General features: G+C 40.3%; 6 protein-coding genes across 9 annotated transcripts in view; 4 read left to right on the top strand and 2 right to left on the bottom strand.

The window, feature by feature from the left end:
• pemt (phosphatidylethanolamine N-methyltransferase) overlaps positions 1 to 19,974 on the top strand; it is an 80,028-nt gene extending 60,054 nt beyond the window's left edge. The window contains exons 5-7 of the mRNA XM_063481630.2: positions 605 to 716; positions 14,485 to 14,559; positions 18,110 to 19,974. Coding sequence (XP_063337700.1) covers positions 605 to 716; positions 14,485 to 14,559; positions 18,110 to 18,164 — 242 coding nt within the window. The 3' untranslated portion in view covers positions 18,165 to 19,974. The remainder of the gene's footprint in view (positions 1 to 604; positions 717 to 14,484; positions 14,560 to 18,109) is intronic.
• An 8,892-nt stretch (positions 19,975 to 28,866) lies between these two features.
• Positions 28,867 to 30,487, top strand: rasd1 (RAS, dexamethasone-induced 1). The gene is made up of 2 exons (XM_063482163.1): positions 28,867 to 29,231; positions 29,423 to 30,487. Exons 1-2 carry the CDS (start codon positions 28,961 to 28,963, stop codon positions 29,950 to 29,952), a joined length of 801 nt encoding a protein of 266 aa, XP_063338233.1. The 5' UTR covers positions 28,867 to 28,960; the 3' UTR covers positions 29,953 to 30,487.
• A 51,777-nt stretch (positions 30,488 to 82,264) lies between these two features.
• Positions 82,265 to 94,485, bottom strand: LOC134632814 (5'(3')-deoxyribonucleotidase, mitochondrial-like). Of its 3 annotated transcripts, none has more exons than XR_010094598.1 (6): positions 93,749 to 94,485; positions 92,503 to 92,603; positions 89,864 to 89,924; positions 89,637 to 89,751; positions 86,681 to 87,134; positions 82,265 to 82,371 (listed from the first exon to the last, which is right to left on the bottom strand). XR_010094598.1 is itself a non-coding variant. In XM_063481629.1 (5 exons), the coding sequence occupies exons 1-5, from the start codon at positions 94,019 to 94,021 to the stop codon at positions 86,995 to 86,997; spliced, it is 690 nt and encodes a 229-aa protein (XP_063337699.1). In that variant the 5' UTR covers positions 94,022 to 94,485; the 3' UTR covers positions 85,344 to 86,994. The 3 variants fall into 3 exon arrangements, 1 of the variants encoding a protein (XP_063337699.1); XR_010094597.1 differs by lacking the exon at positions 82,265 to 82,371 and adding an exon at positions 83,194 to 83,563; XM_063481629.1 differs by lacking the exon at positions 82,265 to 82,371 and having other exon boundaries at positions 85,344 to 87,134.
• Positions 94,486 to 95,383: 898 nt separating this feature from the next.
• On the top strand, positions 95,384 to 105,970 carry cops3 (COP9 signalosome subunit 3). Its single transcript, XM_063482162.1, has 12 exons — positions 95,384 to 95,564; positions 96,547 to 96,676; positions 97,380 to 97,492; positions 97,776 to 97,825; positions 100,003 to 100,095; positions 100,193 to 100,372; positions 100,474 to 100,614; positions 101,610 to 101,783; positions 102,470 to 102,556; positions 102,796 to 102,909; positions 103,034 to 103,114; positions 105,093 to 105,970. The coding sequence occupies exons 1-12, from the start codon at positions 95,510 to 95,512 to the stop codon at positions 105,144 to 105,146; spliced, it is 1,272 nt and encodes a 423-aa protein (XP_063338232.1). The 5' UTR covers positions 95,384 to 95,509; the 3' UTR covers positions 105,147 to 105,970.
• Positions 105,971 to 106,287: 317 nt separating this feature from the next.
• Positions 106,288 to 130,683, top strand: usp22 (ubiquitin specific peptidase 22). The gene is made up of 13 exons (XM_063481628.1): positions 106,288 to 106,761; positions 115,159 to 115,291; positions 119,578 to 119,691; positions 120,377 to 120,478; positions 121,375 to 121,541; positions 121,644 to 121,791; positions 122,062 to 122,164; positions 124,788 to 124,946; positions 125,255 to 125,381; positions 125,465 to 125,556; positions 127,745 to 127,807; positions 128,679 to 128,828; positions 128,913 to 130,683. Exons 1-13 carry the CDS (start codon positions 106,642 to 106,644, stop codon positions 128,953 to 128,955), a joined length of 1,521 nt encoding a protein of 506 aa, XP_063337698.1. The 5' UTR covers positions 106,288 to 106,641; the 3' UTR covers positions 128,956 to 130,683.
• A 2,152-nt stretch (positions 130,684 to 132,835) lies between these two features.
• On the bottom strand, positions 132,836 to 136,843 carry LOC134633283 (tumor necrosis factor receptor superfamily member 13B). Of its 2 annotated transcripts, none has more exons than XM_065471603.1 (5): positions 136,732 to 136,843; positions 135,549 to 135,679; positions 135,176 to 135,292; positions 134,730 to 134,981; positions 132,836 to 134,654 (listed from the first exon to the last, which is right to left on the bottom strand). In XM_065471603.1, exons 2-5 carry the CDS (start codon positions 135,658 to 135,660, stop codon positions 134,392 to 134,394), a joined length of 744 nt encoding a protein of 247 aa, XP_065327675.1. In that variant the 5' UTR covers positions 135,661 to 135,679; positions 136,732 to 136,843; the 3' UTR covers positions 132,836 to 134,391. The 2 variants fall into 2 exon arrangements, with proteins under 2 accessions (XP_065327675.1, XP_063338231.1); XM_063482161.1 differs by having other exon boundaries at positions 135,639 to 135,679.
• Between the last annotated feature and the right edge of the window lie 6,684 nt (positions 136,844 to 143,527).

The raw sequence follows: 143,527 nt of genomic DNA, 5'->3' as shown, positions 1-143,527 counted from the left end.
TCAGAAAAAGTCCCATTAGTAAAAGTTAAGGACACATTTCTGCTAAAACAGGTCACCAAAAGAGGTTGTCAGAGGTTCTAAAAAGTGCCTTTTGTAATATTTTGCTATGAATCAAAGTCCAAAGATTACACATGAAGTCATGCCCATAGAGTTGTATTGTTGACACCAATAACAGCCAGGTGACGCACAGCACCCAGACACTGCAGCATTAACAGAGCTGTGTCATGTTCCCGGCAGTGTATCCTCAGTCTGACTTTAGTGTTGCGTTGTTTTGTCAGGTACATGTCAAAAATCATCGTAGACTTGATAAGCAGGTCCAAAATCTGTCTGGTAGTATTGTGAAAACAAGACATCAGTTGATGGCATAGCAGAAACCATGGTAACGCTGTGCAAGTCCAAAGGGCTTTGCTGACTGAATACATGTCTACTGGGGACTGGTTGATAAGATGATGTAGAACTGAAATTTGGACACTTTAGAAATGTTTTCTGCTTCTTGCCAAGTGCTACTGGGATAGACTCCAGTTTCCTGAATCGCTGAAAAGAAAAAGAAACTGTCAGACTGAAGTTATGAAACACAGGTTTTGTCTTTTTATGTATTTTCCAGGTGACTACTTTGGCATTCTGATGGATGAGAAGGTAACAGGCTTTCCTTTCAACATCACAGAGAACCCAATGTACTGGGGCAGCACAGCTAACTACCTCGGCTTGGCACTCATGTAAGTGTGTGTGTGTGTGTGTGTTGGAGACTCTGTGTGTGACAGTAGAGGGCACTTTTATGGATGTGATTAGCACAAGACGGAGAAAGCAAGAGATTTGGCTTAATAAGTTAGCAATATCTTTGTTTCAAATATAACCAGAGGAGTTTGTAGCGTGTTAATAAATGAACCCCCTGATGTACGTCAAAAGTCGTTCTAAATAAAGCGAGAGTAGATAATAACCTGGAACCTAAAAATTGTAAATGTTTCTCAAGTTGCAAACTGCTCTTTGTAAATAAGGTAAAAACTTTTACGTGTGCTTGTTTCTATGACAACTGTGACCAGGCTGCTGCTACGAGCTCAGTGTGTGCAGTTGCTAGGCAGGAACTCTCTTTTTGAGGACCCAGCAGCTGAAAAGCTATTAGCCTCCCATTCTTCCTCTCATGGAGCTATACGGACTCCATTCTGAGTGTTATCTCATCTTCAGTCCTTTTTCTGTTATGACAAATTTTAGCCCCATTTTCTCTTTGCTTTGGATTTAATGTGCACTCTATCCTCTATTCTCAGCTCTCGTCTCACTCCCACCTCTTCTCTCTATATATCTCTCTCACTTGTGTTCATACAGTCGCTTTAACTCTATCTTTGATGCAACTTTATTATATATGCCGAAATATCGTAGCATTCGCTGCCTCAGCCTGCTCTGTTCTGTTCAGAATAATTAATATCACATTGCCTGTCGATGGTCAGCAGGAAGCTATCTTTAGCAGTCATGTTCTTTAAGACTTCTCATCCATAATAAGTCATGTTTGTTTTTATGTGAAGGGATCATTTGTAGTAATCAGCCCTAGAGAATTCTCTGCTAACTTTGCAGTCTCTTGTGACCTAAAGTGCAAAAGTTGTAGATAGTTGAAGAACATGTCAAAGTTGGTTGACTTCAGTTGACATGAGTAATAGCCAGCAAGCAATTTAATATTTGAGATATTTAAAATATTAAAGAACTACCTGTTATGAATTTTGTTATCATTTATGTTTAATATGTCAGTCTGTGTAATGAGAAATTATTTTTGTATTGTCACTGCTGATGAGCAGCACACAACATTGGGGTTGAGGACAAACATCCTGTTTAAGGTCATGCCAAAGTGTCTCAATCCAATCCTTAAGTCAAGCATTTGTCTGAGTCACTACAAAAGGTTCATTTTCAACATTTCCAAGTGGCCTCAACACTCAAAAATGTGGTGGGTGCTGATGTTTTTTGGTCATTGTCCTGCTGCATAACCCAAGTGAGGTTGGGCTGCAGGGCATAAACTGATGGCCGGATATTCTTCTTTAGGATTTTCTGATAGAGCGTAGATTTCCTGGTTCCATAAATACAGCAAGTTGTCCTGGTTCTGAAGAATCAAAGCAGGCCCCGTTCATCACACTACGACCATGTTGGTGCCGTGATTGTTGTTCCATTTTATGGAATGGTTCAAACCTTCCAAAAAGTTCAACTTTGGTCACGTCAGTCCACAGAATATTTTCCTAAAGGTCTTGGGGATCATCAAGATGCTTTATGGCAAATGTGAAATTAGCCTTTGGGCAAAAATTGGATCCATGTAGAGTTTCAAGGAGAAAACCACTGCTGACGAAAAAGAACACAGTGTCTTGTTTTTATTGTTGAATCATGAACATTGACCTTTACTGAGACAAGTAAGGCCTGTAGTTCTTTAGATGTTATTCAGGGTTGTTCTGTGATCTCCTGTATGAGTCGTTAATCACTATTGGAGTCATTTTGGTCAGCCGGAATTCTAGGGAGGTAACAAGTGTTACAAGTTTTCTCCATTTGTAGCTAATGGCTCTCATTGGAGTTTCGCTTTGTAGCCCTTTCCAGACTGAAAATGTCAGTGACTTTATATCTCAGCTGTTTCTTTAGATCATGATGTGACTGCTTTGTGAGGTTTTTAAACTACTTCACTTTGTTCTACTTTTCTGATTTCTTTTTTTTAATTCACCTGGTCTGACAGTAATCAGGTTAATCATGATTTAACAACAGAGAGCAGTTTCTTTTTCATATAGAGCCAAGTATGTATTCACAACACAAAGCTAATTTTGGACAATCCCAAAAGTAAGGCCTCCTATTATTTTAGAAATACAAACAACCGTTTATTTTCCATACTATTGATATCATTTTAAAGCTTGAAGATTTATTTATTTTTCTACATAATTTCTTTTTCTACATAAAAATGCATCAAGCATTTCGGTTGATGCCTTTTTGTAGATGCTGTGGCAGTTTTACAATGCCTATGTCATATCCGCTCGCCGCCGTCGCAGAATCGCTTTCCGGACAAATGTTCTTTCAACTTTGGGAACAGGCTGCAAAGTCCGGACAATAAGGTGGGTGGATGATGAAGGTGCAACCAAAGTTTTGCAGGAGAGCAACAGTTTGATGCACAGTGTCGTTGAGAATTCTTGCGTGCAGTGCGGAACTGTGTTTTGGGTCCGAAACGGGGCATTGTTGGTTGACTTTCTGCCTGTTGGGACCACAATAAATGCTGACAGGCACTGTAAAACACTGGGAAAAACTCAGAAGGGCATTTCAGAACTGGAGAAGAGGAATGCTGAGCAAGGGCGTAAGCATTCTTCACGACACCACGTGTCCACACGTCTCCCGTCAATCTTTCGCTCTCCTGCAAAACTTTGGTTGCACCTTCATCACCCACCCACCCTATAGTTCGGACTTCACACCCAGTGACTAAGACCTGTTCCCAAAGTTAAAGAACATTTGTCTGGAAAGCGACGGCGGCAAGCGGATATGACATAGGTATTGTAAAACTGCCACAGCGTCTACAAAAATGCATCAACCGAAATGGCGATTATGTAGAAAAATAAATAAGTCTTCAAGCTTTAAAATGATGTCAATATTATGGAAAATAAATGGTTGTTTGTATTTCTAAAATGATAGGAGACCTTACTTTTGGGATTGCCCTCGAATTTTCCTTCAGGTTTATGACCATGACTATCTGCAATGATGATGCTGCTACAGCACTGCTACCAGAGATTTGCTATGGAATGTTATAGTAACAGAAATTTTGATTTTCAAGTGAAATACAGTTGAATTTTTACATTTCTAATCATAGAGTTCAGCTTAATTTAGACATGCGTGATGACTGTATTTAGAACCTACAAGTCCACGCTACTTTCTTACTCCATTGCCAGCATTTGTATCTGTGTGGGCTGTGTTCACAACACATGTAATTACATTTATGCGGTTATGGCATGGGGTTTTCCGAAAACAGCTAAAGTGCAGCTACAGTGTATTTAGTAAAACAGTTACTAATGTTTATGAGTTTGAATAATTGGGGAGGGGGTTGGTGTCCTGATTGCCCTCATGACTTGGGAGAACAATTTTCAAAAGTTGTTATATTCTGATGGCATAGCGTTGGAGTTGCAGTCTGTATCATCATCATCTGTCACGACTTAGTCCACATTAGTTCACCGTACACAGAACACCAGCTGCTTAAAGAGCATTGAATATCAGATAGTACCCCTCCGTGACTCCCTCTTTTTCCTCACATTTTATAAGAACTAGGTAAATATCATTTGTTTTATTACAATTGTAAAATCCAACTGATTAAAAAGTGTGGTGAATGCTGCTCTTTAGCTGCATCATTAACCACAGTCATGTGTTATGCTTGTGGGATGAATTATTATTTCTTACTAAGAGAGAACAACAACACCGACTTTCAGAAGGTCACTCTCTGCTTCTGGCAAAATCACACAACTGTGCACTAGCCTGTTGCTATACAGCTGTGGCTCCTACTTAAGTGTATATGTGGAGAGAGTCCCAGCAGAGACAGTGTGTAATCATAAATCTCTGAAATGTAGTGCGAAGCAGTTTCGCTACTCCTACGTTTGTTTTGTTTTCATTATATTTTTGATCTTTTGTTAATATTTTTTAGTTTTGTCATATTAGTCTGGTATTTGTTGAATTGATTTTTTTCTTGTTTCATATTCTATTATATTGGAAGTTTTAGTTCTTATGATAATGATTCTAATGGTTATTCTACCATTTAAACCTTTGTGATCTCTTGGGTTCTGGTTAATACCTTGACTATTTTTAGTAGTAATTTGTCTGCCTGTGCCTCCTTGTGTTTTGTTGTCACTTTGGTCCTCTTGACATTGTTAACCATGTCTGTGTCAGTCTGTTTTGGTTATTTCTTGTTTTACTTAGAAAATCTTGTGCCCTGATAGTTTTGCTTCCTCTCTTTGTCTTTCTCAGATTCTCTATATTGTTTTCACCTGTTGTTAAGTACTTTCATCTGTGCTGCCCACCTGTTTGTCATCTCCCAATAGGCCCTTAAATATATATATCCTATATGGACAAAAATACCAGGCCACTAACAGACTAGACCTACAGGAGCTGCTAGTCTATTGAAACCAATGTCATGAAGCTTCCATCCCACAGTGTTTGTGCTGAAGGTAATACTAGCAAAGGTCTGAGTCCGGAGAACATTAGCAACTTTTCCACATTATCTGCCTCAGCACTGTGCAACCCCGATCTGTAGCTTTACTTTGTGGCTGAGTTGATGATGATTACTAAATAATTATTCACTGATCGCTTGAGAGTGTTTACTGGAGACTGCTGCCTGTCCCCAGGTGAAACTGGTTACAAAAAGGTATATGGGGTCGCACCAAAAACCTTCTCGTGATTGGTTTGTTTGCTAGCAGATCACCGTGATTGCGCATAGTTTCTTTGGAAAACACTGGCTTGTCTGCAAATACTTGCCAGCTTTTGATCAGGTAGTTGTGAAACTGTGAAGACTGTGACACAAATCAGAAACAGAGACTGTTTGTCTTTAAAGTAAATGTAACACTTTTTGAAATAAGTTTGCTTCAGTAGTGAAGCACAAATTTTACTTGGAAAGCAAATGGTTTCCATTTCCATTTTCTGCTCCATGGTAAGTTAGTGAGCGCTTGTAGACCTTTTGGCAACTTCCATGTAGACTACAGGTAACTGTGGCGATCTGTTAGGGACCACAGCGATCAGGACACTGTCAGTTTGCACTCTCTTTGTGACCTATTTCATCCCAGGACAGCCTGCAACCTCCTGCAGTTTGGACAGAAGACATTTTTTCAACCAGTTGTTAGCTACCACTGTGTGTCATTTCAATCATAGTTCATGCCATTCAGACTAAGAGGGAGTTGTTTTTTTGTTTTTTTAAATATGAGACATAAACTGAGTATTGAAGCATTGGTGAAGAATATAAAAATGAGGCTTAGAAAGAAAGAACTGAATCTATTGGCAATAACTTATGAATCATCCACTGTTTGGCAAAAAGAAAGATCAATAAATGTGAACAGAGAGTGCAGGTGGTTCAACAAATGGCTCGATCAGACATACAGACTTTCATCTAGAAATTAGGGTGCCGAGCAGCATTCAACAAGCGGGGCACTCAGTACAGAAGACTATCCAGCATAAATCAATACAATGGAACAGCCTAGATCTATGCTTGTATTCCTCAGACTACTCAAATAGTGTTGGAAAGGGTAATTGCAGCTGATTTATCAACTTACAATGTGAAGATAAAGAAAGGGAGATGAAATACGCAGATGGCTGATGGTTTTATCTTTCTATCTCAGTGATAATGTACAGTGCATCCAGCCAGTATTCACAGCACTTCACATATTCCAGATTTTGTTATGTTAAAGCCTTATTCCAAGATGGATTAAATTTATTTTCACCTGAAAATTCTGCACACTCCATACTCTGTAAAGTTAAATACTTTTGCTTGAAATTCTTGCAAATTTGTTAAAAGTAAAAAAAAATTATAACACATTAATAAGTATTGACAGAATTAAACAATAGTTTTTTTGAAGCACCTTTGGCAGCAATTACAGTCTCTATGAGTATGATGCTTGGTTCATCCTTTTCTGTGTAATTGACTAGTCTCCCAGTTTGTACGTCCTAAAAACATCCCCACAGCATGATACTTCAACCACCATGCTTCACTGTGGGAATAGGTGACGAGTGGTGTCTGGTTTCCTCCAGACATGCCACTTGGCATTCAGGCCAAAGATGTTTCTTTCATCAGACCAGAAAATTTTGTTTCTCATGGTCTTGGAGTCCTTTAGGTACCTTCTGGCAAAATCCAGGTGAGCTTCCATTTGGCCACTTTGCCATTGTCTGATCGGCAGAGTGCTGCAGAAATGGTTGTCCCTTTGAAAGGTTGTCCTTTCTCCACAGAGCAATGCTGGAGCTTTGTCAGAGTGACCATCAGGGTCTTGGTCACCTCCCTGCCTGTGGCTCCTGATCACTCAGACTGGCTGGGCAGCCAGCTTCAGAAAAAGTTCTGAATATTCCAAACTTCTTGGCTATCTAATTGTTATATTTTTGTTTGTCATAAATTTGTAAGAATACCAATACCAGCTTTTTTCACTTTGTCATTATGGGGTATTGGGTGTAGAACGGGGTAGGCAACTCCAGGCCTCGAGGGCCGGTGTCCTGCAGGTTTTAGATGTGTCCTTGATCCAGCACAGCTGATTTAAATGGCTAAATGACCTCCTTAACATGTCCTGAACTTCTCCAGAGGCCTGGTAATGAACTAATCATTTGTTTCAGGTGTGTTGACCAGGGTGAGATCTAAAACCTGCAGGACACCGGCCCTTGAGGCCTGGAGTTGCCTATTTTAAGGTGAAAAATGAATTTAATCCATTTTGGAATAAGGCTGTAACATAACAAAATTTTGAACAAATGAAGCACTGTGAATACTTTCCAGACGCACTGTATTATATTTCTTAAAGGTATTGTTGATCCACTAAAAGCCATTTCCACATAATAAAAAATTCTTGAAGAATTTATGATGTGAAGTGACACTTTTGTCACTTTCATTTGCTTTAATAAATCTTTCATCTACATATGCGTCATATCTACTTCAAAGAAATGACCTGATAAAGACTTATCAGAGATGATACTCATGGAAGTGCAATATCCCATTAAGAAGGCATCTCTTTCTTATTATGTAGAGAGGAGAATGTGCCAAATAAACATTTCTGTTGTCTCCCACCCCCACATGAGCTGTCAATCATAGGTAAGATAATTGCACTATTTTAAAGTGCTGTTCAATTAAAATGGTGATATTGTGTGACTGTCTGACTCACTAGATTTTTGCTCAGGCTGTAACCTCTGTGAATCTTTCCTTTAAACCCACATGTCAGTGTTTTACGTATAAATTGCACAATGTCGTCATCAGCCGGTTATACCTGAGACCGGAGAATGTTTTCTGTTCTCCTCATTTCTTCAAAGGTTATACCAATTACTGCTTGGGTGTATTTTACAGAATTCCAACCCAACATGGTACTTGATTTTGATGTCCTCCGGTGATCTGTAATAAGGCTAGGAAGTATGTAAGTGGATGGTCAGTGCTAAGCTTTTTTTAAATGGCTATTTTAGGTCAGATTATGGTATAAATTGGACCCGGAGAGATGCACAGACTCTGACATTCACTTTTTTCTCCTCATCTTGAAATTTTTGCTCAGACATCTAAAGTGTATTTTTAATTCTATGAGTTGCTCAAATACGCTGTAAATTGTTAAAACTCATGTTTACCATTACGGTTAATTATACCTTTTTTTGTTTGTTTTTTGGTTCGTTTGTTTGTTTGTTTTCAGAGATTTGATTTGCCTGAGAGGTTACAGTGCTAAGATACCAGTTAAGGTAATTTAGCTTAGTTTCCCGAGTCCATCCACAGACTGGAGTTTGGAACTGTAGCCTCTGGTTTATAGATTAAACTGGTAATTGTCTGACAGTAGGTTTCAGGTAATTTTACAGAGTGATAAGAAAGTAATGTAACAAGTAGATTTACTTTCTCCAGAGAGTAATTAAGTAAGTAATGAGTAGTGTGTAATACATTACTTTTTTAAAGAAACAAACCCAATAATGGAGACCACACTTGAATGCAGAGATTTTAGCATGTTTGCTAACTGGAGTGTTCATGTGTATACAAGCACGATGCCACAGACGTCCCAGCAGTCTGCCTTCATCTGGATGAAATAGGATGAAATGTTCATATTTGAAATCTTGATTTACAGCCAGATAGCAAAACAATGTTAATTAGCAAATATTATCATGCTATATACTTAAGCTAATGTAGCAATGTGCTGAAAGTAAACATGATAGCTTTGTCATTCACAGCATGTTAGATTTGGGCATTCCAATTAAAAATAGTACTATTATTATCCCAAAGTATTCACCTGTTCTTCAAAGGTCACCACCACCCCAAACTGCTCTCATACATCTGTTGTGACATGATGGAGATACTGTAGAGTACCATTTCAGATTTCTATTTAGAGGAGTTCAACCCAAGGTTTTTTGACAGTCATCACTGGCTTTGTAAGTTTCTCATGTTTGTATGGGACCACCAAATATCGCCACATCACAAAAGTTTTTTCAGTCATATTCCTGATAGTTAGCACATTCTTTTTCTGTCGTTTAACAGTGGTCAGCAAAAAAATCAAGGTATGAAATGTTCTCTTTGTATAACTTGATTATGAAGCAGCTTCACAAAGCTGCTAACCTGAATGTAATATAGTTTATTTGTTATAGTAACCCATATTTCAAAAATAAAATCAGCCTTTGTTGACTTGACATCTTAACGTCGATTGCAGCCACATCACTCAGTCACTAGCTAAGTAGCCAGTTCCTAGATCAATACTCATTAACCCATATTTTTCCCAGGCTGAGGTCTATCCAGGAACAATGTCTGCCAATGAAAATCAATGAGAGCCAGAGAGATGAGTGTGTGACCTAAATATTCCTGCAGACTAAAGGTTTCATGTTCATTGTGCAAACTATATAATACACATGTAGTCTGTCAGTTACATCTTATTCATGTTACAATTTTATAGCAAAGTACTAATACTTTTACTTCTTCCTCAACTGTGAGTTGAGGAGCAAGTTGTTGTTTTTCTTTTACATTTAAATTTATTCTTTTTTTAAAAGAAACACTAACTTTTAGGACTACGCAGGGTTGTCCAAACTTATGCCAAAGAAAGATTAGCACATTTGCAGCCTGCTTCATACACAGAGCACATATGGAATCGCTCACACAGACTGTGCACATTCATATTCATACTTCCAATGAGATTTAGTAACAGCATGTCAAGCGAGACTTACAGATGGACTGAATATAAAATGGTGCGATTATTCAAATATAGCATTCATTTATTCAGACATTTAACCATTAGCAAACTGACAACTGAATCATATGCTTCAGAGATCACCATTGTTTAATATAAATCATCAAACAGTCTGTCTCAGAATAGGAAGCCAGACAGCTAAAAGGTCATGAACTACTAATAAGAAATATCCTGCTTCTTTTTCTAGAGCAGTTTCAATCAAAAAAAATGGGATGAATATAACTGTGTCGTACCAATAAATGGCAATGATGTTCCAGTGTGGCATGAGGAGTTTTGGGGGGTTTTTTTGTTTGTAATTATGACTGTTTGTTATATGGGTCAGTGTTAAATAGAAATTTACACAAGGTCTACTGACTCACTCTGTCAGATTGGTCTGTCGCAATCAGTGGGCCTCACAGAAGCCAGTGTCGTGCGTCAAATTTGAAGCTGGGGAAAGATGTGAATTGAATGTAATCCCAGTTATTACTAAACTGACACAGACATTTAAAGTCACGGGAGAGCCATTGTTGCTCTCATCTTCTTGCCATAAGCATACAACATAAACCTTACTGGGTTACTACTATTAATGACTAACATACAACACAAGTAATGTGGCTATGCCCCACATCCATATTTTCCCTTATAGGACACTATGACTTAAATTTGTATTTTCAACTCCTGCTTGTTTCGGGTTTTGACAAGGACTAAAATGTGATGGCTAGAAAACCGGATCAGAGTAGTGATGGTAAATTCGATTCTTTTTACTGAATCGAGTTTGAATGAGTCACTCACCAAAATGAATCGGGTTTTTTGAGTCATTTGAGTCACTGAGTCATTTGCCCAGAGAGTGCAAAAAATTTACATTTTCACTCAAACTTAATTTGTTTCTCTTTTCATGTAAATCCTACTGCTAAGATGAGTGATTGAAAAAGAAAAACAACTATTTTTATAGAGCAAAAAAAAAGATTTCAAAAGGGAACATTTATTTAATTTATTTTATTTTATTAGTATTTTCCTCAAATGTGTCAAATATATATTGTGAGTGAGTGATTTGTTCATGATTTGCACATCACTGGATCACTAGAGTGTCTGTTTGTGCTGCCAACCTAACTAAACAATTTTGCTGCCTTCATCTTCATCTTTTTGTGATAAACATGTTTTCTGACGGTGTTGGCCTCTTTCAGCAGTCTTATCACTTCAGAAGTGCTTCTCCAGTCCCAGTATTAATTGGGGTTTGCTATTAGACCACACTTTGATATGCAGACTGGAGATGCTAGGAATCGCTGGCTGACTTAATGATTAGTGAATAACCGACTCTACCTACCCTTATATTTTGGAGAAAGGCAAAACAGCCTTTTTTGGAAAAATTAAAATAATTTTTGCTGTATGTTTGATGTATGATTACTTTCTTTGTTTCTGATTGCCAAAACTTGGAATCAATTTAATAGCAACAGAAATTACATATTCTGATTGCACAGGGTTAGAATTGGGGTTAAGGTTATATTGACACTGACAGCCAAGACTCCACCCAGCAACTCACTAGTGAAACATGTGCATCTCCCAACTAGGTGAGTGGTTGCTGGAGCTTGCTGGCAGTCGCTGTGAAACTGAGTACTAAAACCTTTGTCAAATAGACCTAAAGACTGGTTATTGACCCTAGCACCCTGAGGGAAAAGTGTGTCTTCTGTGGACTCTGAGGTTGCTGGAAGTGTCACGAGTGTAAAGTTGGTTACAGAGATTTTAATGCTGCTGCATCAAAACCATCCCTGCCGATATCTAGCAGTTTTCAGCATTTGTCAGTAGTTTGCAAGAAAGATGCCAACTTGTCTTCAAATACAAACTGCTCACCAAGTGGTGGGGGAATTGTAAAAAGTGCAACACATTCAAGAAACCTTTCACCTTCAAAGTAAAAGTTGTGCATTTTAAAATGTTGGCTACAGACGTAAGGCACAACTTTTACTCAAAAATCATTTTACATAAACATTCTTCATTTTCTGTTTGGGTTGCGCTTTTTCAAGTTTCACTACAGCTCAAAGAACAAGTGGTGAGTGTTTACAGACAAGTTGGCATCTTCCATGCAAACTATGGGCAACCAAACTAATCTTTTAGCAATCAAAGCAGTCACAGGGAGCTTTTTGGTGTGTACCTTCTCACCAATCTCACCTATGGACTGCCAGCAACTACAAAAAAAACAAAAAAAAAACAGTTGGGAAATAAACATTTTACCTTAGTAACTGGAGATTGCCAGAGGTCACAAACCGGTCTAGGTTTGTGTGACTTAGACTCTAAACTTCAGAGGCTCAGGGTGTTAACTTGTAATCCAAGTTACCCAAAAAAAACAAGACGTTGGGTACAGAGAGGTCCCATGTCATAATTTGAAAAGTTAAAGGATTTGCTGTGCATGTCTTTCAGTCTGATACCACAGACACAAACCTATTCAGATATCTTGTCAACTTCATGTCTCCACATCGTGGCACCTCACCTCACCCTCCTCACCACGTCAAACACATTCACGTGGTTCCCAAATGTGATAGATTAAGTGTGTCTCAAACTGGTATGTGTAAAACAGTAATGTCCCCCCCATAGATAACTTGTATAAGTGTTATTACCTGCAAAATGTAAAAAAGCATAATTTATTATTGCATCCAGCTTACAATACTGACATTAAAAAGGCGACAGATTACTGAGTGCTGAATGGCTATTTGATTTAAAATGAGTTAAAGTTCAAATGTGGCATACTGAAGCTGAAGGACAAATTTCCTGTTCTTTCATTTTGAGTTTTTTAGATGGAGCTACAGAGCCAGTGCAGTGTCCTTTGTCATGGTCTTGCATTTGAAAAAGTCTGGAAAAGCACTGAATTTATTACTGCCCATTTAACTAGGTCAGGGTGGATAGTTTCATAAGCCTGTTCAGCAAGTAAAGTTCAGCTCCCCCCGTGTCCTGCTCTGATTGATTCTGATTAACCTTTTTTCTTTATCCTAATGGCAAACAAGTCTTTGAATGGTAAGCTTCAATAGACGGTGTGGTAAAAATGTAAATCAATTGTGGGAAGTGTCAAATTCAAAGAACAAAAATGCTCTGCAACACACACTAGCAGTGAATATAATGGCAGCGCTCTAGCTTGTCACTAGCTTTTTGTTATTCAGATTGCTGTGCCTCATGAAAGGTGTTTTAGGTCAACACTCAGGTTTTTGCTTAAATATGCCCGCTGCTTTTCCTCTTATGCAAGACTGCATGTGCTCCTGTGCAAAAGCACACTTTAACATACAACGAATGTGTGTCACTGTGCCACTTCCTGATCAAATATATGTAGGTCAGTGTGTCGAGTGAGTGTAAGATTGCTGTTTCTGATGCCCACTAACAGATGGCTTGTGAGTAGGGCGTAGCTCCTCAGACACATACAGGTGCTTTCTGAGTTATTAGCGTAAAAAAGACAAATAGAAGGTACAATGATACAATAAAAAGTAAAATACATGTCACTCATTCATTTAAGTTGTCTATATTTTAATTCTAACACTCTTGTTTTCTGCCTCTATAAATAGGATACAATGATTGGCTTTTTTCCATCTCCACAGTGTAATTGTATAGCTGGATGAAAAAGAACAGTTGAATGTTTTTCACAGCTGTCAGGAACCTGAATAAACACTTGGCGTACAGCGTTACACTGAGCTGCTCATCGCCATGCTGTAGCTGTTAGCACTGTGTGAAAACAGTGCTAATTGGGAAACAGCTGAAAAAACTTCTACATCTTTTTTGTGAGAAATGTTTATTTAGTGAAATCAGTCACATATGCCTATAGAGCAGTCTGCTACCCTAGTATTTTCCCGGTGACCAGTATTCCACAACCAGTTTGTAAGTGGTTGCTGGAGGTTGTTGACCGTTAGTGTTTATGTGACACCAGAAACCTTTGTAATTGCTTGGGTAGCTAGCATATTGCTGCTGTCACTGTAATTTGCATGGATTAATCCATAGGCCTTTAGTAACTGAGTTCACAGTGACTGCCAGCAACCTACCACTTACCATCCAGTTGTGGAATACATGTTTCTCTGGCGATCAGTGGTTTCCATATAGTCCCCAACCAGTGCCTCGGCCTGTGTGGCTGTTTCTTTTTTTTTTTTTCTTTCGTTTTTTTTTTTTTTTTTTTTTAAAGCATAAGGGTAGCACAGTGGTTAGCACTGTTGCCTCACAGCAAGAAGGTCCTGAGTTTCCACTTCCACCATCAGGCTAGGGCCATGCATGGAGTTTGCATGTTCTCCCCGTGTTTGCATGGGTTGTCTCCGGGTACTCCTGCTTCCTCCCACAGTCTAAAGACATGCAGTTAGTGGGGATAGGTTAATTGGTAACTCAAAATTGCCCATGGTTGTATGTCTCTGTATGTTGGTCCTAGGACGGACTGGCAACCTGTCCAGGTTGTACCCTGCCTCTCGCCCTAAGACAGCTGGGATAGGCTTCAGACCCCCATCACGACCCTGACAAGGATAAGCGGAAGAGAATGAATGTTTTTTGGGTTTTGTTTTTTTATGAACGAATGACATTACATTACATGTAATGGATACTTTGCTGAGAAATGGTCTAGTGTATATAGCATATGTAACTAGACCCTTCTAACTAAGTCATTTTCCCCCTCTGTCTGCAGTGGTGCCAGTCCTGTCGGTCTAGTTCTTACTGCCATAGTGGCCTTGGCATACAAGGTGGCAATAAGCTTTGAAGGGTAAGTCTTTCTAAATCTCTCATTTGTCATTAAATCACATTTGTTGTTAAAGTCATTTATGTATGGGTTTAGTGAGGGCAACATGTGACAACTGAAAATAACCTTAAATAATAACTGTAGGTTACAGCCCCCAGAAATGCTCGCTACAAATGAGGTCTTATAAAATCCAAAAAACCAACAAGAGTCAAAGAGATCCAAGAGCCCTAACATTTAGTAACATCTAAAAAGCCCGGAACAGTAATTCACTGACCATACAAAAGAGCTAAGAAAATAAAGATGTGCAAATACACTGACTTGATTCATCAGTTATAAAACAAAAACCAAAACTGCAGCTGTAGTGGCTAGAAGGTGGAGGAGGGAAGAAAACAACTTCCTGCTCCCTTTTTTATTGGTTTCCAGCTCATTAAACCAAACTAGAGACACCTGGAGGAAAAAAGCAGAGACTTATGAGTCATTGGCCCTTAGACTCTAATATGCAGATAAGCAGAAGGAGGAGAGGACATGTATCAAAAAAACCTTTCTGGTCAAAAAATGAAGGCTGAATGATAATGTGAAAAATATGCAAATAAACTTAAGTATTGTTTCAGCACAGAATTATTCAGCAGTCAACCTGCATCTGCTGAGTCACACAGATTATAAAACAGGATCCTGAAGGTCTGGTGTTATTACTCATGACACGTGTCACATCAGCAGCTTTTAGAAAAGACTGAAAATTACATTTGTTGATTTAAAAACAAGAATCAGCAACATATGGGATACAGGGAAAAACAGCAACATAAAAAGCCTCCACTTACAAAAAATGCAATCAAGTTCTGAGGATGTAGATGGTAACAGTGTTACTTTTTCTGGCATCAGAAATTCTGGAATATCAGAATATTGCATGTAGCTGTTCAACCCATGCAGTTAAATCCACACAAAAGTATTAATTACAGAGTTCCTGTTCTTTAACAGTATACTATAGAAATGTCTGTTTTTTAAAATCTATCAATAGTTATATAAATAAATAATATTAATATATTATTGAAATATTAATCTATCCCTGGGATTAAATATGCAGTTAAACTTATTTACATTAAACAGAAAGGGGATTTTTCACTGGCCGGCCCACTTAATGTATATATGTGGCCCATGATGTGAAAAGAGTTTGACATCCCTGCTCTGTCTCACCAATCCAATAAAAACTTGGATTGGTTTATAACTTTTTTCCTTCACTGCTTCTCGTGGACAATTTCTTCTGCGGCACAACTCACCCAGCGATTGCAAGAAATGATTCTGCTATCCTTGTCTAGCTGAGCGTTTCTGAGTAGCCTCAATAGACCAAATAAATCTCCACCCGAGTAAAATGAAAGTCTAAAAAGAGATTTTTAACCCTGGCCGAGTCGGAGGCATGCTTTTCCGAAAGTGTCAGGCATTAAACACAAGCTGTGCATGAGCGCACAGATTTACATCCGGCAGCACTGATCCATCGTTGTCTCACTTAGCTTGAACCTGTGAATTGAAGGATAGGCAGGTGCCAGATTTTACCACACACTGCGACTGGGATTCATATGCTATATTTGTGTTTCGCTGCTGGAATAGATTCAGGATGATCTCATTTGTTTAAACTATACGTGGAGAGCAGGGTGTCTGCTTGGATTCTACCTCACACAGTGACTGGAATTGGTAAAAGTGGCGGTGGGATTGATGCGGGAGCCATGCAGGGAATGGAAACTGGTGTCAAGTGAGTTCAGAGAGCGTCTTGGATTTGTTTTAGCTCGTAATCGCCATCTTCATGATACAAATAGTGCGGCGGTGAAAGCTCACACCAGGATGAAACGGCACTGTTTCATCTATTCTTAGGCACAGTTTATTATATTACTATGACTCCACCCAGGCAAGAGCTGAGATGGACTTTCCTGAAAAGCGAGAGACTGATGACTGGCCATGGTGGTAGATCCACAGGCTGGGTGCTCTGAAAGTCAGCAGGGTAACAAAAAAACATACCTAGCAGTGTGAAGCGTCTAATAATGATGCTGTGACATCCAGTAAAATGGCCTGTATTTGTATAGCGCTTTACTTAGTCCCTAAGGACCCCAAAGTGCTTTACACATTCAGTCATCCACACATTCACACACACATTCACACACTGGTGATGGCAAGCTACATTGTAGCCACAGCCGCCCTGGGGCGCACTGACAGACGCGAGGTTGCCAGACACTGGCGCCACCTGGCCCTCTGACCACCACCAGTAGGCAATGGGTTAAGTGTCTTGCACAAGGACACAACGGCCAAGACTGTCAGACCCGGGGCTCGAACCGGCAACCTTCCAATTACAAGACGAACTGCCAACTCTTGAGCCACGATCGCCCACAATCGTACTGCAGGAGCTCTATAGAGTACTGCTAAACAGCTGTGCTGTGCATTTACTTTTTGTACTTTTACCATACTTTAGTTCCTTATTTCCTCACTTTAATGATATACTCAGTAGTCACCATGTTAGAGACACAGTTTAACTACTCATTAACTAATATCTCAGCCAGTCACATGACAGCATGGTTCCAAATGCGTCCCAAGGTTCATAATGGGGATGAAATGTGATTTCAATGGTGCTGACTCTGCCATGGTTGTTGGTGCTAGTAGATTAGCACGAACCGCTGATCTGCTGGGGTTTTCCCACATAACCATCTGTAGGGTTTACAGAGAATGGTGTAGCCCAGAAAAAACCCAGTGAGCAGCAGTTCTCTGGGCAAAAAATGACCTGTTGATGCCAGAGGTCAGAGAATGGCCAGACTGCTTTGCATATGCTCAAATAACCACTTGTTACTACCAAGGGATGCAGAAGAACATCTCTGAATGGACAGCATGTTGAACCATGAAGGAGATGGGCTATAGGAGCATTTTGGGTGACACCTGGTTAGCCCAGAGCAGGAAAGTAAGCCTGCATTGCATAACTTCACCAAAGGGCCAGGGTTTAGGGTAAACTATATGTAAGCATGGATCCATCCTGCCTTGCATAAACAGTTGGTGCATTGGGAGATTTGCATCATTGATTGCAGTTGACAAATCTGGAGTAGCTGTGTGTTTCTGTGTGATGCTGCAGTCCTTGTAGGAGCTATACAATGAAGAATGAAGGTAAAACAGGTCTAACCCAGTACCAGCAAGGTGTGCCTAATTAATGGGATGGATATGATTCCTTTTGCCAGTAAACTTGATTGCAACGACACATTGAGACCAAGAGGCAGTGTCCCAATATGTTACATCATGTTATAAAATTCTCACGATACACAAATTCTTTAAACGTGTCCACTGATTCTGATTTTTGTGTTAGCCATTAGTACCACAGAAATGCTTCAAACTCTGTTTTGCTCTTGGACTCCAAAGTTTTGATCTGCATCCATCTGCAGCAGAGTGGTGGAGCACGTGGAGAGACGAGGGCATCTTGCTATCATTCACTCATATACTCAAGCTCCCTCACGGTTCAACACACAGGCGCGCTCCTGGCACGGAGTGGTACAGCCTTCCAGGCTCTGATTTATTGTCCCATTACATGTTTGTTTTTCTGTATTTGCAGACCATTCACCGAACAGATCTATCGAGAGAGGAGTCTGCAACACAAACGTGAATAATTTCCCCCGGACACGTCCTATTTCGGGTTCAGATAAGGATTCCCTCCGGTGTGAACGGACTGAGAGCCTTGGTCATTATTTGACCTCCTCCATGGATACGAAGGAAACATCCCCATTGCTGATCCGTGTGTTTTTCTGTTAGTTCAAAGTGATTTTGTGAAAGGGGAATCTACATGCAGGATTTTTTCTAATCCTGTCACATGACTGTGACATACTTTAGATGTGCTAAAAAAGGAACCAGTCCTTTTGAGATCGAGAATCCAAATATCGATAGTATCAATTCAAACGGTGGTTTAGTATCAGATTTATAATTTGCTTCTATCCCCACAGTTCAGTGTGTAACCCACTTAATTGTGTTAAATAATTAGTTTTTTTGTAAATTAAAAATATACCTCAAACATGCACTGTGAAACATGTCTGAACCTTTTTGTGTTGACTGTCATGTCTGTTTTATTTAGGACCTATAGCGCATTTAAACAACAGAAGCTGACCCGAAATGGTTCAGAGACGACACGTTTACCTTCCAGCTCTCCAAAAAAACCCAGTCTGAAAATACATGAAAATCTGAAAGGTGTCTTTTGTTGTGTTACTGTGGAAAGTAAAAATCACAGTGACTTTAGTGGTCATTAAAATGTGTTCAGAATTTGCAAAATGATGATTATTCATCTCCTAAGTCATGACACACTGCTCCTCCCTACATAAGCTGCCTTTATAAGTTAAAGGTATCGGTATCAGCAATACTGGCTCTGTATTTACTTGGTATCAGATCAGTACTAAACCTTGCAGTATTGCACAGCACTGCTAGAGGGCAAATCTGCTTGATCTATCAACATGTTTAACACTCAGCTGTATCATATTTATCTGTATATGTATTAAAGATCAGCAGCAGAAACCAGGAAGCCATAATATTCTTCAAGGCAGGTAGAGCGCAGAAATCTTTTCACAGATAAGATGTTGCAGATGCATAGTGCCGGACAAACCTGCTGCAACCGCTTTGTGCAACATGCATAACTGCCTGATAAAGAATTCAATGTTTTTTATAATCTACATCTATCAAAACAGCAAACAGAGGGGGCAGTACTGCAGGGATATCAGAGGGCTTTGCTCAGTTGAGATGTGCTAGTGAATTATGCAGGTGAGTCAGAATGTATAATTCAAATGCATTTGAAGTGACTGGAGAAATTCATGAATAACTTTTTTAATTATATCTGTGTTTAAGATCTCCAACTGTATATTATTATTAAAAGTCCCAGTGACCCCTTTTGTTTTATAACTCTCCAAGTGTATCGTCCTACAGAGGTGTGTCTGTGCGCTTTCCTGGCTGAATTACTGAATTTTACCTGTAGGAAGTGTACTGTTCTAGATATTACATTATGTAAATTGCTTATTTTTAAAGTGTTAGCCAAGACTGAAACCACAGTGTAACAAGGTCCCAGTTTAATCTGAGTTCACTCAAAAGCCAACATGATAACTACCTTGTTTTTAAAAACAATATTTCTGAATCAGCTACTGAGACGAACATTTTCAATGTCTGTTAAAGTAAAACAGAAATTTTAAGGCCACTGATCCGTACTTTATAGTAAAAATATACATGTATTTGTATTTGCTGTGGCTTCACACACTGTGTGATGGTTTCAGTGTTAAGATGCATGGTACTGTACCTACTGTATTATGTTTATCATTTCAAATTTCAGAGGAGCTGTTTCACTGCTGGCTTTACAGTGTCACTATGCAAATCATTCCAAAGTGAACAATGCACACTGCCTGCTACTTTATGCTAATGAAGTGTTTTATGTAATAAAGGAATGAGTCAGGGTGCAAAGCATTGGTCTCCTTGTGTTTCAAGAAATACACACTACTAATGGAAGCACTTAAGGCAAGACTTTGCATATCTGTCTCCAAAAGGGCAGATGAGAATGGGGGAATATGTATAACAATGCCTTAAAATGTTTAGCTCCTAAACAATGTAATGATTTTACTAAACCCCAAGAATTAGATTGGCTAAAGATTATTGGATTTAAAATTCACTGTGCTGGTATACAGCTGCAAACTACAGGGAAAAGTGTCCAATCCAAGTCTGCTTTCACTGCTCAGGTCTTGAAGATTGAACATTCAGTGATGTGGTGCTGTGGTTAGCACTGTCACTTTACAGTGGGTTCAAATCTGACTAGTTGGGGCACTTCTGTATGGAGTTGGCATGTTCTCCCCTTGTACATGCATGGGATTCAGTTAATTGCAAATGAGTTATCCCTGTGACAGGCTGGCACCCTTTCCTGGGTGTACTCCACCTCTCAGACTATGACAGATGGTATAGTCTCCAGCCACACAGCAAACCTGAATTGAATAAGCAGAAGAATTTGAAAGGATGAAAGTTTCTGCACTGAGTTTTGGACTCTGTGCTATTCCAAAACATGGGTGACCTAAAGCTCTAGACCAGGGGTCCCCAACTCCAGGCCTCGGGGGCCGGTGTCCTGCAGTTTTTAGATGTGTCCGTGATCCAAAACAGCTGATTTAAATGGCTAAATTTCCTCCTCAACATGTCTTGCAGTTCTCCAGAGGCCTGGTAATGAACTAATCATTTGATTCAAGTGTGTAGACCCAGGGTGAGATCCAAAACCTGCAGGACACCGGCCCTCGAGGCCTGGAGTTGGGGACCCCTGCTCTAGACAGACAGACACCCTGATTACTTTTAAGAGGAGGCTTCAAACTTTACTTTCTGACAAAGCATATAGTTAGGGTTTGATCAGGTTACCCTGAAACACTCATTTTGACCGTAGACAAACAAAAAAAAGTGAATTTTTAAAAAGTTGAAAAACCACTAATGAGCACGTGTGGAAAGAAAAGCCAAACAGACTGGTGATAATGTAGGTACAATACACTCAATTTCACTTCTATTCACTTAAGCTGAAATCTGTGCTACAAATAAATTTGGAAACCTATTAATTTAAGTGTTGAACAAGTTTAGCATCTTTCCTTTTCTTTATTTCTTACATCAGGACGGTGACATCATTTTGCAGTCAGTAGCGTGGAGTGCAGCTTTGTTGGACAGCGGCCTAATGTGACTGTACTGAAGGAAGAGAGAAATATCGTGGGCATTATCAAAGAAAATACTAATAAAAAAAAATCTCATAGCCGTTATGCAACACAGTTTTTCTTTTCTAAGGCTAAGAGATGTCACTGCCAAACAATCGGCACATTGAGGGTGCGCTCAGCAGCAGCCCCGATGGCAACAGAGAAAGAAAAATATTTTCATCATTTTCTTTCTGCCACATTAAAAATGTGTTTTCATCCAAATCCTACGACTATTTAAATGGACAGTTTCATTCTTTTATAATCCATTATTTAAACATGTGACAAGTATTTTGAGCATTTATCCTCTTAATATCCACCAGGTCACCATTATGGTGCTGGGTTTTGGCTAAGCTACATAGTACAAATAATCAAATGATCATAAACTAGATGTCACAGTTTTATTTAATGAATTAAGATGCCATACAGTTTTTCTTTTAGGTATGTAGATATGGTCAACATGACCTGCTTAAGTTCAAACTGAGCATCAGAATGAGGAAGAAAGGTGATCTAAGTGAATGTGCCATGGTTGTTGGTGCTAGATGGGCAGGTCTGAGTGCTACAGAAACTGCTGATCTGCTGGGACTTTCCCAAAAAGCCGTCTCTACAATATACAGATGAGGGTTTGAAAAAGAGAAAACATCCAGTGAACGTCAGTTCTCTGGGTGAAAAATCGTTAAACGCCAGAAATGAGTAGAGTATGACCAGACTGTTTTAAGCTGAGAATACAACAGGAGTAAGTCAAGTGACTAATTACAAGTTCCAACCAAGGGCTGCAGAAGAGCATCTCTGAATCAGAGAAGCTAAAGCAGCTGAAGACCACACTGGGCTTCACTCCTGTCAGCTAAGGCGAAGAAACCAAGGCCACAGTTGAAAAAACTATTGTTTCGTTTGATGACTCTCAGTTTCTGCTGCAACATTCAGATGGCACGGTCAGAAATTGGTTTAAACAGCATGAAAGCATGGATCCACCCTGAGTGATGGTGTGGGGGATGTTTTCTTGGCCCATTTTGGACCCAACTGAGGATCATTTAAATGCCACAGCATACCTGAGTATTTCTGCTGACCATATTCATCCCTTTATGACCACAGTGTTGCCATCTACTGATGGATGCTTCCAGCAGGATAACCAGATCACCTGTGTACTTAGATCACACAGTCATCACACCTCAGTCCAACAGATCACTTTTAAGATGTGATGGAATGAGAGATTTGGATCATGTGTGATGCTGTCATGTCAATATTGACCAAAATCTCAAAAGGAATGTAAATCTGTGCCACAAAGAGAAAAGAAAAGAAAAACTGTGTAAGAAAGGCACAAAAGGGGTTCGACCCAGTAGTAGCAAGGTGTACCTAACAAGACGGCTGAAGAGTCTAAATCTTTCTTTGCATTTCATGAACTAAGCAAGAAGAGTAGCAGTTTTAGGGTGTCGATATAGATGCTGTTTACATGTTTTTCATCTGGATGTGAAAATTAGATTTTTGTATTTTTCTTGCAGAAAGGAGTTTGCTACATCAAAATAAAAGAAGAATAATGAAGGACCACCAGGATCTAGTGAGTATGAATGCAATATGAACAACAAACTCTGTAGTATTTATTAAGATTGAGATTAAATGGAGAGCACATGCATGCACTTTAACACTCAACATAAAATCATGGGACTCCTACTTGACTGAAGCGTACAGTCATCGGTCGTGCTCTCTAACCCATGATGTTCTAGTGCTTCTCGGAAAGAGGGGGATTTAACAGTATGACATAGACGTCATTTTTTACACTTCATGTCTAAATGTGTAAAGTGTGGCATGCTGTTAGGAAGACTGTGTTCCAAAGCCGTATGTTCATTTCTGTGCATTGTAACAAAACTCAACAGGCCTGCTGTGTATGAAAAAAAAGAGCTTTAGCTCGTTTTGGTACCTTGTGATTTAAATATTCAAGTGCATCACAACAATAAAAGTTTCTTTCAGTGCTTCAAAACTCTGAATAACTATACACAAATGTGCTTACAGTCTGCATCCTGGTAAGTAGGTCAGAATGATGGTAAAACTCAAATGTAATTACATTTTATTATCCTTGCTTTACATTTAGGCAGCCATTATCACATAAATTTGTTTTGTTCTTCAGAAAACGTCTGGACTGCTTGGTGGTCTGTCCTTGTAACTGCCTGAAAGAAAAAGCCCTCTTTTTTCCCCAACAACTTGAGACTGACGTCTATGTTTTTCTTATGCCGTGTCTTATGCCTCCTGATATTTAGACTGTAGTATTGATATTTTAACCTTTGCTTTGGTGTTTTTCTTATGCCGTGTCTTCAGGGTAAAATAAAAATATTCTCCAGCCGTTCTGCTGTTGCTCTCCTCAAGGTCAAATGTCTTCCATTCCATTTTCTATTTTCCAAATACACTATTGTGCCAAAATCTTTTTAATCATGATTTCAATAACTTAATTCAACTGGAACATTTGAATTCATCATTCCAGTCACTTACATAGCCACAGGTGTATAAAATCAAGCACCTTGCCATGCACAGTGCTTCTATGACCATTTGTGAAAGAGTCAGTCGCTCTCAGGAGTGAATTCCATCATAGTACCATGACAAAATGCCACCTGTGCAACAACTCCAGTCTGGAAATTTCCTCCCAACATATATCCCACAGTTATTAGTGGTATTTTAACAAAGTGAAACCGATTGGGAACGACAGCAGCATATAAAGACATTTTAGACAATTTCATGCTCCTAACTTTGTGGGAACAGTTTGGGCATGGCTCCTTCCTGTTCCAACATGACTGCACCAGTGCACAAGGCAAGGCCTATAAAGATATGGATGAGCAAGTTTGGTGTGGAAGAACTTGACTGGCCTGCACAGAGTCCTGACCCCAACCTGACAGAACCAATTTGGGATGAATTGGAGAAGAGACTGTGAGCCAGGACTTCTCATCCAACATGAGTGTCTGACCTCACAAATGTGCTTCTGGAAGAATGATCAAAAATTCCCATAAACACTCCTAAACCTTATGGAAAACCTCAGAAGATTTGTTGCTGTTCTAGCTGCAAAGAGTAGGCCAACATCATATTGAAACCTATGGATCAATAATGGGATGTCACACAAGCTCATATGCATGTGAAGACAGACAAGCATTTTAGATAAAGGTAAGCTGTTAAACTGAGTTGAGTTTATATGTTCTCACCATGTCATTTAGGTGTTCTCTGGGTTTAACAAGTTTTCCAGTTTAACAGGAGATCTAAAAATATGCTACCCGGTCTGCTCAGAACACTATTACAAAGGAAACAATGTATCTCAAGAGTTTCACTTAATGGTTAAATCATCATAATCTTCTTCCAGCTGGTCCTTCAGGGGAGCAGCCTCATTGTAACACCAACCCTCTGTATGCCTTCACTCCATCCTCTGTAGTCTTCCTCGTTTCCTCCAGCCTGTAAGCTCCTTTTTTCAAGCTCTTAACAGAATGCTCTAACAATAATAAAAAATCACCATCACATTTTTTCCAAAAGGCTGGAGAATGAATTCTTATTTCCTAATTTTTATCAGCTGCTGAAAGAAAATACAAAAGCACCCGGCTGCAGAGATTAGAGCTTTAACAACAAAAACAGGCATGACGAACATATTAAGATGCTTCAAGCATTTGTTTGCAGCTTACATCACAAAGTGCATTTCCATTATATCTGATTATGTGAGGCAGAGGCACGTTTCTGTAGTGTGTGTGTGTGTGTGTGTGACCACGTGTACAGGTGACTTTCTGCATTTTGAAAGCAACACCTCTGTGGGTGTTGCTTTGAGGCTTTTTTTCTCTCTCAGATGAAAAATGGAAATGCGGTCTATGATTTGGTGTTACCAGCTAAAATCTTTCCACCTAGCGTGCATCTGTCGCCGTCTTTTACGAGCCACCCAGCAGACGACCCCGCTCGCTGTCTGGCTCGTTTGTTTTTCCACTGCCTCTCTGCGTTTCCTGTTCCACGGCTGCACTCCAGGACGTCCTCACAGCGGTATTATCTGTCTGCCGTTCACTGCTCTCACATGCCACCTCTTATCATTACTGGAGATTACATGTAGGGGAGAAAGAAATGATTTTGGTTAATTTTCTCTTTGCTTTGATGTTGATGCAGCTGTGATGGAACCAAAAACCTGAATGACTTGCTTTCAGTCTGATTTTCTTCTTCTTTAAATATCGCACCACAGACACTGACACCTCTTATTGTTTCAGAGCTCCTATGAGCAGGACTGCACGTTTTGTGCCTTTTTCTCAATTAGGTGATTATAATGGACAACACACTGATAAAAGTATACATTCTTACAATTGCAAAACACTCTGGAGGCCTCAGAAATATTCCACATTATGGGACGCAGAAGGTCACTGTGGCTGTTTGCAGATCATCAAAGACAAGCCTCAATGATCTGAGCAGGATGCCTCAAGTTAAAACATATATATCTGAAATGTAGCAGCTTTTGAGTGAGTGACTCTGTAGTTTGAGATTACCAGTAAGCACTTTGTTTCTGCTTTCAACACATTAAACGTGTTTGATGCTACTGTGATGAGTACAAAGACATTGGTGCAGAAAGATGAAGAAGGAAAAATCACACAAATGTGGAAGAGTTGGCTGGAGTTGTGCAAAATGAAACAGTCAGCAATGGACAGATGTAAGGATACCGATGATGAACTCCTGGATCAGTTACCGTGACGGTGGCCAAAACGAGTCGAGTCCACTCCATGTTACCAGATAAGAAAAAAATAATAATATCAGGACTTTAGTATCAGCTCAGGATTTAATGTGTCTCTGTCACACTCTGTTAGCTGAACACAATCAGCACATAATGGATGTGCTCATCTCTCATTCAGGCTCCAAGGTGATTCACTGCTTGGCTTTAATGCAAAAGTGATAGCTGTCAAATGTCAGTAGCTACATTTCCATCCAATTTCAACCCCGACTCTCAGATAAATGTCCAACAAAGATGCAAATGAATGCACTGCAGTTATGAAAACATCAGAAGCTGCGTGCACCGTGGGTTGAAACAAATAAAATGGAGCGTTATGGAAATATCATAATTGTGTTTGTTCAGTGTGAAAGCTGCATGTTTTTTCCTCTTTTCGCTGCTCCTCTTGTGTACCTGTGTGCTGTTGTTTGTCTTCCCAGCGATGTGGAAGCTTGAGAAACAGATCAGTCTGTGTGCATCTGTTTCCATGGTACTTTTCTTTTTTGATTGCACAGATTTTCCAGTTTAACTGGCCTTATTAGCCTTTCACTCACTTTTCTTTAAATGTATTGCGTATCTGTTTGTTTTCCACAAAGCAGATAGATGGGAGCCACTTAATATTAGTCTCATTAGCCTATAACACTGACCTTTACTCAGAGCCCTGCGGTTCCTCGATTACGGCCTTTGTAGCAGACGTTACCACAGGAGTGCACTCCTGAGCGTTCCTCCTTTACACATCCAGCAGCAGGAGGATCCCACTCATTCTCAGTCATTCATCATCTACCCTTGGACCAATTAAATTCCTCTGTGTCACATATGTGTTATCAGACTCCCATACATGTAAGCAGAAGCCCAATCATAGAAGTCATTATGTAGATTGGCCCTTTCAGAATCAGCTGCATTACATTACTTGATCGTAATTATCGATTCATTAATGAGGCGGGCCCACCCTGTGCCCACACACTGGACATGTGCCTGCTAGTCAGATGCCTTAAACTGTGGAGGAACAAACAGTCAGACGTGCTGCCTAATGATCCGCTTCCTCACTCCGTCTCTAAGACTGAGGCCAGACATCCCCTCAAAGGAGGCCCATTTCCACTCCTTATACCCATAATCTCATTCTTTAAGTCTATACAGCCTCTGGCCATAGATGAGGGTGAAAGCACACACAGATCAGTAAGCCAACAGCTTTGCCTTCTCCTTCACCACAACAGAATGGCTCTGCATAACATAACTGCAGACGCTGAGCCAGTTTTCTTCACTCTGCACAGGATAAAAAATCTGACAGCAAAATCGAGCATTTGTTATTATGTAGAGAAAAGCATTTCGTGGAAAGATCCACTTCGGTTGCACCGTCATTGTTTTGTAAATCTGACCACAAAATTAGCTAAAACTAAAAGGGGTGGATGAGCTCCCTCTGCCTCCAGCCGGACATCCCTCACGACTGTGATGAGTCAGTTGTTATTTCCTTCCATCGAGGATGAAGTTGGGAAATCACTGTTCGTCAGTGGTGCACTGACTTACTTTGATGGAGCACACTACTCCCGATGGAACCCTGTTGCTCATTTTGACATTAGCTGATTAGCACTGCTTCATTTTTAAAACATTTTTTTAAAGAGGCAAGACTGAGATCTGAACATGTTGGACATGTGCAGAGGAGGGATAGAGGATATAGTGGACAGATGACGTTGAAGATGGAGCTGCCGCAGAAAGAGGAGGTTCATGGACACGCATAGGGACAGAGTGAGGTGGAGGCATGATCATCTGTTGTTGTGACCCCCAAACGGAGCAGCTGAAAAAGAAGAAAAATCTCATATCTCTGCAAGCAGATGTTCTCACATTTCCACATCTGTGTCGCTGAGTCAGGGCATTGCTCCCCACACCTGACGGGATGAGACACAATGAAGCAGTGAGCTAATATTAAAATCAACTGCTGTCTCCTGTTTTACCCAATAAAACCCCACCCCCCAACACAGATACACACACTTTCCACTTTGCGACTATTTACGACTAATTTTATGAACCGCTGAAGAAATCTTTATTGCCACCTCGACTGCACACTTTCACAGTGACAGGTGACTGAGTGTGGTCATCGATGGTTTGATGAATTCCTTTTTTTTGCATTTGCTGTGAAACTAAACGGAGACTGCGTTTACGCTGACACATGCGCACAGACACACAAAGTCACTCCACACTGAGTTTTGTCCCCCTTCTCCCTTTAAGGTAAGTCGTGGCAGACGCCTTGATGAAAATCGTGCCCTGAGTGCCCCCTTTTGGTCTCCATAGTAACTGCAGCATCTCAATCAGCCGTTCAAGCTGCTGCTGCCTGGTGATTATGAATCAGCAGCTGCTGGACTTGCTGAAGATGTGAATGAATAAATCAATGAATGTGACCTTGTTTGTAAAAGACAGCGGTGGGTAAACAGCTCTGGAGACTTTAGATTATTGCTCAGCATGTTTTTCTTTTTTCCCTTTTCTCCTTAGATGATGATGTTCCAGTCAACATGACCTGCTCTGCACAGTCTAGGAACCTGTATCCGCTGTCTGCTTTAATGGTGTCTAAGGTCCAGCCTGTTTATTAACACAGTGTGCCAAAGCGGTTTTAAACGCCGGAAAAAAGCGTCAATTATTAACTCGGTAATAGTGCTGGAAGTTTTTTTAGTTTGGCTGTTACGCACAGACCCCGCCGCCCTGCCCCGCACTGTTACAAATGTTCTGTTTTTCGGACGGCCTGTTTGGTTCTGTTTCCCGGCGCTCTCTCCGCGTCTTAATTAGAAGTGGCAGACTGACGCACCGGTGGGAGTTTGCTCCGCTTTTCGTTGCACTCAACAGGGCACCGAGTACTCACCGAGCTGTGACGCGGACAAAAGGCGGGGTCAGCCTCGCGCATAAATACGACGGCTCGGGCTCAGCATCCAGACAGAAACACACTAGAGCGCAAGTGAGAGCACCGAGACACACAGAAGGCTGCCCACCTGCCTTTTACGCACAGACGAACGGTGTACATCCAACCCCGGGTTTAAACATGATCAAAAAAATGTCGCCCTCCGAAAGCGATTTTGACATCCCAGCAAAGAACTGCTACAGGATGGTGATTCTGGGATCCACCAAAGTTGGCAAAACTGCAATCGTGTCCCGATTCCTGAACGGGAGATTCGACGACCAGTACACGCCGACTATCGAGGACTTTCACAGGAAAGTGTACAGCATCAAGGGAGACGTTTACCAGCTGGACATACTGGATACGTCGGGAAACCATCCTTTCCCTGCTATGAGGAGGCTTTCAATACTGACAGGTACTTATCCACATTCATTTCAGTCTCTTTTTTTATACCAGAGAATCCTTATGTAAACTTTAGCGCGTGGCTGCAGGGTGCAGCAGAGCCTCCTGTGCTTTATTGTAACTGTGCATACACACAAGGAGAAAATGAAAACACGTTAAACAAAAGCAAAGAAGGTTAAACAAAATAATATTCTCTGCTTTCAGGTGACGTGTTCCTCCTCGTCTTCAGCTTGGACAACCGAGACTCCTTCCAGGAGGTGCAGCGGCTCAAGCGGCAGATCTACGAGACCAAAATGTGCCTGAAAAACAAGATCAAAGAGAACATCGACGTCCCTCTCGTGATCTGCGGGAACAAGGGTGACAGAGAGTTTCATCGGGAGGTTCAGCAGGAGGAGATCGAGCAGCTGGTGGCCGGGGACGAGAAGTGCGCGTACTTCGAGATCTCCGCAAAGCGCAACGAGAACGTGGATAAGATGTTTCAGACTTTGTTTACCCTGGCCAAACTACCTCACGAAATGAGCCCCGACCTTCACAGGAAAGTGTCGGTGCAGTACTGTGACATGCTGCACAGAAAGTCTCTGAAAAACAAGAAGCTGAAGGACATCGGGGAAGCGTACGGCGTGGTGACCCCGTGCGCCCGGAGACCCAGCGTGCACAGCGACCTCATGTACATTAAAGAAAAGGCCATCGGAGGCGGCCACGGCAAAGACAAAGAGAGGTGTGTGATCAGTTAAGCGGACGCTGAAGCTCAGACTCTAATGACACGTTTGAAGGGAGAAGAGCCCGGTCTTTCGTCAGAGCAGCCGGCAGCGCTCAAACTGACACCGGAGGTTTGGAGACGCCGAGGCCGCCGCGTGCTCCGGTGAAGCTCCGTTTATAAAGGACACAGACTGGACACGAGTCCGCTTAAACTACCAAAAAAAGAAAAAAGGTTGCCCACCAGACATTCGAGAATGTTAGCTTGTTCCGTCAATCAGAGCCCGATGTGTGACGTGGCTTCATACTTTGTGAGACTCGCGCATAGATGCGTAAATGTGTTTTGTTGACGTTATACCTTTACAGACGGGAGAAAGAGAGAGAGAGACTCTTTGGGTGAGGAGGTGCAGTGTTTCGGGGAGGTCATGTTTACATCTTCTAGATTTTCTAAAGGCTAAGTACACTTGAATGTTTCGTTGCAATCTAGAGTATTTTTTATTGTGAATGTATATTTATCGTCACTGTCAATTTTCTCTTTTGCAGTGAAAAATATAAAATGTAATAAAAAACAAATCAACACAAATATTTATCTCTGTTTCTTCTATTTTATAATGTTAATATTTCTGTAGGCACCTTATAAATAGATGCATTCAAACAAGGAAGGGGGATAAAAAGCACAGCCCCAAATAATATCCTTCACATCTCCCATTTGGTCTTGTCATTCTGAGATGTCATGCTCTCTGGGACTGGGACGTTTCTGTATAACTGATGCAAATATCTACATTTTGCACATATCCTGCAGAACCAAGCAGGATCTGTTAATTGTGCCCCTAATTCCGATCAAATAAAGACAATATATAGTGCAGAAAAACAGGCTTTATTACCCAGAGGAAATCAATGCTTTCATGTTTATTTAAACTGCTATCACTGGGGACAAGTCATATGTGTTAGTACCTCACTAACTGCAGGAAGACTGAAACTGACCAAATTAAGGGGATCTAAAATGTGAAAATCTCTCTACCCCACCTGCAAAATAATTTGAGGTCTATCCAGGAATTGTAAATACTATTAAAAACATGCTTCAAAAGCATTTTGGTGAGCTGTTTTGCGTCACACGGTGGACGCTTGTGGCACAAATATGCAAATTATGTCCCTTTAATGTCCAGATTCTTCTGTCCTTGAGTGCTCTCGAACATTTTAAAAACATAATAGTAAAATTCAGCACTTGGTGCTGAAAAATTAAGCCACCCTGCATTCCTATCCCCAACAAAAACAGTAATAATTTGTTCTTATTATGTTTTTCTACCTTGCCACCTGCATTTAGAAGTTCCAGCCTTCTCCCCCCGAGACAAGGCAGAGACTCAATGTTCGGTACATTATCTGTGTGTGATGTTTTAAGTGCTCGCTATCAGCAATAATTCTGCATACTGTATCTTGGCAAAGAGACAGAGAACATCTTGCGTTAACCTGAGAGAGAGGAAAAGTCTCTCAAAGGCCAAGGTCAGAGCGTTGTACTATAACACTGCCCTCTAACTGTTCAGTTACACTATGTGCTCCCAACTGCATTCATTGTGAAGATCAGCGGGCTAATTATCTTATTATCTCTACACTGATAAGATGACAGCAACACTAATTGGTCCGGTGTGACGTTCGAGTGAAAAAAAACCTAAAATGTTGCAATAAGATCACAATGTACGTTTACACACAGCAAATCCCTGTGAACACACATTTTTCATTATCATCAACAAGCACCATCACATATGCCAAAGGCGTCAACACGCGCACCAGCATCAGAACGGGGAGGAAGGCCAGTGACACATTGTAAATAAGGACAGAATGTGCCACACAGGCCAGCAGCAGCTGCACAACGAGGAAGTGCGCTGGAATTCTGTTTCTTTCTTTTTTTTCATCTCAGAATGTCTCTACAAATGCTGTTAGCTGGAAGTATTTTAATGACAGACTCTCAGGTATTGCAGACATTCCAGTGACTAAAGAGTGGTTTGGTGTTTCTTATCATGCTGAGAGCAGGTATTTAGTCTCAAGCATCTTTGCTCCATTTAATCAGTAATTACTCTCTCTCAAATCAGGACGCTACATGTCTTTGTGATGAGTGCATTTATGCTCAGACACTCATCTAGTCTCTAGCACCCCTGATGGTTTCTAAGTATCTAAGTACTTTTTTTGAAGTTTAATTTCTCTCTTTTTCCGCTAACTTTGTTTAAGTATAGTCATCTTTGTGCCTCTGTAATTATTTAAAAGACTGTTTTAACTTATTTGAACGTGTCAATTGTTGTTGGTCAAACAACAAAGTGACATGTTTGCTAGTGAAAAACATCCTTTTTTAAAGTTTTGTTTTTATGAAGCTCAACACAGTATGAAGTCAATGCTAACATGATAGCTGTTACGCTAGGAACACAGCCATAGAAAGTATAACAGATAGATGTAGCTTCCAGGGTTGAAAAGCTAAACCTCCAATCTTTTTTTGCAAAAAAAGTCTATGGAAAGCCCTGATCGTAGGAAGTAAAACAGTAAGTCTGGTGTTAAAACTATTAGTCTTTCTAAGTGTCAGAAAGGAGGATTATCCAGATTGGCTGGTTGACAAGCTGTTAGCCGATGTGCATTATGTTTCTCGGTCAGACTAACCCCTCGTAATCACATAGATTTTCAAAGCTCCAAGATCACGACTTTTAAAATGACTTCTCAAGGTTTTAAACAGAACTTCACCAACTGGTAACAATGTAACTGTGTCCATGTCTTTTTAATATGCCTATGAACACAGCTAATCGATGGCATAGCTACACATCAGCTAAAAGCAGCTAGCTGATGTGTCGCTAGCTAACTAGATATTTATACTAGCTAATAAGCCGATTGTTATTTTTCTTTATCTATAAAAACAAGTGATGAGTGTTCAGTGAGAAACATAAAAGTACAGCGAGGACTGCGGCAGTTGGACTTTACGAAGTTCAAGGTATGTGCTCACATTTGGGCTGGGCAGCAGGTCTCCCCAGTAGAAGATTTCAGTCCCCTCATGTTTCTGCCATATTTTGGCTTTACTTCCAAGTGTTGACACATCCTTCATATTTATGTACATATAAATCTTACTATGATCTACGTTACTGCTATAATGATGTATGATAATGATATACTATAATTGGTATAGTGATATTTGTCTGTATGTACTCTATTTTCGCCAGGTAAACGAAACTTTGCACGGACATCATCACACATACAGTGATTATTAACATCACTATAACTCCCAATTCTTTGGATTTTCATTTTTATATTATGGTCATTTCATCCTCTTTGAATGTGATGACACATTCTCCGTTTGCCTTTGTTTCACGCTCAATGTACATTGTCCGTACCTAACTTAACTGTCATCAAATCTGTTTTGTTTGACTCACCACCAGTGTTGGGTAAGTTACTTTAAAAAAGTAATTAATTACTATTACTAATTACTTAGTCAATATTGTATTTAAAATACTTATCTAATTACTGTGTCAGAAAAGTAACTTAAGTACTACATAAATATTTAACTAAATACTTCTTAAAATCCATATAAACCTTGAGTGGACAAACAATAGAAATTAAACTCTTTAAATAATAAATACACTTTTTTAAAGATGGACACTCTACAGTATGCAGCGGTAGCATCTGTTCCACAATGTAGCCTGCCAGGGCTGGACTGGGACAAAAAAAATCGGCCCGGGCATTTTGACTAGAGACCGGCCCACCAGGTATTATAGGAAAAACCATAAAGCCTTTGAATGAAAACAAACGCTGTTGTCACAGTGATGTACACTGTCTTGTTGGTATATATGTATCAGTCTAATAAACTTAAATCTTCACCATCCTCCCTATTTTGGTATTCTAAACAGTACCCGAAAGTAGACTGCTTGGTCGAGTTAACCTCCTGAACTATCTACAACACATGGTGAAAAACCTGAAATTAAGACAGAGAAGACTAGAGGTGAGACATGATCATTACTGATTACTGATGACAGATTTAGATATATTTTCATAAACCATTCATTTACCACATCAATAAACAGCATGGCAGGGCAAAATATTTTTTATAACATGGCAACCTTTAAAAAGTGAAAGGAGATAGAAAGACAGATGAGAAAGAAAAACTTAATTGACTTTTTGATGGCATTTTACACACAGTACTGGTACAGTATCTAGAAAATGTGGGAAAATGCTGGCATCATAAACAGTACTTAGCTACTTCTGAAGAAATTATGATGGGACCCTAAAAAAATACTATGTACAATAATGGATTTCTATACATTTTACATCAGATGAAAACGTTTGTTCTAAGATTCAGAGCGATAAACAAACAAGAGAGAAAAGCCGATCCGCTGATCACTGATCAGTTTCATGATTGAAGTAGAAACAGGAGAGGGAGGGGGGGAGAATGAGAGAAGAAGAAACAGCTGTGCAGCGTAAACACAGAATAACTCCAGCTTTGTGTCTTTTTCATTGTAGCTGAAGTCCGGGACAAACTGTGTTCCTTTTCACCTCAATACGAAACGCGCAATATTTTCTCTGTATACGAGACGATTCCGTTTTTTACAAGACGGTTGGAAACTCTAATAACTAACCTTATAAATAAGATAAAACAAGTTCAACATCAATAACGTCATAGCACCCGCCCAGCAGTATAGAAACGAGTTATTGTAACTGACTGTAAAAAGTCAGCATAACGAAAATAAACTCCACCTAAACTTGGTTTATATCTGACCCAGATAGACTGCAGGTCATAACTTCTTACCTGAAGTTCAGTTCACCGCCTCGGGTCTCTGCTCCTGCCTTTCCGTCATCCACCTGCCAGCGTGTTGCATCTGCTGGCCTCCACCACTTGCTAATGTTACTGAATCTGTAGAAGCTCCGCAATAGCCACCACCAAACAGTTGAGTTATTTTTACACATCTCCCTTCATCTGGCCAATCCACCACCTTTCAGTGTTTATACCGCTACGGAAAAAAACGAAGAAAAAAACCCCCATCGGCCCATAAAAATGAAAAATCACCATCGGCCCACCGGGCAAATGCCCGGTATGCCCGATGGCCAGTCCAGCTATGTAGCCTGCAGTCATTTTTTAAGCTCACCTTCAGACGCTTTCTGTTCTGCTGAAGTAAAATCACGTTTTGCTGCTTAGCAGGAGTTGCTGCGGTGTTATCCATGGATGATGAACAAGGATCACTCAGAAGTGTTCGTCTATGCTCTGTGTCAGGCGCTTCAGTAGATTACTCGCGCTATTAACAGCAGCCGATAGTTTTTTCTCTCCAGCACATAGCTTACATATTACTGTAATGTTCTTGTCTGCTTGTTTCAGAAAAGTGAAGAGACGGGAATATGTCCATGTCATAAAACAGCCACACGCTTCAGCCGAGTCCGACGTCTTCCGCTGTAGAATACGACTATGCAGCAAACTGGCGCGAAATGACGTGCAGCTGCACTACAGCGATGTTAAAGCGGCAGAGTTTACTTCTACGTTTAGAAGATAAATTATTGAAATTAAATAATGATATTCAGCGAGTTTAATTATTTTACAATGTAACGCAAGTACATTGTAAGTAACTGTAATTAAAATACCTAAAAATGAACAGTAATTAGTTACTCTACTTTTTCAGTGGAAAAGTAATTTAAATACAGTAACGCGTTACTTAGTAACTTAGTAACGCGTTACACCCAACACTACTCACCACTAAATATGGAATAAAGAATTTGAAAAAGCGCCAGAGGCCTGCCCTGTATAATCAAACTAGATATCTTGGGAAGCCCAGGTATGGAAAATAAACAGTAGTTTAAACATACTCACTACGTTGTCTACCAATTAAGTCTATTTTCAGCATGATTGATGTTTACTGCTGCACATAGCGCATCATTTCTTTAGCACAAAACAAGTTCTAAAACTCAAAGTGCTCCTCACAGGACAAAGTCAGACCTAAGGGTATACTTTCACACAGGTGTTGCCACCTATGTGTGTGGTCAGTTTTGCAAAAGGTCGTCTAAGTCACCGATCATAGTAATAATAATTAAATTGCAGCAAATAAGACATCATATTGAATCCCCATTTACGAGGTTTAAGCAGAGTCTTTGAACTTCTGCAAAATGGAATGTGTGTACACGTTTCTCAGTTTATTATGCATAGTGTAAATGTAAATCTGCAAATGGTTTGTTTGGACTAATCTCAACCTTAGAGGAATGTCCAAAAAGTAAAACCCAACCAAAACATTTTTACCTTCAAGAAATGTTGATTCTTTCAAAACCAAATGCAAAACCATAAATCCTTTTAGCTGTCATTCACAGTGTTATCTTTAATACACATAATCATGTCCAAACTGTTTTGAAAGAAATAATAGGTATTTACATCAAACAAAAAATAGAGATACACACACACACACACACACACACACACACACACACACACAGTACAAGGCCTGCATAAAGTCTGTGCACATTCCAAAATTGAAAGAATCCTTGAGTTTCTTTTCCTCAGACTCAGGTAAGCTAGGCTTCTTAGAAGTTTATTGCAGAAGCAAGAGCTGTCATGACGTGATGTAACAATCAGGCCTGACATGCGTCATCAAAGGCAGACACGATGAGAGAGATGGGGCTGTAATTACTTTCTTGATGACTAATGATACAGTGGAGGTCTGTGGGATCCTGCTTATGCAACACCATGCCGTATTTACAGAGCGCTTGAGAACATTAGGTAGTTAGTGGGGGTGAAGAGGTGACTTTATGCGTGGAGGGATGTTGTCACAGGTGTTCTGGGAGATAAGCAAGAAGAGCAGTGTTGGAATGTAAACAAATAAATCTAACCAAGTGCTGAACATAAAAACACTTTATTAGATGGAGTGGAGTTTGGATTTTTACTTACACTTATCGTGGACATGACAGACTGTCAATGATCTCTTTGCACCATTCTCTTTCTGAGGTAGAATTAGCATACAATATATAGATATGTAGATATTCTTGACGTTAAAACAATATTTTGGTGTCCAAATTTTATGTTCAGTTAAACATTCCATTAGTAAGTTGCACCTTAACTAGACACTAGCCATCAACAAGCTTCTGATATAACTATGGTTGCAAGAGGTCAAGAAGTATGACGTATTTATGAATGGCCAGATTAGTGTTAGCCTACTTAATTCATTCCACAGTCAGCTTAAATGTGTGTTTGGGGTCACTTTCCTAAATAAACACCCCTGTTCACAAGTTTCTACCCGTCTTAGGTCTTTAAGTCCCTTTACCCCATAATCCACCGATGACCTGCTGCCAGGCCTTGACGCTGGGTAATATTCTCCAAAACTCCTCCAAATGTCTCTGTTAATGCGCCATGTGTTCCTGGGCCTCCTCCTCTTCCTGTTTCTCTGTGGTTTCCAGGCCAAGTCCTGGCTGGTGAAGTTACTGCTGGACTTTCTGAGGGTGTGGCCAGGATTGTTATCGACTCCTGATTTGTTCTTGTCCAGAGTTCTCAACCAATAGTTTGAGGTTATGCAAAAAATTATAGGGTGGTCTATCTCTTTTGTTATAGTATTCACCAGTGTTGGTCAAGTTACTTGAAAACAGTAATTAGTTACTAATTACTGATTACTTCTCTAAGAAAGTGATCGTGTTTCTTTACTGATTACGTCTTTTCAAAAGTAATTAGTTATTTTATTACTTAGTTACTTTTAAAAAACATGATACACAACCTGAATACTTTATAAAGCAATAGACCTTTCAGCCCAATTCTATTTTTTCTGCATAATCCATCATATACAATTGAATCAAATGAAAAAGTCTCCTTTTAAAACTTTTTTTTATTAGTTTTAATCTTTTAACTTGATGCACATTGTATCAAGCAAAAAATAAATTATACACAACTGTCTTTGACTTGAAGAAATTTATTTAACATTTAAACCTACCTGTTTTCTGCATATTCCAGCATATAAAATAAAATGTTTTGTCTTTACACTCACTCTTTCAAATAGATACAAGTAAAACACAGCAAAGAATAAATAAAATCAAACATCCAGCTGCACTAAGTCCTGTCGCTCTTAAATCTATTGTCACCTGTTTAGCAGGAGTGAGGCGGGTGGAGGTTTGCCCGGTGCAGCAGTGGTCATGTCAGTGGGGGGATCCAGGGGTTTCTCTGTGAATTTCACACTCCTGTGGCAGTGTGCTCGTTGCTTGCTCAGATTTGAAGTTTAATTTTTTGCTGTAAAAAACAAGTTTTCTTCCAACGCAGTGTACAGCGGACGCTAATGTTTTTGTCACTTTTTACGGAATCAAACTCAAAGTAATGTAAGTACGTCCACGCTTTAAATGCTGCATGGTCGTACTCTCTCCCGCACTCCATAGTATCCATTGTTGATCTGCACACGTCTGTGTGTGTGTGACATCACACGCTCGTACGTCATCGTCATGAGACACTCTCACAAACAAAATCACAGTTTAGTAACGCAGTAACACAGCGTACTTACAGGAAAGTAACAGTAATCTAATTACTTTTTTGCAACAGTAATCCCTTACTTTACTCGTTTCTTGAAAAAGTAATCGGATTACAGTAACACATTACTGCCCATCTCTGGTATTCACTTCATTTAATTTAGCAGTTCTGCCAACACGATGCTACCACCACCATGCTAACAGTTGGTATAATTTATTACTGCTGAATGTCTCACTTTACTTCCCAAAAATATACCTCTGGAAGCTAAAAAGTCTACTCTAAGTTACATCTAAGTATTGCACTATCACGCAATGTACTCCTTTCTTCAGGCACAAACAACATATATAGACTCACCAGCCACTTTCTTAAGTACACCTTGCTAATACCATGTTGGACCTCCATTTGCCTTCAGACCTGTCTGGGTTTTTTTCATTCAATAGATTCAACATGTGATTGCATCACACGGCTGCTGCAGATTTGTCACATCCATCATATTGCAAATATTCTGTTCCACCACATCCCAAAGTTATAGGTCGGTTTCCTGACAGAGTGCGTCAGTTAAGGTGTCGTCTGTATCCTATCTGCTTCAAGGGTCCATGTGTTGCATTCAGAGAGGCTTTTATGCATACCCTCGTTTAGCAGTTCTGTGTGAAAATCCGACTAGATCGGCAGTGTCTATAAAATTTCTGAAATTTCTGTCCTTCAGCAGGTCATCCTAAACCACATCTACATGCCTGAATGTAGAGTTTCTGCCATGTGATTGGCCTATTAGATATTTGTGTAAACAAAGGGCTTCTGCGCTAATGAAGTGAATACTTATTTTCAGTTCACTTAGACGCTGTCCTGATTAAGTGAATAGATACATTGTTTCATGGAGCCTTCTTACAACGTTGCCACACAAATTTAATTTGCTGTTCAAATAACAATATCACTATCTAGCAGAGAGGAACTTTGCTCCCTTGTGTTCACTGGCAACATCACCAAATTAAGTCTTCTAATAAAAGGCTGGTCAACTGGAAACCTGTGCGACTGTAATTTGTCATTTGGGCATAATTAAATCAAAGCTCGTCTGGATTCTTTAGTAACCTTTGAGCCCTCTGAGTTATGAGCCACCTTATGTAACTGTACATAAATGCACAGCCGACAGACTGAGTTGGCACAGAACATTTAGTGAGAAATAAGCTCATTATGTCCTATTAAAATTTAGAGATTTTGTAGCAGAGGAAGGAGAGAGGTTTTATTTGCAGCCTAAGACAACAGGCCCGTGGACTGTTATCATATAATACCAGACTGAGTGGACCAGTTGTTGAGACACCAGACTGTCCACTTGCACGAAATGATTGACTGATGCAGGCATGATGAGTAGCCCGGGCTCTGGGTGAGCTGTCTTAATCTGTAATGTATTTATGTTTCAGCAGAGCACTGCAGCTCAGACATGCCGAGATCAAACTGACAGTGTAAGTCTTGATTACAAAGTAACCGGATCAGGGGTGGATTGGGCTGGACGCCCAACAGAACTCAAGTCCTGTTCCTCAATTATCACAACGCTTCCAACTCTTACATAACTCAAACTCTACCATGCAATGAGAAAAACTATGAACACCAATTTATGAAGAATACAGTGCAGAATGTTTAGTGGAAGCACAAAACTAACATCTGCATAGTATGTGATATTGCTTCTGTTTCGTCCCTTGCTATTCTCTTGAGGCAGTGCGACCGGATTTTGCAATCACACTCAGCAACTACGTCTAATATTGAACATACCTTCTCTCTAAATTTTTCATTAACATTTTTGCAACTTTGCATCAATTTCCTGTGGCTCAGTGTCTCAAACGTGCTCTCCAGACCACGAATAAACTTTGAACCTCTGAAACAGCAATTTCCTCACTGGCTCAGATTTTGGTTAAAGTGTAAACAGGAAGAGGGTGTGCAAGAACTGAATGCATGCACTCTATGAGTAATACAGGCCCGGTTACTTAATAAATCAGGTTTAACACTTTTCTGCATGTGAGTTTTTACCGGAGCGCTGCGTCACTGTTGATTTGCGTCTGCTGAACGTGCACTGATTGACTTTTTGGTTGGTCGACTTCCAAAAGCAGCCGCCCACATCCACATTGGCAGTACACGGTCGACTAATTATAACTAAGCCACAGGAAGTCATCTGCAATTATACAGTAACAGAGGTCTGCCTTTCATGCGTGCTTTGTGGGGGGGTTTTTACACTGTGAATTACACAATCGCTAATGGAATAGTAGAGTTGACGGTATCAGCTTCTTGTTCCTTCAGAAAAAGCTACCTGCCATTTGTTTGCTCTTAATAAAACACCTCCACAGGGATAATAATACACAGCTCATTCCAATAGAAATGACTTCTTTCACATTTCATCCAATTCTTCGATCAAAGGACTCGAAATCACACTCAGAAATGATTTCATTTGATTGTCACATTTAAAGCCAAAAATGAGCATAACTGGGTTTTAGTTAATTAAGTTCACCATCTCGTTACTGTGTTTTGGTTTTTTATATATAATGGAGCAGATTACTTTACAAACAATAAAGTCATTTTGTCAAGATAATTCATTTATTACATCATACTCTTGAGAAACTGACCTTTTGTTGCTCGAAGATAATTAAAGAGCTCAGATTAAAGGGTGAAGCCGCTGCTGTTCTTGGCTCCTGTACAGCGACTTTTCTTGTTATTGTGTTTTTCTTTTTAAGTTAAAACAGCAGCCACGGCTCCAGCTCAGTGAGGTTCTAGTAGGCTGAAAAACTTGCTTTCAAGGGGAAAATGTTTCAGTGAACAGCATAAAGGATGAATCGAAAAATGCTTGGGGTATGTCTAAGCTAAAAAAAAAAAGAAAAAAGTAAAACAGCAATGTGAACTCTGATTTATGTTTTTTCCCCTGTTTTAAGTCTCTCTCACTTGCACAGAGAAAATCTAGACAATTGAAGACACACAATAGAGCAAAACAGACAAACACAGAGCAGAAGCAGCAGATGTATGCCAACACCCAAACACACACATGAAAATTGCTCACACATCTAATTTTGGTGCCATCTGCAGCTGCGCTGTCTGTGTCCAGATGACTACTCCCCTCTCTTTCTGTCTTGTACTTGAGTCAATGACTGTCATCTAAGCTGGCAGCTTCGATTTAAGCAAACAAGAGAAAATGCTATTCAGCGTGAGTTAAACTGTGTCTAGGCTCTGAACATTTAACATCCTCACAGGGCCGCGTAAAGAGGCCTCTCAGCAGCCCTTGTTAGAGGAGAGTTACCTTTTTAACTTCTAGGTGAGTTAGATTAATAAAATAAAACTGTACAATTTTTGATTTTATATAATTGTGTGAACTTATGTAGTGACAAACAGGTTTTCATTTCCTCTGTGCAGTTACTCCACAGTGTTGCTTCCTTGACTGTAATGCTGATGATGTGGTTATATTTACTATTGGTTCTTAAAGCTGGTTTGTTGACCATGTAGTGCATGATGACTTTAACAAGTTATGAATATTTGTGGGTACTGTAGGTTGTCTCACTCAGTAAACAATTTGCATTTTTTGTGTTTTGGATTTGATGAAGAGTGAATTAGATGATTGATTGAAGTTACTGTTTTTAATTATTCTAATTTTTTACAGTACATATATTGTTTAAATAATTGTTTTGTATGTGCTTCCCCATAATTCTACATAATATTTCATATATTATATATATGATAGGACATGACAGTGTGTATTGCAACACATTTAATTTTTTTACAGTATCCCAGTACGGTTTATTGTTTATTTTCACCTCAAGAAATTTAAATTCAGTATTATTTATCAAAACGTTCTTATGGTGTATGTCAAACGATTTCTAAATATCGTGTATTTGGGTTTCCTTAAATTTGCTGATAATAATGAACACATACATTATAGACAGAGGATAGCGAGGGAACAGGCCACAGGGGGAAACACAGCTGACACTAATCAGACAAATGAGACAAAGGAAGCAAGCTAGAGACTATCAAAGTAAAACAGGAAGTAACACAACACTGGGACCAGGAAGAAACAGACATGGAGACATGAGCAGGGAGACTGAAGGAATAACAAAACACAATGATGAGACAAGGACAGACATGAACAGACCAGGAATCAAGAACTATAAATACAAACTTGACTCCCAACAAAGGCATATTATTATTGTTTTACTCACCAGTGTTATTTTGAAGGCACTCCATAATTTATATAATTTTGACCAAATGACAAGAAATTGCATTTAGTCTTTTTTGTCTAATTATTTTTTTTAATGGGATTATCTCTGTTTGTCCTGGTATATCACGCACATTTTTTATTTCCACTCCACTGTGGTTGTCTTTCCCTCCTTTTCAGTATTTTCTTGCTGTAGATTTTTGATCTGATTTATTACGTCTGGTACATCGACAACCACCCCACTGTGCCACCCGCACAGTAACTGAGACAGGCTGCCTTTCTAATCAACACAGCACCTTTACTCGATGATAAACCCCTTTTCTTTTTCTTTTTTCTTCCTCTTTTTTTAAGCACTTTACAACCTCTTTAAAGGGCCTGGACTCACTGAGATACGGTCAGGTGACATAGCGTTTTAATTCTATACCCTCCTGTTTCATCTTAACTCAGATGTAGAAGCGTTTATATATTTATTTTATTTTTATTTAATTCATTCACTTGCGTTGCCTTCATTACCACTGTCTATGTAACTATATCCCCCCTTTTTCCCTCTGTTTTTTTCTGGGTGTGTTTGCTAGTATCTTTGTTTGTTTTTGCTTTGGGGTTTCTTTTCCATACATTTTCCATACTTTTCTGCTGTGCTGTTTACACTAGCAGAGTGCACTGTCAGTCTTACCCTTTGTTTTTTTGTTTTGTTTTGTTTTTCTTCTCTTTTTGTCTATAGGGTAGTCACTCTTCATTCTTGATTAAGGTTTCAAGTATATTTTCCAGACTTGAGTGAGAGCCGAGTTAGTAGTAGTTCTGATCTGGAAGCTGTTTCCTTCTGGAGGAATGCATGTTGTGTGGGGGAGCTTGCTGCTGCGTTCTCCAGTAGCTGTCCTTTGGTCAGGGCGAGGGAGGGGGGTTCAGGTGGTTCATTTTGTGTGTCGTTGGAGGGTCTCTTTTTTTAACCCACAGAACTCGTATGGGGTGTTATTCCATGTTCTGTTCTGATCCATCACGTCCGGTAACATGTTCTGTTGTTCCCGCAGCTTTCCCAGACATATAGTTGAGCTTTTTTACCTCCTCCACTTCCTCTACTATGACCACGATGTTTTTTAGTGGTATTCTGTCTGACAGCCTGCTAACAACAATGACGTGCACGAGAGTGACCAACTGAGTGTCAGTTAGTTGGTTACTGTGACCATGATGACAGTTGTACAGTTATTCATACTGGCTAACAGAAACAGATTTGTCTTTGCATACAGTTTATGAATGCAGATTACTAAACATCCAAAGATGGTCACTTCTAGCTCAGAAAAAAAATCAAAAGATAAAGAAAGAAAAGTGGAGACGGCCAAGACGTGAATGCTAAGGCAACAAATGATGAGTTCAAAACCATATGGTGACACCAGGGTGACTACATCCATCTTATACATCCAGCCTATGATACATATACGTGGTGAAATGAGAGTAAAGTACCCAAGACATAATTAAAAGATAGCCAGTGGTGTTAAGAGAGCACTTCAACAGATGTAGTTCCTCTTTGCTCTCAACTCAGACAGTTTACCTGCATGCAACAAAAGCTTGCTCAAATGTGACGACTTATAATGATTTCAGGATTCATCTCCTGCCCTGCCAACCTGCTCGAAAGACTCAGTGGTCCCCCTGTAGTTTGAGTAGTCAGCGTTAATCACTAAAGCTCTTTTAGCGACAATAATTTACACATATTATGTAAATTGGAGCAACTACCAAGTGGTTAGCTTTATTCCTAATAGCTGCCAGGCTTCATGCCATGCTAATGACTGTTAAGTGCTGCAAGGACCCTGACGGGGTAAATACAGCTTTCTCCCCAGAACTTCTTGGATCAATAGCAGCAGAGCAGCAGGGATGACAAAATGAATCTACGCATAGTAAGGAGAAACAGATTATTTGTGTGTCTTGCCTTCTACAAAGGCTTTGGATTGAAGAAGATGAGACACAGGAGTGAGGATTGAATTACCAAAGACATAAGGCACTTTCATCAAAGGTCCTTCTGATGTGAGTGTGTATGTGTGTCTTTAGATGGGGTGGTAATAGATCCTGTGACGCACATAACTCAAACAGAAACAATATAACAGGCATCTTGTGGCCGCCTAAATCGCCCAAGTCTGATGATGGATCAGTTGTACCACAGGTGGGCGATGACTCAAGGGTTTGGAGGACTTAATTACCTCGGTGGTGGTGCATGTGCTGACTGCATGTTGCAGTGGTTATTCACTCTGCAGCTCTGCTAATGCTCGCAGCTTTTTACAATCGTCAGTTCAATAATAAAGAGCTTTACTTCACAATGAGACTGATTTGTCTATTTTTTTAGAGAGCTGCTTTGGTAATACGATGATAAAGCAAATATAGAGCTTGTGTGAGCAGATTAGAAATTTAGCCTTTGCTCACTAGAATAATTGGACTTTCATGAGCTGGGACATTTTTAGTGTTACAGCTTTGGTAATTATTTCCTGCACAATATTTTGTTTGTTTGTTTTTCTTTTCTTTTCTTTTTTTTTTTGCAAAATGCTTTTTTTCTTTTGTATTTAAAATCTAGGCTGATTTACTGTATTATAAACCAAAGAAGACAAATACATGAGCAATTGTACTGTAATTAAACTTAAGAGACCTTTTTTCCTCTGTAGAATTGCATTTTTATAATAGCTTGCAGTCAGTTGCAGTTAAAAAACAGGTCACGTTATTAACGCTATTTAACACAGTAAAACCTTTGAGTTTGTAGAAAACCGGAAATAATGCTTGTAATAAAATTATAGCACCACATTTAAATTACTTATTTATTTTGTATTTTTGTTAAATGTGTTGAAAGCTACAATCAGAGTCACAAGTTTACTTATGTTACGCTTGAGCTGACGACCTGGTGTGGTGGTGGAGGGGCTGGAGGGGGGACCGTTGTTGACCTGTTATATTTTTTACCCTCTGGTCATATCTATGATTAGGTCAAAGTCTGTTTTACATGCTGGTTGGAAGGAGGTCAATATAAAGGACTGTGCAGATTAACAACAGATAGCTAAAGTGATGCTAAAGTTGTAAAGAATGCTGCAGCTAGCAATTTTCTGCCAGAAAATAAACATGCATTGCATGATAAATTAGCTTTGACCTAAAATAGATCTTTAGGTCACATGTTGCATACCAATGTGGTCACCTCTGTGTTTAATGTCCCCTAGGTACCTGTTATCTGGGACAAACCAACCCTTTAGCTATTAATACAGACAAAAACAAATCTCTGCTTGTTTGGTTGATTCCTGATTAATTGCAACTGCAACACAGTTATGTAATGCTAAAGATGCTTTGATAAGCTTGACATCATGCGCTACCACAATATGATATAATTTACTGCTAACTTCATGGGATATAAAAGGTTCACATGAGTTCAAAGCACAATGAAGCACTGTTACATTTGTAACATACCAAAATTCAAGATAAGGGTGTAATGCCAGTAAAGCGGTATTTTAATTCAATTAAGCAGCCTATATAAAATATAGTATACGCCTAAGCACTGTTGGGTTTAAACGGGTATTTCACTTAGTTGTAATGGAAAAACCCACTAAATGGAAAAGCTGTCATTTTGTTTAGCATTCCATTAGTTACACAGCCTAACCTCGAAGCCTTAGGTCATGTTTGGAACAGCCATGGTTTACTTTAACAGCACATGTGTTTTTTTCCAGAAAACCCACTGATATCATTAGTGCTGTGAGCGAGTGAACTTCATCTTTTAATAATTCTGCTGGCATTACTTACCCTGTGTCACAATGCTAAACGCTAGCCCTAGCTTAACTATGAAAATTAACTTGACCAGTAAAAGACTCAGTGAAAGAAAAGCATCTTGTCTTCTTTAGGTTTCTTGATGATGTTTCACCTCTCATTCGAGAAGCTTCTTCAGTTGTACAGTTGTAAGCCCTATTGGAGTGTCCCAAGAGGGTCATGACCCCCTATTGATCCTCTACCTAATCATAAGAGTCAAGCTGTGAAAACGGGTGTAGGTCACAATCAGCCAAGGTTTCGGGTGAGCTCATTGTGAAACCTAGCCCCACCCTATCATGTGATTTACTGAGGTCAGATGGCCCAGGGTGTGAGTGGGCATTAAGGCGTCTGGGAAGGGATCTCAAAATTGGATTATAGATGGCAGACAGTTGGTGTCATAAGCCATCGCCTCTGTTCAAAGATGGTCGCTCACAGTGGACATAAATGGCTTCTTTCACTCCTCTTTCAAACCATCTGTCTTCTCTCTCCAAAATGTGAACATTGGCATCCTCGAAAGAGTGACCTTTGTCCTTTAGATGCAGATAGTGAAAACAGCAGAGTCTTGAGAGACCAAACAACCACTTTATACACATGGCACAACATAGAAGAGCCACCTTGATGGGACACGACCATTTGCTCTTAGAACTGAAGAAGCTTCTCTGATGAGAGGTGAAACTTCTTCAAGGAAACTTAAAGAAGTCCAGACGCTTTTCTTTCCAAGCTCCTTTGACTACGATGACCTGGATGACTGAGAACCTTCACAGACATAATGCTGACATCAGCAAAAATAATCTATGAAAACAATGCCGATGTCATTGTTGGGGATTTCCATACTATCATTGCCGACAGCTGATTTCATCAGGATAACATCAGCTCACATGACCTATGAAAACTGCTCATGTCATCGTGCTAAACATGACGTTTCAGTATCGCCCTTAACCGCCGGGAGGAGTTTCACTCTTGTTAAAAAAGTAGTTTTACTTAATGGAGAAGGTTCACATTTTAATATTACCTGTTTCTAAATAATTTTTTAAAAAAACTGGATGATACACATATTCTTCTTAAATGCAATATCTGCAATGTTATGCATCCTTATGGAAGCACGTATGACAGCTTACAAAACAACAAGTATTCAGTTCACTAGTTCAAGTCTCCACCTGTTTGTTTTTCTGGTTCTCTCTGCATGTTTTGGTAATTCTGGAATATTCCATCGTAACTAAACGATTGTTTGTGATTAATCAGTAACTTTTAGTTTGGCACTCAGCCTTCAGTAAATACCTGCAGACGGAGTGTTTCGCAGGCGGGGCCAGGATATCCTACAACCCACATGCTGCATGTTTACATGTGCAGAGAAAGGTTGACCGTGACTGTTGTAGCACATTCTTGTGTAAATCAGCATATTGCCATGCCGTGCATCACTGGTAGTAAAAATGCACAATCATTGCAGTTTACTACAGGTCAGGCTGACACCGACACGTGGTCTTGAAGTGTCACCTCTCCTCCTGACAGCTCCAGCCTTGTCTTCTTTCAGCGCGCTGGCTTTCACGATGACTGAGCGTCTCTTCAGTATCCACTCTCGGCTGTTGTTAGTGACTTGACAGTTATTAACTGTAAAAGCTGCTGTCCTTGAATAGAGACACACATGCTGTTAACTCCTCTACTTGCTGCTGCCAGGGGCAACCAGAAAAGAGACACTACAGAACTTACATAAGCTTCAGTTCAGTGATTATACTTTGCAAGGCAGGCTTTGTGTTGCATAGGTATTATTTGAAGTACTGTATTATAATAGCTCGAGTGCTCCCTGTTACACTTCGGTATTATAATATAGACTCTCTAAAGTGCTCTTTACTTTAGCTTGTCTCTGGTTTTTGATCCTGAAATTGAAACTGTAACAAGATGGCTATTTTGAGAATGGCGTCCTTTTGCCGACGGCAGTTTCACACCATGCAGATCATTAAACGTTTAATTATTTTCCTTCCCCATAATCTATCATTGCTTTACTCCAGTTTGCTACCTCATCTTGAGCCACCCCTCACTTCTTGATAATTTGCCTCCAAAGAGCCAGACTTTCTTGATCTTGTGGATTATGTCTTCGAGTTTTCTGAGGGTCTTTTAAAGTTGAGTATTGGCAATTAGTGTACTTCTTCTGTTTTTTGTTTCGTTTTTTTTGTTCCTTTTTTGGGGGGGGGGGGGGGTTGCATTATTCTTTTGCTTATTTTGTATTGTGCATTTTGAATCCCTATCAGGTAAGTTGTATTGTGTTGTGAGTTTATGTTGCATGTCCGTATCATCTGATAAAATACAGCTAACAAGCTACCAAGCTGTTCCTTCCTAGAAACGGTACTTCAGCCGGGCCTTTGACTGACCCTTCAAATCAGACCTCAAGCCTGTTTCTCTAATCTCTATGCATCTAGTTCCCATCATATGCTCTGTTCACTTATGCAAGTCACAAGATACCCATTAAATAATGTTGCCTGCTTAACATGAAGAAGTGGTCCGTGAAAAGGGGGATTTTTAAGTGTCTGAATTTTAAGGATGGTCTCCACATAATTTTACAATGCTTTGAGGTTCGACTAATGCTGCACCGCCTTCTTCTGCAATGAAACTAACTTTAGTGCAGATACTCACATTTAAATATGGATCAACTACAGATTAGATATATATAAGGATCTCTTGTCAGATTGAAATCTGTATCTGAATGCAATGTTTTCACCCACAATGCAGAGATAACACTGAATACACCAATAACAAGCATCAGCTCTGTAGCCACTATAAACTGAAAGCAAGTTTGTTTTTTTTCTACAAAGTTTACTCTAAGCTAATCTTTATCATTCTCAGTGGAAAACCAATAAAGTTGTACAGAAGTGTGTCTTTAAGGTGCAAGTTTAATGATGTTTCACAGCAGTTCTGAGAGTGTGAGTGCGGAGAAATGTGTGAAATAAATCAAATGTTCAGCATTTCACATTAACGTGTTCGTGCTAATGCTTCGGTTCTACCTGCTCCTGTCACTGCATGCATCAGCGACCTCGTCAGCAGTCCACTTTAATAGTGCACTGAAACAGACTGCAGAGAAATGGAAGCACGCTGAATTCTGTGAAGTAAAATAGGGAGAAAAATTCTTGGAAAATAATATCCTGAATGCAGTTAAGACCAGATCTGGCCGGACAAAGACCAACCTGCTGGAAGGCTTTGGAAAATGTACCTAGATTTTGTACTTTCTGAACTTTTAACTTTTGTTTCATGTGTTTTGCAGCTTTTTCTGTTGATAAAGAGTCCATCTGCATTGCCATTCACACTACACCAAAGTAGTTAAGCAATAGATAAACAATTAAATGACAGAAAAGTTCCTGTTTTACACTAGAAAATCATGTTTTTATCATAGTGGGTGTACAGTTTCTTTGTTAAAAAAAAAACTTGTCTTTCATAAATGGAGGACAGTTTGTACTACCAGACGTTTTTCTGTCTTTTTACACATTAATCATGTAAAGAAACTGAGACAAAAACTCATGAAACTGAACTTGTTTGTTTCATATTAAGATATACACGTTTAGTTCAATGAGGGCAGTTTCACTTGTCAGGCCCACTTAAGATCAAAGTGGGCTGTATGTGGCCCACAATATAAAATGAGTCTGACATCCCTGATTTAGAGGCTAATAAAATATCCAGCTTAACTACTTACGATGGAATCACTGAGGTGCTATGATTTCTTTGTTGACAGAGTTCAGGTTTAACCTGTGAATCATCAATAAAAACAGCCAACTGGCAAACAAATCTCCTCCCTTGTAGATGGAAAACCTGGAGACAGGATGCACTGACCAGGATATGACACAAAAAGAAAATAAGAATCCTTGTGGCTTTTATTTGACATCTGGAGAACATCTGGGGTACAGCAATTATTTATACAACATATATAAAAGATATATACTACAAAGGAAAATAATAAAAAGTCAAAATTACTTTGATTTCTCTGAAATAATTTATGAAGATGTAACTGACGCCACAGAAAAGCCTCCAAGCTTACTCTGCAGCTACTTTCTACAAAACAAACATGTTAAAAGCATTTTCCTCAGAAAATATCTGAAAAACTAAAAAGCTTAGTTTTAGTTATTTTGTTTTTTATGGATTTAAATGATACATTTCTGACATTCATGTTTGTTACTTTGGACTTTCCAACTGTTAATGAGAACGAAATAACAGTGTGAACTGAGTGGAAGAAATATAGTCTTCCCCAGTGTCCTTAAAGAAGTTTTAGTGGGTTCTCTTGCGTCTATATTAATATCCATTTTATAACACTTAGAGCTGCCAAAAGATCAGTTTTTGACAACTTTTTAACCATTAATTAATCTGTAGTTGTGGCAACAAACCTGACTTTGGGGAGTGCCACAAAATACAAGCTAGCATGTAACTGTCAATCTGAGTTACTATAATCTGCCTGTAGTTGCTGTATGTCTGCAAGTCACTTTGCAACCCATCTCATATACAGTAATTGAATCAATGTCTTGTTGTAATGTTGACTGACAGGTGTCCAGACACAGGAAGCTGGAGCCAAGTGGCACCTGCTGGGCCTCGACTTTGCTACTTCAAGTTATTAAACTGAACATCATTAATAGATTTTAGTTAATGGTGCCTTTTGGAGCATTGTTAATAGATCATGTGATTCCTTTTAGGGCTTGTTGTGAGATAAAGACTATCCAATAATTTTGTGGTTTAGTTTCGGCTAGTGAAATTCTGTTACTTTATTAGTTTGTTACTTAAAACTAGTTAAAAGATATTTGCAGTAGGGGACTCAAGTCACTTAGTTACAAACTGGTTGCTGACTGGGTTGCCATGTTGTTGCACTGTAGTTAAATGTTTATATAAGTCATCATTCTGCAGCAACTAAGTCCTCATTTGTGGAAGTGTTTTTGTTTCAGATCCATGAGGTTCTAGTTGGATTCTGAATGCAGATATTTGTAATTTTGTTTTGTTTTTTGTATATTTCTGTGCTTTTAGATGGTAACAGGTTTGGGATTTTTGCCAGTTTATCTCAGTTAATCACTGTATTATCACAAAGAGATTGCTTGTAATGGCCAACTTGACTCCATTCAATCTCAGACCGATAATAGGCTGATGCCTTCTTATTGCCGTTTTATTGCTGTCTTGATTTACCAAAGTCACTATGAGACCTACTGACGCTGAGTGGTCGCAGACCTGGTTCACATCTTTGAAGCAATGATTTCAAAGGCAAGGAGATCACAAGTTCATGATACCAATATGTTTGATTATATGACTTATCCCTGGAGAACCCATGGGGTCAGAGCCGACCCCATTGGTTTTCTAGGGAAACCATGGGGTCAAATTTGACCCCATGGGTTCTCCAGGGTTAAGAGATTAATCATCATCACTTTGTAAATTCTGAATTCTGAACAGATTTTGATGACCACTAAATGACTGTGATTTTTTACTTTCCAATACAATTAGTTAACACAACAAACACATTTTACAGCTCATGCATTTTGAAACTGTTTTTTAACTATTTTATTTATTTTGGAGACCTAAAATATAAATATGCCTGTCTCTAAAGGGCTTTTGTTCAGCTTTTATTTACTATAATTACAACAGACATGACAGTCAACATAAAAAAGTTCAGACATTTTTTATAGTGCATGTTTGGGGTGTATTTTTTCATTTCTAAAAAAATTAATAAATATTAATTTAACACAATTCTGTGGGCTACATGGGATCAAACATATTGCTCTAGTATTGATCAAATACCACTACCAGTATCAATATTTGGAATGGTCCATCAACCTTTAATATAGATGGAAGCAGAGCTTTGACCAAGAAGAAGACCTTTCAGACAGTTAAATAGCATTGTAACTGTGGCCTTTTGCTCCCTGAACATTACAGCAGCATGGGAATAATATGGTCACTTTTAGTCTGTGGAAATAAAAAAATCAATAAATAATGTGAATATGGTTACTGATGAGCTGAAAAACAATTGAAATTCAACTTTTCATGAGCAGAACAAGAGACAGAAGATGTAATCAGGAAAAGAGAGCACGAGATGAGGAGACCAACACAGAAATGAAAGAGAGTGAAAGAGAGATGTGAAGAAGGGGAAATAGTTCCAAAGGAGCCATTGTCATAGAATAGAAGCAAAAGTTATGACATCAAGTCGAAAACAAAATTGAACAAATCATTGGCGACTACAGTGCGATAAAACTGCTTCATTAATATTAATGCTCTTATTCTTTTTTTCCCTAAAGGTCTTTTGTTGTGGTTATTGTTCTTTTTAGACTTGGATTGCACTCATTTTGTTTATTTCAATTTAAGGTTATGAAAGCCTTTTGATAGAGCACAGTGTATCACAGATTCATTTTAAATTGTCATAAATTGTTCAAGTGATGCAATTACTGGGTAAAAATCTGAGCATTTATGTGCTGAACACAGGCAGGGTTGTGTTACACTGTTGCAAATAACAAAATATGACAAAAAATTAGAAAACTACAAAAAAGAACTGCTTGCATGGAGAATGTAAGAGGCTATATTTTTGTTCATTTGTGTGAACGTGCATTTCAGCCTTACAGCCATCATTGCTGCAATAAGCTGTTGTAAAACAGCTGCACATCATTGTCACTTTTACAGCAATAAAGGGAGCTGCCTGAGAATGTGATGCAGCAAGCACGAGGCCAGTCCAGCATGTGGGTGTGTTCATGTTTGGTCTTTGCCTAATTGCATAGGAGTGTTCATTATCTATTGCCTTGTCCTTAAGCATGACAAACATGTACCATGTGTTGAATGATTTTATCGTGTGCATCTCGAGCTGTGACGCCAGCATCCATCGTTATCATCATGTACAAGTTATCTTGCAGTCATTATAATGACTTACACACTGCAAAACAGATTGAGAAATGTATGCAAGTAGAGTTAAGATTGAAACAATCTCTTATGAGAGCCTTGTACTTTCAAAGAAATCAGCTTTGAGACTGGACAACGGAGGATTGCAGCTCTGCTGAAAGGGCAGTGTTTATGACAGGTTTCTTAGAAGTGCTGTACAATCAGACCAATGTTGAACCTTGCTGGTCAGACCTGGTTTGGTCTGGTTTGGTACATTTTGTGAAACTCCAAGAGGTCAAAACAGAAGATGATCGCTAAATTTTTTTTTCATCTATTATGTAAACATACATAATGCTGTTAAATCCATGCAAATTTTATTTTTAGTTATTTTGGAATAGTTAAAATAATTTGAAATATCTTTTTTGTTACTACAAACTTACCCAACAATGTGCCTTAAATGCATCACATGCAGGCTTTCAAGAGGATATGTGGAAAAGAGGGCAGGTGTAAAGACACACCATCTGTTTCTTTGTATGGGATTGAGCCTCTTTAAAACATAGCTGTGCAGAACAGGTAGGTTGTAGGCAACACATGGACCAACATACAGAGATTTCTTAAATTATTAATGCAGTATTTATCTACAAAACTATATAACAAGCAATGGAAAAAAACCCCACTGAAATACAGGCATTAGGGTTCATTTTTGGCTCTGATTTTTCTGCTTTTGGATTAAAATTATAGTTGAAATCACCTAATTTCCATAACAGTTTCAGTTTTAGTCAGCACGACATTTAAACCGCTGGCTTACTTCGGTTGATGTTGCTGCTCATCACTGCAGACCTGCATGTTAGCACGTCCATATTACTGTCTTGTTATTGTGAAAACAGAGTGACGTCACCAGACAAACAAGCAAATTATCCATTACTCAACTGGAAATAGTATACGCAACATACATTTTTATTATAAAGTCAAAAATATGTATGCCTTAAAAAGCATCAAATATTGTTTCAGTGTTAGTTTTAGCCTTTTTACTTACGATTGTATGGAGGGCATATATCCAAGTGGAAAGATTTCAGTAAATCAGTGCAGGTATTACAATAAAAACACATTTGTGAAAGCAAAGTTAAGTTTCATTAACTCTAATACTCTTCCTTGTTGTTGTGTTGTAGTAAGGACTGTTGTGTTGATGTGTCATAAACAGATATTTGTGTGGTTTATAATCCAAACTGAGGTCATTAGTGTACTGTACAAACAGAGTAAATACACGGGAACAGTATAACGTCATAATGTTATTCTCTATAATTTGGCTTTAAGAACTTGAGACTGTTTTAATAGCTTTTCTCTAATCTATTTATGTCATGGCTTACTGTAATTGTGGTACATATCTCCTATAAGAGTCTTTTTTATTCACAGCATGAAAAACATACCCTTTCTGGGCCTGGAATGCTTAAACTGGCCCTTTGATTTATAAGTCTGTTTAAATGTCTTTGTAAATCTCACCAGGCAGGGAATAAGTAACAACAGAACAGTTTGTGAAGTCTTAATCAAACCTATAAATTACCTACAGTTTTGAGTATATAGGATACTGCATATTGTGTTTTTTTCTGTCGTGAACTGATATCTGACTGATCAAACGGTCAGATATTAAAAGCTGGTTGCCAAAAGTGCTAGAGATATTTCCACAGTTTGCCACCAAGCTGTCTTGTTTCTCTTCTTGGTTACTGTTTACTGTCGACAGTCTCTCACATCAACAGTCATCAGGCTTGACGTGACATGTTTCACATCGTGTTCTCAGCTTTCGTTTAGAAATTGACAGCATAAGCCGAGATGCTTTACACTATACGTCACGATGACTCTGGCAAGTTCTACAGTAACTGGTCAAATAACACACTACAGCACCAGTTTACTAGTGTTGTAGACATATCTACCTTGTTACTGTTACTATTTTCCTTCTGTATATGAACTGAACACTTAACACAACAGAAATAAAATGATATGATGAGGGGGAAAAAAGCTTTCCTACTTTAGAGTCTGTACCACTGTGACAGACTACAAAACATAGCCTGGGAGTTGTGTATTCTTCGTGAGAAGGAGGGAGTGTTTTGGGAGGTGGCAGAATTATACTACTTCCACAGAAAAGACAGAAGTCTGAGTGCCATCTGGGATCTTCTCCATTTGTTTTACTGTCATTTGTTTGCTTAGGATTAGAGACTAAAACTCATTGTTTGGGTTTAGTGGACAGCCACAGTCTAAGTAAAGAAGCAAAGTCCTGTTAACTTGAAGTTAGATGACTAATGTCTTCAACTAGCAACAAGCTTATTCAAACTTTTTTGTTACCACAGTTGCCATAGTTATGCACATTTCAACAGCAGAACACTTGTTTCTTTTTGTTGTTTTCTCTATTTACTCTTTTTTTTTTTTATACAGTGTCAGCTGACAGCAACAATCATCGCAAGTCAGAGGCCCTAAAATATTTGAGAGGACTACTATGAGCAAGCACTTGGCAACAGTGGGGAAAAAGAACTCACTTTTAACAGGAAGAGACAGAACATGAATGCGGGAGGTGGAGCCATCTGCTGTGACAGGTTGGAGGGTAATGGAAGAGCATGTTTAGCATGTCATATGTTTCTATAAGCCTATCGAGCATCTGAGACTGGGCTGAATGAAGATGGCACCAGTTTATGTTCATTAGCTTTACCAGCTTCTGAAACCACAAAGTAACACCACCTCAGATTAAAGCCAATGTAATGTTTTGGGGTTTTTTTGTTTTTGTTTTATATATATCAACATCAGCTATTGTGAAGAAAGTGTAGGAATCATGGCTTCATAATCACAACTGCTGGCAGATCAATAAGAAGAGAGTGGCTCAGGCTGTGAATCACAAGAAATCAGACAAATAGAAACCTGAACTCTGGTTTCATAACCACATTCTTCATTCTGCTCGCTTTGTGTTTGGGAGACTCAGAAAAAGTGAAGGCATGTGTGATTTCCTGTGAATGTGTATATGTGTGTGTGTGAGGTTTGTTTTTTGTAGAGGAGAGGAAAGGGGTCATCACGTCTATCCCAACATCCCATCTTATCTTGTTTGTGCGTAGAGCAACAACAACAGGACGATGAGCCAACGAACACACCACTGGGCTCCTCAAAGGCTGCCTGACCAAGAAAGGCAGAATGTTAACATCCACAGTCTCTTCATCCACACTGGTTATTGGAAAACAGAATAAAGTAGAAGCAGCTAACATTCGCTCAGCATGTTGGGAACTAAGGATGGACCACTCTAATACTTGATCAGCTATCATACCAATCCTGACACAAAAAGCTAGATCAGATATTGGTGACACTATGCTGCTGTGTGGGCTGTTCAAATGGTCTCCACAGTCTCCAGATCCTAATTCAATAAAAGCACTTTGAGGATGCGATGGAGTGTGAGATTCATATCATGGATGTGGAGCAACTGCACCAATATGAAACAAAGTCTTTGAAGAATGCTTTCAGTCGAAATGTGCCACAAAGATAATAACCATAATAATTCAGTTTAGTTTATTTCTTAGTTTTGTTGTTTTAAGTATTCTTTTACAGGGTAGGAACTGATCACAATATAAAGAAATTTAAGAAAGAATTAGGAAAAAAATGTAAGAAAAACAGAAATCGAAACTGGCTTTAAAGCAAATTTTCACAACAGCTTCTGTAGCCGTTGGTATCATGTGTTTATAGGAGAAAAACACAAGATTTTCCAACAAGTGTGTTATTATCGAAAGGTTGCCTGAACATCATGTGTCATTTCATCGGTCTGTTACAAAAGCCAATGTTATGCTCAAAACAAACTGCCAACTGTTATTTTAATGCTCAGCTGGAGCTTCGTGGAGCTCTTCTCTGTATGTATTGTAAGAAAGGAAGTTTATTTGCCATTTGCCTGGAAGGAAATGATATTTTCCTTTTCTAACACATATCCCACAGAACTGTCTCATTTTTATCTGTTTAGTTATTTAACTGCCACAGTATACTATTGCTCCTCTAAGAATTGTAGTGTAGTTCCTGCAGGTAGGGTTTTTTTATATCTATAACACAATTTTGTCCAGTGTTCTGGTGGAATGAGCCAAAACCCTTGATCATGTCTGGATTAAAGCTATAGGAGATGTAATGTTACATAGTAGAAGGAAATCTGTGACATTGATAACAATTTTAAACCTTTGGGACAATGTCAAAAACATGTGTTTCTTTTAACAGACTGGTGATTCTACATATGCAGGTTTACGTAATATGATGGCTCCCAAGTAGCAAGACTGTTTCAATAAGGACTTTGATTGTATTACTTCTTCAAAAATTCCAAATTTCTAAGAAGCGAAGATCTGAGGAGGACTTCCTCAGAAGATCTAATTAACATTTGTCACAGTAAAGCAGCCATCCCGGTCAGAGGGTCAGCAACAAGGGAAATGAAAGCAGACAGAAGAGAAATAAGAGCTCAATTTGTTTATTTCATGTGCGGGGTTATTGACCCTCTGAAGCACAGCGTAGTACATTGAACTGTTTAACAAAGAGTGCGCCCTTTCTGCTTGGGGTATAACAGCATTCTCAATCTTTGTGTGAGTCCTTTGTTGTAAACATTTCGCAGCTTGCCACAATATATTTATATACATCAACTCCAATTCTAAAAATGTTGTGATTCTGTGTAGTGTATAGAAAAAATGCAACCTGTAATCAATCTCATGGCAGCAACACGTCTCAGAAAGTTGGGACAGGTAGCCACCCCTCTACTTTCAGTCTAGTCTTCAAACATAAGAGAACTGAAGAGGCCAGTTACTGAACTTTAGCCAAAGGAATGTTACATGTTCCTTTATTGTCTGATAGAAAATTCTATAGAGTCATATGATCCTGAAAAAGAAGACAAAGAAGACTAACAGTCTTGGTTCTTCCTTGTCATTTTATTTTGATTTCATGATCCTTAAGATGTTTTCAGTTAGTGAAAGGTCTGGACTACGGCAGGACATTTTAGCACCTGGACTCTTCTGCTACAAAACTGTGCTGTTGTATTAAATGGTAAATGGCCACCGGGCCCTCTGACCACCACCAGTAGGCAACGGGTGAAGTGTCTTGCCCAAGGACACAACGACCGAGTCTGTCCAAGCCGGGGCTCGAACCGGCAACCTTCCGATTACAAGGCGAACTCCCAACTCTTGAGCCACGATCGATAAGATAAGATAAGAGAAGAGAAGAAGAGAAGAACTTTATTTATCCCGAGGGAAATGCTTTTGTCATACACATGCTCAATGCAGCAAGAGAGACAGAGGAACAAAGGGGTAAGATATACAATATATACAATAGAATACTAGTATACAGTAATATCCAGTAGGATAGTGCAAAATATAATATCAAATAACTCTAACAAGTAACAATATAACTATATCCTGAAAAATAAATAGCTTAGCTATCAGTGCAGGTGATTCTAAAAGTGGCATAGTATTGTGAAAATGAATAAAAGAGAGTAGCAGCATTATGATGTGGAGATGAAACAAACATTCGATGAAAAACTGTTTGGTGATATTGCACGGTCTGAATGGAAACAGAATAACTTTGTTATTAATCCTCAGGAAAATCACCTACAGAGCGAGGAAGAGTTGTACAGTCTTATTGCCACCGGCACAAAGGATTTCCTGTGGCGGTCAGTTCTGCATTTCGGGGCGATTAGTCTTTTGCTGCATGTGCTCCGATGGTCCATCATGGAGGCGTACATAGTTGCAGTATGTGGTTTTGCATTGTCTTCCTGAAATATGCAAAACCTTCCCTGAAAATGACATCATCTGGATGACATTATATGTTGCCCTAACACCCGTATATACCTGCATTTGTGGATGGCAGATTGAACTGTGTTCACATACAGTGATTTCTGAAAGTGTTCCTGAGGCCATGCAGTCATTTCCAGTGTTAGTCAAGTTACTTGAAAAAGTAATCAGTAACTAATTACTGATTACTTCCCGAAGGAAGTAATCCTGTTACTTTACTGATTACTTATTTTCAAAAATAATTAGTTACTTAGTTACTTTTTATAGCATGATTTACACCCTGAATAGGTAATAAAGCAATAGATCTTTCAGCCCAATTCTACTTTTTCCATCATATAAAATGTAATCAAATGAAAAAGTCTCTTTTTAAAACTTGTTTTATTAGTTTTAATCTTTTAACTTCATGCATCAAGCAAACATTAAATTATATTGTCATGGTCTCCGTGCCTGCCCGGCCGGCCCCACAAGTCTACATTTGCTGTTTCGGTTCTCTCTCTCTCTCTCTCTCTCTGCCTGGGCGGAGCTCATTGTGGGCTCCCGCCCTTGGCCCACACACCTGACAACAATTACCTGTCATCACCTCATCACTATTTGAGGCTGGAACACAGATCCTCTCGTCGCTGGATGATTGTACTACTGACGTTAGTGTTTCTCCCAGCTCCTGTGAACCTGTGTTTTGTGATTTGAGATTCGTGATTAGTGAGTGACTTCCCTTTCTTCTGCTACAGACTTTCCTCCCTGGACCTGTGACCTTCCTGCCGTGTGAACGTGTGTGAGTGTGGGCAAGAAGACGTGAGCGAGTGTGCGAGAGCTACCCTGTGATTCCCTGGAGTTTTGGATCCCCTTCACTGTATATACTGTGCACTGGTGTTGTAAATAAACTGTTCTTTGGAGACATCTACCGCTCTGCGCTTGAGTCCCTACAACCTGATCGTGACATATATGCAACATTCTCTGACTGTAAGACATTTGTTTAACATTTAAACCTATTTTCTGCACATTCCAGCACAATAAATAAAATAGGTTTTTGTGTTTACACTCACTCTTTCAAATAGATGCAAGTAAAACACAGCAGAAAATAAATAAAATCAAAGACTAGCGGTCCTGTTGCTCTATTTTCACCTGTTTAGCAGGAGTGGGGCAGGCGGATGTTTGCCCTGGTGCAGGTGTGCCGCAGCGGTCGTGGAAGAATCCATGAGTTTCTCTGTGAATTTCACATTCCAGCGGCAGCGTACTCAGTGCTTGCTCAGAAGTTTAGGGGTTTTTTTCGCTGTAAAAAGAAGTTTTCTTCCTACGCAGTGATCAGCGGACACTAATGTTTTTGTCACTTTTTACGGAATCAAACTCAAAGTAAGGTCAGTACTTCCACGCTTTAAATGCTGCACGGTCATACTCTCTCCCGCACTCGATATGTTATCCATTGTTGATCTGCACACAGCTGTTGCCACGAACGTCGCACTCGCTTATGTCATTGTCATGAGACACTCTCGCAAAAAAATCACGGTTTTAGTAACGCAGTAACGCAGCGTGCTTACGGGAAAGTAACGGTAATCTAATTAGCTTTTTTGCAATAGTAATGCCTTACTTTACTCGAAAAAAAGAAAGTTCTTATATAGCGCTTTTTTACTCTCCCAGAGTACTCCAAGGTCTACAACATGCCACATTCACTTTCTTCTATGATTTTAAGTGCTTACTAACTAACATTCATAATCTGATGGATGCATCAGAGAGCAACTTAGGGTTAATATCTAGCCCAAGGATGTTTGGCATGCAGAATAGCAGGAGCCAGGGATCGAACCACCGACCTTCTGTTCAGTAGAGGACCTGCTCTACCTCCTGAGCTGCAGCCAGCCTGAAAAAAAACATTCCTGTTTGTTTTGGGGTTTTTTTCAATATTATTTTTTGGCATTTGCCTTTATTTAATAGTGATAGTAGAGACAGACAGGAAGGCGGAGAAAGAGAGAATGGGGAAGACAGGCAGCATTGGGCCACAGGTCAGATTCAAACCCGGGCTGCTGCCTTCTGGCCATGGGCCACCTACTCAGCCACTGGTGCTAAACTGATGCCTAGCATTCCTGTTTTTAATGCAGTGTTATCTCAAGGGCTGAAGATGACAAGCAACCAATATTGATTTTTAGCTTTGTCCCTGATTGGATTTCTCCAAATTCTTAGAATCATTTGATAATATATATAAGATTTTCAAAGTCTTGGGAATATTATTCTGAAATTATTCCACAATTTGGAGATGCAGTTTTTTCGCAGATTGGCGTACCTCTGCTCATCTTCTGAGAAGTTTTTTTTTATACCCAATCATATTACTGACCTATTGTCAGTCAACTTTATTAGTTGAACAACGTTCCTCCAGCTGTTTCTTTTTAGTACCAATTACTTTTCCAACTTATTTTTGGGATGTGCTGCCATCAAATTCAACATTAACTAATATTTTTCATGTGATATTAACATGCCTGAGTTTAAACATTTGATATGTTTTCTATGCTCTATTGTGTATAAAATGTGGGTCTATGAGATTTGCAGGTCATTGCGTTCAACAAAATAAACAATCTTTGCTAAGCAACAGAAGAATTATCATTGTGCTGAAGTAACTTAGAGCTGTGTGTGTGCTTAAGTAATTAATCGTTTATGCATGTGCATGCACGTTCATGAGTGCGTGCATGTGAATGACGGTACATTAGTGATTAAAGGTCACAGTCTTTATCTGTGTAACCTTGCTCATCCAAGCACAGGATGATCCCTCCCAACATTCTCTCTCATCACTGTGACCTTCCCACAGTGTTCAGCGTCTCAGCTTCTCACAGCTGTGCTTCTCACACACATTTGCAATTGTATGCTTATGAGGACAGTAATGGGCAAAATGGATTGCCTATCTGCACCTCAATCTTTACTATAACCTAATTCTAACATGACAAATCTTTGTTTTGTTTTGTTTTTTTGCTGCATCCCATATGGCAAGATCAATTATATTACCGCTCACAACATCCTAAACACACAGTATTTGTATTCACAGCCACTGTGTAAACTCATGAACAGAGACAAGAGGTAATGATTGTCCTTTTACACGCCTAGCTTATGACCCTTTTCATGGGTAGGGACATAGACACTGGGTTTTGTGTCGTCATTTATTCCTACTTTCATTGAAAAGGGCAATCTCAATGCACACAGTGAATAAACCAATGATGCAAGTGCAATAACAACTGGAATTTGGATATTCTTTCCTATTTTGCATTGTAAATAGCTGGCATTTCATCTGAAAACAACAGATATCGGAAGGAGAATTTTAACACTGCAAGGATGATATAGCAAAGACTGGTTTGGTGCCAGTTAACTGATCAGTTCAGTATTTCTTTAACATTATTTTTTGGGGCATTTTGCCAAAGTGGCGAGAGAGGGAAGAAGGGCCACGGGTCAGACTTGAACCCAGTCCACAGCTTTCTAGACACGCGGCATGTGATCACCTGCTCACTCCATGACCTAAACTGGAGCCACAGAAGTTTACTTTAATATTATTATGTACAGTGACTTTCAGTACTATTGATATTTATTTAGACTCTTTTTTTCTCCAGTTGCACCTTCTGAGTTAGATTCAGTACTTACCTCCTCCAAATGATCAGTCTGTCTTTTAGACCCCATTCCTACAAGACTGCTCAAAGACGTCCTACCTTTAATTAATATTTCAAAATTAAATATGATCCTTTTTGATTCCTTATCTCAAAAATTCTTGAAAGAGTAGTTGTAAACTAGCTAACTGATCAGCTGCAGACGAATGGCTTATTTGTTTCAGTCAGGTTTCAGAGCTTATGTACAGAAACAGCTTTAGGTAAGGTTACAAAGGATCTTCTTTTGGCCTCTGACAGTGGACTCATTTCTGTGTTTGTCTTGCTGCCTCAGTGCAGTCTTCAATTCTGTTAACCATAACATTTTATTACAGCAATTAGAGCATGCTGTAATAAATGTATTACAGGTCCTACGTTGCAGTAGTTTGAATCATATCTATCTTAAAGACTCCAATTTGTTCATGTAAATTCACACACTAAGGTTAATAATGGAGTTCCACAGGGTTCCGTGCTGGGACCAATTCTGTTTACACTATACATGCTTCCCTATCATTAGAAGGCCTTGCATACATTTTTTATTGCTATGCAGATGACACCCAACTTTATCTGACCATCAAGTCAGATAACACACACCAATTAGCTTAACTGCAGGAATGTCTTAAAGACATAAAGACCAGAATGACCTCTAATTTTCTGCTACTAAATTCTGATGAAACTGAGGTTATTGTACTCAGCCCTGAAAATCTTAGAAATATGGTATCTAGATGCTTACTCTGGATGGCATTATCTTGGCCTCCAGTAACACTGTGAGGAATCTTGGAGTTGTTTTTGACTAGAATTTGTTCTTCAATACAAATATTAAACTAATATGTCCAAAATTAGAAACACCCTGTCTGAGAATGATGCTGAAAAACTAGTTAATGCATTTATTACTTCTAGGCTGGACTACTATAGTTCGTTATTATGAGGCTGTCCTCCCTGAAAAGCCTTCAGTTAATCCAAATTTCTGCAGCAAGAGTACTGACAGGGACTAGAAAGAGAGAGCATATCTCTCCTATATTGGCTTCTTTTCATTGGCTCCCTGTTAAATCCAGAATTAAATTCAAAATCCTGCTCCTCACATACAAGGTCTTGAATAATCAGACTTCGTCTTATCTTAATGACCATTATAGTACCATATCACCTCATTAGAGCGCTTCGCTCTTGCACTGCAGGCTTACTTGCAGTGAAGAGGGGCCTTCAGTTTTCAGGCCCCTCTTCTATGGAACCAGCTTCCAGTTTGGATTCAGGAGACAGACACTATTTGTACTTTTAAGATTAGGCTTAAAACATTCCTTTTTGATGAAGCATATAGTTAGGATTGGATTAGATTACCTTGAATGCTCCCTTAATTATGCAGCAAAAGGTTTAGACTGCTGGGGGATTCCCATGATGCACTGAGTGCTTCTTCAGTCACCCTTTTCACTCACTAAGTGCTTACACACCTCTTTGCATTTAGTTATTTGTTATTATTAATCTCGACGTCTTTTCACCAGCATGTATTTGTCCTGTCTTCCTCCCCTCACCCCAGATGGCTACCCCTCCCTAAGCCTGGTTTGCTGGAGTGCTGGATTTTCCTTCTGTTAAAAGGGAGTTTTTCCTTCCCACTGTCATCAAAGCACTTCATCATGGGATGTCATATGATTGATGTTTTCTCTGTTTTCTTTGTATTATTGAAGAGTCTTTATGTTACAGTATTTGTATTTGTGGTGGTTGCCTGTTGCCTGAATTTTTGAGTTTCTGTTTCAGATCCACGAGGCTGGACTCTGAATGGTAGTAGTTAATGTTAATTTTGCTTCACATTATGTAAACAGCAACAGAATCGTGAATTTTGCTGATTTATCACAGTTGTTTACTGTAATATCACTCACATATTTTATATAATTGCCAGCCAATTAAAATTGCAGACTGATTTTGTATTGTTGCCATTTTATTGCCATCTTGACACGCCAAAGTCTCTTTGAAGATAATGAGTAGTTGCGGAGCTGTTCCCTGCTCTTAAAAAAAAATTCAAAGGCATATCATCATTGCACATGGTATGCAATAAATCTGGTTGGATAAATTTGGTTCTCCAAGGGCTTTTGTCATTAGTGTAACTGTAGAATAGAAGCAAAAGATTTTTTGTAATGTTGCTTATTCTGGATTGAATGATTAAAATTGGAATCAGACAGTACTAGTGTGGTTAGCTAGCATTAGCCCTTTCAGCCAGCACAATCATCTACTGTATGTGACTAATGGTGTGTACAAAATCATAACATAAGGAGATGTGTAGCACAAAATAGCTCATGATATAGACGCCATTTTAAACAATCACATTAAAGCTAGCATTATCTGTCATTTACAATTTCTTTCTTTCTTTCCTTCTTTTCCAAATGGGGTGAGTTCTCTCTGGTTTTCACTTCATTATCCAAGACAAGGACATTTTTTTTTGTCATTTTTAACAAAGTTAATTAATAATTATTTTCTATACACCAAGCTAACAACATTTAGTTAATGCATTGTTCATTACTATTTATATCATTGTGCAAAATGTCAGTAAATACTTCAAATTTATATTTAAAAGTATACTAGAACCTATAAAATGGTTGACAATCTACAGTCAGACAAAAGCTACAATTGTTGATGTTAGCTAGAAGTGTTCAGAAAAACTAAAGGGCTAATAAAAAACTCAATCCTCTAAAAATTACATCCTAAAATGTAGCTATATCTATAGAATATAGGATTCTAGGAAGTAGGTGCTGATAATTAATAACCACTGAATGTTTGCTAGTATTGGCTATTGTAGCTAGGTTAGCTTACACAACACCATTCACCTGAAACTACTGGTTATACCAATAAATATATTGAATTGTAGATCTTATGACTAAGAGAACTTTTTTCTGCCAAGTTTGAATTTTAAGGAGAATTTTTAGATACTTTAGTAATATTTCAGAATTTTAGTAAATGTCAGAGAAGCAGAATATGCACATTGTTATCAGAATCGGTTATGTGTAGTTAGTGTATGACTCACCTTCTCTTTGCCTTCCTTTGATGTTTAAACCTGTGCTGGACTCACATATGCTGATGCTGATCGTTAAAGTCATTATCAAGTCTGAGTTGCATTTAGTAATTAGTTCATATACAGACCAAAAGTTATACTTTTTAGAAGGAAATTAAACACTAAAATTCCACCATATCCCATGTAAACATTGTTTTCACATAAATCAGTCCATCATTTTGCACAATCTCTTCAGTTTGGTTCCATTTACATTATTCATAAGACTTTCACATTGGTAAACAGCAGTGAAATTACTTGCAGCAACACATACCATTGCTCTCATCTAGACAGTGGTGACCTTTGCAGTTTTATGGTTCAGAGAGCCGGTATAATTATACCTGCAGGCTTAACTTTTCACAGATGAATATTAAAGGATAGAAAAACAATAAGTCATCCAAAACTGTAAGTGAAGAAAGATTATAAAGTAGGCTGGCCAGGGACATGACCGGGGTTTAGAAATCAGTGAGGTCCAGAATTTTTTCCTCTTAATGTTTGATAATAAAGATGTGCTTGTGCTCCAGTGACCTTTAAAAAAACCACAAGAGTTGAAATACAATCAAAAACAGAAATTTTGAAAACTGTAAAGGACTTTATTTTGTTGCACCTTCCTCTTTTGCAGAAGCAACTTGCATATATAAAATTACTAAGCTGGTTATAGCCATAAATGTGACATTAAACCGGTCAGAGCAATGGAATGTGCCTCAGGGAATTGGGATTTAGACAGCTTACTATAGTGTAGAAGAAATCCTCATGATTTCTCACAGAATCAGTTAATTGTAGCAGTTAATATGCAATAAGACATAATCTCTATGCATTTCCCTTTTCTTGTAAAACCAAGTATTAGTTCACAACAGAGGCAGGTGGCAGGAAGTTAACATGGACAGTGACTGTGTAGCATTATGAGTTGAGTTGATGATTGCCAATGTGATTTTATGCACCAAAAGCCTCAGAATGGGTATAAAATATTCAGGTTGATATCTTTAAGGTAGTTCTAGATTTAATTTGTTTGTTTGTTTATTTCCATAGCATTAAATGAGAATAGATTTTCATGTGTCATGTCTGGAGTTAGTGTCAACAAGCAATTAGCTTAGCTTAGCTTAGCATAAAGCAGGGAAAAAGTTAACTGTACATACACTATTGTTAGGTGTTTAAACTATATAAAAACAAAAAGCTTCAGTGGCAGTTGCATATTTTAATGATCAGATAACAGGAAGTGTTATAAGGATTTTGCTATTTTCAGTCAGTGCTGAATCTCTTAGGTGGGCACAGCACTGAAACTTGAGGCTATAGTGAGAAAAAAAATCTGTAGGTGATTTTAGGAAATCTGCCTATTTCAAATAATACATCCAGGCTATTTCCATCTGATGTCATTGATGTGCAATAGGTCAGTGTTATATTTCAAGGTAGCATCCTTGACTCAGGGATTCTCAATAGGACTTTGCACTGATACTGTAAGACATAATCACTATTTACTCCAACATTCATCGGAGTCTCCTGTACAGCTGTGGTTCAGGGATTCCACTATTCAGAAAGATGGTGATTCAATCTCGAGCCCTCGAAGTTCACATGTCAAAGTGTTGTTGGACAAAACACTGAAACCCAAATTTTCACTGATGCATCCGTCGATGTGTGATAGATAGAGGTGCTCTATGCATAAAATATGGGCTGCATGAATGTATGTGTGTGTGTGTGTGTGTGTGTGTGTGTGGATGGTCAAACTAGAAAAGTCCACTTATATTAGTTGTCAAGCAGGTATCCAACTTTCAGTGCCAATGTCTTAAACAGAATCTAAACATGAGTCGTTGTTTATTGTTGATTTTGTTTGATTGGAGCTTGGGTAACTTGGTTAATATAGATATCCAACATGGACTTAAAGGTGCCTAGTGCTTCCTTTAACATTGCTGAATTTATTTAGCAGTGGTCCTGCAGCTCATGCATGATTTTATATAACAGCTGTTAAATGACTTTCAGCTATTAGAGTTCATTCCTAGATGACTAAGAGTAGTTATTTTTTCTGTTTGTGTGTTTAGGAGTTAAAAAGAATAAAAGTATGAAACTAGTCAGACACCTGCCACAGAGTAAGCCAAACACATTGTTTACAAGAGATGAAAAATCAGGCTGGCGTTCGAAGTAGCATTAACGCTTGAGGAAATTTCCCTTGTTCGTCGAGCACGGAGGCGAGTGATTGAGATGCCAGACGCAGTGGCAACCTAGATTCAGCCATCCATTTGACTAGAGCACCTACTGCCACTGCGTTGTTTGAGAAGACAGGCCTTACATCAGCACAGTACGAAGCAATGCAGTCACACACACATCACACTGACATCAAGGCGGTTTTCATACCTTACTCAAAAGGAAACAAACATTGGTTTTATAATGCATCTGGAGATTAAGCACCAAACAATAAAGGCCTTGTTTGTGAGGCTTGCTTTTGAATGTCATCCAAATGATGTTTAAACACTAAGTCAATGAAATGGAAAACCTCATGCATCTGATTATTGCTCTTTGAACTTAATTAAATTTCAGTCAAAGAACATTTGATTTGATGTTACTGGTTGGATAAAGATCTTTCACAAGATGTTTGGCTTTAGTTTGTCAAAGGCTAACACAATTCTCATAAGTATATAAATCAAAGTATTGTTGTTTGCTCTTGCTTTCCTAGATCCTAAATTCTTGTCTCTTTATGCTGTCCTAAGGTCCACCCACCAGACAGATAAGATGAGGTAAGATAATTGTGTCTTCACAACATTCACAACGGCCTACACGACATTATAACCAAGCAAAAAAACTAAACAGATATTCATTACGCATTTCCTGTGTCTCTTAACTCTTTGTTGCATCATCTGTCTTGTAAATGGAGCCAATTTAATGGAGTTACAGTTACTTGGAATTATTTGGGAATTTTTTTTTTTTTGGGGGGGGGCTACTTGGGAGGATTTGCAAGAACATGTAAGAGCTAGGTAGGATGTAGTTTATTTCTTAGAGACGCGAGTGCAAGAAACATATTTAATCAGAGCAGACACACTAATCAGAACTAAATGGGCTGCAAATCTGTTAATATAAAAATATTAATTTTTGCAGCAATCAAGAAGCTGAAATACAACACATGTGAAAATACGCTGTCTTTCAATTCTAAGGTTTCACATTTACAAAAAAATACTAAATCTGAAAATCCAAGGTGTGCTCCTTTTTAGATTATTGCTTTAAACTTGAGGTCTTGAGGTCAAGTTCACTAATATTCTCAGTTGATGCACTGCTTCAGCCACAGAACCTGGGCGCCTTGCAATCACTGAGTCATCAATAGAAGTGTGCTACAGTTAAGTTTGAGGATATATCTGTCCAAACTCTTAAGCCTGACCTATATTGAATCATGCAAGAGGAAAATGATCACTATAAGACAATTCTCTGATTCCCTTATAGATGGTGCACTGGCTCATTTAAAGTCCTGATCTCAACCTGACTGAAATGCTGCAATGAGGTAATAAGAGAGCTATGCATAAACAAATCCCTGTAAACCTTAATAAATGGAAGAAATCTTGCAAAGAAGAGTTTGGTATAAATTTTCCACAAACATTTAACCCAAGAAATAACATAAAGGAATAATATGATGAAGCCCCGATGACTAACAGTATGATTTCCATGTATTACTGCTATTTCCTCTGCATGTTGTGTTTCTTATCTAAAGACAGCAGTTGGGTGGGAGGCTTGGCAGTGCTAACATGAATTTGATGTCCCAAGTGTTCATCTAAATGGTAATTTAATTCAATACAGCTTTAAAGGCATTTTTATCCAGCTACCAATCCAGGTCAAGGGATACACAGACAAGGGATTGTAGGAGAAAGAAAAACTATTAAACACAAATGTTCAAAGCTTACAAGACAAATGCTAAAATCAGAAAGCTGATTAAAGTAACTTTCAAAGTAGTGTATGTAATAGCTGCATTAAGCATCTACAGTCATGCTACCAGTTTGGTCACTGCCTGATCCATACCAGAAACCCAATTTGTCCTAGTTTGCAAAGTCCACTTTGAACCTGTTTGTGCAGTGAATCATGTTAGTTCTTACTTTAATAATAAATAAAACATAGACCTGATATCCACTTCCACCAGCTCATCCAGGAGGACACCAATGGTGTCCCCAGTTCTGCCAAAAAAATATACTCTGTCCAGCATGTCCTCGCCACGCTGTCCATTATGTGTAGACATTGGTTCATCCCTTGAGTTAGGTGCCTATGACTGATTATAAATCACTGATTCATAGATCAGTGTTATGTGGCTTAACAAACAAACTGAAAATTGTCCGGGACCAGGAATGGACTGAAAATGAGTGAAAAATCAGCCAATGAAAAATATTGAAAAACTGCCACAAAAGCTGGAAAACAATTGCCTGAGAAAGCTTTAAAAAATATACTAGAAAATCTGGCTCTCTAAGGAAATGACAGGTGGCTTATAAACTGTTCGCAAACTTTTTCATGCAACTGTAAGACAAACACGATAAAACACAATTGATTTGTTTCTGTTTGTTTGTTTCTTGGACCGCATGGTGGAACAGTGGGAGGCACTGCTGCCTCACAGCCAGAAGGTCCTGGGGTTTGAATCCACCATCTGGCTGGGGCCTTTCTGTGTGGAGTCTGCATGTCCTCCATGGATACTCCAACTTGCTCCCACAGATCAAAAACATGCAGTTAGTGGACTTTAGTTAATTGGCAATTCTAAATTGTCCACAGATGTAAATGGCTATCTGCTTCTCTGTGTTAGCCTAGCTGGTGACCTGTCCAGGGTGTACCCTCTCACCCTATGGGAGCTGGGATGGGCTCCAGCCCTCCCCAAACCCTGATTTGGATAAGCTGAAGAAAACGGATGATTTGTTTCCATGCCAATCAGTACAAAGCTGATAAATAACTGGAAATGTTGAATAACGATACTTAAAGATATTTCCAGGCAATATTTAAACCTCAAGAGAGATAAGGCCATGTCCAGCAGACAGAAAGGTCAATGCGGAGTCTCCAGAGAAATTGTGAATGTAGTGAAGTCAAGTCAGATATGTATTGCATAGTTCACAGAACTATTTTTTAACCTTCTTGTTGGCCACACAGTCAAAATGTACTTTTCAAATGTCTGTTAGTTTAGCCTTGAAATTAACTTGAAATTGTACTTTTAGCACATCAAGAAATGCGACAAATGTCTTTATAAAACTAATGCCAGCTAGTTAGTGTTACATCAGCGTATAGATATATCAGTAAAGGCTCCCTTTCTGGTATGTATGTAATTCATCCACATCCACATCCACACACTTTTGTTGTGGCTTCACCCATTTCCCACAGCCTGATGACGACACACAGCGTCAGTCTGTATCTAAAAACAACAAAGCACCTAGGATGGCTATGTAAGGATTAACATAATGGCTCCGATGAGATGCTCATACACACACACACAAATACACGTGCATTTGTGAGTGACAACTTGGCATCGTCTGCCAGCATCATACTGTGAGCTCTCCTCAGCGTAGCAGCCTCAATCTGTTAAGCAAAGACGTCAATGTGTGAAGTTTCCTGGCACTGAAGATCGTGCCAGCACTGAGGATGCTCATCACTCTATCTCACACACACACGACATCACAGTGCACTAATATGGAAAATGCAGACAGATAATGGAATGGAAGGGGTATTATATACCCTTTATTTCTATCTTTATTATGAGATTTCATCATTTTAATGATAATAAATACATTTACATATATGTCAAAGTATTTTTTTTAAACTAACATTTCCTCATTATAATAAGAAACTACTGTGTAATATAAAAAAAATAAAGGTACATCATAGACTTTAAAGCCATCATATGACATAAACATAAAAATACAATGTGAACTCGTAGCAGTGTAGTGTAACATTGACCCAGTGAAATGGTCCCACAGATGCTTTCAAACCACAACAGCAGTAGACAACTTACAAACTAAACCAACACAAACACTGCTAACCAGCAATTAGCAAAAGCTGCTATTTCGGTCTCACACCTCCTGTCCTGGGATTCAAAATCCACAGGACACCCCTGTGAAAATCAACCCCCTCATTACCAGCTTCTTCCGCATCCTTTCATATTTTCACACCAAAGTTGAATCATCTTCCTCAAAAGGAAAAGAATAAGCTATTTTTGTAATCAAGCCTTTGTTTTTTTTTCTTAATTACTTTTTTCCTCTCTCACTCTAATTTTAGCACTTTTTTCCCTCACTTCAGGGCTGAGTGAGTCAGGATAAGTGGTGGCAGCTTTTCCTCCCTCACACAAACACACACACATCACACTGGAGAGAGACGTTGTGAGTCAATCTGTGCAAGCATCGAGTGTTCCTTCTTTATCCTTGCAGCTCTCAGGACACACACACACACACTGAGCTATAGATGCGCGCTGTGTTGTTTGCGTCATCTTCTATTTTCCACTGCTCCCGCTCTGATGTACGCTGAGTCTCCTTTTGCCTCTGAGCGCACTGAATTATTTGTTCGCTTGTATTCAGTGCAGAAGTTCACTGCCTTGAACCCGGCTTTGGGAAAATGACCAGATGAGGGAAACAAACTAATATTAAAAATGCACAAGTCAGTGAGTCAGTAACGTATGAGATGAATCAAGCGCTCGACAGCACAATCATCAAGCCTTACTTCCAAAATTTAAAATATACATACAAATTACTTTGTAAATGGAACCTGGCCTCCCCATAGGAGGATCACAAAGTTAAATGTGTATGCATCCACATGACTAGCTTTCAGAATGCCATATGGTAAACTCCATCAATGAAACAAATCTGCATCGTACATTGTACAACCAAGGGGGATAGGCTGAAAATCTGCTTTTTTATTATTTCAGAATATGCTTTAATAATTGAAAAGCAGTATCCATTCATATTTCTATTCCACACCATACTGCAGTTTAAACTGGACAAGGCGATGCTGGCTTTTTACTTGGCCTTTGAAATTTAAATCTCTACTCCCTACTGTTATTTTAACAGAATCGAGGCACAATAAACAATATACTGTGCAAAAGTCTTAAAACACTCATTATATATTTACTTTTTAATGTATGTAGGAAAATGGGAAATAGGAAAATTGACTTTGTGAAACATGTGCAAACATACATAAAAATATAATATGTGAAGAAAAAAAAACAGTTGCAGCCTGAAATCTCCTGAGCAAGCTTTCTTGTAGATCCTTTTAAGTAGTCTTCAGGAATACTTCCTCAGGCTTCTTGAAGGACATTCAAAGCGCTTTCTTGGGATACTGGCTGTCTTTTGTTCTGTCAAGAGAGCTGCTATCTGCTGCTTAAATAATATTGAGGTTGACAGTGTGTTTTGCTGTCCAGGTATGCTTTGCCTGGATAGATTATAGCACTGGAAATGTATTTGGCATCATTGTCATGTTGACAAATTAAGCCACTGCCAATCATATGATTGCAGATGGTATTGCATGGTGGATTAAGACCAAATTGTACTTTTCTGTGTTTATAATTCCATCTGACACAATCCCAATAGGCATTTACTGAAACACATCCCCAGATCACAACAGAATGGGGGGGGGGGAACAAAGAAAAGCTGCAAAATTGTAAAGATAGGTAAGGTAAGGATAACTTCTACATCATAGGCATCGCCATAAAAGATAAAAGAATAATTTATTAAATAAAAAACATAGCTGATAGCTGAGGGAGGGGCTGCTGAACGATGTGCCTGGCCTTGCAGCAAATGATAGAGTAGATCCTGAAGACCAGCGTCCTGAAGTGGGTGAGTATTGCCGTGCCAGAGGATTCCTGGGAACCACAGGGAGAAAATACTAGGTAAGCATAAGCAGAAACCATGTGTTAGTGTGGCCTCACACTAACACAGGTTAGCAGAAGAGCTGGCGAAAACTCGTTGACAGCACTGGTCTTAAATACTGGCAGCCCAAATTACCGGCAGGTGCAGATCGTGGGTAGAAAGAGGTAGCTCCGCCCAGAGGTGGAAACTCCAGTTCAATGGAAAAACACAGCCACTCACCTGGACTATAACATCCTGCCTGTGGGCAGGGGCATCGGAGGGGCTCCTGAAGCATGGGCCTTTCAGCAGATGGGGGAATGGATCCCGCCCAAAGGCTCAGACACTGCGCCGCTGCGTGCATGTGGAGTATGTAATGGAGTGGAGAGAGTCTTAATATGATGGAGAACACCTTATAGCACCTTGCATGCCCATGTGATCTCATGAGATTAAGATCTTGAAAGCAGTTGTACGTTTAGGCATTTATAAACATTTATTCATTGTAAGTTTAGGCATTTCTCTGCTAAAGAGCTATTGTCCTCTGCTTCTGTATTACAGCTTTCCAATGAAGCTTCTAAAGTTGCTGTTACACAGTAAGATATTACAGTTGTTTATTCAATATATACAAGTACGAGTCTGGCCAATAGTTTTTCCCAGTCAGCTTGCGTGCTATTTTTAAAAGCTCCTCTCGTATTTGAGAGAAATACTCATGTAGACTGTGTTGTTATGACAGGAAGCTGGGGCTTTCATGGGAAACACAGTAGTACATAAACGCTGGTGTTTTTGATTTGCTTTGTGGTTATGCAAATACGTGCGTACTGGTTGTAAGTGTCAGCTTTAATAAGATTAACATGTTACCACAGAGAGGCCATTCAGCTGCCAAAACTTAATTAACAATGGGAATGGGAAATGAAATGAACACGAGCTTGTGTCCACATGTGACGTCAGCAGACTAATGTGAAATCTTTCCAACTCAGTCCTGTGCCTGGAAATGAAGACACTCTATAAAGAAAGGTTGCCCCCACAGTCAGCAAACGCAATCTGTGTTCCTTGGCGAAGACAGGTGGCAGAGCAAAGTGGTGGCGTGGTCCAGCACTGCTGTGGAAATTTACCTGCTTTTTATTTTCATTTCCCATAATTCATGCATAGTACACGAAGGCAGGCGTAAACAGCAAGCATGCCAATGTTCTACCCAGAGGCATGTAGGGAACAAATGATAATCAGAACACCACACAAACCTGATCCACTCCAGAAGAAATTCAGCTTTCTCTTTTAATTGGCAGCGTGCACGAAAGAAAAATTTCAACTGTACTTTACTGAACTTGCTTCTCACCCACATACCAATCTATTTCCCTTAAATGATTTTTCTTCTTTCTGCAGAACTCGTCAAGGCTTCCTTGGAAGTGAATTACATTTCAAGTGATGCACCCTGGAACACGTCTTATTCGCAATTAGTGATGTGCGAAGAGTATGGAACGAAGTGCTTCGAATCCAATTTTGTACTTATTTAACAGCATGTTCCACTTAGAGATTAATGGCAGTTTCATTGTCTTCCTCTCAAATAACGTGAAGTCCCACTTTTTCTAAAGCCTGACATACATTAACAGTTACTTACCAGCAGCTTTTCACAGAAAATCTTATGAACCAGGGCTGAGCGAGAGAGACACTTGCAGGAGGAGAAGCATGCTGTCACTGATTTGGCTTGAAGATCCCATTAACCTTAGTGATCATCTGTAAATTTGCTTTCAATTAGTGCAATCTGGAAACAAGTTAGAATGATATGCTGTTCATTATCCACAGAATTTAATGTGCTATCCTAGAATTTATTCATTTTCTTAATTTTCTTAGCATGTTGTTGAGTGTAATGGAGCCTATTCCAGGTAAAATAATGTATTTTTAATATGAATATTTTTAAACCCTGTTTTTATTTAAAGTGAAATTTTGTGCTGATTGGTTTCATACTCTCCGCCCTCATCAGTATTACTGTGAGACAAACATGGTTAGCAGTTAGCTGGTAAATGCAGTCAGACATGTGCAGCTAAGGAGCCTTATATCCTTGAAAAGCCAAAAAACTGGGATCACCACACCGGGTTACTCCATTTGGCAGGTTTTTATGCCAGATGTCCTTCCTCACACAACCCCCAAAGGAGATTTGTGTCTCCGTTTAGAAGTATTAAACATAAACTAATTAGCCACATTGTTAAAATTACCAACAAGTTAACAGCACTGATTATATTGTTATAATATAATATGAAATATCAGGCGATATATGGGGGTATCAGATTTTTCAGTTATAAAATACCATGTATCAGTCAGGCTCTAGCAGAAACTAGTATTTTTATATTGTTAAGGTTAGGCAACACAGTTGATGATTTGTATTCACAGTTTGTTTGCACTGACCCAAAAACATCAGTGAATGAAGAACAAAGTTGTCACATTTCTTGTTTGTATTGCTTGTAAAATATGACTCAATCTCCTAAATATTTTATGCATTGAAAGTATTATATACAACCTCATAATGCTGTTTTAGCACTGGTCATAAATCACCGTCTATTCATCTGTGTGTCTCTGCAGGCTGCATGAAAGCTGCAACTCAAACACCCACACTTTGTTTATCTGATGACAGGTGAAACATCTGTGCCTCAGATCTTACCCTCGTCCTCTTCAAACAGGAGTGAGCTTACATAAACCCCCCCTGGGTTTATGTAAGCTCAGGCTTTTACCCTCAGGGTTAACTTCATTACACATGGAAAAATAGCTTTTAGGCTAAATATGGGTTTATGAATTTGAATACATTAAACTATTGTTCCCAAATCTTTGTGTTTCACCACAGCAAAAACTGAGACATAATCATCAAATGAGCTTATCACTGTTACTGTACCGTGAGTGAGTGGAGGTGTGTGTGTGTGTGTGTGTTTCAGTAATTACTGCTGTGTTTGACTTCCACCCATAACACCAGCTCAGCAAAACACAGTGTACTGTTCCTTCAGCCACACAGATAGACAGACAAACAGAAAAACAGATGACAATAGGCCAACAGCAACAAACCGACCAAATGCTGCCTGTGGATGAATCACTTAGTTTGACTCTAGCAAAACCGTGCCAACTTCTGACTCAAAAATTACATCTGAGACATTTCACATGCACGAGGTTCTTTAGCACGTGACACACACATACCAGTACATAACCAGAGAACACACAGAGGTACCATTTAAATATGCAAACATGCATACCCTGCTTTACTATACATTTTACTCTAAATAGGACAACCAAGAGCACTGATTTCACTTTACAGAACCAGTAAATGCTGCACATACAATCAGGTTTACAAACCATACAATCCACACTTTTATCTTTGATTTTGGCCTCAACTTACTCATAAAGGAACTTAGTAGAAACAGGGGACCAACTGTTACATATTCGACTTCTTTCACAACTAGGGTTTCCAAAAAAATAAAATAAAAAAACAATCCTTAGATTTTAATCAGTACTAAAATTAATATTTAATTACAATATTCATTTGTAACAACATCAAAACAAACATTGCTGTCTTTGCCTCCTCCAGCTGGATCGAATTTCACATAAATTCACTGCAGACAGAAAGGCACACCTCATCTCCTCACTAACAACTAAAGTATGGTTAACGTTCATAACACGGAAAACTTTAGGAGGAAGTCAAAGAGGTCATCTAAAGCTCCTGTTTCAACAACAGCTATCCTAAATGCAGCTAATGTTAACATGCACACATGTTAACATTAGCTGACATTAGCTGTTTTGCTAGTAGCAATTACCAATCACTAGCATTAGCCACCTGTTATCATTAGCATAGTAGCTAGCAGACTGCAAGTATTGAACCCTTACTTCTCTTGTTGCAGGATGAGGTTAAAATCTTCTCTGTGGTATGAAAAATGGTATCAAATGTTGAGTATTTTCCTGGTTATTGGTATGGATTTGGACATTTTAGTATTGCGGCAACCCTGTCACAAAGTCAGGCTGTATAACGACTTTGACTCAGATACAAGCCGATGAGTCAGTGAAGCTCACTACTGTTGAATGACAGTCGTGAGCTTGATGTGAGTTGTTGACGGTATCCTGAACTTTTCTGTTGATAATCGCTGCTGTTTCTGTGTGTTAGAGCCATGACTTTAGGAGATAAGGCTAAAGGTGTCTCACCACCTACTTAAAAGCCAACTGGTCAGCCAATGTATTCAAGGTGGTGGGGTAACATGGTGACTTCCACAAATTGGGGCATGCATCTATGTATTTTCAATGGATTAATTATAAATGTATCAGAATACATCAATTTATTGGAAGATGTAAGTACACACTAATTAGAGTATATTTGTGAGCACAATATTCTTCATTTCTATTATACAATCTCAAAAACAACTGTTTGTACCTTTAAATTAACCTCTTAAAATATTGTCATATTTCTTGAAGTAAGTTATGTCATCATGTTAATAATTTCCACAATTTCCTGATGGGCTGAAAAGGTAACATGAAGGGTTCTTGCACAACTACTAATGCATCACTTTAATGGTCATTTTAGTAAACAAAGGGGAAGATTATTATGAGAGCGCTGTACTGTACTGTTAAAAAAAAGGGAAGTAGCAGGCAGTAAATCATACAGGCCGTCTGCTGTGATGTTCCACAGGTTATGTCTGGAGCACATCTTACACTTTCCTCCTGTACCATAAAGCAATCAGAGAACCGGAAGGAGAGCAATACAAATATAATAGCAATGTGTGAGGACTTGAGGGGGAGGTGGTCCTGGAGCTGTGATGAAAGAAACAGAAAAAGAAACGCATCAGCAAATGAAAGCGCCACCTCACCTATTGTGATCTATGAGCTTTATCACTCGTTCTCACAGTTTTTTCCGGTCCCGCATTCTTGCCGTTCCTCTCAGAGTGTACATTGTATAAATCACTGGCACATCCATAAACAAACACAGTTCAGATACATGTTCCTTTTGGCCACCATGGACGCTTCCACGAATGATATGTCACCGCACCAATAATAACTTTCACATAGCATCACGTGGTTGACCATAACTCTACGCTGAGTAGAGTTATGGCAAAAACATGTTTTGCAATATATCTCCTCTGCACAAACAGCACTATAAAGGGCATTTCCTTGGGATGTCCAATATGAGTGTACTCCCATAAAGTTCCTGTCTTAATGTTAAAGAGAAATTCTTGATATGCCCCAGTGTTATGACTCTGTTGGGATTTCTTTGGAACTGTGACACATTTGCCCAATAAGGGCAAACGTCTGTACAGTGTAGGGCAGTCCAGACATAGAGATTAATTGGATTTTCTTTTTATTGCTGCTTCTGATAAGCGATCAGATGGGGTTTTTAAAAAAAAAAACTTTTATTGTGTTCTTGATTAGGTAGAACAATGTAGTGGTAACAGCAGAATGATTTTCAGTCTTTCAGACTCAGTTATTTTTTTTATCATATAAGTTGATGTACAGTCATGTGACAAAGAAAGTACACCCGCTTTTAATGCTGTGACCAAAGCAGGAACTGAAAGCTGAAGTCTAAAGCTATGGAAGAGGCTACCATCAGAAATTCACCAGTCATTACCTACATCCTGTAGATTCTTATTTTCTTATATATCATAAAATCATTCACTTAAGTCAAGGTGCAGCAAACCATTCCTGCCAAGCTATGGAGAAATATTTGAGAATGGGTTGCTCTCAGCAGCTCAGTGTAGTCCAGCATGGTGATAAGATAGGATGTCACCTGTGCAGCCAGTACCCTTGTGAAATTTCCTTGCTACTAAATATTCTATAGTCAGCTGTTAGTGGCATTATAACAAACTATAAGCAACTGGGAATGACAGCAACACAGCCACAAAGTGGTAGCCCACGGAAAATCACAAAGCGGGGTTATGCTGAGCCGCATAGTGTGCAGAGGTCGCAAACTTTCTGCAGAGTCAATCCCTACAGACCTCAAAACTTTATGTGGCCTTCAGATTAGGACAAGAACAGTGTGTAGAGATTTTCATGGAATGGGTTCCATGGCTGAGCAGCTGCATGCAGCTGCAAGTCTTACATCACCAAGTGCAATGCAAAGCATTAGGTGCAGCGATAAGCATAGCTTCTCTATCTGGCAATCTGATGGATCAGTCTATGTTTGGTTGTTGCCAGAAGAACAATACTTGTCTGACTGCATTGTGCCATGTGTAAAGTTTGGTGGAGAGGGGATTATGGTGTGGGGTTGTTTTTCAGGAGTTGGACTCGGCCCCTTAGTTCCAGTGAAAGGAACTCCTAAAGCTTCAGCATACCAAGACATTTTGGACAATTTCATGTTCCCAACTTTGTATGAACAGTTTGGGGATGGCTCCTTCCTGTTCCAACTTGACAGCAGTGCACAAAGCAAGCTCCATTAAAACATGGATGAGTGAGTTTGGTCTGGAAGAACTTCACTGGCCTGCACAGACTCCTGACCTCAACCTGACAGAAACCCTGTGGATGAATTAGAACAGAAACTGTGAGCCAGGCCTTCTTGTCCAACATCAGTGTCTAACCTCACAAATTTGCTGCTGGAAGAAGGATAAAAAATTCCCATTAACACAATCCCAAACCTTGTGGAAAGACTTCTCAGAAGAGTTGAAGCTTATATATCAGCAAAGGGTGGGCCGACATCATATTAAACCCTATGGATTAAGAATGGGATGTCACTCAAGTTCATAAGCAGAGGAGCGAATACTTTTGGCAGCATGTCGCTGCCATTTGTAACTTTAATTTCTCTTTAATTTCTAATCATTGTGAATTACATTAATGAATTGGATTTAAAACAAAAATATGTCATAAGGATGAAGAGTTGTCAAACCAGTCAGGAGGTAAACCACACCAGCATTGTTTCTGGACACAGTTTTAAGTTATCGCTTTTCAAAATTACTCTGTTTTTAATCCTCCTTCGGAAAATAAATGTAACACAACTTCGCTCTAATAACATTATTCCAGCTCCTGTTCATTAAACTTCAAAGGTACCACATCCCATTCGTCTATCCATCCATCCTCTGAGCATTCAGGTCCAGGTTGCAGAAGCAGCATTGACATCAGAGATTCCCTCCCACACTTTGGCCACCTCTTCCAGCTATTCTGAGAAGACAGCCAGCCAGGAGGCATAATCTCTTCATTGTATCCTGGATCTGCCCCAGGGACATGCCTGATGCATCCTAGTCAGATGCTCCAATTTCAATGTGGAGGAATAGCAGCTGTAGTCTGAGTCCTTCCCAAATGATCCTCCTTTTCACTGTAGCTCTAAGGGCCTAATCTATGTCATTTATTTTACTTATAATTGATATCACCAGATCATTGCATTACCATTATTTAATAATCATACATTAAAAAACATTGTTAAACCCACTAACTCAGTGACTACAACATGGCAGAGGTTGTGAAAACACCTGCATAAATTATCACAAATTACCAATTCCAGTGTAGATCATATTACACTGTTTGTGTAGAACATAAGCAATGTGATTATAAAGCAGTGTGGGGAAATCAGCCGTGAAAAGCAGCAGCCAGCAGATTATATGACAGCGCGAGTCAGCCTCCTGCAGAGTATCTTTATGCAATCTGCCGCTACTTAGTATCAGGTAGAGCAATGTCAGCAGGGTTTTTTTTATTATTTACCAAGATAAAGAGCACATTGGACATCACTGGCAAATTTTGCCCTCCTTAATAACTCATCTATGTTTAAAAAAAATGCCCTGTCATACTTGGAGTGCAGGGTACGTAAACTTTTTATGATATTAAAAAAAAGACAGACAATATTGTGGTAACTGCAAAGGAAATGTGGGCCAAAGCCAATCGTCGTGAAACCTAGACCAACACACTGTTTTGCCTCCAGGTAAAATGACACATTCAGAAGAAATATGGCTGTCAGTGGACCTTGCTGTTAACCCAGAGAGCAAACATTGGTGTCCAGTGAGCTGATATTATGGATGAAAGTTAGTCACTGTGTGCTGACTGACAACCTTTCAGTTTCCATATAGACCCAAATCCAGAGAATCCAATCGTGACTGATTTCCACTGTTGTTTGTCTTTTTTCACTGACATTTCATTGCATTTGAAGGCCTATCATATCATTACTGAGTGAGAAGTTACATGTGAGGCCTGATATATTTTTGGTGTGATGACGCCAGTGGACGCACGCTTGTTTTGTAATCACACAGATATGTCACTCAATAACATTTTAGATTGCCAATGATTTTACACACAGTATGCTAAAACGCTAAGCTTCACCAGTCTGTGTTCACCTTGTATTTTGTATTTTGCTGGTTTTTCTGTTGTTTTATAGCATCTTGCTGACATGAAATAAACCAGAAATGTTCCCAAAAGACTTCCAATTCACTTCCACCCCCTCCACAAACACTCTAAACACCTCCACTGTTCCTACACTTACAGTGCACTCACATTTACAGCCTCACTCAGCAAAGGACAAACAGCATCAATCCAACTGAATGAAAAGCTAAAAAAAAAATAATAACAGTAAAAAGTGATGAGTGGCTATAAAATGAGATTTACATGAAAAGCCTGAGACACCTTAGTGGAATGAAATTTGGTTTTATGCAGCATCATGTAGCACACACAACAGGATGAGTTTCCTGTGGACCCAGCGCTAACGCAACAAGCATTAAATGAAGTTAGGAAATGACAGAAGCTTTATAGCAATATGTCCTTGGATTTCTGGTTTCTGTGAGTCATCTATGACCTTGTGTCCTTACACACCACAGTGAGGCAGACTGGATAATTGAGGGGGAAAAAAGTCACCAATGCGTGTGATTTTTAACATTTTTTTATACCTCGGCCAGAAAGACAGCTATGTTTGCAAGCTCTGCCAAAAACAAAATTATGGTTAATCACCAGCCAGATTTTAAAATGAACTGTCATCATTATCCGATTATATTACATAAGCTCTAGTTTTGGAAAGCTCAAAATGTTCATCAAATACTGGCAATAAAAACAGTCCCCTTATGTAGGAAAATGCTGCGAAAACAGTTCTTTGCAAAGAGATATATTCATCCAGTCCATATCTGAAATACAAGAAAACATTTGTTTAGAGGCAATGTGGAAAATTAAATTGAATTGTGACAAAAATGATCAAATATTATACTGAAAAAACTGAAAAATACAGCACCAATCACTGTCTGATTGAAACATCAACACAAGTGGTAAAACATCACCTTTGATACCAACTACGATAAAACTGAAACAGAAGAAGTAAAATATAAGATTTATTTCTAGTGCTCATTTGACAGATAAAAATCATAAAGTGCTTGAAAATAAAACCAGAAATAAAAACAAAATAATAATATAGAACAACAAAATTATAAAAATGGAGTCACAGGGATTTTTTTTCCTATTCCCATGAAATTATGAGCCTGCCAATGGGGAAAAATGTTTAGCTCCACAAACATGAAATATTCATTCACAATTAAGAAAAAAGAAGCTGGCACGGATCCAACACACATAAAGCATGTGTGCAAAGGCTTTTTGCTGTCACACACGTTTGTTTTAACAGCAACTTGGCCATGAAGGCCATGAAGGCAATCGCATGGAACGAAAAGCACAGAAAGGTTCCTCCAGCAGCTGGGAGACAGCTGACCTACTTGACTGTAGACGGAAGTATTGACAGGAAACACAAACAGGCAGGGTCAATGATTTTATGCTGAAACTGCTACTATATTTCCCCCAAAAAATATAGACTTGGAAAAATAACCTTTAAAGCAATCCCAGCCCTCATTTTTAGGCCCAATATAAATAATAAGTAAGTTTCCTCTTAACCCATCAATGATGACAGAAGCAAAATTAAAAATTAAGTTGAATAAAATAAGTTGATGCAGGAATAGAAACAACCTATATCAATAATATTATACAAGAACAGAGGACACATGTCATCAAGCCCAGTTTTTTTTTTTTGACGAAGTCTTTCTTTTCTTTGCTCACAAGGCCTTTACACCTTTTCTTTGTACCATTTGCTGACCAAAACACTTCTTTCTTAGCTTGATTTTCTTACTCAAGTGTCTTTTTCGTTTCCCTTGATCTTACATCAATCAGAGAAGATACGTTTTGAAAGCAGGCAGTGTTTATTGAGGACCACAATGAGTACAATTCTGACATAAAAGCTGCTTTTGTTGATAATCTTCCTCCAACCGTGACGTTTTGTGGAAAAGCCAACTGCTCATGATGCTCATGTCATCTGCTGACCCTAATGTGCTCCATTCGCTGTGGATTTATTGGAAGAACATGAAAAATCATAATGAGAAATCTGATACAAAGTATGCACTGAACAGAGACGGTGAGGCAGCCACTTTTTGTCTTTACAGCAGAATGCTTTACTGATGATTTGAGCATGATGCATGAAAACAAAAACCACTGCAAATTGTGCTCTTGAGCAGCAACGCTCGCCCAAGCTCCCTTCTAGTGTGCACACTTCAGCGCAATAGATTTTCTGGTGAGCAAAGTTTCAATAAATTTACATAACCTGTTCACATCTAAATCTGTGAACAGAATGTCATTACATATGCTTTCTTTAGTAAAATGTGATCCCAACATCTGAGATGCCAACAGAGATGTCCAAAGTTCTTCCTGTTAAAAGGGAGTTCTTCCTTTCCACTGTCGCCAAGTGCTCATTCATGTGAGATCATCTTATTGTGGGTGTTTTCTCCCTAATTTTGTAGAGTCTTTACTTTTCAATATAAAGTGAGGCGACTGAATTGGTGCTATGTGAACAAAAGTTATATGAATAGCTGGGCTTCGTAGCAGTGAGTTTAATCAAATTAATAGCTGTCTGTGTAGGTTCTTTGTCATCCAGGTCATGACAGTCAACTGGGCAAGAACTCCAGAAACCTCTTATATGCGAGGCGTAACATCTTCAAAAATCTAAAGAAGTCCAGCTGCCTTCTTTTTGAGCTCAAGAAAATTAAACGCTTCCATCTGTACAAATCATCTCATCAGTTTCTTGAGGTTTTTTCCTCAACTGATGTGATCAGTGCACAGAGCAAACTACAACAAAGAGCACAAAGAGGAGCGTTCTTCGTGTTTAGTTAAACCCCCCCAAAAGTGCCAGAATGTCAAACCACGAGTGTGGGCATGTTTCCAGACTTTGGCAGAAAGTTATCTATGATTTCATGTGACCTAGCAGCATGCATTTTAATGAAAAAATATCAAAACAACCAAAGCCAATGAAACTTTTTTTTTAATGGCACTGTTAAAGGAAAGAAGACTGTTTAAAATGCCCAGGTCATCAAGTTATTGGTTTTTTGCACGGGTTTTAATAGAGGTGGATCAAAACATTCCACTGGCAGAAACAAACATTTGCATTTGGATTGAACTGACATTTGAATATGTATAAGCTAGTCACAAAAAGACAAGCACTCAGCACTACGTACATCTTTCATTATACATAATTAGCATCTACTGCGTAATTCTCTGAAAGGATGCTAGCAGGCAAAAATATACCAGAAGAAATTAAAAAGCATTTTATCCCAGCATCTACATATCATCTGTGTATCTTAAAGGGGACCTATTACTGCTTTGCTAGCTACAGGTGCTGTTATTCTGGTGGGTGTTCATGTTAAAAGCATCAAGTTTCCAATTAGGTTAGCATCGGTGCAAGTAAGGAAAAGCGAGAATGCACTAAACACTCTATTTCAAGTACTTTTTTCCCAACTCTTTGCTCTGTATGATGTCAGAGAGTGCAAATACTTAATATAGTCATTGCAGGCACACAGGAAGTTGGCTCGTTTCCCTCAGAGAACGTATGAAATTAGGTGCCGCACCAAGGTTCGGTATTTTGAACTGTGAATCATATTCAGACATATTCTAGTAGAGTTGGTGAATAAAACTGCAAATGAGCATACAAAGGTCCCCTTTAAATGAGTGAAGCAGGACAGTGACACTGAGAAAGTGGTGATTTATACATTCTATATATGCTAAAAATATAATAAAAATATAATTGCTAAAAATTAATACAAGTTAAGTTTTCAAGTAATTAATGACAAGCTGAAATAAAAACTGTTTATTTTTGGATCATTAAAACATTTTCTACAACTTAAATCTTGCGTGACATGCTTCTGAAAACAAGCTCTAAAACAGGGGTGTCCAACTCCAGTCCTCAAGGGGTACTGTCCTGCAGCTTTTAGATGCATCCTTGTTCTGACACACCTGAATCAAATGAATGGCTTGTTATCAGGCCTTTGCCAAACTTGATAGCGTGCTGAAGAGGTAATCCAATCATTTGATTCAGCTGTGTTTGAGTAGGGTTGCATGTAAAAGCTGCAGGACAGTAGCTCTGAAGGACTGGAGTTGGACACCCCTGCTCTAACAATATGAACAGAATGGTGACATACCACTTAAAACATAGTGATTATTGTTGCTGCTCAGCTCTCATCTTTTCTTAGGCTCCTATAGATTTCCGCTTTTCCTTATTCTGCATTCTGTCATATCCATGATGTTGCAATTGTGGATGTTTATATTGGGCAAAGTTTCCAATAATGAGGCCAATGTGTGCACAAGTAGCCCCTACAGAATTCTCCATACACCTGATGGAAAGTCCTGTTTGTGAGGGATAGCCAATCAGAACAAAGTTAGCTTTGGGAGGGGGGGGGTCTGGCTTGTCTATGACCAACGATGAACTTGCGATGTGGCAGAAGGGTCCAATGTAAACGAAATGATGATTATTATGAACTGAATAATGCAAAGCTACCCTACCGGAATTTTGAATAACATATGGACTTGTCAGTGATATATTAATATTGAATTTTGCTTCATTATTAACCAACACTGAACCAATATTACTCAGTCTTCAGTGCCTACAACAATCTACACTAGCAATGTTTGGCAAGACGCATGTGTGCAGCTACTTTTCTCATTCGTGTATCAGTGAAATATTGAACAATTACATATTTAAAAAAAGAGCACCCATGTAGGCTTTTAACCTTTTTAAAAACCAGAGTGGATTTCACAGTACTTTTGCATTTACATAACAGTGGCATGGCACATAACTACACAATACATGCAAAATAATGACAACCTAAAAAAACAGTAATTTTGACTCCAAGTCACTGTCCTGTGTTTATGTGTTCGCCAGTGCCCACGACTCAGGGTGTATTTTTGAGCTTTTTTGGGTGCAGTGGAGTGCCCTGTTGTGAATCACATCACACTGACTCACGAGTGCAACACGGTGCAGTTAAATATTGATAAGCCTTTTGTGATGAAGGCCACAGATAGACCACGCAGTGGCTCAGAAATCCATTTTGTCTGAATCTGAGAAACATCCAGAATGCAAACTGAGTCCATAACCATCAAGGTCACTCAACACAATCTGTCCTTTCCACTTACCATGTATCTTTTTATGAACTCCTTTTGTCGTTCTCATTCAGTGAGATTGTTCAAAATCTGGTCGCCAACACAAATTCATACACAGTGTCATAGTGCCCCCTTGTGGTCGAGCAAGTGAACATCCTCTTCCAACAGACTGGATCAACAGTCTGCTTGTACAGCACTTCCATTCAACCTGAAACGTAAACTGCTCATCCCTCTTAAGCCTCCACACCCCACTTAGTGGAGAACAAGGATGCCAAGGCCATAGCAGCGAACCCCAGAACTTCCACTAACCCAGATGCCAGGCTGCTGTGGGGCTGAGCTGTGCCTCCTCACTGCCTTTTGCTGTCCAGGATGGCCCTCCAATCATCTGACCATGACAGGAGCCGTCTCTGGGGGAGGCTGAGGGGCAGGTGCTTGTTGTGGCAGGCAGTGAACAGGATGTGCTCCCACGCTGGATTTGGCTCCACACCTGTCCAAGTCACAGAAATATAAACATTATTTAAGTAGCAGCTCCCTGTATTTAAGTGTGTGAAGGATACAAATTGTCCTGACAGACCGTAGGAACGCTGCAGCAGCTGCCTCATGAGGTGGCAATCAAAGCATTGAAAATGGATGCAAATAATTATAACACCCACACCGAGTTTCACAAACATTATTATGCAAAAGTCCTCTTTAAAGATTTTGCTTTGTTCTTCATTTGTTCTTGTTCTTTCAGTGATTTAAAAAAAAAAGAGTTATCATCCCTGATCTGCTCAGATCAGAGAACTACTGTATTTTCCTACTGAATTAACTGCAGCAGCATAATTTACACAACTCAAGCCAACTAACTTTGACATCTACTCATAAGTTAAATACTCAGCATTTCAAGAGGGTTTTTTTTTTTTTTTTATTTAGGAAAATCTGCACTCACAGCCAGCATCAGACATTAGTGTGTATCTGCACATTATTACGTAAAAAAAATCTTTGCACTCTGGAACTCTGTTTGAAAAAATAAGTAATGTACAAATGTGTTCTTTTGATAAAAAAAAAAGTAATGAAAAGCTGACCGTCACACCAAAGCATGTGCACATTTGGAAAGCTGCAGCTGTTTTAGCATGATGGTTACATTTTGAATAAAAATGTTATCAGGTGTGAAAACATTTCATTCTAGCAATCAAATGCAATATTACTGCTGCTGCCTTTAGCATGACAGGGGGCAAAGCATAAACTGTGTATAGAAAATGAACAATGGCAACATAATTTCCCCTTGTGGGACAATTAAAGGATTATTCTATTCTATTCTATTCTATAATGTTCATTCATCACTTCATTTTGGAGTCTGCATTTTATAGCACCAGTGTTGGCATGTTTTTGGCTTAGATTTAGACTCAGCTAACACTGGTTTCTTTACCAAGCTGCATCCTCAGACACCTGCTAATTTAAACACTACATCACAGACTAATAAAATGCTTGAATTTTACTGGACCTGGAATACAAACTTCTTGGATGGGCTGTTGCACACAACCATCATTATCTGTCACCTTTATGAAATGTCCTCCAAAAGGCTACAGACAACTGCCTATGTTGGCCAACCAACTTGGCATAGCCCCGGATTTTAAGTCCCAACAAAATCTAGATGGGTAAGTACAAATTTTTTCATGGTAAACTGATGAGAGACCAGTGTGTGAGGTAAGCTGCAGGCACTGTTTTCACGGCTCGGAGATCAGTTATGATCTGCGCTTTGTGTGGAAACCCAGCTAGCATTATCAATGACCTTCAGTGGTATAGTCTCGGCTCACCTGTAAAAATCAGCGCATGAAAACACCTGGGAAAGGATTTTAGGACTAGGAAAACAAGGAAGGACTGTCTTTTGAGGACATCAATGTTCACATTTTGGACGAAGACAGGGTTTAAGAGAGGAATAAAGGAGGCCATCTAGACCCGCTGTAAACAGCTGTCATTGAACAGAGGCGGTGGCTTATGGCACCAGCTATCAGCCACATATGGTCCCGAGTTCTTTTCCCAAGTGTTTCAACCACTCACACCTTGCCTTAGGTGACCTCAATCGCTCACATGACGGTGGGGTGGGGTAACGTCTCACAGAGGTTTCCTCTGTCATCTGTTGGCTCATATAATATCTCACATAACTAAGAGTGAAGAGTTCGCTACCAATTATTCTAGAACTGAAGAAGCTGCTTGGATGAGACGTGAAATGTCTTCAAAACCTAAAGAAGTCTAGTTGGCTTCTTTTCAGCTCTCAGGACTACCATTCTTTGTGTTCCCATATTCAAGTCCAGGGAGATTATCCTGGATCCAAATCCACCATCACTCATGCTTGCGTGGATTCTCTCCAGGTACTTCAGCGTCAGACTAATTGGGGATTCTTAGTTGCCCATAGGTATGAATGTGAGTACAAATGGTTGTCTCTCTATGTTAGCCCTGAATCGGACTGGCGACCTGTCCAGTGCGTACTGTGTTTCTTATCCTATGGCAGCAGGGAAAGACTTCCCTGAGACCTTGAACTGGACAAGTGGAGGAAGATGGATGGATGGATCAAATAACACTCCTTTACCTTGTTGTTTAGCATCTTGTTGTATCCTATTGTGCTGCTGATCTTCTCATAGGTCATTTAGGTGCTTTTTCAGTGGGCATTAGTGCGTTTTCCCCTCATTATTTGTTAGCATCTATCTTTATTTTTATGAACGACAACATGGCCTTGACTACCCAGAATGCACTGCGATTGCAGCGCTCTAGTGAAATTTGCAAAATGAAATGAAGCAAGCTAAAAATAAGTAGTTTGAATGCTTTTTGTTTTTGTTTAGCTAAACTTATTGTTCAAAAATGCTGGTTTTATTTCATGAAAGCTGAACCGGAGCAGATCGCTTCACAGACCAAAAATAACCTAAAAAGATTGTTAGAGCATTAATATTAAAATAAAAGAATCATGATACATGCAAAAGTGCACCCACACAAAGTTCCACGGAGGCCTCACCTAGAATGTCAGGTTTGTCGTCTATCAGGAGGTCGCCGGTGATTAACGTCTTGTCTCGGGTCAGAATGACTTGTTCCAGGAAGTCACGACCCAGATGCTTCTCCACCCAGGCATACTAGACAAAAACACACACACACAGCAGATGAGATCTCATCAGCAAAGAGTGGAACACATTAATCATTTCCACAGAGAAATGGATATTTGTTATTGATTTGCAGTAGGCCTACCTTCTCATGTGGGCAGTGTTTGTAATGTTTTATAGGGCTGGTGCAAATAAAGACATCTGTGCTGCAGAAACAAAGGGAAACAAACAGACCAGAGTGGAAAAGTTACAAACACACAGTATTATGTTTACCTTCCAGCTGCTTAGGCCTGAACTTTTATGACAGGAATTCATGTGGGGAAGGTTCCCAGTAAACATGAAATCACGTGTATGGTGCATTAACCTGATAGGAGAACGTGCACATTCAGGCACTGGTGGCTAAAGAAAGCCATTCATTTTTAGCAGCAGAAGAAATGTAAGCAAAGGTCATAACTTTTGATATTTTTAGATGTTATTCACGTGCATTCTCCTCTGAGAATGCTCCCAGAAAAAATAAAAAAGTAGTCACAGTCTGTGTCACGCTGATTCAGATCACACTTATTAAAATATCATCAAAAACTACACGCGACCGTCCCTGAGTAAGACTCAGAGTGATGTGTTTTAAATCATTTATTAGAAAGAGGGGAAAAAAAAATACTGAAAATATCAGCATGGGGCCATCTGAGTCGTGAGGCTGAGTGAATGGGAGAACAGCGTGGTGCTGGCGCGCACAAAGACAGGCTGTGTGGTGACACAACATGGAGGCCAGGTGTCTGTAATTGTCCCTATGGCCTGCTGCTGTCACTGACTGCAGAGCACAAATAGATCATACAGAGAAGACAGACAAACAGACGATCACATTCACTACTGATGCCAGGCCTAGGAGGCTTTACGGCAGCCTCGACGCTTGATGCCTTCAGGCACAGCCCTGAGTGGACCCAATACACAATCACTGTTTTAATGTGTGTAAAAAATATATAAAATGTGCTCCAAACATAAATATCAAATTTACGTGTATGTTATAGAATCTAGTCCTGCTGGCTTTTGTGAGTGACTGGAATGAGCAACAGGGGCTTTCAGACTTGATTCATTTGGTCAGGTTCAGACAAAACAGAAAAAACCTCCATCAAAAGGAGGTGTTCACAATCTGTCTCAAAAATCACCGACAGAATAAAAGATGGATGTACAGTATTGTGCAAAAGTCTTGAGCCAATCCTAATTTGTATTTTGCTTCCGTGGAAGCTAAAAAAAGTGCAGTAAAGTCAGTTGAATCTTAGAAAAATGTCAAAGATTGCTCAGCTTAACAAGCATAAAACATTATTTTTTGTCACCAAAAGGTGATTGACAAAGAGCTATTAGCCAAAAACTTGCCTTATTTCAGCATGGTGTGGAGTGTGTCCTTAAGAATTTGAGGAAATTGGACAGTGAATGACAAAAGAAGAACAGGAGATGAACAGTATCTGAAAATCATATTTTTAAGAACTAGGGAAAAAAAGAATCAAGCAAACAGCTGAAAACAGATCAGAGAGATGTATCTTGAGTTGATCTACTGTTCGATAAAGCCTTGTCAGAAATTGTGTCAGTGGAAGGATGACTGTCAAGAACCTGTGCTTAAGAAAGGGAAACAGAGAGAAAAGGCTGAGGTATCCCAAACTACATAAGAAGTAGACTGAAAATCAGTGGCGACAGGTCTGATGGAGTGATGAATCCAAATTTCTTCTTTTTTTTTGTTCAGATCGTCAGTCTCTACATACAGCTGCCTATAAAACATGGTGGAGGCTCTGTCATGGTTTGGGGCTCTATTTTAACCAGTAAAGTTGGGGATGTTGTCAAAATTGGTGGAATTATGAACACAAAAAGCACACAACACTGGCTGTATTGAAGAACAAAGGCGGTCATACCAAATATTGACTTTCAAGCTCATTAGAATTACCTTATATACTGTTATATACTGTGATTCTTCCCTCTGCTCCCTTTAAGGGTTCCCTGTCTAACCCAACCCCTGGCATCCTTTTCTGTCACACCAACCCTCTACATGTCCTCCTTAACTACATCGATAAATCTTCTGTGTGTGTTCCCCTTTTCTTTCTGCCCAGTAGCTCAATTTTCAACATCCTTTGTCGCCACACCCATTTCCCATTTTCATAGGAGTGTGAAGAAATGAGTGGTGGCTCATGGATTTTGCATAACACTGTAGCTTCTGGGTCTGAAAAGGGACGCCAATGCCAAGTGTCTTAAACATGGATTCTTTTTAATGACCATAAGTGGGTGATAGGTGCAGGTGTAAAGAAAACCTGGTCTTATAAAAGTCTATGGGAAAACAGCCCTCTGACTTGTCCCCGGTAAACACTTTGCTGATGTGTTTAGAGCATAGTCACTCATTTCAGGCTTCCCACCTCCCAGGTTTTCTTGTAGCAAGCTGAGCAAGTCATTGCTGCTTTGCTGGTTTGCGGGGCTTTTGAAAGAAAACAGAGCCTTAAAATTCAGCCAGCTAAATGTAGAGACTGTGGAGGAAGTCAGATAAAGTGAACTAAACAGGGTGAAACTGTGTGGAAAATGATAAACAAACCACAGAGCCGGGCATTATTTTGCAAAGTTAAATACATATTAACTCAAAACACCATTTCCACCACCTCCCTTCTGACCAAAGTGCTACATGCAAATATCTAATCATGCACATTTTTCTCCCATTATGGTGATTTAAGCCACTTGTAATACAACAAGAACTCCTCTCAGTCTCTTTTGTTTATGTGAGATAAATGCACTGTAACTTCCAAGACCTACTCATTCATCTCGGCCATCTCCTTGACCGCCTCCACTCCTCCTGGCAGCGGGTCCAAGTCTATGAAGAAACCTTTGGACTCCCAGATGCTGATAGCTTTTTCCTGGAGTTTAAAAAAAGGAAACAAAACACATGCATACAGCTTATCTGCAACCGTGTAAATTAATCAGGTGCATGTACAATATGTGTATCCACGTGAGTGTTCATGAGCCCTGAAGAAGTAAAGTCCAAAAGACCAACTTCTGTGGACATGATTACAAGGTAGCACTTTGCTTCTTGCTTGGAGTAGGTGAATTAAGACACTGAAGGAAACACATAATCAAATGGAGTAGTGAGTGAACTGCTCAACACTTCAGATTACAGTGAACCACAAGGAAATCGAGGCTGAGTCATTCATCCACACAAACCAATTCAAGAATGTGCGCCCATGGCTGTGTCTACACATGAAGCGGGGGTGACACCAGCCCCTTAAAAGTCCCCCAATCCTGGTTAATGCTACTGAGCTAGAGCGCTGTTAATCTCACAATCCCCAGAGCCATGGGATGAGAGCAAGGATAATGCCTGATTTAGACTTCTGCGGGAAATCTACACTGTAACTGTAAACTCCTATGCCATAACCTTCCATGCCATATAGTCTGACCCGACATGTAGTTACATTTCTCGGGTTACGTGGAAGGTTGTGGAGTACGATTAAACTATTTATTGTTTCTTTTTAACCAGAAACATTTAAAGGTATTTCCAGTTTCAGTTATACTATGATGTAGATTTGCCGCAGAAGTCTAAATCAGGCATAAGACCAGTAGTAGACTGCAATGTAGTACATGTGATTATTCTGCTTCCATTGTAAAAATTTCAGCATTTAATTTCCATTCATATTATGCTACTTTCTTCTAATTTTCACTATATTCTGGATGAAAATATTGTTCGACCAATCAATAGTCCAATACTTACTAAGAAGATTAGAAGGTACTGAAAAAGTGGGGTCATCTTTTGTTTTGTTTTTTTCAGAATTCTGACAAAAAAAATACATTTTTTCCCAGTGGCCATAATCCTCTTCCATAAATACTCCTGTACCACCCTATTGAAAAAGTCCCAGCCCAGAGCAGTCAGAAACTTGACTGTTAACCATATGTAAATGACACAGACAATCTTTTGAATTAAAACTTGTAAAAAATAAAAACAAAAAACCCAAATCGAGAAAGCCTAAGTTGAATTTCAGCCACTATATTTAGTGCTGCTGTCACTCACACAAAGGTCACTCCTCAGCTGCCCGTACTGCGTTGACACCCAAAACCCTCTCCTGTCCTCCAGGGTGATGTAGGGCTCCGTCGGGTACCTGGCCCGATACTTCTTCAGGAACCCCCCCTCGAAGTCCGCCAGGACTCCGTCCATGTCCACCAGGACCCGCAGTCTCTTCCCGGAACGAGAGGTGAACGACATGTTTGCACAAATCCTCTTAATGGGATCTCGGAGCAAAGTTTTCCCTCTTCCTAGTAGGCGTGTTGCACTAAGCAGCAACATTTTTCACGCCCTCAGTCACTGCCCTCTCCAAACAGTCAGCAGAAACAGCTTGTAAAGTCGGCATGGGACTTACACAAACAAAAATAATTCCAAGCACTGGAGCTAAACCCCTTTCAGTACTCGTTTTCGACACTGTTATTTGCCCCTTGTGAATTTTTGTCCAACTTTTCACATTCTGAGCGGCAGCTGAGCTAACAGACGCTGGCTAGCTGGCAGGCTAGCACCACAGCAGCCGCAGCGGGCAGTTCAACTGTGACCTGCCTGTGGCGGTCACAGTTGCCGGGAGCTCTTTGTATCGTTTGTCAGTGTGTATTAGCCGGCCGGCATCCAATGCATGCCTTTCTAAAATTCCACAGCATATGAGATAAACAACATATGCTGTTAGAGCTGTCTGAGGTGAAATGAGAAGTAAACAACTGGAGCTGCTGCACCAAAGGGAGAAGTGCTCAGCTGTAAGAACAAACTGTACTACGAGCCCGTGCGCAACAAAGATCTCACACGACCAAGATGGTTCACTCCTCAGCTGTTTTCAGGAGCCATGTACAGTGAAAAATATAAAATTTTACAACAGTACGAAGGTTTTACCACCACAATAATCATACACGCAACATGTGTGATTATTTATTGGCTAAAGAACCGTCGTTAGTTAGGTTCATTGCAATTTATGCACAGTCATCTCTTTATGCCCAAATGTGACAGCTTATTCTGAATGATGGATAGGTAGAGGGGCAAAACATTTAGCATCAGACAGGGGAGCTTCCAGAGATCCATCACTTGTACATGAAATACGTTTGTGTGTGTGTGTGTGTGAGAGAGAGAGAGAGAGAGACAGAGAGACAGAAGAAGATGCTGGAGAAAGACTTAGATGGAGGCAGACCATCTAAGTCTAAGTCTAAGACCAAAACTTAGAGTAACTGGTATTTTAAAGATATCAAATTTATTCAATTTTAAACAAAAACTTGATTCAAATCATATATAAATTTAATCATATTTATCAATGTATCAATGTCATCATATTTTCGTTTTCCCAAAGGAGCAGCACTATAGTGGTCCTGTAAAAGTAGTTAGACAAGAGGTCTCACCATAAAACATCTACGTTAATAACCCCAGTATGTACGTCACTTCCTTTATTTTCTAGTTTTCAAAGAGAGAAGTAGAAGTCCATTTTTAAATAAACACACACTCGCGCAATATATAGCTATATCTATAGATATAGATATAGATATATCTATATCTATAGATATAGATATATAGATATATATAAAAGCAAGTGTATTTCAATACTACCAGCAAATCTGGTAGCTGGCCCTTTAAGAATTCAACGGTCGGTTCTCTAAACCTCCTTGCGGTCTGTTCTGTTCTTACGATCTCGCGATAGCCTCACCTCAGTGGCGGCTGTGTGGCCCCCTGTCTTAGTCCGGACGGAGTTGTTTCTGACGTTTGAATGAAATACAGTGCAAATTACCTCCACGTTGGACCCAGGAAATAATGGCTTCAGCCTTGGAGCAGTTTGTGAACAATGTGCGGCAGCTCTCCGCTCAAGGTAGGGTTGATAAACTCATTAGAGTCTGAAGTATTAGCTAGTTAGCTAGCATATGCTATCCAATGCCTTGCCGATAGCTAGGCAGTCAAACTGGTCAGAGGCTTCTTTTTGCTTTATCATGTAAACACATCGCTAAAACGACCTTATGTCGCTGTAGTTCCTATGTAAACTACCACGAGAAGATGCGGTATTACACAAGGACCCGAAGGATAACTGCATAACGTGCATGTCATCAAACTAGATGTGAAAATTATACTTTTTGTTTTTGATCTAGAAAATAATTTCTGGGGACTGCCTACCGGTAGTCCCGCCCTAGCCTCATATGATTGGCTAGCGGACTGAATTGGCAAATATTATTGGCTCGAAGTCATCTGTCAATCCTGCTCGCATTACCTCTGTTGCAAGGCCTTGACAGGACACTTGGCCAGCCGATTTCAATTGAAATGACCATCCGCAGCGCGGCGGTTATACACAGTTTTATGAGTCCGTGTGTCCTCTAGGTTTATAAAGAATAGCCTCTTTGGATTCGTAAACAAGACAATTCCTATTTTATCCATAATTTGACCAATTAAACAACAAAGAAAATGTATCACTGTGCATTATTTCTCCTATGTTGATACAACAACTTTACTGATAATAGCTGTAGTGGGGTTGTGGTCATACTGATTGTGTCTAGTCTTTGTAGCGTTTCCAGCTAAGTTTTTGTCCATGTGCCCTCCTTGTGTGCTTTGCAATGTAATAATAACCTTGTGAAATAGAAACCTGATGACATTAAATCTCAGCATAACAACCTGATTTAATTCTACATCTGGTGGGCTGGTGTCAAAAATTTAATCTGCACCTAGACCTGCAAAACAAGCTACCTTAAGCCTTTAGAAAGACACACTAGTTTGGACTTCCCATAGATTTAAAAGGTCGGTACAAAAAGTTAAGTGTGGTTAAATTTCTCAATGTTGACCTCAATTTCCCTTCATCCCTCCAGGCCAGATGACTCAGCTATGTGAGTTGATCAACAAAAGTGGGGAGCTACTGGCCAAAAATCTGTCCCACCTGGACACGGTGCTGGGGGCCCTGGACATCCAGGAGCACTCCCTAGGTGTGCTGGCTGTGCTGTAAGTTTCCACTATAACTTTATTCTGTCTCAGTTACCACATGACAAGAAATGTTTCTCATAAAGTTTTTTTTCCCCTCTAACTGGTCTATTATTATTATTATTATTATTATTATTATTATTAATATTTATTTTTTTTATTAGTTTAGATTTTTGTGTTTTTCACTGCACTCTGCTTTCGGTCTGCTGTTCTTGGCCAAGATATTCTCCTAATGTTGTGTCTGTTGAAGGTCATGTTGTACTTTTTGTGTTTGTTGAGGAAGAGGCGGTAGTTCTTTAGAGAAAGTCTTTTGGAAAAACGACAGAAGGTTGGAGCCAGCTCAGGATTTAGAGGAAAATGAGAGGAAAAGTTGACAGATAATAAGTTCCTGCATATGATGTTATATAGAAAGGGAATAATCTCTCTCACTTCTTCAAATTGTTTCCTTTCTTTAAAATTTCCACACATTCTCTGCACTATAGCAAATCCTGCACAGACATGACACTGTTAAAGGTTTTCTGTTGCATTTACAACTGATAATAAATAACACAGAAATGAAAGCCATTATTTCCTGTTTACAAAATCAATCTCGCTTCTGCTTACCCAACATTGCGTCTGATCGATACATTTCCCTCCTTATTCAAAACTCAGCCCAAAAATCGGCCAAACTAATGCAAAGTTTTGGCTAACCCCCCTTCCTTCCTTCCTTCTGCTTTTGCTCCAGATTTGTGAAGTTCTCCATGCCAAACATCCCTGACTTTGAGACGCTCTTCTCCCAAGTCCAGCTCTTCATCAGTACCTGCAATGGGGAGCACATTAGATATGCAACAGACACTTGTAAGTCTCATTGTTCAGTGAAATTGTTTTGTGTCAGGTTTTTGTTTGTTTTTTTTTTTTTGGTTTTTTTTGTGATTGTTAAGACAGAAGCATTTTGTGTGTGTGTTCCTAGCTGAGCTGTCATGAATCACTACTTGTGTTCATATATTTTACACAAGTTTATATAAATGTTGTTGGTATCAGTCACAGCTTTGTATCAGTGGTTTGAAATCTGTTATGTGGATTTGTGGGATCTGGCAGAATCCACATGGTTAATCATAACTCCTCTGTTTTCCTGCCACAGTTGCTGGTCTCTGCCACCAGTTGACAAACGCACTTGTAGAGCGGAAACAGGTAAGAATGTCTCTTTCTATCATTCTGAGCCTAATCCAACTAAGGCTACGTTCACACTGCAGGTCTTAATGCTCAATTCCGATTTTTTGATCAAATCCGATTTTTTTTGTCTGCTTGTTCACACTACAAATAAAATGTGACAGCAAACGCGCTCTAGTGTGAACCCTCAAAGCGGCCCGCATGCGCAAAAGAAGACATCACACACAACGCGCTCTGTTTAGACCCAGACCAAACAGTATTGTTTGACTGATGGCCCTTAATATAAAGACTTAAACGTAAAATATAAAAACTTTACGTTTCCCAATTTTGCTTTAAGTTATAAAGTTATTTACATATGGCCTAATAATTATCCTTATTGCTGTTTTAGAGAGGAGCGGTGCTTCAAAGGATAGTTGCAGATTTTTATATATTATACAGTACAAATAAAATAGTCACGTTTCTCCAACGTTGTATTCCCAACAGTTTCATTAACATCTACACTGGATGGCCAGGAAGCGTTCACGATGTCTTCTCAGGCGCTTCTCCGGCGCTGATAATAGGCGTCTGTCTTGTGTCAGTGACGTAAAAGACGGATTTAATGCGACATGACCGTTCAAACAGCAGTCGCTTTCTAAAACATCAGATATGTATCGGATTCAGTACCACATACGAAAGTGACCCAGATCGGATTTGAAAATATCGGATTTGTGCCGTTCACACTGTCATACCATGATCGGAAATGGGTCGCATAGGGTAAAAAAAGTTGGATTTGATGCGCTTTTGCCTGCTGTGTGAACGTAGCCTAAATAGTGATGTAGTTTAGGCTTGACAAAAGTAGGGCTTTGTTGTAAAAGTGAATGCTTGACAAAAAAAAAAGAACACAATTGCATTTTTAAATTTTATTTTTTGTAAGAGAGCTGTTAAGATTTGTTCATGATACATCTCCCTAGAAGAAAATGCCTTCTGCATTCTCTGCCCCTCTGTAGATTATGCAGTATGTAATCCTGTTGCACTTGTGCCAAGCAGTTTGTTTTCATTCAGCCCGTGCAGTCGGCTGCACCGTTGTGGCTGCTAATGAAGATCAAGAAGCTTTAATATCAGCGGAAAGAACAGAAAGCAGGCAGGCTTTCTATATTTCCTGGTGCTTCTGTAATTCTTGGTTTTACACTTCATGAGTCTGACTAGTTTGTGGCTTCAGAACTTTTGGCTTCTGTCAGAGGCCACATGTTTTTAAACAGTGTGTATTTATCTGCAGGCTGCTGATGTAGTGACATCCACACAATTGTAGCTCTTGAAGCTAAAGGGGTTAGGGCCTTTCCTGTCAGCAGTTCATTTGATAACACTCACCCTACGTGCCACCGTTGCCATACCCTCATCAGCATTTCCTACTGAATTAGATTGTGTTTGTGGGATCGGGTGCTTTCTTAAGGAGTTGGTATAAGAGTAATCCTTTCTAGTTGTTTATCATTGCTCGGATGGGCGTGAAGCGAATGCAATAACAGTAGTCCTTGTTGTGGTTCTTAGCTTCAATGAACAAGCAACCTGTTGCTGGTGCTAGCTATAACCTACAAGAATTACCACCACCAGCTACAGTTCATGAGGGTGGATGAGAGACTCTGGAGAGTAATATTAAGGACTGCCACAACAGTAAGCCAGGTTTCAGCCACTGAACACTCAAAATAATGGCGAGGAGACTGCCAGCAGACAAATGTATACTTGGGTGTTGATATATCTGGATGGCCAAATCAAGTCTGTGTGTGGGGAAACACTGCAAGTGTATTTATCCGCGCTCTCACAAGCAGCAGGAGAGTCACATGACCCTGCTGTCTAATACAGCACCCAACCCCCCAACCCCTAAACTTCCTTCCACCTGAATGATCATGTTAGTGTTTATCTCCTAAATGCTGTGTGGCCTACATAGTGTGTGTGTTGCATTTACCTTGCAGCTAAAACCAATTTCCCCCCTTTGGTCAGAATGAAATGAGTCAGTCACAATCATTTTTCATCACAGGGCTCACATGAGTCATTCCATCACTAAGACAGCGCTGAGTTTCAGCACCACAGTGGAGCATGTTTTCCTTTCCCTTCTTGATCTAAATATTTTAGCGTGTTCTTCAGGCCCTGACTGTTTCCAGCACATTTGGGTGTCTCAGGACGACTTTCAGCTTAGTAACTCAGAATTTCTCCTCTTCTGACAGCCATTGAGGGGTGTCGTGGTCCTAAAACAGGCAATAGACAAAATGCAGATGAACACAAACCAACTTACCTCAGTTCACGCAGACCTGTGTCAGGTAAGTTCTTAGCATCACCCCAGTTGTAATCCCAGCACATCTCCTTTTCCATATGCAGTCTAAGCCACTTGTTCACCTCTTATATGTTCTTCTGCAGCTGTGTTTGTTAGCAAAGTGCTTCAAGCCAGCCCTGCCCTTTTTGGAGGTGGACATGATGGACATCTGCAAGGAGAACGGAGCCTACGACGCAAAGCACTTTTTATGTTACTACTACTACGGTGGCATGATCTACACGGGCCTCAAAAATTTTGAAAGAGCACTGTATTTTTATGAACAGGTACTGTCTTTACAGTCTTTTTGTTGCCAGTAATTCTCCTGAATTTGAACGTTCTTTGCGGCATCACTGCACATGATTTTGTTTTTAATTTTCTGTGACAGGCAATAACCACTCCAGCCATGGCAGTGAGCCACATTATGTTGGAAGCCTATAAAAAATACATCCTGGTGTCACTCATTCTCCACGGCAAAGTGCAGCAGCTGCCCAAATACACCTCACAAATAGTAGGGAGGTTCATCAAGGTAAGGATGCATGACGTGTGGGTGATATTTTTTCTTTTTAGAGGTGTAGCCAAGAAGTGTCATTTTCTAAAATCACCAAAAAGTAGTAATAATAATACTGTATTGATGCTCAGTAATGTATAGATTAACATTTAGGTTCATGCATGAAGAATCAGTGATACAAATCGACAGACTGGCTGTTAAAATGTCGTTTTTTTGCCTGCTAGGCTGAGTCTCAGTGGGAGGGTGAGCCATTCATTCTGTTAGCTAGAATGTGGAAAAGCTATTAAGCTGAATTTGATGAAACGTCATAGAAAAGTGGAGCTCGGGCAAAGGAAGAACTCACCAACATTTTTCTTTAAAGTTACGATAAGAGCATCAGCATTGGTGTAGGCATCAGGGGTAGGATGTTCTCACTGAATGCACTTCAATTATTGGTTTACACTAATTGGAAAGTAAACACCTCTGAGCACCTAAAAGACTCAAAGATGAATCGTTACTTGGACAGAGTCAAAAGCACTGATTTTGATCAGGTTTGATAAAAATACCATCACACACGAGGTGAACACAAAGGCTCACCTGTCATTTTGCCTTTCATGTATCAGACAGCCGCTCACACAGAAAGTCGTTTGTTGTTTTCCTTCTCCCACACTGTGCAGCACTGCTTTGTAGCCTCACGGCTCACTCGATAACTGAAGAGCTCACTCACTTAACTGAACGCAGCAGAACAGAGAGTCAGTAAAAGCAAGCAGATCAAGATGTCAGTGTCACGCAGTAGCAATTTTTTTTATTTTATTTTTTTGTAAATCTAAAATTCACTGTGGGCTGTGAAAAGCAGCAAAATCTGCTCACAAAGTTTCTAAGTTTCAACAACAACTAATATTTGGAACAGTTGAATATTTATGTGCAGCCGTAGTGTGAGCCCATCAGGAAAAGCCACTTATTTATTTTGCTGCTACTGAGCTATCCATCTATAATTGCGTTTGCTTTTTTTTTTTTTCTTTTTTGTGCCTCAGCCCCTGAGCAACGCATACCACGAGTTGGCTCAGGTTTACACCACCAACAACCCGGCCGAGCTGCGCAGCCTGGTCAACAAACACAGCGAGACCTTTACACGAGACAACAACACGGGCCTGGTCAAACAGTGCCTCTCCTCTCTCTACAAGAAGAATATCCAGAGGCTAACAAAGGTGAGCTGTGTATGTTTTCTGTGTGATGTGTGATATTAACACACTCCCGATGCCTTCAAGAGATAAGCTTCACTGGGTAGCTTGTGCGACTTTACTTTAGGAAATATTCAGTTGTAGGAAGAGAGACGTCAAGAACGTAGAAATGTCTCTGTCGTCTCGAATCATCTGTGGCGCAGTTCATTAGAGGTCACGATAATCAAAATGAAAGGAAACACAGCCAAAACATGGGTGTGCCAAGACAGATGCTGACATCTGATAACTGGCTGTTGGCCCATCTTTGCTAAAACGACTGACAACAATGACTCTTGAGCTTTCAGTTTCCACCTGTTGGGTCATCTTGTTCACATTACCAAGAAGACTGAAGTTAGAGGGGCTGTGGGACACATAAAACTTGAGTTTCACACTCCATACAGCCTATAGGTTAAATCCAGGCCCAGTGCTGTCTGGATATCACTTTAGGTTATCTTTTAGGTTCATGTTGCACATGCCAGCTCAAACAGACAGGCACAAATCCAAAGCACCAGCTAGCCAGACAATCCAGAGTACTGAGAGCTTCTTTACTGAGGTTAAAGAGACGTTCGTTGAGTTGTCAAGGGATTTATTTGAAACAAACTGGAGTTTAGATGGCGGGTTTTTGCCCATTCACTAGATCTGATATCGGTTTTTCCTCTGTGCGAACCCCACAGACCTTCCTGACACTGTCTTTGCAAGACATGGCGAGTCGAGTGCAGCTTTCAGGCCCGCAGGAAGCAGAGAAATACGTCTTACACATGGTGAGTTCTCCAGAGAGACCAAAGCACAAAAAATACAATCCAGTTGATGCTGATAGAAATCATGATATCCAACTTTACGTGTTTGTGAAATGGTTTGATATTTTTTTAGCTGTAGATGTATTACACAAGTCTTTTATCTGTTGTGTTGGACCGTTTTGGACTTGAAGGCCTTAATGACCATATAACAATAGTCTTTACGCTGGATTTTCTGCATTCCCTCTTGTTTTCTTCTTTTGCAGATTGAAGATGGTGAGATCTATGCTAGCATTAACCAAAAAGATGGTATGGTCTGCTTCCATGACAACCCTGAAAAATACAACAACCCAGCAATGCTCCATAAAATTGACCAAGAGGTGTGGAGGCTCAGATCTGTGTTCACTGTTCCTGTGCTTTGCATGGATTGTTTGCAGTTGCAATACACAAATCCTGCATGAATTTTTAAAAATGAGCACGTGTCTTTTTTTCCTCTCTTTTCAGATGTTGAAATGTATACAGCTGGATGAGAAACTAAAGTCTATGGATCAGGAAATCACAGTAAACCCACAATTTGTGCAGAAGGTGAGGGGGGGCTCCAGCAGCACTCTGAATGTGTCAAGTTTTGTATATGGATGTTGTTGCAGGCCATAAACACGTTTGTTTTTTCTTATTAGGAATGTTAAGTTTAATGGCACCTACACCAGTGAGCCACAACATTAAAACCACCTGTCCAATATTGTGAAAGTCCATGCTGCCAAGAGAGCTTGGACACAGCTGGCAAAGTAAAATCCACAAGAATATCAGGAAGCAAGTTTTCCCAGTAAAATGTTTATTTAATAAAAACAATCGGTGGTTGTTTTTAATGTTTTGGCTTATGTGTGTATTTTTGGTAGAATGAGCCAGACTGAAGATGTTCTCCTGTTGGCGTGTATGTTGTCCAAAAAGTTCAAATTTTAAACTTTTTATTGAAGCAGAGGATAAGATGCTTAGAGGTTTAGAAACAGTGTGATCACTGTTTGTTGCACATGTGGCATGCCTGAGCAGATTGTGTTGCCAGGTCACATGGTGTCTTCAGTCAGTGTTTCATGAAATCCATTGCTGGGCGTTTGATAAACACTGACTCTGTAATTCTCCCTTTTCTGTGTAACTGACATACCGCTTGTTACGCAATGTGCGATCATAAGGTTTCGCATTTCCATCCGTAAAAACCAAAAACTACACCTGATTCAAATTATAGATCTCCCCCTTCAAGAACATTTCCAACTGTGCAAGTCAGAAAACGGTCCTAGCCTGGTGCTTCTTTTTCCCTTTTTAAAGATTGCCCCCTGGACGTCCTGTTTTGACCGCTTGCCCTTGTGTGTCTACATTTACACCATGGTGCTAAAACTTGCACAAATTTGCACATTGGCTTCCGTTTCAAACTAACCCAACCTTCCTTATGGAGGGTGGCGAGCCTTTGACTGTAGACAAAAACCAAGACGCTGTTTTGGATGAAGAATCTGATCCAAGCTTATCAGGTCGGGAATGATGACCACAAGAATGCTTTCACTTTTAGTTTTTTGGGCCGTTTGTGGGGTCGTTCACCCTAAACTCAGATGTAGGAGGCTTTCCCAGCTATCACAGCGTGAGAATCATTTTTCTTAACCAAATATCCAAGTCAGGCTCACTTTCTATCAAATTGTGAACCATTGTGCTCATAAAACACAAATTAATTTGTCGAATCTGGCTAAAGTTAGCAGCAACCTTCCTTCCTTGCAGGCTTGCGTGGTTTTATATCAGTTTAATCTTACATATGACATACAAACGCTTATTTTCTACAGAAGCTAACTGGTTTGCACAGCTGTCGTCTTGCTTATAGTTCACCTCGTTTGTTTACACCTTTCCATCATTGAGAGGCGCTGCCTGGGCTAGTCGTACATTGTGACTCATTTTGTAATTTTGGCTGTAAATTTACTAAATAATTCTCAGCTTTCAGGAACTATTTGAATTTTCTCTCTGGTCCAAAATGGTTGAGGACCTACAATAATGTGAAGTGCACATGGTAACATCTGTCTGTTCAGACAGTAGTACCTTGTGAATACTTTGTGCTACCACAATACACCAGATATTGCTGTAAAGCTCGTCTTCCCTTCCTTCCAAAACAGTTTTAAATTTTGTCTCAAGAACAAATGGTGATGGAGCTACGGACGTTTAAAGAGTGCTTGTAAAATGGGCCCGCTGGCAGCTCGATGATAAAAAAACAAAGTTAACTGACTTGGATTTTCAGTGCCAACAAACAAGGACAGCAACTTTTAAACGTCCAGTCAACTAGCTGCACACTTCCTTATTGTATATATCAACACAAACTGGGGAAAAAGTCTAAGGAGTTAGTTCCCAGAATGGCAATACGCCCTACCATCAAGTGATATTGGGCATTGAGACCTGAACAAAACAATCAGTCATTGTTGGTGGAAGTGCAGCAGAAACTGGTTTGCAACAGTGGCTCAGACTGATGTGTTCAGATAACAGCTCTGACGTTTTGTGTTGTTTTTTTTTTTGTTGTTTTTTGTTTCCCCTTCAGAGTATGGGATCGCAGGAGGATGATGTCGGTAGCAAAACGTCTAGTTATTCCTGAGGGGCCTTGGATGGGGAGAGAACGCTGCAGCCACCCAACACGTTCTTCCCAGGATGAGTTGGATTTTTTTAAAAGAGGAAAAAGAAACATTCTATCTCACATAAGGACATTGGTCAAGGAAAATCTAATTGTGTGGAATGATGATAAATTTGGTTATTCTTACTTCACAGTGTCTTAAGGATAACATGAGATCCTTACAGAAAAAGGAGGAAAAAAGAAAAAAAAATTACAATTTTGTCAGTGTTTTATTTATCAATGTTCAGGTTGAAGCGCCACTGCTACATTAACAGAAATCACAATAATAAAAACTGGACTTATTTGTTCCAAACGTATGTGAAAAATCTCACTGTTTGTTTTGGTTCTGCTGCATGATGGCCGTGACTTTGAGGGCATTACGTACAAGGTCAAACATCTAAAATTGACGAAGAATGAATCTGATAAAATTCTGCATTTGTAAAGACTGCAAGCGATCGTTTCCATCTCACTCCTGCCGGTTAGAATGTAGATATCATCAATAGTGAATCTGTACACATGGACATGCCCTTGACCAAAACTCGGCACAATGGAGGAGTCGTTCACAATCTGGTGCACTGTTTTGTTTTTCTTTTTTCTTTTGTTTTGTTGAGGTTTTTTTTTTTTTTGTTGTTGTTTTGTTTTTTTTAGGTCGGATCCACTAGAGGTCGCTAGAGCACTGTACAGAAAACCGATTTGACAGCTTGTTATTACAAGAGGTGAAGTCAACAGATGAAACCAAACTGTCATGTAATTTTGGGAGCTTGAGCTTGGCGATTGTGGATCTGTTAATAATAAATTGTTTAAGAATATAGTTCTGGGTTTCATGCCTTTATGGAAAGATTCTCTTCGACACGGTTCCTCGTCTTTACGGTGTGTTTCAATTCTCATCCATTCATGGACTGTCACTTTTTTTTTTAATTGATACGCTGAAGCTAATTTTCGCTTCAGCCAATGAACGTACGTATGCAAGCGGATGTGGTTAGTTGGAGAATTCCACCAATCAAGACGAAGCGCCCTTCTTTTTAGAGGCAGGACTTTACCCGCTGAACGAAAGTTGGCACATGTCAATCACATGCAGCACTCGGCCGTGATTGGTCCGTCGCTATGAATGAGGTGGGTCTTAACGACACTCGCCGTGTAAGCTACTTGAAATTCCAATGCTAACCAACTTTAGCCAGCTTGCTAACATGTAACTGAGCGACTGTGAAGAACTACATGTAAAGCAGTATAGCTGGATTTAAATACATAAATGATACATATCTCCAAAAGAGGTATATTGTAAAATTCGTCTTCATGCTTGCTACTGCGCGTGTCTCTGCTACTGCAACCAGGACATGTCCAGTTAGCCAGAACGCAGCACTCGGTGGATAACGAACCCTGGCAGAGCTAGCCAGTCAGCCCGCTTGGACTGGGTCTGCTTTGAGGGATTTGAACAGGTTTCGTCGCTCAGTGGACAGTGAAGCCGGATGCTGTGACTACCATGAGTCCCGCAGGCTGCCCCCATGTCAACGGCTTCAAAGTGGACAACTGGAAGCAGAACCTGAGGGTCATTTATCAGTGTTTCGTGTGGAGTGGTTCAGCTGAGACCAGAAAACGCAAGGTAACGAGTGTTTAGAGGGACCCTTAATGTACGACAGTGTATGCGTGTGTTTGTGTGCTGAGCTGCCGTCGTGTGCGTAGATAGTTCTCCGCCCTTCCACAACAACAGACGGTGAATGCCAAAGTACCGCTTTCCCCCTCAGCCAAATACTATCCAAGCTCAGAGACTTGTTTTAGTCTCAGTGTGGCGCCTAAATGCCACTCTGAGCACCTCACCACAGCTGCAGTGTCCTCAAACTGATGCAAACTACTAGCATGTCACCCAGTTAACCCCCTCGCCGCTGAACGTTAGCTTAGATCAAAGCTAGAGTCCGCATGATGGATCAGCAAGCTGATGATGTGCATGTGTTTGCACTGGCACTGCGCCTGCTGTGGCTCCACTTCCTCCCACCAGCAGACCGCAGGCCAGTGTTACACGGTGGTGTTTCCTCGCTTATTGGGGCACTGATGGCTCTGAAATCAGCCAAGTACTCCATATCTCTTGTCCTCATAAACCTATGATAACAGATATGCAGCATGGCCATGTTTGTTCAGCATTACAGGATCAACGAGGTTTAACAGGTAAAGCAACAGAATGTGTGACTTCAGTTACGCTGCAAGAGGGAATATTTTTCTTCTTTGTTTATTTTTTTAATAATCATGCCATTACGTAGACATATAGCATGCTGTGTTTGCATTATCTGTATGTATACTGCACTGGCTTAAGTCCAGGAGACATGTATACAGAAATAAATGGTGCGTATGCAGATGGTATATGTACTGTATGGTCTCTTCCTGTGCCCCTGGAGGGCCAAAATCCCTTCTTATCATTAAATCTGTGGGACACCTCTCCAATCAGACACATGCTTCTCATGGGGAAACTGTTACACCAGGCGGTTCTGCTCCACCTGTCATGCACTTGTTTTCTTTTTATCCAGCTGGAGAAGTCTGTTGACAGTCATAGATTAGATTTTCCAGTCTAGTTTCAGGTCCAAGACAGTCTTTAATTTGACCCTGAACAATATTTCAACCGCAAAGTTTATCCATACATTATTGTTATTCAGCGAGCATTGGTGTATCCAGGTATTTTGGCTTGCTACTCTCACTCTGCACCTACACTTGGTTGCTGCAGGGATGCAACAAAGGGAAAGGACAAGTATTGTGATTCCAGGGCCATTCAAAACAACAATGGCAAACAAATTGCATACATTTTGACAGTCAAGCAGCAACACTTGAAAGTGTTGCCTATGAAAAATACAGGTCTGACAACTCCTTAATCACCCGCTTGCCACTCTGTGTCGTCCATTACCTCTGGCGTCAGCCTCAGCACTGTGTACATCAGACAATCCGCTGACCTTCAGATGTAGATTGAATGCCGAGTATTGGTTCACCTTTAGAATTCAAAGGCTCAGTTCTTTGACTCACTTCACTGACAATCACACAAGTGTTTTATCTCATCTGAATTGCGACAACATTGAATTTTATCAGTCCACTGCAGAGTAAAAGCGCATTTTCTCACCGCAATCCTAATGTGATCTTTTTAAATTGTAATAAAACATTTAGCATTTTATTTTCTGTATATTAAACATGGCCAAAGTTTCAAACAATGAGGTCAGCATATCCTCTGGTAGATCTTGTGTGTCAAAGGCTTCAGGCAGGGTTTTTTTTCCCCTACACTTGTCTGTATGATGTCAGTAAGAGCAGATATTCCTAATATGGTCAGGCACACGGCTCTGGTTGTGAGCACAGAAGCTCCGCCCACCTACTCTTCAGCTCATCTGTTTATGAGGTGCAGCCAGTCAAATGACAGTGTGCTTGGGAGCGGGAGGATAGAGAGCTAAAACTGATAATTTCAAACAGTGGAAGAACTCAGCAGCTGCACTTAGGCCCAGTAAGATTTTTAGAAAAGGATTATTTTGAACTGTGAAAAATGCAGACCTATTACTACAGCACAGGATTGACAATAAGGACCTGGACATAGTCCTTTTTAACAGCCAGTATAGGCTGCTCAAGGAACCATGAAATAAGACCATGTTTTAACATTGGTGAGTCACTACTAAACGTCAGAGCTTAGCAGATTTAGCAGTATTTTCTGTCCTCCTAAGGCTGTCTTCTACTAGCTTGTGCCACTGCAACACAAAGTAGATTTAATGTGAAAGAGGCCCTCTGAGTATCAAACCCGGAGCTGGTGGCAAAAATAAACAAGGTCAACAAAGTATTTGCCATTACGACAGTGACAGCTGTTGCTTTAAATTTAAGTTCAGCTTCATTTTTTAGCCCTCTGTTTTTTTTTTTCTGTGTTGAACATTTACTCTTTCCACTAGTTTCAAGGGCACACACTCCAACAACAACCAAATCTTAGTATCAGACTAGAGCTGGGCGATATAAGATTTTTTCATATCACGATATGTTTTTTCATTTCAGGCGATAACGATATATATCACGATATAAGCCAAATAACTATATTTGTAAGATTTAAATGTGCCGTTGCTCACAAGTAAAATGTGAAATAATCAGCAGCTTGTCTTGATTTTAATATTTATTTCCCATAATAAGTTCAACAGGGTAGATGTACTTAAGGAATATGAGACTTTTTCAGATAAATAAAGGCAAATATTGCAAACTACACAAAAGGTAGCCGCTAAAGCGTTTAAGTTTCAAAATAGAACAAACAAAACAGACTACTAAATTGTCAATTCCACTTAGAAACAAAATATTAATTCTAAAAATAAATCTTAGTTTGTTTTACAGAAGAACAGACAAAATTGACTAACTTTTGTCAATATCAAATAAACTGAGAACTAAAAGGAAATTTTCAATCTCTCCTTGTTGTATAGCTTTCTGAATCCTTTATCATCTGCAACTGAAAATAGTTGTGGATGATTACTATACCTTTCTAATGTGACATTGTCCCTGGCTCTTTCTCCCTCTCTCCCTCCCGCTCTGTTCCTGTGCTACTGCGAGTGTAACTACCGCCCCTCCCCCCTCTTCCCAGCGCAAAACACAAGGCTCGCGTGCAGAGTGAAGCAGAAAAAAAGTGCGAGACAGAGGGTGAGAGAAGGAAAGGAAAAAAACAAAACAAAAAAAAAAACCCACGGCTCGCGATAAGGAGCCGCCTCGCGTCGTTCACGTCAAAAATCTGGCTCTAAGAGCCATTTCGTTCGAGACCGACACATCACTACGAAATACCTTCCTTCGCACTACAGAACTTCTATGGCCCTTCCGTTCGACAATCTCTCCGGCATTGGAGCCATCATCTCTTTTCTCTTCGGTAACCTGGTCACCCATGCTCTCGGTTGATTTTTCTCTAGTCGGCACACTCATTTCCTCCATTACCTAGGCAGCCCGGCTGGCTGCTTCCCAAACAACTACACATGTGCGGCTTGGCACTTGTGCTGTACGTAACAAGTCACGTGACGTGACGCTGCGGCTGTGATTGGTTCGGCTCTGCGCTACTTAATTTGGATTGGCTGTTCTTTTCTTCTTTTTCTTTTTTCTTTTTTTTTTAAGAGAGCAAGGTCTATCGCAATAGTTTATTTTTTCTATCGAGAAAAAGTTATTTCGCAATACATATCGTTATCGTTTATCGCCCAGCTCTATATCAGACATATCAACAAATCAGATTTACCTGGGTGTTTTCAGTGGCACAGCTGATATTTATGCCGCAAGGCTAAATGTTGCAAAATAGAGTGGTGACTGTAAAACGGGTCCGTTATTTCTTAGTTTGCCTGGGACAAAGGAGGAAATAATTGATTAATCTTCATAAATAAATATCAGTGTGTTGTTTGGGGTGGCAGGTTACCACAACTTTTCCCTAAATGAATGAGACAGGTGTCGCTGCATGGGCACACAGTGTAATAATCTTCTCACTTTACACTTTTCTAACCAGCAACTTTACATCCCATTACCCTCTCCAGTTCTCCCCGCCTACTGGTAGCTCGTCTCTGACATCGCAGCATTTGGAGGAATATGACACAGTTGGAGCTTGGCTGTTCTTCGGGTGTTAGAAGAACCACAAGGCCTCTTAATACACAGTACACAGTGTTCTAAACATAACTACTGCGCAGTGTATATGTGCTCAGGCTCTTACTGACAGTTTGGGATGTGGAGATGTAGAGCAGAGAAGATGACACAAATCCTACATGAATACAGCGTCCTTGGGGGACTAGCAAAACAGACGTGCACACTGTAACAATGACAGCCAAAAGAATGAGTGACGAAAGATTGCTGCATATTGATGGGTATTTTCATAATTCATGTGCTGTCCGAGCAGTTTTGCAAGGAGGGGTGTGTGTGTGTGACTGGAATAAGAATGTCTTTTTTTTGTATCTGTGTCCCACATTTAGACTCACAGGAGAAGCATGTTTTTAAATCATGAACAGCAGAGGTGGTACTCAATGAGGAATAAGCCCAGATGAAAAGTTTTTAATCTAGAGAGTTTTAGGCTTTTATTTTGGTAATATGGATCTCAAAAAACACTGCATGAATCAAGCAAATGTGTGACATTTGTCAGAACCTTCATCTGTTTAGTAAGACAAGGTTGTTACCACTAACCCTATGGTAACCTATGGTAACAACTATGAAGCTACTGCTTAGCTGTACAGTGTAAACTGAAATGGGTGGGAGGTACCTGTGTGACCTCTCTCTCATCCTTGTGATCACAGTAGTTCCGGAAAACCTGGCAAGAAGCTTGTTTTACATGGCACATATATTGACTTAAACTAAAGGACGATTTATATTTATGAAATCTATTTAAATCACAGTGTATACGCTGTGGTTTAAATAGATTTCAAACACTTAGATTTCATACACTGTCTACAATGTCTAATAAGTCAACTTCAAATGATGTAAAGTTCTGTACAAACGCTGCCAGTATTTTAAATTTAGTTGCACACTGGGACTGTCGTCAGTCTACACAACTATGTATATTGATCTGGATAGATGTGGATAGAAACGGCACAAAGCTCCAAGGCTACTACTTCTTACTTTCTTCCCCATTCTGAAGCTTTGTTCAGCAACTTCAGAGAGACGTCTTTAGGCATGTAGAAATGTTCAGAGCACTGAGTTGCTATCAAGCAAATGGCTAATTAGGTAACGATAACAAGCATTTTAGTTGTGTCTAATAAAGAGACTTGTGAGTGTGTTTCACACATATTGTAATTTTTCTTAAATTGTTCAACTTTTTGATTCAATTCCGTTTTATTCATACAGCGCCAAATTACAGTTACCTGTATTGTAAGGTAAAGGCCACAATAATGGAGGGAAAACCCCCAACAATGAGACGACCCCATATCAGCAAGCGCTTGGCAACAGTGGGAAGGAAAAACAGGATGAAACCTCCAGCAGAACCAGGCTCAGGGAGGGGTAGCCGTCTGGTTGGAGGTGACAGGAGATAGTGATGGTAAATTAAACTAGAATCGGGCAGCTAGCTTACCTACAGCACTATGAACTATATGATGCCAGATGCCATACATTTATGAGAATCTCTGCCTTTAGAGATGTTAGTGTTTACTCCTTTTTTTTCTTTTTGCAAAGCCAGACTAGTTGTTTCTTCTGATCTTTATGCAAAGCTAAGCTAACCTGATTATAGAGGAGGAACACAATAGTTTTGAGTTTTGTGAAGGAAAAGGTTTATTTCCTATAATGTGAAAATTTCCTTTAAATAAAATCTACATGCAGTTTTAACTTCTCTTCATATTGGTTGTATTGTTTTATTTTTATTTTTTTTACTTCTGTTGACATTGATAATTTAGGGTTTTAGACTTCTTGGTCATACACATCAGGTAAAGACAGCATCATTTGCCACAATCCTTACATCTCCTAAATTGGGCACCAAACTGTACTGTCACTCTGCCTTTCCATTTTATGTATATTAGCTTACCAGTCTAGATCTCTAAGGTAGAGTTTCCATAAAATGCCACTGATATCAACCTGTTTCATGATTCCAGCTCTAATTTTCTTCTACATTTCCTCCTCTTGTCTTTGTGTCTGATGCTCTTCCATATATCATCCTCTACCCGCTTTCCTTTCTCTCCTGTCTTTTCTTATTTTCCCTGCACTCCTCTTCTTAGGCATTGCTCATTTCTTCTCGCCTCCTTATATTCATGCTAGCTCATTGGCATGCCAGCTTGTCATCTGCATGCTTTTGAACTGTTGCTATCTACCCTCATCCACAGTCACGCCGCCCTTCTTTTTTTCTTTCCATGACTGCCGAAAATAACGAATAAGAAACACAATTCATATTTAAGAGGTGCATTTTAGGCTTAGGTGAATTTTATCCTGATTCTGTACTTTAAGCCATATCGCATTTAAAAAGCAGAATGCATCATGCGTTGTAGCTACATTAATGTCTTGTAGGTTTTTGAGCAGTGTTCATGCACTTAATGTTGAAGTCTTACATAGACCTGCATTAAAGAAATGTTCCGTTTACTTAATAGAAAACACACAGTAGATGGGAAAAATAGCTTTTGACATCCAGAAGTGTAAAATGATGTGTTCACTGCAGCTGCTTAGACATGCCAGGCTTGACGTCATGTTCAGTAGATGACCTTGGCATGATGACGTGGTGCATTTAAATGAGCTCTTAAAGACTTTTTGTTGTTTTGTCTTACATAAAGTCTTACAGTGATGCTGCTCACACTACTTGGTGTTCAGTTTTTCTGTTTGCAATGACCAGGCAGTCTTAGGCCCCAGTCAGAAGCTGAGAGACTAGTTGATGACGCCACTAGGGAAAAGTGGTTGCTGGAGTTTGCAAGGTAAATTGGCTGCAAAGCATTGTACAGTGCTGCACCAAAAAATTCTTTGTGATTGCCTTTTTGTCACTCGCAGATTCCTGCAGTTGTCCATTAGCTTGCATGGAAAATGCTGACTTGTTTACAAACACTCACCAAGTGCTCGCTGAGTCATAATGAAACTATGAAAAGTGTAAAAATGGAGAAAAGTCAGCCATTAAGATGCCTCTGTTTCGGTATTGCATCACCCTCTTTCAAGTTTCACTCTCTCTGTGGTTAGTTAGCAGGATTTTGCAGTTTACAATTAGACCTCTCTCATGGATACTATGCAAATCTGCTTGTGGCCAAAACCATCCCAAGCAGGTTGTTGGTTTGTAGCACCCTCTTTGCAACAGATTTCTTTTCATTTCTGTTGTTTTAATTAATGTTGATAAACACTGCAGGACATCACGTGATAAATACAAGATCCATTGTTCTGCAAAGTTAAGTTGTCCAGCTGCTGGTTTGTACAAACAAGACACCAATCGTGCATTTTGGAGTAGATGGTTCATATTATCATAGCTATTTTTCTGTGTTAGCAACACAAAACATTGCCTATCTATGCAGTTCTTTCAGTTTGTCGTATGTTTTAAGCTTGTTTGTTTGTATCTGTTGTCTACAGAAGTTCCTTAGATGCTAATGCTACACTGTATTCACAATCTAATACTAGCGCGTCTTTGCAGAGTGTATTAGGTTTTGCTGACTTCAGGTGGAAGTAAAGAGAGCAGTGAGCTACAGAGGCTGAAGCATATTCATGTTTCTATGTTCTTTCTGATGTGTTCAGGTGGCAACAGGTGGACTCCAGGAAATTCAAGGTCCGTCTCATAGTGCAGCGTAAAGCAAAAAATGTGAATGCTTTTGTAAATAAGAGATTTCAGGTTTCGATCTGAGCACATCTGTTACAAACAAATATATAAACACATGCTTTTATTTTGTCACTGAAATTTTCAACATAAGGTGTGCTAAAAGCAAAATTGCCATAGTTATGGGAAATCTGCATTGTAACCTACGGCATAACTGCAAACCCCTCTGAACCCTACGGCGTAACCCGGCATGCACATCACGAAAAATGTAGCTACACGGGTTGGCGCAGCCCACAAGTATTGTGATTGGCCAGTTCAGCTCCATCAAGTTTTTTGAAGTTTTAGAAAGTAACAATCATCATTTCAGGACAATGAATAATCATCATAGCAGCAAAATAAGGAGTCACAAATGTAACAAATTCCTGGAGGGAGATTGCAGAAACTGTCAGACTGGATGTGAGGGAAGGCACAAAGGAGTAATATGTTTACACCCGTAAACAACTGACCACCACAAAGAGTGGAGACTCAGGTGGGGGAAAAGTCCCAGCAATTCATTTTTTTCTATCGGCATGTAAAACACAGGGACTCATCCACAAGATGATTAACATGTAACACACCAGAACACACATAAATGAGATCGGCCACTTACGTAGGTTATGTCATGGGTTCTACAAAGATTCATCCTTGAAGTCTGCTGTTTCAATTTTTATGATTTTTTTTTTTTTTAAGTGTGGAGTACAAGTTTGAGAAGATTCATACAATCGTTTCATCTCTCTCTCTATTTTTGTCTCCCTCTCTCCCTGCTGTTCCTCCTCCCACCCACCACCCCTCCCCCGTCTCTTTCAGGCCAAGTCATGTATCTGCCACATGTGCGGCGCCCACCTCAACAGACTACACTCCTGCCTCTACTGCGTCTTCTTCGCCTGCTTTGCCAAAAAACACATCCACGAACATGCCAAGAGCAAAAGGCATAACCTAGGTATGACACACACAAGCTCACGGTCCCATACTAAGCTTCCTCATTGTAACAAACATGGACAGTATCCACACAAATGCACACCCCAGCACAACGCCATCGGGGCTAATTATACAGCCAGCGGCTAATGGAGGTATAGGCTAGTACCACTGCATTGTAAACACCATGCATTTGTGTGTTTGAGACTATATTTATAAGCAGCTTTGGCTTTCTTATATTACTTATATTAATGCTTTTATTTTAGCTGTGACGCATCTGTGGTTTTTGTGAGGCATTTGGAGCCACAGGGGTGTGAGCTGTTACGCAAGCGAGTGCAACATAAATGCAATACTGCCTAAAAGGCTTCATCTCAAGGGGCTTTGGAAAGTCACCTGTGTATTTTGGCCTCACGCAGCCTATTAGAGGGAAAGCATGCAGTATTGAACTTGCTAATGAATGGGCACTGAGGTCTGTCTTGGTGGCTGATTTAAAATTAAGCACATTTCCATTTTATTGGGTACACCTCCCTGCTCTCCAAAGCCTCTCTCAAAATCCCTGCAATCATTCAGCAGTGTGGGTATTTATAAGCAAGAACAATGAGATCTCTCTCAGCCTTGTTGTAGACAGGATTAATATTGCAGGTCAGTGAAGGTAACACAAAATATCACGAGCCATTGTTTTCAGTGATAATCTGTATATTTTTCTCCTTTTAAAATGACTGAGCAGGCTTTTATTTTGAGGAGCCAAAGCAAGCGCACTGTATTTCTCACCACAGCTCGCACGGAGGCTGCTTAGTTGGCCTGGGCACACACAGTAAGAAAACGGGAAAGTTGTATTTCAGTTCAATGAGTTATATATTTACAGGAAACAGACGCGATCTGGACAGCTCCAGATCTGAAGAAAGACGTGGGTGTTTGGTGAACAGTTGGTTGTTTTCGCCCAGTGCTTCGACTCCCACTGGGAACACGGCCTGTGATAATCAAAACATTGCTCAAAAATTTAGCAATTTGCTCAATGATATTGACCATACTGGTCAATATCAATATATTAAGAAAACTGCTGGTAGTACCTGAACTCATATACTCAGATAGTATAAACAGCTGCTAAAGAATTCTGCTGTGTGCAGAAATCGCTGCTATTCACATCTAAATGGGTGAAAAATAAAAGAAAGAAACACCACTGAGTACACTATCCTTCCTCCCTGAACTATGTGTCTTGCAGCAGGACTGAGACTTTCTGTGAAAGTTTGATATGTTCTGAAACTCCCATTGGTGCTTGAGTTAAGTGGCGATTGGGGCCCTGTTCCAGAAATCAGATTTAACAAACTCTGAGTTCCAGAAAGGATGATCAGAGTTAGTTTAGTCACTCAGAGTAATGAAAGAACGCCATCGTCGATGGAGCTCTGATACCAATAGTCACCATGGCAATGGGTAACTAACGATCAGAGCCTTCATTTAAACCCAGTGGATTGAGGAATATCATGTCAGCGCCGACCGTGACATTTATCTAAAAATGATAACAAGAATGGGGAAAACGTGCCTTCCCCAGTTAAATAACAAACCCGAAGTTATTAAACCCAGAAACATTTACATCGCATGTTACTGATTCAGTCTATTTCTACGTTGATTCTTCACCAGCTCTCTGACACTCACAAACTCGCAGACTCCCACGAGGGTCCGTCGTCTGTTAGAACAAGTGCATGAAGGCTAGACGTCATGTTGAGCCTTTTTTGTGAGCCATAACCCTGCACACAGGGTTCATAGCATTGCGATGCTGTTTACAGGGTTACACAGGGGTGTAATATAACTTATTCAGGAGTCATGTATTTGAATTTGGGCTTAATGAAGTTGTTTCTAAACCAAATGACAAATGAAAGTTTGAGTGATCAGAAGTGATTCTTTACTCTATGGAAGTACTGATCTCAGCTAGTGACAAGTACATGCTCCATAAAAACATCACAAAAGACTGTACATAACGCACTGTGTTTCAATAAATTATTTACACATTCATACTGAGCATGCTAACACTGGACCTGGTGTTAGCAGTGTACTATTTAAGCTGAGGGAGTGTAACTTTCATCGCAGGTGTGCAGATTTTATTGTAAATTGTGTCATCATGAGTATTGAACAGTTGTGTTGCACAAGGAAGGTTGGTGTTTTTTGTTTTGGTTTTTTTTCCCCCCCCAAATGGTTACTTGACCAGCACAGCAGTACAACCACATCATCGGGATCATAGTTCCTGAATATCCTTAACAAGTCTTAAAAAGCACTGGGTGCTGTCATCTAAAAAGACGCCATTCATTGTTATGAAAATGTCTTTAATCATTTTATCAAGAGTGTTAAAATGAGCTTGGAAAGCAGTGTAATGTCTGCTGTCACTGTTCATGTTAGAATCAGGATAATTGCTGACATCCATCGTTTTTATTCTGCTTATCCAACTCATGCAAATTCCACAGAGAGAGGCCTCAGTAACCAGTGGATTCAAACCCAAGACCTTCACTGTGCTGCCCATAATTGTTAACATCAGTTCAAAACGACAGAAAATAACTGCTCATATTTAGTTTTGTAGCTAGATGCTCACAGCAGACATGCTGCCTACTAGGTGGTAGATTAGCAGATTTGGATGCTAACAATCCGCATTTGTTTAAATGGCTCAACCAATACCAAATAGTTTGGCTAAGAAAAGTCTTAAAACATAACCTGCCTCGAGCTGTAGGATCCAAGATGCCTCCTGCTAGTTTTACTGGTTAAATAATGTTTTTTCTAGACTGGAAATCCAGCTTCATCTGCTGCTCTCTGACACTTATACAGTTGACATCAATTAATCGTCTCACTCCAGCAAAAATAGGCTGTGCTAAATGACAAAACTATGGAGGAGCACAAAGCTTTGAGACTCGGGATTATTGTGTTGCTGGAGTCGATCACACAGACATTTGTACAACCTTTTTATTGCCTTTGATATTACCGAAAGCATTAAAAAAAGGGGCAACATTTAATTACACTGTAAACGGCGTATTATCTGCACCAAAAGGCATCATCCTGTTAGTGTGAAAGCGGCGACGCCAGCTCGACACCCAGTATCTTTCACTTTTTATTCTCCACATAATGGAATTACGGCTGTTTTGAGCTGCAAGTGGAGTGCGTTACACTGCAGCGTTGTGCAGGAGAGCGCCGCTGTAGCAGAGGCACCGAGGGTGTCGCTGACAAAAGGCTGGATTTGGCAGATGTTGGAGAATCTGCTTTGGTTTTTATCAAGCCTGCTTTGCTTTATCACTCGGCTCAGGAAGACCCCCTGCGGGGTGTGTGTGTGTGTGTGTGTGTGTGTGTGTGTGAGAGAGAGAGAGAGAGGCCCACATAAACTGTTAGCTGCTGAATTAAATTCTGCAAAAATTGTAAGAAATCGTCTAATAGAAGGGGAGGGTAAGGTTTTTTTGGGGTTTTTTTAAAGAGAGAGACGCTCTCAGCAGGCTGATGAGGAGGTAATTAAGTCGTTTTTAATACACCCTGTGGAATTAGCCTCCATTAAACCCGGCCCCTCCTCCTCACCCTCCTTCTTTCTGTTCCACCTCCTGTTTTGCCTTTGCATCTCTTTCATCTGCTCATTTTACGGACGTCCACCGTTCTCTTTGCCTCCTCATGTCGGACTCCTCCCGCTCCCTCACCACTGTCCTCTTCTCTTTCTGCCCTCCTCTTGTTCCCATGGTTACCCGATGACCCTTTCGATATTCCGAATTGTTCGAGGATTTCATTTAATTTCACTCGACACCGTTACAACCCCACCCCCCCTTCAGTCTGTCAAATTTTTTTCCTTCACTTTCATATTTGCCTTTGCTTTTCCTCACCTCCCTCCATTCTTTCCTCTATACCTGCAGAAGATGACAGCCAAGAGAGAGGCCGTCAGGCAGGTTGTTATGGCAACAGCAAACAGGTTGCCGCAGGGTACAGAGCAGGTGAGGAGAGAGAGGTAAGACGGGGTGGAAGCACTGTTTTGGGCCATGAGTGAGCATTTAAGTGAGTCTGCGATGGTGGAAGAGTACCCAGAAAGCCGGCGTCCTCACCTTTTGACTTCCCATTGCTCTCTATCATTTCTGGCTGCTGTGAACACATGGCTGATCTGTCAGCAGATAAACCCTGCTACCTGCCGTCGCAGCGTGACATAAATAGAATAAAACTGAGAGGTGAAGCAGTTAGCCTTTTACACAGTTTGCAGCAACACGCAACCCTTTACAGTCTCGTGAGGGTCTAATAAACTGAGTGTCCCTGCATTTGAATAAAATGCCGTCTTCTTCTTTTCTTTGTGTATCTGTCCAGCTATCGACCTGCTGTACGGGGGAATTTACTGCTTTATGTGCCAAGACTACATTTACGACAAAGAGATGGAACAGATCGCCAAAGAGGAACAAAGGAAGGCCTGGAAGATGCAAGGTACAGCAACACTCATAGCTGTGCACCCAACGCGCCAAGTGACTTTGACCTCAGTGGGACATTTCTACAACAGAGCTCACCAAGCAATGACACTTCTGTGCTCAATCACTGCATTTTGAGATGGCAGCACATATGCAATATTAAAATCCACACTGCGCTGCAAATTCTTTAAACTCCTGGTCTTCATTATCCAGCTTATTAACCTGATTATATATAAATTAGCATTTTGCAGTTAAAGTTTTATAGAGTTCAGTTGTGCTAATATTCATATGAATGATAATGCTGTATTGCAACATTGTTTCTAATCCTCTGTAAATGTGGATTTTTATAGAGCAGCTGCAGTGGGTTCATGCATATGTAGCAGTGGTCAAATGTGTTTATGGCAGCCCTCTAAGCTTGAACAGAAAGATTCAAGTCTTCAACCTTTAACGGCAAGTGTATTTTGTGAGCGTTTGAGAATTAATCAGTGTGATTTTTATTTATTTTTCCCCCGAAAAACCCAAATAGACAACACAAAAATGCAGAAAGTAGCAAAAATGATAGAAATTTTAACTGATATATGCAAATGCATATTTAATGTCTTTTTTCTCATTTGTAAGAAGCTTCAGTAACCACTCCAGTTTCAAAAAAATTATTTCATGGTTCAGGCTACACAGGTTTGTGTGTCTGTGTAAATGTGTTCCAGGTATCGGGGAAAAGTACTCGACGTGGGAGCCGACGAAGAGGGAGCTGGAGCTGCTGCGTCACAACCCCAAAAGAAGGAGGATCACCTCCAACTGTACAATTGGTTAGTCTCTCTCTCTCTCACACACACACGCACATTGACATCCCATCAAAATGAAGCAACACCATCATCCATCATGTTTTCACACGTACTCAGCAGCCCGGATCTTGTGAGAATGTCTGACACACTTTGATCGGACATCAGCCGCTCTTTAACCTGCCAGCTTCTTACTGCAAACCCTGTGTGATTGCAGCTGGCCCCATGTGCTAATTGCAGAGCTAACTTTCTGCTTTACCCATTCCTTTAATAATATGAAAAGCTACTAGTCACAGCCACAGGGTGATGCAGAGAGGAGATATTATTTGTTGTAGTGATGATGAATATTGGAGTGAGGCAGTGGTGGGACCTTCAGTATGTCGGAGTGAGGAGAGCTGGCATACGTTTAACACCTTGCAGCAGCCTGCAGGGACGTGCTCCAGCGCCAGCAACATCCCTGGCTCTGTCTAAGACGAGGGGAATTACAGGGCTGGCTGCTCATCCATGAAAAACACTACAGCCTTCTTTCTTTTCTGCTTCCTGTCTTTCCTTCCACCTTTTCTCCTTCTTCCTCCTTTCTCTCTCTCTCTCTCTCTCCCACCTCTTTTGTTTTTTTTAATATATGTGGTTGGTTCTGCTTTAATCAGGCAAGGGTTTCCCTGTATGCAGTCCACTAGTGCCTTAGAGACATTGCTCTGTGTGTGTGTGTGTGTGTGTGTGTGTGTGTGTGTGTGTGTGTGTGTGTGTGTGTGTGTGTGTGTGTGTGTGTGTGTGTGTGTGTGTGTGTCTATAACAGCATTGCAGCCTAGCTGCCACACTGCAGTAGCCACGAAGCCTCTTTTTCTGTTTATCCTGTCCACACACTTGTTTCCTTGAACTGCGTTTATGTCTGTTTTCCTTTGCTGTTCCTCTTCCACCCGCAGGCCTGCGCGGGCTAATAAATCTGGGCAACACATGCTTTATGAACTGCATCGTCCAGGCGCTGACGCACACCCCACTGCTACGAGACTTCTTCCTCTCGGACCGGCACAAATGCGAGATGCAGAGCAACTCCTGCTTGGTGTGTGAGATGTCGCAACTGTTCCAGGAGGTACTGCGTCTTTGATTTTATTTTAGTAGTTTAGAGAGGACAAGGAGATGATTCAGAAAGTGTCATTTGAAAACACAAACTCCTCCCACCCCCTCACCGCAGTTCTACTCAGGCCACCGCTCACCTCACATCCCGTTCCGCCTCCTCCACCTCGTGTGGACCCACGCCCGTCACCTGGCCGGCTACGAGCAGCAGGATGCCCACGAGTTCCTCATCGCAGCGCTGGACGTCCTGCACAGACACTGCAAAGGTCAGACGCACAGAGACGATATCGTAAACAAGCTGAAATGACCATCAAAGCTGAGACATGCGACTTTCAGTCAGACATGTTTGACACGGAGAGTTAAGAGGCTGAAAACACATGAGAGGCAGTATTGATTCTTTTGGATCTCTTGTCAGTTTATAAGCACAGTGGGGATTTGTGAAGTTACACAGTAAGGCTTTTAGTGACAATGTGCTTTAATGTTTTTGGTGTGTGTGTGTGTGTGTGTGTGTGTGTGTTTGCTTTGTGTCCCTACAGATGACAACGGGAAGAAGGCAAACAACCCGAACCACTGTAACTGCATCATTGACCAAATCTTCACAGGGGGCCTGCAGTCTGACGTCACCTGTCAAGCCTGCCAGTAAGTGTGTGTGTGTGTGTGTGTGTGTCTGTGAGTGTGTGTGCAGGGAAAAAACAACTTAAAACCCCACTGATGCCTCACTAGAGTCTGTATAAAGAGATTAAAGTGTACAGTTCCATCATGAAGACACAAAACAGGCCTCACTTGTCTGCATCAGAATGTCTAATGGCCTGCCTCGAGGTGACCCTCCTCCCCCTCCCTCCCTAATGCCTCCGTTCTCCTCTATCATTCACATATTGCACCATCAATCACACACTTGGTGAACTGCTACACTGCAGCAACAGGAACAGCCTTTCATGGCATGTAAAGTTGATCTCTATCACCACCTGGTGGTTTGTGGAGGCAGTTGAAGCTCTGAGTGGACTAGCCCGCCTTTTTCATTTATTTATTTTTTAAACTGATCTGCTATGTGATTAGCGCCTATTTCCATATAAGAAATATTTTCACACACTGGGGCATTTTTGCCTTTATTTGGCGTGGCTGAAGTGACGAGTAGATGGGAGAGAGCAGGGGACACGCTGCAGAGGCCACGGGTCAGACTTGAACCCAGGCAGCTGCATTTCTGGGTCACTGCACGAAGTGCAGCAGTTTGTTTGTTACTGTCAGAAGACATTTTAAGCTTATTGTCAAGTCATGCTTAGCTGAGGAATACAGCTGGTGCCTCTCCAGTGGGGGGGGGAAATCAGCATTAAATACAGTGATCCACATTTTTGTGATTCCATCCATCCGTTTTCTTCCACTTCTCTGGGGCCGGGTCACAGAGACAGCTGCCTAAGCAGAGAATGCCTAACCTCCCTGCAGCTCATCCAGGAGAACACCTGGGTTTTTCCAGGTGGGCCGGTGTAGTTGTAATCACTCCTGGGCCTGCCCTGTGTCCCCTGTAGTGCATGCCCAGGACACCTCACCCAGGAGGGATCCTTGCAAGATGTCTAAACCATCTTAACTGGCTCCTTTCGATGTTGAAAGTGGCAGTTCTACTCCAGACATCTCCAGTCTGTCTGTCAGTCTCCTGCTTCCCTCTCCCGATTACTTATGAACAAGACCTTGAGATACCTAATCGCCTCCGCATGGGGCAGCAACTTATCCCTGACCCGGAGTGGCCACGAGATCCTTTTCCAGCTTAGGACTATGGCTTCAGACTTGAAGTTGCTGATTCTCATTTCCACTGCTTCCAACTCCAGTGTGAGTCAACAGGACCACATCTGAAAAGATCAGAGATGAGATCCTGCAGCCACTAAAGTGGAAGCCTTTTGCCATTTTAAATCCATCCCTATAAAATTTGACTAACTAAAATATGCTGTAGAGGAATGCGGTCCTCTTTTTCGTTTTGTGGCAGCTCTGGAGAAAGTCAGAAATTTCTGCTTTGACCAACCATAACCAGACTGTTGCCAGTCAACGACACTATTCAGAGCTTTCATCTTCATGGTGCTAGTGAGGAAGGCTGCTGGATTAGGCTAGTGTGCAGTGGAGGTCCTGGGTGTAGCAGTCATCTTAAACAGCCATCAAATTTGATTAAAGCTCATGTCAGAACCAGTGGCATGGCTTTGAAAGAGCCCTTGTTCTGATGACACGGGCGGCTTTGTGAAGATTTATGGCACCAGGAAGTGGAATTATTAGAGGAAAGAGATGGAGCTAAATTTGACAGAAAGCCGGCGCTGCAGTGATACATCTTGTAATTGTGCTATGGCCCCTTGGCTTAACAAGAACACTATGCATTACAGAGAAAGTAGGCAGAACAATAGATGATTTAGTGGAGCTGTTAGAGAGATAACGGGGGGTGCAGTTTGGAAAATGGATATTAACGGAGCTGTGTTTGTGTTGGTGTTGCAGCTCTGAGCAACAAACTGCTGGGTTATAATCCAGCTGTTCCAAATGACTGAAGATACGAACACAGTCACAAATATACCATGAACCAGTAGGATTTGCTTTATGTCCTTAAGAATGAACACACAGTGTTACCAATTAATGTTCAGCTGCAAAAAACTGAAGCTGAGCTGTACATGTTTAATGCAGTAATGCTGATAAATAGACCACCAGTGGAATTATTTGGCTTTCATTTGTTTGAATGTTGCTTTATTTTTATCTTAAATTCACCTCCTTTCAAAACAGTGATGTACTTTTTCCAGTCACCTGTTTGTTTGTTTTTTTTAAACTGCATATTTACACATAAATAGTGTTCATGCGAGTTAAAGCCTTTTTTAAAATTCATAACCCTTTTCTCTGTGTGACGTCAATAAGAACAGATATCCTTAATATGGTTGTCAGTAACAGTGGCTCCGCCCACCTGCTGTTTGCACCTCCTGTCTTGAGGCTGTATTTTTGCAAGAAAAGAAATTATCCTTTAAAGCAAACTGTGGAAAAAAATGAAGTTGGCATCAAGTGATAATGAGCTTGTGCTGATGTTTCTAATAAAGAAGGGGAAGAAAGTGAGATTCTGGGTTCATCCAGTTCTCATACCTGGCCATAAAATGACTCGGAGGTAAAATGGTACTGTTTTAGTATTTCTGGATCATTTAACATTGGGTATGATAATGATTATTTTGAGCTGTGACTCCTCAAGAGTAACACTTGGAGTTAGAATTGACCGTGTCACGTGACATCCTGGCATCTGTTTGGTTCCCAGTGGTGTTTCAACAACTATAGACCCATTTTGGGACATCAGCCTGGACCTGCCAGGCTCTTCCACCCCATTCTGGCCCCTCAGCCCCGGAGGAGATGGATCAGCACTTAACGGAGAGAGTCACACCACTGGAGCCACAACACTGACGGACTGTCTGCGCAGGTAACTGATATATGAAGAATAGATCAGAGAGACATGATCTGAAACGTCAGGATTGAGCTGTAGTCATCAGCATTAAAAGATAAACAGGTGGGAGATTTTGTCTGTTTTGTGGTTGTAAAATGAAAAGAATCATTTCAGCGTTTTAATCAGAACAATCCTACATGCTCTGCAATCTCAGAGACCCACGCCTTTAGCCTCATCCCAGAATCATCATGAGCGTCACATACTCTAAAACTGTTCCTACCCTTCCTGACAGGGGAAGCAGCAGCACTAGTCCCTGGTACCAAATCTCACCCTCTGTTGTCCAGGTTCACCAGACCAGAACACCTCGGGAGCAGCGCAAAGATCAAGTGCAGTGGCTGCCATAGTTACCAGGAGTCTACCAAGCAACTGACAATGAAGAAGCTGCCCATCGTGGCGTGCTTTCACCTCAAAGTAAGAGAGGTTACATTTGACGGCTAATGAAGGGGGATATTTATTACCTGTTCTAACTCGTGGATATGTGCGTGTGCTCGCAGAGGTTTGAGCATTCGGCCAAACTGCGGCGGAAGATCACTACTTATGTCTCCTTTCCTCTGGAGCTGGACATGACCCCGTTCATGGCCTCTAGGTGAGCACAATCTAAAAGAAGGCTGGAAGCTGTCAAAGAAAACCCAGTAAGGTGCATAAAAACTAGAAGCTGCTGTGTGCATGCTAGGCCTCAATCACAGTAACAACTGTGTTTATATGGACTTGTGTGCGTCCAGTGTCTTCTCTTTTAAAAAATTAGATTTTTGGTCATAAACTGATTTTTGTCATTAATGAGCACAACCGTAAAGACTGATCATTGCAGCAGAGTCTGGATGACGCCTGCATTTTCTAACTCATCAATCAGCTGGAAAAATATGGTGGCCGTGTTTTATTTCAGAGTACATTACTATGTGCTCACATTTAAATATGTTTACATCCTTACTGTGTGTGTGTGTGTGTGTGTGTGTGTGTGTGTGTGTGTGTGTGTGTACTATATGAAAGAAATGAAAAGAACACTTTGAAAACACATCAGATCTCATTGTGAGGGGTAAAAAAAATCATGCTCGATATCTGTACTGGTGTGTGTGCTGGGAACTAAAGGATACCACATCATTTCATGGAAATGAAAATTATCAACCTACAATGGGGTGAATTCAAAGAAACCCCCAAAATCAAGAGGAACCCAGGACCCACTGTACCAGGGTAGAGTCTGAGAGTGGATCCAAGGATTTCATCCTCATATCTAATATAAGGGTGTCTTTGCCTAGTCTCTAGAGCTCTGTGAGTCCTTTCATGGATGTCCCTCCCCAGACACCACAGATCCATTACCAAACCATTACAGGCAGCATAATGTTCTCCGCGGCTTCTCCAAACTGTTTCACGTCTGTAAGGTGTTCAGAGGGAATCTGCTCTCATCTGTGAAAAGCACAGAGCATCAGTGGTGGACCTGCCAGTTTTGGTATTCTGTGGCAAATGCCAGTCAGGATCCACAGTGCCAGGCAGTCGGGAACTCAGGCCACCTTCATGAAGTCTGTTTGGTCAGAGACATTCACACCAGTGTCCTGCTGGAGCTCTGGCAGGTGCTCATCCTGTTCCTCCTTCCACAAAAGGAGCAGATACCGGACTTGCTAATGGGTTAAGGACCTTCTACAGCAGTGTTTCCCAACCACTCTGTGTGCCATGAGAAATGATCAGGTGTGCCGTGGAAGATTATCTGGTTTCACCTGATTAGTACTCTCAGCGACCGGCGTGAGTAACGAGCAGAACAATTACATTCTCTTCCACTAGAGGGCAGTACAACTATGTACTCTAATTAAATAGGTTGCCAACTGCCAGTAAAATAGAAGAAGTAGTTACATAATAGTCATGCTGACCTCTGTCCTGGAGAAAGCTTTTTTGACATTAGACAAAAATGTGAAATATGTGCTGTGGCTCCAAAAGGTTGGGAAACGCTGCTCTACAGCACTGTCGGGCTCTCCTACAGTAACTGCCTGCTTCCTGGAATCTCCTCCATGCTCCTGAGACTGTGCTGGAAGACACCGTAAACCTTCTGGCAACAGCACATATTGGTAAAATGGTAAATGGCCTGCATTTGTATAGCGCTTTACTTAGTCCCTAAGGACATCCTTCTGTCACCTGACACAGCACTACATTCAGTCATTCACCCATTCACACACACGTGATGGCAAGCTACATTGTAGCCACAGCTGCCCTGGGGCGCACTGACAGAGGCGAGGCTGCCGGACACTGGCGCCACCGGGCCCTCTGACCACCACCAGTAGGCTAGTATCTTGCCCAAGGATATTTGGCATGCTGGGATCGAACCACCGACCTTCTGGTTAGTGGCTGACCTGCTCTGCCACGTGAGCTACAGCCACCCATATTGATGTTTAAATACCTGTGCAACCTCTTTAGGGTCCAGGTATCGCCTCATGCTGTCAATAGTGACACTGATCCTAGCCAAAACTAGTGGGGGAAAAAACAAGCCAGAAAAAATGTCAGAGGCCTGTAGAACTATTTTTGTTTTGGGGACTCAAGTGCACCTTTCATTAATTTTATTAACAACAAAGCAGCTGACACTGAATAACAATGTCCTCTGCTACTTAACTGACCAGATATTTCACTGGCTTGATGCTATAATCTGATCAAAAAGTGTTCTTTTCATTTCTTTGAGCAGTCACAGTCGCTTTGCAGTGAATGTTAATTTGTGGAATACATTAGAGGAAACTATTCTGCTTGAAAGAACAACAGTTGGTATGTCGTTACTGAGTCTCTGCCGTGTGTTTCAGTAAAGAAAGCCGGATGAATGGGCAGTACCAGCAGACCGTGGATCCCTTCAACAACGACAACAAGTAAGCAAAGTGACACGTTTGCAGCATTGATTCCACAATAATCCAAAATAACCAAACGTATATTCTCATCCTTCTGTCACCTGACACAGTGAGCCTCGTGGAAACACACCTGACAGGTGCAGCAGGGCTTCATGAAGCGCATGTTTATAGAAATGTGCTGTTTTTAATCATCACAAACTGTCTGCTTGACCGCTTCTTCTTTTCACTGGTCTCACAGCTACATTCATTTCACTGGGTAGAATCCACTACCTCATTTGTTTGCATGGAAATTAGCCCAACAAAATAGGAATTATGAATTTGCAAAACTGCCTGTCATAACAGCTAAGCTGATTATCTGTTAGCTTCCTGTGAAGTTCTGTTTGGAAGAGCCATTTACAATGCTGCAGTATAATAATAATCCTTGTACAAAAACATGGTGAACTGGGAACAATAACCTTTAGTGATTTCTAGGCACAACATACTGAATCAATAATTGTATAATGTCCCAGTACACAGGAAGAGCATTACCTCCAGTGAATGATCAAAATATTAGGATAGTCGAGGAAAATTGGTAATGTGGTAATCAGGAGCTACAGAACGACATGCTAATGCTGCTGCTGTCCTAAAAACACCACAGGCAGGCTTCAGCTTTCTCCCAGCCAGTTATAAGTGAAACCTGAAATTTTTTTGAACAACAGGAAAAGGAAGCTTGATGAATATTGAGAGCACATTTTTAATCACGTGAGAGCGAGATGAATTTGTTTGTGCAGTCACTGTTGTAGTCCTGGCTAAGCTCACAGAACAGCTGAAGAAAATGGTGTGTAGGAAGGAAGTCATTTATGAATTGAGTAAAAGCCAAACTGCAGCTTGTTCTGCTCTCTTCCTGTCGCAGGTACAGCTTGTTTGCAGTGGTGAACCACCAGGGGACACTAGAGAGCGGTCATTACACCACTTTCATCCGACAGCACAAGGACCAGTGGTTCAAATGTGACGATGCAATCATCACCAAGGCTAGCATCAAGGATGTCCTGGATAGTGAAGGGTGAGAACGTCAAAGAGCTTGAGACACATTTTTGCTTTTGTGTTTCTGCTGCTGACTGACCTTGTGGTGCTTTCATCCCCTCAGGTACCTTCTGTTTTACCACAAACAGTTCCTGGAGTATGAATAAGTCCCTGCATCAGCACGGCCTGCAGGATGAGCTGAGGGACGACGCAAGAATTTGTTTGTAACAGAGTGATGAGAAAGGCAAAGAAACACGTTGTCATTGGCAAGTCCCACCCTTACTACACACCAGTCTAGTTACTCTGTGTGACATGCAAGAAGGACACTGTCTGCTGTGCAGGAGAAATCCAACAAATCTGACTGGATGGGCCCTAAAGGAACTTTATGTACTTGAATTCAGGGGATGAAGAAAAAAGCAGCAAGTCCGTGTACAAGTCTGCTTAAAAAAAAAAAAGAAGAAGAAAAGAAAAGGAGTGCAGAGTCCTCCTACATTTTTGTTCTCTTATCAGACACAAATGCAAGAGAAGCTTCACTTGATCACAAATGCTGTCCTTCACCAATGTCTTGCTACATGCTTCTTGCACAGCTGCATATGTAGGGGAAGAAGCAGAGCAACAGCTTTACACAGAGCTACAAGGCTCTGTTGTGATATTTTTTCTCCTTTCCCCCCCCTCCTCTCTTCAAGGCAACCTTCCGGACACAAGCACACTTGTCTAACACAGCTACGCTCCTCCAAAAGACCAAATATTTCAAGGGTGGAAGTTGTCTTCGTATGCTTTTTTTTTTTTTTTTTTCCAGAGTGCAACTACTGGGGAAGGGAAAAAACACGTTAATCATAGTATTCTGTCTGAAGTTTATTCCATTTTTATTACTTGCGAGCTTGTAGTTATCGCTCAGAAACCATTTTCCCTGCGAAGGACATGAAGGATCTGTTATTTTCTGCCTGTCTCCTCATCAAAAATGGGGGAAATAGACAACACAGTAAATATATTTTTATACATACTGCAATTTAAAAACATTTGTTTGCGGTTTTGCGTTCTCCCTGGACTCTCACGTTGTTCATCTATCTGCGTTACATTGTGCTGTCAATCTCATATATATAATTTTTTTTGTACACGTGACTTTCATGACACTGCTGCTATAGGCTGCTTCTTTTTTCTTTTTTTTTAATTTCAGTCATGTTCTTCACATTAATGAAACATTGTAATGATGCTGTTTCAGGTAAATGGCAAAAAAAGAAAGAAAGTAAACAAAAAAGGAGAGAAGGGAGTCTGTATAGTGGGTCACAGGCTCAGTCCTGCAGTGTTAACTGTCGGCCGCATGTTGCTCTAATTCAGTGTGTTTATATGTGTGTGAATGTGTGCACGTGAATATGCTCGAGAAAGAGGAGGATTTAAAAAAAAAAAAAAAAAAAAAAAAAGAAAGAAAGAAGAAGAAATCCATTAAAAAAAGCCCTCAGCTTAGGTGCGTTTATATAAAATGTGTTATTGAGTGTAAAGAGACAAAAAAAGAGCGCGTATGTGTCCTGTTTGTATGCACGTGTCGTGCGCGTGCGTATGTAGCGTATGTTCATGTACTGAATCAGTACTTGCATTTAGCATGCCGTCTGAGCTGGGTATCACAGTTTGATAGGATTTTTTTTTTTTTGTTCCACATGTTGATGACGTGTGTAAAAGTATATATGTACAGTTTGTATGTAGAAACAAAATGGTGAAACCTCAAAGTTGATTTGTTCTTCTATATTGCTGGATCCAGCCACGGGGTCATAATCAGAAAAAAAAAGAACGGTAATAATAATATTAAATATCTTGAGCCAGTCAGTCATTCCACAAAAACACATGTAACTGCTGCAAGAACTGGACACAGTGATGGAAAGACACTCAAATAAAGAAGAATCTATATCTGTAAAATCCTTGTGTGTTGCTTTTTGTCATTAATTATGTAAGATCATATTTATGTGTTTGTGTTGCTATATTTTAATGTTATATTGCTGATTGAAGGGTTTGAAAACTACTGTAAAAGATTCATGGTGACAACTAGGAAAAGATTAAAAGGTTTGTTCTTTTCTTGATAACGAACATAGAAGCACACACTAGAATTACAAAGTTACGTCGGAACAAAGGAAATTTCTTGAATATTCTGTTTTTTGTTTTTTTTTACAGACAAGACCAGAGTGGAGATGTTTGGCCACATCAGCCCAAACACCTCATGCCAACTGTCAAGCAAGCACGGTGCTGGAGTGGTCATGATTTGGGCTAGCTTTGCAACCACAGGACCCTACTGTGCATTCACTGAGTCAACTGTAGGTTAAACGTTAGCTCATCTGTGAAAACAGATAAAGCTATGTCCAAATTGGGTCATGCAACACGGAAGTGACAGAATGGCTGAAAAAGCGAAGAATCAAGGTGTTGCAATGGTATCAAGAAGGCGATAAAATTGTCTAAAAAATGTTAATAGAAAACCAACAAAATATTTTCTTTTGGAGAAAGAAAGCAAATTATATAACTGACAAGTAAAAAACAACACAAACACATCTTTAACCTCCTAAGACCCGAACTCTTCCACGACATGCATTTTTAATTTCTCTTTGATATTTGGACATATTGGGGCCCGATGAATGTAAAAACAAAGAATTTCCAGATTTTTTTTTTTTTTTTACCTTATTTTTGTTTTTAAGAAAAATGAGAGCCACAAATGAGGATATTCATTTAAAATTTTGATAGAACAGTAGCTGTATAATGTCCTCGTAAGTGGATATCAGACCCATGTAGAGCAAAATTGAGTATTTTGGTCAAAATAACCAAAAATGTGATGTCCACATATGTGGACGGCAGGTCCTAGGAGGTTAAATCAATGAAATTACAAATACTTTTTCCAGCTCTCATTGTTTTAATGTTTCTAAATTAAATCATTGTGTTCTCATTCCCATCGTGTAACAAACCGTCGATTTGTCACAGCTCAAGGCCATCGTTATGAAACACTCCAGATTCTTAATTGAAGCGAATGCACTTCCCTTTTTATTCGCTTCGTGGCTTTCTATTGCAGCCCTAACCTTAACCATAACCTTACATTTATAGGTTCATTCCAACCTGCTCTCATGCCTCAGAATGCGTAACATACAGACGAATTGTCACATACCTTTGGTATTTAACGTGTTGGTATAGCTCGTTTGCGTCTGCTGTTTACAAGCTAAAGAGACCTTCACTTGCTTGACATCTTAAAGTGTCGATTATATTTGTACCCTTTGGTATAAGGCTGTAACAGCAATAGCAAAACAGTATGAAACTTTGTAAACAAACCCACTGGGGGAAAGCAGAGTCACAAAGTCTCTTTCTGCATTGCTAAAAATATGCTCCATATCCGTTTTTCACAAAAGTCAAGTCAGGACCACCGTGTCCGAAAGTCAGACGCAGGAGCGGTGTACAGCAAGCACTTCAAATTCTTATTAGAAGACCCAGAGCAGAGTAAATCCTCCTCTGAAATGCTCACGAGGCGGGTGCTTTTCTGCCGTGCAACAGAACAACACTGCATTGAGACACAGCGTTACAGACATATAGTCACTCGCTTCACTTAGGAAGTTTGAGGCATAGTCTGTGTAGCCGTTATGACACTACCCATAACCACATTATTATTCATCTCTGGCTCTCTTGCACAGCATGTGGGGTTTTTTTTTTTTTCAGTCACCCCTAAATGGTTGCCGCAGATGGCCGCCCCTCCCTGAGCCTTGTTCTGCTGGAGGTTACATCCTGCTAAAAGGGAGTTTTTCCTTCCCACTGTCACCAAAACTCTTGCTCACAGGGGGGCAAATTATTGGTGGGGTTTTCTCTGTTTTCTTTGTATTATTGTAGGTTCTTTAGCTTACAATAGAAAGTTCCTTGAGGCAACTGTTGCGATTTGGCACCATATAAATAAAACAAAAAAAATTTGAATTTGGACGCTGACTCACGTTGCCACTTGACATCCACAGTCATATTCAAAACTAGTCATGATGTCACAAAGTCACACTTGTAAGCTTTACTGGCAATATTTATTCATTGTAGCTATTGCAATATGCGGCCTGATGATTTACATTTACACATTCACAATGACATTAAGCAAAAGCAACATGACAGAAAACCTATAAGCATGTTTCATATGCAGAAATATGAAGTGAAGCATAATGTTGTATTTCATGTTAAAGTGTGTTATTTTCACACTGCAGTCGAGGGAAACCTGAACATCCTGCTGTTACTTCCCTTTAATTCCCGTTTTTCCCAATTGGGTCGATACATATAGAAAAAAACCCCAAACATTCCCACCTGATCCCTTTAGAATCAGCTGGTTTTTTACAGCATAAAGATGACTAGTAGATAAGATGGCTTATCTACTATCAAATGTAGATAATAAGACCTTTCATATCAATTTCATACTTGTTATATCATTTGACCCTTTAAAAAGTGCACTTTGGGTAAACTTATAAAATTAATTTGGTTTCATGTGCTTACTAATGAAGGTTTCTTATGAGGGTTTAAAACATGCTGGAAAAAGAAACACAAATTTAAAGGCGACAAATTTCAACACACACACACACACACACACACACACACACACACACACACACACACACACACACACACACACACACACACGTGTGTATTTATATCCTTGTGGGGACATCTCATTGACATAATGGTTTCTCTAGCTGCTTACCCTAACCCTAACCATCAAAAATGAATGCCTAACCCTGACCCTTACCCTAAACGTAACCATAACCTAATTGTAACCCTGACACTAAAACCACAATTCTCAAAAGAGTCTCAAAAAAAGCCTTTAAACTCGTTGGGACCGGGATTTCGGTCCCCACAAGGGCTGTTGGTCCCCACAAGTATAGTAAACTTCCAATTTTTGGTCCCCACAAAGATGTTAATACCCGTCCACACACACACAAACACTTATGTAGTTCATAAAAATCCTTAAAATCAGACACTTTTTCCTGCAAAGATATAATTAAAGTTTTTGTATTAAAAGTGAGTGTGAAGGTTTCAGTATAAATGATGAGTGAAGGAACTGCGAGGTCAAAAACCGGTTTGTGAACTCTTGTTATGAAGCTGGGAATTTTCACCCTCTCCATCTTTGTGTCTTGCGACTGTACGTTATCAGGGGAGGGTCTGATCATTAACCAGTGATAACACTCTGGGTCTCTTTTCTGGCTCTCAGAATCACCGAATTTACATAAAATTAGCTTAATATTTGATTTCATAAGATCTGAAATGAGTGATGGATCTATAGGATTTTCCAGAAAGTGTTAAACAAGTGCTTAAAAGAGTAGAGTTAAGGTCAACGCTGAGGGCTTGGTTTCGCCCCCTGGTGGTCATTAAATTCAACCTAGACGCTATGTCCATATTATATTTATAGTGACGGACTGATTTGTCACATACTTTGTCACATATTGTGATGGTGTTTGTAGCATTTCGTTTTTAGTATTTTTGCTGTTATTGTTGGTTTTGTTTTTTTGTTGTGTTTTTTTTTTTTTTACCCCCAACATAATATCCAGTATATCGACAACCTTCTCTGATGGATCGGAGACACGGTAATTAATTCCAGTTCACTTGCACCACTAAACTCATCCCACTGCTGCCTCCTCCTGGACCTTCATGTCATAGGTTCGGAAGCTCTGCTCCGTCCAGCAAGCCCCTCCGTTTTGGGTCTGGGCTCTTTGGAGGACAGCTTGCTGGTAGAGCACGGGAGGGTCTCTGAGCGTCCTGCTGTGGGCCGGGCCCCGCACGTTCATGTCGGGGAAGCAGTGGACACACACGCAGGTCTCTGTTGGCAGGGAGTCGTCTGATGGCTCGAGGTTAACGGGGCAGCTCAGAGACGTTAGAATATCTATAAGTGAAGAAGGCAGACTCTCGTTAAACTGCTCAGCGTTTCCAGTGGTTTTTTGGTTCATTCCAGACTAACCTTTGGAGCTTTTTCCCAGTTGCCTAGCTGGAATACCAGTCTCCTGTCCCGGCCTGGCCTCGCTCTCTTTCTCCTTCTTGGATTGACTGCCCTGTGTGGATCCTGGGTTAGAGGTTTTGGCCTTGCCTCCTCTAAGAAAGGCTACAAAGGCCAGAAACAAGCTAGAAAACAGCAGCGCCAGGCACACAGCCAGCAGGGAGTAGATGAGGATATCAGAGTCTTTCAGTGTGGAGGGTCCTGCGACAACTTCAGCTAGAAAAGAAGGAGGACAGATCTTTTGACTGAATGCTTCTAGATTCAAATGTCAGGTATATAAGCTCTGAACAATATTAGTCAATCAGAACAATTTGACAAAGGTTTGAGATTTTCCAATACTTCCTTCTTTAAGGTTTAAAAACACAGAAAAATCCCGTCAGGATAAAGGTCACTGAGGGGTCAGCACTCACTCTGGCAGTGTGGGGCGCATTCTGGAGGATGTGTGCCACAGATCTCTTTACACTTTATACATTTGTTTAGCAGCTTATCGTAGTAGTGGCCAGGTTGAGTCTTACAATTTACAGCCTCTGATGCAGAAGGAGACAACGTGAGAGGAGACAGGAGAAGCAGAAGACATGTAAGAAACTGAACTGTGTGGGTTTAAGAGTATCTCTGCTGTTGCTATTACCTTCAGGAAGAAAATCAAATATCAAAAATACATGTTACATCTATATGTCTTCAAGTTTATGTGTAATTCTAGCTGGATTTGAAGTTGCAATCTTGGAAAAGTTGCATTAAAAAATGCCCCTGCATATGTCTGTGAATGCATGTGTGTGCTCTCACCACAGAAACTTCTGCATCTGCTGATTACAAGTGATTTCTGACATGTCCCCAGACAGTCCATACACCCCACCAAAGCATCCCGATACTGACCTTCAGCACAGCCTCCACCCATCGGCCTGATAACCCTCACACTGAAACAAACACAAACACACACACACACACACACACACACACACACACACACACACACAAACAAAGGGACCAAAACAAATGATTTTATTATTTTCTTTCTGTCTTTGTGACTTGATCTCTATGAAAAGTTTATTTATAAAGAAACTTTAAAAAGATGGGTGACTGTAAACGAGCAGCTGTGGCATTGGCTAACTACACATGTGTAAATTATGTTGGTTATTTTATGTGCGTGTTATTCTGGTGTGTGTGTGTGTGTGTGTATATATATATATATATATATATATATATATATATATGAGAAAGCAAAGCATTTGTGATATGTAATGTATGCAGTGTAATGGATTCGACTGCTAGCTCTATCCTTGACCCAATGAAACTGTATTATTTTAGAAATCGACGCTTTACTGAGAAATATCTGTTTTTGTCCTCTTTTTGTGTTTTCCACACGTTTTTGGAGCAAAACTTAGCATAGCTAAAACCAGCATCCTTTTAGAAATCATGTACTTTCTTCTTAAGCATATTTTTCTTTGCTCCAGTGAGCACTGAGTCATCCAAGTGCAAAAAGATGCAGATCTCTACACCTCCTCCGCCCTGCGCTGCTTTCACATAGAGCGCTAAGACTAATGCCCGGGTATATCCGTCACACCCCAGCGAGCAGCACTCTGTGTCTAATTCAGGATTCATATACAGTATGTTCTCTCTTTAACTTTCAGAAACACATATAATGTCTACAGTCTCGAGCGTCTGAATTCAGAGTACCTTTTAAATGCACTTAGCCATTTCTGTGCTTACTTATGGAGGGCGTTTCTTATTGTTTTGATGTTTGGAATCTACAGAAGGACGTAAACTGCGTTCAAACTGATAGAAAACATTGTTTCTCGTTATAAAAGCCTCAACGAGCCACTTGGTGTGTTATGAAGGTCCTCTATAGGAACTTAACCAGCACTCGAGAAATAGATTTGATTCTCACCTGCGTTTCAAATGCTAACGAAGCACATTTATCTTGAGTCGCTGCTATAGGCTGTTAATGATGTTGGCAGAGATCACTTACCAAGCGAGATGAAGACGCGGAGGGAGAATCCTTGATTTGAAGATGAGAGTGACACAGGCCTGTATTTCAGCGTGGAAGCTAATTTAAATATACACTTAGTGCCTGACTTGGGACTTCCCCCTATGCATGAGGAGGATCCTCCCACTTAAACACACACACACAGACTGAGGTCAGACAAGAAAAGTGCCTATATATTGTAGTTACTTTCCCTTGGACTTATTGAGACTGAGTGTAGTCCATATAGTAAACAGGATGTCTGGTACTGAGTGTCTGGCACATGGAAGTGTGAGACAGTTCCCTGCACTCTAGTGACCTCCACAGTCACCTGACCGGAGCACTCTTGGGATGTGGCGCAGCAGGAGATTCACATCATGGATGTGCAGCTGATCAAATCTGCAGCTGTGTGATGCTGTCATGGCAATATGGACTAAAACATCTGAAGAATGTTTCCAGCACCTCCGTGAATCTGTGCCGTGAAGAATTAAATCTGAATACAAAGGAGTGCTGGCAAGGTGTACCTAATAAAGTGTCAGAAGGTTGTAGAGGGGTTGAATCACTTTTGGAGTGAGCTACAAGAGGCTGTTAGGAGAACTCATCATTATTATTTTAGTCCTTTTCCACTTAATTACACTTGAACTACATAGAATATGAAATACCCTCTACATGATTTTTTTTAAAGAATATAAAACATTCATTAAAAAAGAAAAGATATATGGCCTAGAGCTGAGACGCCACATTTATTCCAGTTTGATCTTAAGTGGGCCAGGCCACATTTAATCCCTGAGATAGCCTAATATCAGGAAAAAAAAAGTCAAATTTTGACAAAATGTATAAATTGGGGGGGGGGGGGGGAGAAACACTGCTGAAGTAAATGCAAGAAATGTCAGCACGACTCTTTGGGCTTAATCTGCAAGAGGTAAATGTGTAAAATTATAAACAGAAATTTCTTGTTTATTCATTGAAAATGTCTGTGTTTTTACATTTCTATTGTAGTGGGGGAAAAAGGTCAAGCTGATTTAATTTTGGGGGAAAATTGGACCAAGGTCGAGTTTACATGGGAAAATCAGTCAACACTTTGTGTTACCCACAATTTTTTATGGATCGTCTTCAAAAGTGACATTGACATACTGGGCCTTGGGAGACATGAGTATCTAGGCTGGCTATGCATGTGACCTCATTGTTAGCACCCACCAACGACACCATAACAGGCTGATGTTCTCATATTGTAATAAAAACAAACTTATGTGACCATGATCATGGAGAGGTCTTCATCAGTAGGAAAAGCTGTAAAACCTAGAAAGAAAATACAATTAAAAATACAAAATTTATGACCTACCTCACATTTTATAAAAACATCCAGTGAGCCAGATTGGAGTCTTTACAGGGCCAATCCTGGCACCTCGAACTAGAATGTAAGTCAAGTTTGCCTTTTAGGTGTTTAGTGTGTTTTTAGATCGTAGTGTAAAATGGTAAAATGCTGATACTACAGATCAGAGTGTTTTACTTTGTTAAACTAGAAAAATGTGCCAATTTAATCACACTAAAAAAACTTTTTAAATAAGAATTAAGATTTGTGCAGCTCCGTGTTCCAGTCTTTGCACACGGAGCTCCTACAGTGACTCAGTGTTGACAGATATTAATGCACTGCTGAGCGTGCCTGACACTTGTTGGGAAGATGTGAGTAAACTTTCTCGACATCAGTGTGAAACTGCTGGGCAGTTCCACACCATGTGTTTTACACTATGCTGAGCACAAACCATGACTGCAGTGTCTTATCTCTGCTTCAGTTCTCATATGAACAAGGATTTGCGTACAAAGATTTGTGTCTGTCTAAAACTGAGACCGAATACAATGAACTATTTTTAAGCAAAGCGAGAACACCTGATCTTGGTAAAAATGTGTTTTTGACATGAAGATTTAAACCTCTCAAACCCTGCACGGCTTTATCTCAGCTCCTTTGTCACTGAAAGGTCCTTTTCGTGATTTGAGATCCCCTCAAAAAAAGTGTGCTTGCAATATACTATTAAAAAGTCACTGCTGGCATTAGATTTAAACTGAGATTAGTAATGAGGGCGACTTGGATGAGTGTGGAACTAAAATGTCAGTTTGAAAGACAATGATTAATCTCCCAAACCCCGAGGGAGATCTGGAATAAAAAGTTTCAGATATGAGTCTGAGATTTTCAGGGAGGATCTGCTGAGCAGCTGTAAGAAGATAACGGAAATTATGTGGCGAGATGTCATTAAAAGGTGTTAGTTTTGTTTTAAAGCACTCTCATTTAGTTCTGCTTTCTGACACTGTTAGTAATACAAAGAGTCCACTGCTCCCCCTCCTCGATAAAACAACTGCAGGTGCAGGAGCTTATCCCAGTGTGCACCCCTGGTCAGACCACGCAGAGAGACAAACAAGCATTCACACTCACATTCACATCTACTGCTGATTTAGAATCACCGATCAGCCTAACATGCATGTGTTTGATCTGTGGGAGGAAGTCAGAGCAGCCAGAGAGAACCCACACAGGGACAGGGAGAACATTCAAATGCCACACAGCGAAACCCAGGACCTTCATCTTTGGGCGGCGCTGCTGTATATCATGGTCATCTATCAAATAAATAAAGTCAAGAAATGACAACCACAACTTTGAGCGCCATCAGCCCGTAGGAGTGCTTATTGCACTTACAGGATCACGGTACCACACTGGCTTCCCACTCATCGAAGCCTGAGAAACTGACTCAGTCTCTGACCCTGAGGTTCTGTAGCAGAAAAATCCAACAATCTAGAATCCAATCTAGAGCCAGTCCTGCACAGTTCTACCAGAAAAAGAGTGTATAAAGCACTCAGAGTGCTTTATACAACATGTCTCATTCATCCAGTCGGACACAAGCATTCCCCACCCCTCCTATATCGAAGTGTTTTCTAACGTTCACTAATAAACGCCTTGGAGAGTAATTTGGGGTTCAGTTCCTTGCCCAAGAGTACTTTAGCATGTAAACTGAAGCAGCTAGGGATTAAACCACCAACCTTTTAATTAGTAGGTGCTCTACTGCTTTACAACCACATAAATCTGCTGGGCCTTGAGTTAGAACCAGTAATGTCAGTGGTGACGGGAAGGGCTAGTGCAGGAAACCTCTAATGATTTGCAGATGCAGTTTTTCATCCAATGAAATGTATCACAGCTTCTGTTGGTCAAAATAATTCTCAAACGCGTTCAAAAAGTGGCCTGGTTTTCAAAAGGCACCAGGCAGGACCTCTGCACCAAAGCCACACTGGTGGAAGGTGTTTGTTAAGAAAGACTGACAGAACAAAGCAAATCAATGGCTAGATAAACAAAAGAGGAAACACGGCCATTAAAAATGCATATTAACAAACAAATTCATCATTGGGATTCAAACTACAGGAGCATGCTTGAGCAAGTGAGCCGTAAATAATCAACTTCCACTTTGGCTACATCTGTATGTAAAACACCTAAATGCAAGTCACCGTGTGAGAAAAAAAGAAGCAGAATTTGAGGAAGAGCTGCACATGGATGACTCGGCTCCATGTTGACTCACAGTGAAAGCAAAAGATTGGTCATCAGATTTGATCTAATCTCCACCAAAGTGTTAAATGCAAAATAATGGAGAGAAGTTTTCAAAGATTTAAACAAAATCAAAACAAAACAAACAAAAAACAACAAAAAAAGAAGAAATAGTTTGACAGGAAATATTTTTGCATCACCAAGGTGGTTCCCATAGAGCTATTAACCAAAAACGTCCCATATAAGTGATTTACAGTAGATAAACTGAAGTATCTGAAAGTCATGTCCCTCAGAAAAATGAAACAAAAATCCAACAAACACCTGACAGGACCAAAGAGATAGACTCTTCAGCGGATCTATCTGCAGTTCACCAAAACCTCTTAATAGAGCGGTGGCTTCTTAAGGAAGAGAAATAGAGGGGAAAAGCCTCAGGTGTGCCAAAATACACAAGAATTGAACCATGACAATTCAGTTCAGTTTCATTTCAGTTTTATTTACAGAATGCCAAATCATAATTTGCCTTAAGGTGCTTAATGTTGTTTTTATACAGAGAAAACCCCAATGACCGCACAAGTGCGTCATCTGGCTTCATGGATATAGAGCTGGGCATCATCTGCATAGCAGTGAAAATTTATGCTATGCCTTTGTACCTAAAGGAAGCATGTATAATATCAACAAAATTGGTCCTGATGAAGAACCCTGTGGAACATGTCAATGATCCCAAACATACTGGCCAGATAGAGAAACACACATTACACACTATTAGTCATGGACAAGCCTCACCAGAGCCGGACTTTAACATTATTGAAGCAGTCTGGGATCAAATGGACAGTGAATGGAAAAAAAGGCAGGCAACATCCTTGTTCTCCCAGCTCTGGGATTACTGCTGGAGCATAATCCAGACTGTGAGCAAACACCAGAGACACATACAGGTAGTGTTTTTTGATAACTTCCTGTCATCCACTACCTTTTCTGTGACATTAAAAAAACTAACTCAATTTGTAACCGTCCTGAGAGCAAGCTCCAGCTTTGAGCTGTTTGGTTTGGGCAGTGTGGGCAAGGAGGATTCGGCTGCCCTAGTGGGAGCCCTTGCTGCCTGTTTTTTTTTCTGCATCGACGGATGGTTTTCCCACCGTCGCTTGCTGCTCACTTGTTGGAACCTCCATTCTGGGGGAGACGGCTCCCTCGCCATCGGCATCCCACCACATCTCCTCTCACTCCTGCGGTGTCTGCAAAGGACTGACAGCTCTAGTGACTGCAGTGAGTAAACCGGACTCTGTTGTTTTAATAAATCCTGTCACAGGGATCAAACTGCAGATGATCAAGAGGGGACAGTTTCCACACACATGGCCCCACCTTCTCAGAGGAGACGGCGCTCGTGCCATCGTCAAACCACAACTCACCTCACTCCTGTGGCTTTAGAAGAATCAGCTGATTCTGGACCATCAGAGCAAGGCGCCACAGAGAGTTACTCAGCCATAGTTGTAATTCTACTTGCTTTGAACGGGAAAATAAAGACTGTTTCTTCCCCGCTCACTGGCAATGCTAAGCCTGCTAAATGTGGAGAGAGAGGTCTTGGCTAACCTGTCCACTGTGGGTTTCTCTGAGTCAGTGGGCCTAGAGACTGTCAGTGGGCCCTGTAGCTACTAACTGTGTATCTGTTATGAGTAACCTAGGCTCCTTTTCGTTACCTGTTAATACTGTGTCTATTGATTCCGCTTAGTGCAGGGAGGGATGAGAGTTGTTTTTTCCGGTGCTCATTCCGAGCCTGGGACTATAGTTATCAGACCTGTTCAGTCTGTTTGTTTGTTTTCTGGAGGACACTTCCACTGGCTCTGAGAATATGGATTTTTTCCAATACGCTCCATCTGAGCTTGTGAGCCTAGCGCCTACTGTTAACTTTGGGACTGTTTTTATGGCTGCTGAATGGGCAGTGTTAGAGAGCCCGGCATTAGGGAGCCCGGCATTAGGGAGCCCGGCATTAGGGAGCCCGGCGTCAGAACCCTTTTCCACCCAGTCACTCAGCCAAAAGACAGTTACTCTCCCCAGGGCTTCCCCAGAGAGTGAGTCTGTGATTTTCGTCACCTCTGGACCCCTGCAGATGGCTCAGTCAGCTGCCCAGCCTGTGGCTCAGCCATTTCTTCAGCCACCAGTCACCACCATGCCGCCACCGTCAGTTCAACTGCCTGAGGTTGCCACACCACCATCATCACAGATGCTCATGGCAGCTTCGCCACCATCATCTCCACCGCCTGTGGCTGCCACACCACCATTGCCATCGCCTCAACCATCTGCAGCTGCCGCCCCACCTGGGGGACCCGCTCAGCCCGAGCTGGAGGACAGGGGTGTGTGGGTCGTCTGCTGCGCCTCAGGATGTCAAGCCACCTGGTCTTGCCTCGTCTGGCCATGCATGCCGGCCATCCGCCAAGCTGCCCGAGCCACAGCCTGCATGGCCTGCACGGCCTGCACGTCATGGAGCGTCTGCTGTGCAACGCCGCCGCCACCGGACCCATGACAGGCTGCCGGCACTGCAACGCTGCCGCCACTGGACCCGCGGACGGCCACCTAAGCCGCTAAGTTGCTGCCGAGGGATCTGCGGCCGCCCACCAGAGCTGCTATGTCACCAACACCGGGCCCGTGGCAGGCCACCTAAACTGTTTTGCCACAGTCGCCACCCACCGGGCCAACCTCCAGAACTGTCTCACTGTCGCTGCTGGACCTGTGGCATGCCACCTGAAGGATCTCGCCAGCGTCGCCACCCGTTTGGCCAGCCACCTGAACTGTTCTGCCGCCACCATGGAAATCATAGTTTGTGGAACTGTTATGCGGCCTCATCAAGAGCGTGCTATTTAAGAAGGTGGCGGAGCTCCAGTCAGCGCAGGATTATACTACGTCAAACCTGTAAAGTACCTCCGTTGATGAGTGTTTACGAATGACATCGCTACTGTGGGTGTCCTGCTGAGCTGCGTGTGTTTTCGTGTCACCAGGAGACAGGAACGGAGAGCGTCGTCAGGAGGGGAAGTCACGGAGCTGAATTGGGTTTTGGAGTTGTCACCTTTTCACTGTTTATGGACACGTGCACGTGCACACGTGCAAAAAACGAGCTTTTAATGTCCTCTGAGAATGTCCTTTGATACTATTGGCTGATCATGCGAATAGGTCCCTTCAACATTAAACTCTACAGAGCTAAGATTGCCAAGAAGTACTCATTGTGAAGAAAGGCCCAAAGAAGAGAATTTATGTTGCTATACTAAAGAAAGTTCAAAGTTAATTGACAGT

This window comes from Pelmatolapia mariae, linkage group LG8 (assembly GCF_036321145.2).
Source record: "Pelmatolapia mariae isolate MD_Pm_ZW linkage group LG8, Pm_UMD_F_2, whole genome shotgun sequence".
NCBI classification, from domain to species: domain Eukaryota; kingdom Metazoa; phylum Chordata; class Actinopteri; order Cichliformes; family Cichlidae; genus Pelmatolapia; species Pelmatolapia mariae.
Note: the sequence above shows the minus strand (reverse complement) of the source record. Positions and strands in the feature narration are given on the sequence as shown.

Bases quoted from the DNA above. Each gene is read 5' to 3' on its own strand.
- rasd1 (XM_063482163.1), top strand. From the start codon at position 28,961: ATGATCAAAAAAATGTCGCCCTCCGAAAGCGATTTTGACATCCCAGCA. The intron at 29,232-29,422 runs GTACTTATCCAC...CTCTGCTTTCAG, and splicing joins GAGGCTTTCAATACTGACAG to GTGACGTGTTCCTCCTCGTC.
- LOC134632814 (XM_063481629.1), bottom strand. From the start codon at position 94,021: ATGTTGCTGCTTAGTGCAACACGCCTACTAGGAAGAGGGAAAACTTTG. The intron at 89,925-92,502 runs GTAGGTCTTGGA...TTGTTTCTGCAG, and splicing joins GAGATGGCCGAGATGAATGA to CACAGATGTCTTTATTTGCA. The intron at 87,135-89,636 runs GTGAGGCCTCCG...TGACTTGGACAG, and splicing joins CGACAAACCTGACATTCTAG to GTGTGGAGCCAAATCCAGCG.
- cops3 (XM_063482162.1), top strand. From the start codon at position 95,510: ATGGCTTCAGCCTTGGAGCAGTTTGTGAACAATGTGCGGCAGCTCTCC. The intron at 100,373-100,473 runs GTACTGTCTTTA...TTTCTGTGACAG, and splicing joins CACTGTATTTTTATGAACAG to GCAATAACCACTCCAGCCAT. The intron at 102,910-103,033 runs GTGTGGAGGCTC...CTCTCTTTTCAG, and splicing joins TCCATAAAATTGACCAAGAG to ATGTTGAAATGTATACAGCT.
- usp22 (XM_063481628.1), top strand. From the start codon at position 106,642: ATGAGTCCCGCAGGCTGCCCCCATGTCAACGGCTTCAAAGTGGACAAC. The intron at 121,542-121,643 runs GTACTGCGTCTT...CCCTCACCGCAG, and splicing joins TGTCGCAACTGTTCCAGGAG to TTCTACTCAGGCCACCGCTC. The intron at 124,947-125,254 runs GTAACTGATATA...TCTGTTGTCCAG, and splicing joins CTGACGGACTGTCTGCGCAG to GTTCACCAGACCAGAACACC.
- LOC134633283 (XM_065471603.1), bottom strand. From the start codon at position 135,660: ATGGGTGGAGGCTGTGCTGAAGGTCAGTATCGGGATGCTTTGGTGGGG. The intron at 135,293-135,548 runs GTGAGAGCACAC...CTTCTGCATCAG, and splicing joins CAGATGCAGAAGTTTCTGTG to AGGCTGTAAATTGTAAGACT. The intron at 134,655-134,729 runs GTTAGTCTGGAA...CTTCACTTATAG, and splicing joins ACTGGGAAAAAGCTCCAAAG to ATATTCTAACGTCTCTGAGC.